The sequence below is a fragment of the Hoplias malabaricus genome, chromosome 15 (genome assembly GCF_029633855.1).
Source record: "Hoplias malabaricus isolate fHopMal1 chromosome 15, fHopMal1.hap1, whole genome shotgun sequence".
Taxonomy (NCBI): domain Eukaryota; kingdom Metazoa; phylum Chordata; class Actinopteri; order Characiformes; family Erythrinidae; genus Hoplias; species Hoplias malabaricus.
Window position 1 is genome coordinate 15,997,005 of NC_089814.1, and position 144,179 is coordinate 16,141,183.

General features: G+C 39.8%; 2 protein-coding genes and 1 long non-coding RNA gene across 8 annotated transcripts; 1 reads left to right on the forward strand and 2 right to left on the reverse strand.

The window, feature by feature from the left end:
- Nucleotides 1-9,390: 9,390 nt before the first annotated feature.
- nipal4 (NIPA like domain containing 4) lies at nt 9,391-17,845 on the reverse strand. Its single transcript, XM_066646039.1, has 6 exons — nt 17,601-17,845; nt 15,689-15,940; nt 14,254-14,310; nt 14,075-14,165; nt 11,764-11,924; nt 9,391-10,818 (listed from the first exon to the last, which is right to left on the reverse strand). The coding sequence occupies exons 1-6, from the start codon at nt 17,638-17,640 to the stop codon at nt 10,208-10,210; spliced, it is 1,212 nt and encodes a 403-aa protein (XP_066502136.1). The 5' UTR covers nt 17,641-17,845; the 3' UTR covers nt 9,391-10,207.
- LOC136668497 (uncharacterized) lies at nt 17,806-28,475 on the forward strand. The gene is made up of 3 exons (XR_010795505.1): nt 17,806-17,855; nt 21,349-21,478; nt 28,118-28,475. It is a non-coding gene; the product is annotated as an uncharacterized lncRNA (long non-coding RNA).
- Nucleotides 28,476-30,566: 2,091 nt separating this feature from the next.
- gria1b (glutamate receptor, ionotropic, AMPA 1b) lies at nt 30,567-118,992 on the reverse strand. 6 transcript variants are annotated; one of them, XM_066645125.1, is made up of 16 exons: nt 118,608-118,992; nt 117,426-117,560; nt 99,218-99,457; nt 85,151-85,335; nt 83,983-84,036; nt 75,218-75,376; nt 74,650-74,817; nt 72,518-72,622; nt 71,548-71,658; nt 65,076-65,282; nt 61,346-61,794; nt 41,514-41,712; nt 40,753-41,000; nt 37,604-37,718; nt 35,960-36,094; nt 30,567-33,609 (listed from the first exon to the last, which is right to left on the reverse strand). In XM_066645125.1, exons 1-16 carry the CDS (start codon nt 118,711-118,713, stop codon nt 33,451-33,453), a joined length of 2,775 nt encoding a protein of 924 aa, XP_066501222.1. In that variant the 5' UTR covers nt 118,714-118,992; the 3' UTR covers nt 30,567-33,450. The 6 variants fall into 6 exon arrangements, 4 of the variants coding, with proteins under 4 accessions (XP_066501222.1, XP_066501221.1, XP_066501224.1 ...); XM_066645124.1 differs by lacking the exon at nt 37,604-37,718 and adding an exon at nt 38,232-38,346; XR_010795431.1 differs by lacking the exon at nt 30,567-33,609 and adding an exon at nt 38,232-38,346.
- Between the last annotated feature and the right edge of the window lie 25,187 nt (nt 118,993-144,179).

The following is a 144,179-nucleotide window of genomic DNA, read 5'->3' on the forward strand; positions in this document are numbered from 1 at the left end:
GGCGATAGAAAAGGCTAATCTTGTATTTGAATAAAGTTGTATCAGACTGGAAGGAACTACTTGTCTAGCAACAGAAAATTACACCTGTGTGCGCTCTCAGAGACTCACAGAGAAGGGAATTAGCAGTAGATTGGGCATATACTCTTGTTAGCTTGCTGCGATCCTCAGATATGAAATGATTATTAGAGAATTAGAGAATGAAGTTGTTACTTCAAAAATGGGGTGGAATCATTGATTATTTCTTCCACTGACCAAAGAGCACAACTACTGTCTGAATGTTTTCAAATTTTTATAGTTTTATTTTGGAGTTTGCAAAAAGACATGAAATATGATGTTGGAATCAAACATCAGATTTGACTGATATTTTGTTCTCTGGACAGAAAGCTTAGCTGATGTTGGGGCACTGTGCAAAATGTGCACAAATATCTGCATGTTAACCATTTTATGACAGAAATAACCTTCATTTCTGTTATTTTGAGGTGCTCTCATAGTGGACGCACTGCTTGTATGATCTCCACAGAAAAGCATACATTGAAATGGCAGACTCTAAAACAGCCCCACTCTGAATGCCCAGTGCCAAACGTGAGCTAGAAGGGGTATTGCCCAGGTTCCGTACTGTGGAGTAGTGAAACAACTGCGTCTGGAGAGATAGAGGCTATTCAATACCTTTGGAATGAGAAGGTGTGTGGCTTTTGCGATTCAGAATGAATTATCTGTAATCAGTGCCTGACCTCGATAATACTCTTGTGGCTGAATGCCATCAAATCCTCACATAAATGTTCCAACATTTAAGTTCATCCTAGAAGAGTAGGAGCTCTAATTTCAACTAAGGGTGTCTACTGAAAATCCCTCTCCATTCTACAAATTAAAGTGGTCAGTAATAATTCAAGGCAGAAAAAAGACGATAAGTGAGGCGAACTATTCATTAAAGCCCTATGACACACCTGATGCATTTTGCACTTCAGACCTTGAGGAGAAGTCCATTACGTTTCTCCTCCCAGATATTGCACACTGGGAAGAAGAGAAATTCATTATTCCACGAGATGACTATATTAACTCCATAGTAACCACCCGCACAATCTTCCCTTGTGATAATGGTGGGATAGCTCCTTCACTTTCTCATCCCTCTTATCTGAGAGCCCTTCATAACCACAACCACCCCCCCACACACACACACGCACGCACGCACACACACACACACACACACACACACACACACACACACACACACACACACCCTTTGGCTTTTCCCTGCTTCCCTCTCCTTTATTTTCCCCACTCCATCTCCCTTACTCTCTGATGTTGAGCTTTAATAACTGGACAAAGGGCTCAGTGATTGAAACAAACACTTGACATTTATTCCAAATGCCACGGCTGTTAATTAGGAGACCAGGAGCACTCCTTAAAAAACCTCATCATTAGACGATGATATGCACAGACCAATGGACTGATTGGCCGCCACATATAGAGAAGGGTGAGACACAAACATCTGAGACTTGTCACACAGCTCACATCACAGCAGAGAGGTTATCTTTAACAAAGATGCAAAAAAAAATGCCAGTCCGGATCAGACTAGAGTGTCCGACATCTTGTGAAAAATGACTGGGAGAGTCAAAGAGATTAATCACTGGGGCCTGACCAAAGGCTTATCTGAAACCAAGGTGGGCAGAGATTTCAGTGGCAGCCTGTTGAAAGTAGCTGGCCCTGTTTAATCCTTCAAAAAGGCGAGTTCTGTTGCAAATGAACGCAATTTTCAGGAGAGCATTTTGTTTTTGTTCGAGAAATCAAAAACAAAAAAGTTCATCAATGAATATTTCATTACTTAACCTTTGCAGTTCAAAGCGCTGCTGGTTGGACTTTTACAAAAGCCAATTAAAGCACAATGTGTTCTTTTTTAAAAGCTAAGATGTGTGTCGATTTTCAAGGATGAAAGAGATGACTTCAATGGAGAATTGATCTCTAATTGATTATGTATGGTGCACTGCAGTCTGGGGAGGGGGGTGGGGGGTGGGTGGAGGAACATTGATGGCTGATGAGCTCTGCAATCAGTGCCTCACATGCGTGATTGATGATGAAATCATAACAACACTAAATCAGCGTTCTGCTTTGGAAATATCTCCAAAAAAATGCCACATGCCCTTTGTTGAATTTTAGTGTGGATGTTTAACCAGATACACGAGGTTAGCGTTTGCTCTTGCTCTTCTTCAGATTTGAAGTGAAAGACAACAGATAATTCAATAGCAGGCCTCAATATACAGCATTTGTGTGAAGAACATGACACCTAGTGGTGTGAAGGAGAAGTGCAGCTATAATTATATTGGATTTTTTTCTAGAGCCACGGTCACAGAAAAAGATTTAAATAAAAAGGAAATGGCAGTTATGAACGTTTTAATACATGAGAATATTTACAATAAAGAACAATAAGGCATAAACCCACCCACTCATGAGCTGTAAATGGATGTCTCTCAAGTCAACATGGCCACATTTGGAGTTAAATAACTTCAACTAAACAGTTCCCTCCATTATTCTATTACCCACTCTTTTTCAGTCTCATACAAAGATTTACATTTACATGTTGCCAAATCGTTTGCAGCCATGTTCGCTTACAGTGCTAAATTCATGATTTTCAGACATTAGGAAACACTAATTCCACCACATCCTGCAATGCAGGCACCGGCTATGTTTACATGCACCCTGATAATCCATTAATAATCAGATGGAACAGAGGCCAATCCGCATAAAATTTCATATCCAATTAAGTGAGGAGGATAATCCTTTAAAAATTCCATTAAAAAGAAATATAAAAGCCATGTAAACACATGTATCTAATTACATTCCCAGTAAGAATTGAGCATGTCCTACGCCTGTGAAGTTCTACTCTGTGACTTTACTGTAAATTACCCTCTATGCATCCTCATTAATTGGGCTCTGATTACTTGTAGTATGTCAGTATGCATAAAAGCAGCTATAATCCAATCTATAGTCAGACTAGACTCATTTGAAGTGGTGAACTGTTAACTGTGTGTTTACACGGACCAGGGGAATGTGATTCTGCTCCTGGAATACTGGTTTTCAACATATTTGGTGATTTCTGAAATCAGCTGGAATATATCTGTTAATTATAATCTGTTATTAAGCATGTTCTGTTGGTGTGTTAGAACAGGGAAATGGAAATACACAAACAGCCCATTCAACCTGTATAGGATTATTAATGTTATACTGATTGTTACGTCTGAACTCCATATAAGTTCTCTGATCTAAAAGGCTGCATGTCTATACATTATTCAATACTATACATTACTGAAGTGGATACGATAGTCAGACCTTTGTTTTTCTCTTAATTAATGTACTTCTCTCTCCCCGCTGTAGAATAAACCTCAGTTCTAATTGTGGTGTGCATTTAGTTCTCAAATCCTGGTTTGCCAACTGTTATCGAAGGTCTAATTTAAAGCCAGACATGTCAAATGTGTTTTATATACAAACTGACAGACTACATATTTCAACATAAAGCTTTACTCAATATTTGACAAGAAGCGTGTTAGTGGAATCAAGACGAGAGGTGATGCTGAGCTCAGGAAAGTCAATCATCATCATAAATCTTTTTTTTTTTCTTTGCTGTGGTAGAAGCTTCGGAGAAAGCCTTAGTTTACAGTTGCAATTGGACTGCATCCCGCCACAGAAACATTCGGTGTCATGTAGTGAATTATTTGTAAATTGATTTGTTCTGTATCTTAAACAACACTCAAATCTACAGGGGTTAGACAATGAAACTGAAACACCTGTCATTGTAGTGTGGGAGGTTTCATGGCTAAATTGGACCAGTGTGGTGGCCAATCTTCATTAATTGCACATTGCACCAGTAAGACCATGTGCATCCAATGGTTCTAACATTGTATCCTGAAGGCGGTGCCGTGTATCAGGACGACAACGCACCAATACACACAGCAAGACTTGGGAAAGATTGGTTTGATGAACATGAAAGTGAAGTTGAACACCTCCCATGGCCTGCACTGTTTCAGTTTCATTGTCCAACTCCTGTATATTAAAGGTAGGGCTGTGCAATAATATGGATATAATTTTAAAAAATGTAAGTATAGTGTCTATTATGATGGAAAGTGTCTCTGAGGTTGAAGAATGTGTTTCACATGGGGATTGACTTCAGTTGTGTGGAGACGGTTTGGTTACAAAATATCAGATGTACAATAAATCTGATATTCTACAGGCTGATATAAACAACCATGTAACAAGAAAATGGGGTAAAACAACTAATCTATCTTTCCACCTCAAGCAGAAGCACCCAACTGAGTAAGAGGACAGTCACAAATGCAGTTAAAAGAGTTCAACAGCCAATGTTGCTCTAGTCTCACAGTGCCAGACTCTCTGGTACCTTTTGCTAATTAACATCGGCAAGAACTACCTACTAGCACAGGAAACAGAATATGACACAAAGGGACCAGTCATGAGTCTGCTTTTTGGCATGACGTGTAGAAGGAGGCTGACAGCCTGTCAGAATAAAACAGAATCCTGACAATGAGGCAAACTTAACGCACTGAAAGTATCAGATTCTCCAACAACCAGTGGGCGGAGGAACTTTTCTGTATTTGTTTTGTTACTTTATTGTGAAGCTTTAAGCATATTTTTGTATAATTTTTTAATGGTTGCTGTTTGACTGTTTATACTGCATTATTTATTTTATTCCATGTCAGAATCTTGGTAAGTTATGGTTACTCACAAAACGAGCAAATGTTTACGCAATAATTTAATTCTAAAATATTTTTGTTGCAATAGTGTGTTCGTAATCACTCACCCCTTATTAAAGGCACGGAATGAAGCTCTTTGACTGAAGAGAACGTATTTCCACTGCTCCACTTACAGCACGTTTTCCATTGGGATGTTGACCTCGGACCAGAGTGTTCTATAGTACCTCGTGCTTTTTTTATGGAGATTATGCAAGCGGTGTGCATAATTAAACATCTATTCCCAGGATAAGTGCACCTTCAGGTAGCTCAGTTCATTAATTATCAAGAAATGTCTCAAACTGTTGGATGCCATCACTGTCCTTGGTCAGCTGCACTGGCCGCTCATTTGTTCACATCACGTACTGCAGCCGAAATTCTGCTTACTACCTTCAAAGTCCTTCATGTTCTTGCCTCTGCTTATCTTCTGAGCTGCTTCATTCCTTCAGCTTCAATCATAACCTCGGGTACTCTGGCCGTGGACTTCCACATTCTCCTCAGTGTGCAGCAGGTCATTTGGGGTTATACCTCTTCAAACTTTTAAATTCTTTAACCCTCTCAAGCTTTCAGTAGGAGCAGTCTTGAATATCTTTTCAAACCCTTATGAAGACTTTTTCCCTCCATTAATTGTTATGATTTTCTTCTACTTTACAGAATAAATGACTATAATAAAAGGGAATAAACAAAATGCCATAAATAATAAAGATTTTTTGCTTTACTTTTAGGGATGGGCTTTAATTCAATATTTAAAATGACTGTCCTTTAGAATGCGTATTTTTAATGTGTGCACCAATGTATGCTCCACTGAGAGCTTTATCTACAATCTATAGATCTACAATTTTCTATAAATTCAAAGAAAATGTGTTGCTCTGCATACTTTATTTGCCCCGTTCATCCTGTTTCTCAGTGAGCAGGACCAGCACTGGACATGTATTGTTTTGGAGGTAAACACAGCAGTGCTCTTTCGGTTTTTAAATACCTCAGTGTCACTGATGTGCAGCAACAGATGAACTACTGTATCTTTTCTTTACATCTACAAGGTGGACCATATTTAGCAGCTCTGATGCGTCTTATCTCTTTCTTCCAGTGCAACACCCAGTAACATTCCACCGCCACGTCAATGTGACCTCAGTGCAGAGAATGAACACCCCCACCACAAAATAATACCTGAAATGTGTTGTTCCTGTAAGGGTTCTTAGCAATGACGAACAGGGTGAAAGGGGGCTACAAAGTATGCAGAGCAACAGATGGACTAGGGCCTGTAAATGTAAAAGTACACTGCAATAACATGGTCATTGGAGCTGATAAAATGAACAGTGAGTGTAGAGAAAAGGTGGTCACTTCAATGTTATGGCTGGTCAGTGTATGTACTGAAACTGATTACATATTAATAAACTAAAGATCACGTCTAAGATTAAGTTGTGGAAATGTATTGGGGAGTAAAAGCTTGACAGATCAGGGTTTTTGGTTTAATACGCTTAATAAATATGATACCCTCTGATGTCACTTGAGCATCGACTCCAGATGATCCATGGGTGTCCTGCTAACACTCTGACGTGTTGTAAACATGAACCTGATCTAATCAATGTAAATAATTTAAAAATCACACAAGTGCTGAGTCATCTAGATCAAGTGTGTTATTTGGCACACTGCAAGCCACTGCAAGCCATAACACTGCTGCAGTCTTAACCAACACCCTAATATTTGCATATTGTAAAGCCCCAAAGAATAAGAATAAAGGAGAAACCTGAATATGACGCATGTGTCAGGGAGTTAAACGCTATCTTCCCTCCTCGCAAGAAATAAATAAAAAAAAAACACCCATATGATCCGTCTCTATTGCAACTTTATTGCTGTTTTTCCTCAAGGGTTCACTCTGCATTATTTTGAAGGTTGATACTCACCGTGTTTCTCCCTGGTGCAACACTTTTTTTTGCAGGCTGGAGCACTTTCTTCCCCCAAAGAGGCTTCTGAGGCTGCAGTCAGACACGTATATAAAGTATTCTAAACTGTTTTTTTTTGCAGTGGGTAAATGGATAAGTTTAAAAAAAACCTCTGGGGTAAAAAAAAAAAAATAATAAAACTCCAAAGCAGTGTTTTGTTGTATATAACATTTCTCCTGAATGTCTCTGAATTCTCTGAAATATGAGGTCATTCGGAAGTCAAAATGAAAATACTGCTGCATACTGATTTGTGAAGAAGTCACAGAAACACTCGAATAAACAGGTGGAAAAACATACAGGTGCATCTCAATTCATTAGAAATCAAAAATGACTTTATTCCAACACTTGAAATAGATCACTCTGTTTGTAATGCATCTATATAAATGTGTTTCAGTTTTGAATTGAATTACGGAAATAAATGAACTTTTTGATGATATTCTAATGAATTGAGATGAACCTGTAGGTGGATACAAAGCACCCCTTCCATATGTGCACAGCCAATCAGAAACTAAACTCTTACTGCTGTTGTTCCCCTCATTTTCACTGGTTGTGTAAAGTGAACACAACCATATCTCCAGTCTGATTTGGCAGCCATTTGGATTATTTGAAAAGTGCACCTGTTTTATGGAAAACTCACTTAATTTAAGATCCTCCTGTACTAGGTAACATCGGGCAGAAAGCGATTGCAGTTTTGGGTTAGTGTCTCTGCTACATCCCAATGTCTTCAGGTCTCCTATGAATGTTCTACTCCAGTGAGTTATCCTGGCTGTTTAGAATCAGGTGGTATCCATCTATGGGGAAACAGTCATTTATTCTGTTCATTTGACGCCGGGACCTGACCAAACCGTGTCAGAGAGAACAGTTGACCCACAAATAAAGAGATATTATTTTAGATGAATTACAAAGGTAAATGGAAACTTGAGAGTTCAGCGATGCCTTAACCACAGGTCTATAGATCTATGAGGTAAAAGGGATAGGGTCAGATGAATCATCCTTTACAATATTCTACCCAAGAGGGTGAGTGCTGGTGTAGAGTATGGTACAGACCTGAATGCCTGACTCATACAGTGAGGGACGCAGTTGGCTATTATCCTGCATTTTGCTGACAGCATGAATCCATTTGTCCATCTAGTGGGGAAGTGTCACTGCAAATCAATACACAGATAGTCTGCTGACTGATTACGTTCATCCAACATGGAAACAACTGAACAGGAGAATGATCTCTTTCAGGAAAAATGCGCTTCCATCCACAGGGCACAAGGGTTCACTGAGTGGTTTGATGAATACGACAGTGGTGTAAATCATAAGCTATGGCCCAACAGATGTCAAGTTCATTTAACACCATCTGAGGGAATATCTTTAGGAAGAATAATGGTTTGTCCCTCCAGTACAGTTCCAGAGATCTGCAGAATCTACACTGTTCTGATTGCAATATGTCAAACTTAAATAAGTATATCAAAATTCACATTTTATATGTACATACATACTGAGCCATGGAGCATTGTCTGAAGTCTGAAAACTCCAACTAATACTATTCTGGGATGACATTTTGTGGCGTTTTTACTTCAGAATTAAACATTCAACATCAGTCTCCAACCTCAGTAAAAGCCTTGTGACTAAATGCCATAGAACCCTCATAGAACTATTCTAATCATCCCATGTTTTTCCCAGAGGAGAAGAACACTGCAGCAAATGTGTGACTTGCCGAGTAAGACATGTAGAATGAGCAGGTGTGGACGAAACGCCTCGTCTTCAAAAAGATTTGAACAGCAGGCCACATGATGCCTAATTAACACAGATGTCTGAAGTCACTGACCTGATGACCTCTGCATGTTGTTGATCCGGTCTGTCTGTCACTATACTGAACACAGCAGCTGTGAATGCTCTGAAACATTTTCAAGAAGATCCACAACTTTAATTTTCCAGTTTGAACATTTGAGCATTCCACCTTTAAATCATTCAAACAGAAACCAAATAGAAAAATGTGAACATTTCTGCACTGCAGAAGACAGCCCCAGAGCTGTTCTGAGCCACATCAAAGAAAACGTGGTACAGAACAGTGTCATGCAGGATGTGTTGCTAGGCTGTGAAGCCACTGTTGATGTCTATATCTCCACATACTGTGAGTTTCCCTAAAGAATCCTAAAAGATTATTACGACATGTTGAAAGACCCTGGAGAGATATTCAGACACCCTGAAGACTCTTTCACAGCAACCAAATAAACACAATAACAAATGCCGGCAATCTAAATATAGCAGTGGCTTCAGAAAATCAAGCAAAATAAGCCAACGTGAACATTCTAAATGATTCCCAACAATCACAAACAGGCTTTTTTGCTTCGACCCAGTTAGTGTTAAATGAGTGTTTGATTTGTGTAGAATGGGTTTAAATCATGTGCAAATGGGTCTTTAATTTCTTTTACAATTGTGGGGAGAATCACAAAACACATTTTAGCACATCATTGGTTCCAAATATAGCACCACCACTCCTGATACTGTAATGAACCTTAGTCAGTTAGTAGATCTAACTTAGGATATAAAAGTTTTCAAATTCGCAATATATCATCAGATAAATTGGCAGTTACATACTTCACCTTCACATTTAAGTGTCACCACGCTGTCAGGGATCTAAATATTTGACATCCAAACCAACTGTGTATTAAAATAACACACAACAAATGTCAGGCGAAAAGATGCTTGCCAAAAAAAACTGTTTAATAAACAAATACATTTTCATTATAAATATATTACATTTTCCTGCGTCACTGACACTCCTGAGCAATAGCAACTTCAGTGGCTGTTGCCTCATGTCTTCGGCAGCTTTGCAGTATACATCTTCACCAAATTACTAGTAGTATTCTGTGCAAATTTCAAAAGTTAAGCCAATCAGAAACTGGCCAATAATTATTTTCCAGTGTCTCATGTTCATTACTATACTGACTGTTAAGCATCTAAAATGCTTGTTGATGAATATCATTCAAGTAAGAAAAGGGTGAGGAATATGACTGTGATAACATTGTTGCTGTGTTAAATTATTTCCCAACCTTGGTGAACATGTACCCGTGTCAACACATTAATAATACTAAGGCGGAACATTATGAATTCTGGTAGACTGGTTTGGAAAAATATTGTCATGTGTATCATATATTTAGAAAATGTCTTTCATATTTCCCACCGCTACAAGAAAATGGTTTTGTTTGTTATCAGTCAGAATTGACTCCATTTTAACAAACAGTGCATTGTAGTTAGCACAGATTTTTGCGAATAGTTACAGTCAGGAACCACAGAAAAACGCCCAAACTAAGGCATAGAAATGCATGGTTTTAAATCATGAAGAATGTTTGTAGATCCATGAAAGCTGCTAATGCTCTAAAGCCTTAGAAGCTCCGTCTCATAACAGCTGATTCTCAGGGGCTTTAAAAGCCTCGTCATGAACAGCTTTTAGTAGAAGATGCACCCCTTACAAATCCAAAACAAAAACACTTAAACACTCGATTACTGTCACAGTGTACAACTATGATGTGCTGCTTAGCTGATAATGAAGACCCTTGGGCCTTCCTCCCTCATAGGTGGCAGACACTCCACATTTTCTATGAGAGTGTGTTTGTCCTCTCTCTTGGCCAGACTGTGCTGGCCCAGAGGCTGACACAAGTTATTCCTCAGATCGTCCAAAGTCACATGAAGGTCCTTGAAAAGATGTAGCATGCTTACACCCAGCACAATGACCAGGAAGCCCCCAATAGTACCTACCACGTCGACACCTGACATAGATACCCACTCTTTGAAGAGAATGATGGAGGTGGTCAGGACTACAGTGGTGAAGAAGACATAGTAGATAGGGTAGACCAGCAGGGTGTTGAAGGTGTCCAGTGACTTGTTCAGGTAGTTGATTTGGATGATAACGGATGCCACCAAGGCCAGCAGAAGGATCCAGGTGAGGGGTTGGCGAAAGACAGAAGGATCAGTGAAGACTGTGCGGATTGCGATGCCAAGGCCCTTCACAGAGGACACTGTAAAAGCTCCCAGCAATGAGCAGATACTGATGTAGATTAATATGTTGATCTGACCAATGCGAGGAGAGAAGTAGAAGATAAGAACCAAACACGCTGCAAGAAGGAAGCTGGCGAACACAAGGAAACCTTTAGAAGTAGAGCAAAGGAAAACAGAATTTATTTTCAGTCTGTGTATTTTCCAGATGGATTAAATCCAGGCATTCCTTTGTTCATTCATTCATTCATTGTATTTAACTGCTTTTGAAGTTCAGGGTCACGGTTGGTCTGGAAACTACCTCAAGGCGAAAACACACTCTGGAGGGGGCGGTAGTCCATCATAAAGCAACTCACACTCACCCACTCAAACCTATGGGCACTTTTGAGTTGCCAATCCACCTACCAATGTGTTATTGGACCGTGGGAGGAAACCAACCCCAAACTCTTTACAGACAGTCACACAGAGCGGGGCTCGAACCCACAACCCTAGGAGCCTGGAGCAGTGTGATAGCGACACTCCCTGTTGGGCCACCGTGCCACCCGGACTAATTTCATTATGTGTTTATTTACTTATTTATTATTTGAAGACTGATCGGCAGCCTCTCTCTGTAACCTTGCGTACTATTTACTTTCAGTGGAAATGTGCTTTAAAAAACACACTTTTATAACTTTCTTACTTGGTTATAAAGTTAGATTATCGCTTAAAAGGATTTGGAGTGGTTTCCCAGACAGGGATTATTCAAGCAGTGCTGAGAATCCTAGCAGAACTGAGAATGCTCCACCACCCAAAACATACCTGCTCTGTGCTGGTCCTGACCATTTAAGAACAGGATGAAAGGGAGCAAACCATGTATGTAGAGCAAGAGATGGACAAGAAGGTGGTCATAATGTTATGGTTGATATTGCTTCTATTACATATGAGTGCATAAAAAAGCATTGGCCTACAGCCATAAGACTAACGTTATACTAAAACAAAACTAGTTCATAACTACTTTCCATGGGTCTTTAAATTAAGGCCAAGAACTGAAATATTGAAATATAAAATAAATATTATTCACCGAGTCTGAAAATGTCTGAAATTATACACAAGTTTACCTGGGTCCAGCAATTTATATGTCATCTCCTTCAGAGTTGTCACTGCCTCCTCTTCTGGTGCATGTATAACCATTATGGTGCTTCCCAGAAGACTAAGCATGCAGCCAAGCTTCCCCAGCAGGTTCATTGATTCCCCAAAGAGGTGGGAGGACAGCACAGCACTGGGGAGAAAAACACAAAAATATCAACATCAGTATTTCATCTAGAGGCCAAGATGATCCACAGATTGAAGGATATGACTGCCTCATTATAACAGATATATCTGTCAATACTATACATGCATGACTCATTCAGACAGTACAGAAAAGTTCAGTCTAACAGTGATGGCTTTGGCTTGTTTATTGGATTTGCTTAATAATAAACTTGCATCTTGAGACAATAAGCAAATGCAATATAATACTAGTTTAAAAATCCATAAAATGACAGCTACATTGTTTGACCAAAGTGATTTACTTTTGGTTCCTCTGAATACCAACTGATCCAAACACACAAAGAACATCTGAGAGTGCTCACAGCACACAATTAAGCATTCTGTGATTTTTTTTAGAAGGCTCATTTTTACGAAAATTAACAAACGTCTGTCTGCCATTGACCATGACAAAAACATTGCAGCCATATACTAAATATTTTCAGACAATCTAAATATTACCATGCTTATTAATGCCTTTACAACAATAACAGCAAAAATAATCATAGTAATAAAAATTCTAAAAATAAAATAATAAAAAAAAAGAATAATTCACAAAGTAATTTACATAAAACATTCATTCATTCATTATCTGTAAACGCTTATCCAATTCAGGGTCGCAGTGGGTCCAGAGCCTACCTGGAATCATTGGGCACAAGGCAGGAATACACCCTGGAGGGGGCGCCAGTCCTTCACAGGGCAACACACAGACATTCACTCACACACTCACACCTACAGACACTTTTGAGTCGCCAATCCACCTACCAACGTGTGTTTTTGGACTGTGGGAGGAAACCGGAGCACCCGGAGGAAACCCATGCAGACACGGGGAGAACACACCATCTCCTCACAGACAGTCACCCGGAGCGGGAATCGAACCCACAACCTCCAGGACCTGTTTGACTGCGACACTACCTGCTGCACCACTGTGCCGCCCCTTTACATAAACAATCAATTAAAATATTTAATTCTGCATTAATTATAAATGCATACTCAATATGGATTTCTAGAAGTTCACAGGTTTGAAGCATGAAAAACTAGCCTCATTATTTAATTTTTGCAGTTCCTCTGTACACTGTATTTGTTGACAGAGGACTCAGGAGATTTACATGGTGGAAAAACAAGTGCATATCTGAAAGGGATTAAAGGAACACTATCCAGTATTTCTATCTTAAAATTACATCTTCCCACGGAGCTGTAATAGGGAGAATAGAGCCTATTTCGGCCGCTATGCTGCGTCCACAGCTGGTTTACTGCAGTCAGCATCTTCTGATTCACGGGGCGGAGGGCTTTCACGGGAAATTTATTTCACGGGTATTTTCCAGAAGATTCTAGCTTGGTATTCCCGGTACGGACATTATGGCAGGGAGAACAAGAAGAGAAAGAGAGGGAGAACGTGCGGATGTACAAGAGTTAATACTGGACTGAATTTACACAGTAGAGTTGAAACAGACATGAGGACACAAGCTGGAGCAGTACGTTGCATTGTAAATTCCTTCATGTGTTGCGGTGTTAGTCATTGATAGGTTTGTTTACGAAAGCAGCTGCTGACGTTTGCTGGATTAGTGCACATTTTCACGTTAAGTAAGTGCTTTTCTCTGGATGCTGTGTGGATGAAATGGCTACAGTTACACTCTGTGTCAATGGAACCCAAGCTTTGTTGAGGACAGTGTTATAATGAGGTTTTTGAGAGTGACTAATGACACGACTGACTGGACATCGCTTCTGCTGATACATGCTTTTCTGTCGGTTGCCAGACCACCACCAAAGTTACAATTTATGGTTGTAATAACACGGTTCAGTGTATATTCTGAGCGATATATGGGTTTTATCACATAGTTAACATCATTTTATTCGCTTACACACATTCCCCCAGATCAACATCAGCTGAAGTCCTGAGAGCCGTTCGTGACAGATATAAATATCACTCAGTGTGTGAGAGAGACAGCGAGAGAGAGAAATAGTGTGGAAAAAGTGTGTTGGTTGTGTTTGAGAGTGAGAGAGACAGAGAGCGAGACAGAGAGGTATGGTTGTGTGTGAGGCAGGTAGGGGGAGCTCAGGAGACAAAAAAGCCCATTCTTACATTGTGTTGCTTTAAATATAAAAATGGAAACAGTGTATTACCTGAAAAGGACACTAAGAGCTCCTAGAGGGGTGACCACAGTGGCTGGAGCAAACATGTACGCTGCAAAGTTTGCAGCTTCACCTCCTCCCACTGTGCAAATAAAACACACATAAAAATCATACAACAGAACTCTCATTTAGGGTTGAGACTGGGCGTGGTACATTTACAGCAAACTTACTGGTCAAAAGTCCACCCCACCACAGCCAGTCCTTCAAGTAGCCATGGCCTCCTTCTCCTAAACAAATTAAAATTTCAATTCAGAGAAATGCTCATTTTCAAGTTCTGCTACAGAAGCAAATTGTCACTTTCATAAGAAAAATATGTATTTTAATTTATCATTCCAATTTTCATTTTTCCACATCATGTCCATGAAGAAAGGATCAACAGAAATCCTCTAACGTTATTTATTCATTCATTCACTCAATCAATCAATAATTCATTCATTCATTCATTGTCTGTATCCGTTTATCCCTCAGGGTCACGGTGGGTCCAGAGCCTACCTGGAACCATTGGGTGCAAAGCAGGAATACACCCTGGAGGGGGCGCCAGTCTTTCACAGGGCAACATACACACACCCACACATACACACCTACGGACACTTTTGAGTTTCCAATCCACCTACCAACGTGTGTTTTTGGACTGTGGGAGGAAACCGGAGCACCTGGAGGAAACCCACGTGGACACAGGGAGAACACAGCAAACTCCTCACAGACAGTCACCCGGAGCGGGAATCGAACCCACAACCTCCAGGTCCCTGGAGCTGTGTTCAATCAATAATTACTAATCTGAAATCATCGCTTGAGGCACTGTAAGTAATCAAGAGATTTGTCCTCTCTGGAAAGCTAACCTTTTAGAAATACAGAGTATATATATATTTTTTTTTTATGTAATTTCTAAAAATTTAAACAGGTGGCATGTGCAAGTATTTGTACTGTGCAGATTTCAACAGAAGTATCTGGATCATTTTGGGGGCAGGTCGAAGAAACTGAATCCGACCCAGTCCTGCAATAAATCTATGTGATATTTTATTGCATGTTCCTGTGCAGAGGATAATACAGAGGACTGTATTATTTTGAGCCAGATCACTAAGTATCTATCTATTAGGTCAGTATCTGTAGTGGACAATATATATGGTGTCATTATTATTAATTCATTGTCTGTATCAGCTTCTTCAGTACCCAGAATCACTAGGTGCAAGGCAGGACACACCCTGGAGTGCTTCACAGGACGACATACACTCACACATTCATTCACAAACTCACACCTGTGGACACTTCTGAGTCACCAATCCACCTACCAATGTGTGTTTTTGGACTGTGGGAGGAAAACGAACTGACATGGACACAGGGAGAACACACCAAACTCCTCACAGACAGTCACCTGGAGCAGGGCTCAAACCCACAACCTCCAGGACCCTGGAGCTGTGTGACTGTGACACTACCTGCTGTGCCCATGTCAATTCTCACAAAGTCCAAATTAACAATTTTCTAATGAGTGTTCATTCATTTAGAACATATATTAATGTTATGCTGCTTTTGTAACCAATAAAGGGTACACACAAAGGAGTTTCTTTTACTTTAGCATGCACTAATTGCATATACACAGGTACTAACCTGCCCTGGTGTGACCATTTGTCGCCAAACGAAGCAGTGCCTTCTTTTTCAGAATCACACTTCCTCCAATTAAGACAGCTGAGAGCACAGCCAGCGTCAGGCCAGTCCAGAAGCTTGATTTACTCCATTTGTCTGTACCAAGGTGTGTCCCAGTGATGATGGAAGTGTTTTCATGGTTAGAAGTCCAATTAATTCCTGTGTCAATCATGCAAGTGGCAGTGGACGCTGGGCAAAGCAACCGAATCACTGTCCCTAAAGCAGAAGAAAGAATGCAAATTCATACGCATGTAATGAAATTCTTTTGTTAAAAAGATCCTGAAATGTTATCCTGTTTAGCTGCACTTGTTTGGGTGTTTTTCTGCTGCCTTATATGAGGAAGGTGTTGTTTTCCTCTTTGTGAAAGGTCATGTATTGATGGATGGCTCTGTGTAAACAATGGCATATGCTTAACAATTGTGTGCATATGGGCTTGATTTATTTAAAACAAACTTGTCCCTAGAGTTGTACAACCTTGCCTTTAAAAAAAAAGCTGGCGTTAATATTCAAAGGCTCTGGAAGACCTTGATGGTCTAGATCTGTTGTGCTGGTTTACAGCAGGAACTAAACTCTGCAGGTTAGTATGCCTCCCGAAGCCGGACTGGGCCGCCATGTTTTTAAGACCCGAGCAAAGGCTGGATGATGATCCACATATACATCTTAGCACATTTTTATGCTAGATCCCCTTCCTGTCACAATCGTCTCATCTCACCAGGCTTGGTACTGGCACTAGGAGCACACCAGTGCAAGCCCAGTGGTTGCGGGGGCAGATGCAGGGAGAACCTAAGGAACCATACACAGGCCATGACCAAAGGCAAGTGTCAAACCCATGCCGCCATGGCACTGGAGCATTGTGGCAGCAAACAAAACCATGTGATGCACAGCTGCATTGACCTACAGGCACCTAAAAGCTTCCTGAAAAAATAAAGGGAACTCTGCTGTAACTGACATGTAAAACAGCATACCAACAGCAAAGAGGTAGTATTAGAAAGGAGTGGTCTTTACTGATCCTGAGAGAAACTGCAGTGTCACAGGAGCAGAGACATACAAGACTTTGGACACCACAAATTATTTTATATATCTGAAATAAGTGAGTTATTAGTAGGCTCAGACATATACAAATGTATAACGACAAAATGGAAAATGAATAACATACCACACGTATTAAAGTTGATGAGCTATATTAAAGTGCTAAGATGTTCACTAAATCAATGAGAGACTTGTCAAATGTTATGCAGTAACAGTTACAGATTTCACTGCACAATTATAGTATATTTAATAATTAATGTCTTGCCAAACAGCTTAATATTATTTTATATAAGTGTTTATATTTATAAGAGTAAGAATACAAAGCAGTGTAAGAGAGTATGAGATGGGGTATAGGGTTCTTGCCAAACTCCTGGTAGAGTTTAGTAAACTGTGGTGTTTGACCTAGTGGGCAGCCACTGATCTCAATGGTCATGTTTGCTCTGTCAACACTGATGCTCTTAACACAAGTTATTATTACAACAGTAAGTGATTTATTGTATATAGAGTCATTATCTACTCTAAGGGCTTAAAAACTGGACCAAAAATAACTTTAAAACTCGACAAATTACAAAACGTTTTTGGAAAGTAAAATATCATTTATATTAGTAGTTTATGAATAAAACACCAGCACAATATTGTGCTAATGAACACAGCCCACGCTGATATACAACGTTGGAGTGCCTTAGATGGACCCTTTTCTAGTATTTTACAAAGACGCTAAAGTGAAGTAAAAACAAACAAACGAACACACTTCACATAGTCCTCTTTTAATATTTTCTCCCAGAGGTAACTGTGTAGCTCATGCGTTGAAAAGTTACAAATACTACTAAATATTAGGTAAACGTACCATTCTGACAGTAGTCTGTAGTAAGATGAATGACCTGCATTGTATTTGCTTATTCCAACGTCGTAGAAAAATGAAGCGTTTGTTCCACAAACGGCAAAAAATTAATCAATATTTCCATGAAGCTGTAGTCTATGAGAGAAAATGGCTGCTAACAAGTGAATTTAATTCCTATTTCCCTCTTTAAAGCGTAAACATGTCCACATCCGCTTGCTTGTCTATATCCTCAAATGTCTCTCTTCATGGAGGACCTCTCAGGTGAGTCCAGCGGCCACGCCCAGCATGCTGCTAGCAAAAAAGGCTAGGCAAAGCTAATTTACATTAGGTGGGAGCAAGACAACAGTTTGAAGAACAAAAAATGTATTGTTGAGTTGTTGAAATGAAATAGTACTTAAAAGGACAACTGTCAAATAAATAAATACATTTGTAAATATCTAAAATGGCCAATTAATTTACGTGTGTTGTCATTTTAAAAAATAATACATTATTTCTCCCCAGGCAATGTAGCCTTTCCATCTTAATTATACACAGACATTTTGAAAAATACTATAATTCCAAATTAAGCGGTTTCTATGGATCATTTTAAAACAGCCATTGAAAACATATTGTTTCATATTGTGGTAGCACAGTTGTCTTTGGAATTGAATCCATTTCCAATCTTTGACAACCATTTGCAGTAGTTTAATTAGAATACTAGTGACTGGACCTGGACTGAAGTCCATTTTAACACAATACACAGTACATTTGAATACAATGGGTTGTGCCCAGTGTCCTAATTGAAGAGGTTTACTGTAGGGCGTGTAGCATATTTCTTGCACTAATAGAGTGTTATGGCATGCTTATGTGACTTTAGAAAAAGGCTATGAGGTTATTGGTTGTTTAAGTAGCCTGAACTCTTTAACAATTTATACTTAACAGAAAAGGAATGTAATGCACCTGTGTCCGGCACAAAATCTATGCATAAATTATCAGCGTGTCTTCCGCTATCTACACACTCCACAGCTCCATTAGAAATCTGACGCAACGGAAAGTGCGGGGTTTAGTTTTAACATCCGCAGCGGAAAAACCTATGGACTCGCAATTAAAAGAAAGGCGTATTTATGACCAAAACAAACAGTGTATTTAAAAAACCTTCTCCTCCGTCAACTAGTGTTTGGAGTATCAAACAGGTGTAGGTCACGTGATCACACTGTTATCAGGCACTTTCTGTTCTAGTTGTTTGTCTGATTATCATCAAATTGTTTTTCAAGACTCTGGATAAATATTCCTTAATATTGTATCTTATATAACATTTATATATAAATATATAAATAAAGGCTCTTTGTTAATTCAGTTGGTCTATTAAATAAATGTATACTTTTATAATTAAACACCTGCACATGAGAAAAGTAACAGCAGCGCAGTACAGAAGGAATGTAGGAGCTGAGGTGTTGATGAAACAAGATTACACAAGACAATCAAGACCTAACAAGTATGTGCCTTGTTCATAGCTGGAGGAGTAGCTAAAGGAAGTACGTCTTTTAGAAGAATAAGAAACCTACACTTTTCTAGACAGCCCATAAAAAAGGCATGATTTATACACTGCGCTGCTGGATGATTTTCTACACATTTAGCTTCACTATAATGCTAGTTTTAAAAACCTGATTCTTACATAAATACAGCATTTTTAAAACATCTAAGCCAAATAAACTAAGTGGAAACATATTGCACATATTAGCAGGCTAATAATTATGAGATATTAAATGTGTAATTTTGTTGGCTAAGTGTGGAGGGATACTATGAATACAAACAACATATGGTCTCAAATTATCTTGGACCAACACACAAATTGCTTTGGCTTCAGTCAAGTTCGTTATGGGACAAACAGGTTTTCCAGCCTTCTGAGAAGAAACTTGGGCTTCAGCAGCATCAACAAAGACAGGTGTCAGGTGTCAGCTGTGCTGGGGTTTCAGAGAGGCTGGGGAGGCTAATTACACCAGCTGCTTATCTTTGCCTAGGCATGTGTAGAAAGGGAGGAACCCAGGCAGCACACACAAAGCCATGGAGACCTGTAACCTAGCACACGTGTGCTCACCCGGGTGGAAAATGAACATCAGAAATCCTAATGGTCCAGGGTCCCGTGATGATGTATCCCAGACCACAGATTCCACTAGCATGGACAGCATTCTCTAAAATAGAGAACAGTTTAAGAAAAATATCATTTAAATCATTTTCCACTTTTCCACACACGTTGCTCATAGCCATTCTTACTGAGTCCTGAACCACATCAACCATTGTTCATAACCTTAATGCAGACTGGGAGACTTTGATGCAAATTGTGTCCAAGGTTTCCTGCTGGCTGGGGACTATATGGAAATAATAAAGGTTCAACTAAAAATAACCAAAACAACACTTCAAAGGAGGCGTCTACTATTTTAAAAATATGTAGATTTACTATATTAAGATGTTAAAATGTTCAGTTGTAAATTAATCTAATCATTTTTCACCAGTTATTACAAAATACAGGAGCAGAGTTGTGTTTGAATTTCCCCAAAATTCCACCAGATAGCGCCACACACCACTGTATAATAAAAGAAGCCCTTCGTATTCGCTTTTCCTGTTTTCAAAGCAATATAAAAACATTGGTGTCACAGTATTAACAATGAAACTGGCTTTGTCCATCTAACATTTTTTTAAATGATAAAACACATTGTCTCTTTGAAAGTTTGCCCTTTCAGCAAGGACAGTTATGACTGAATTTACTCGGGTGGGGGTTGCTTCATCATCAGGGTGCATCTCACCTGCTGCTCTTTCTCATCTGTTGCCTGTCTGCTATAGTTTCCTGATTAAAAGTTGACTGGCCCAGGGGTATTTATGGCTGACATGCCTGAAAGCTCTCCTACACTTGTATGACAGTTGTGCGAAATCAATTTTCTCACTGATGGTTTGTTGGTACTAGCTTGTCACTTGAGTTTGTTATTCTCCCTCTTCTCACAAATATGCCTTTGACAGTGGCGTGTAGGCCTAGCCTCGAACTCCACAGCACTCAAGAGAGCAAAACGTTCCATTAGCTGACAGAGTTCAAAATGCGCTGCTCTCATATGTCTGCTATTTTGGAGATGCCTTTTGTTCAGTGCGTGTGCTGTACTAATTACAGTGATCATTCAGAGCCAAGTTCCGCTCATGCTCATCACCTCCTACACACTAGCACTGCTAAACAATCCACACTGCCACATGGGCAGCCACCACCAGTAGCGTTAAAACTCAGTCCCTTCTCCACTTGATATGTAAACATCAACATAAACACATTATTCACTCAGAGATTCCTGCAGGCTAAAGACGTTCTCAATATATATTTCAATTACCACAGGTGTTAGATTTGTGTATATCTCTATCATTTATTTGTTACAAAAATGTATCAAAATCCTGCGCTAAAGTAGAGCATCTGTAAGTTCATATTATAACCGTGCAGAAAGTGTGAGTGTGTGTCGCCCCTGTGAAGGACTGGCTCCACCTCCAGTGATTCCAGGTAGGCTCTGGGCCCACTGCGACCCTGAACTGGATAAGTGGTTACAGACAATGAATTAATGGTGACTGGATTCTTTTAGATGTGTGTAGTAGCAGTAATGTGATATTTGACCACTACTTCTGACACGACCAGGATTATAACAGAGGGTGCCTTTGGTCACAAAGCCATCAAATCTGATATCATGACATCATAAATGAAACATTATCATGATTTGGTATTCTTGCTCTTGGGTTCCCCCTACAGGTGCACAGTGTAAGTCACATTTACAGCACTGTCCTGAATTCAAGTACCCTCCTCCTGAAAAACATGGTGCAGTTTCTGCTGTGCTGAGTCCAGAGTGGTGAAAACAGAAGCTCTATTCTCCCTATTACAGGTCAGTGGAGCATCACAATGATTTTCATTTTCATTCATCCATTATCTGTAGCCACTTATCCAGTTCAGGGTCACGGTGGGTCCAGAGCCTACCTAGAATCATTGGGCACAAGGCGGGAATACACTGGGGGCGCCAGTCCTTCACAGGGCAACACACACCTAGTCACTCACTCACACACCTACAGACACTTTTTGAGTTTCCAATCCAACTACCAATGTGTTATTGGACTGTGGGAGGAAACCAACACCAAACTCCTCACAGACAGTCAACCGGAGCGGCACTTGAACCCACAACCTCCAGGTCCCGGAGCTGTGTGACTGCGAATCTACCTGCTGCACCACCGTGCCGCCATCACAATGATTTTAAAGCTGTCATTTTAAGGCAACAATACACCCAAAAATTCATTTAAATACAGCCTTCAGGAATGGTCTGGGCCTATCACTCAAAAGGAAGCTTCATACTATGGCTGCAGCTAAAATGGCTTTATGTAGTTTCCTCTCACTTAGCCCTATCAAAGCACTAGAATCATTCCCTGAGTTTTTCCACAGGCAGCACTGTCAGTGATTAATGGACTATGTCAGTTAATCATTGCAGCCCAACTTCGCAATGTATTCTGCAGTTGTTCTCTGGCACTAGTATCAAATCCTGTTGTAAGCTGGGACAGATGGTTTAGAGAAGGGAAAACATAAAACTGCACAATGCAAGGGTTTCCCTGGACATGGAAGGAAAGCCATTGGAATACACACAGTGTGGAAAGTAAACCAAACCAAGGCTTAAAAGCCCTGCCACTTCTCTGGTGCCTGAATGGACTGCGGTACTGCTTGGCTGTTTTATATATGAGAAGAGCCGGAGGAAGGCAACAAGAGGAGGACGTGCTTCGGGAGCCCAGCTGCAGCTTTCCAAAGTTGAAGGCGAAACCAATGTGATGGCTGGGGTTGGCATGGCAACCATTTTGGGAGAACTAGGAGAAGAACAAGGGTGAATAAGAGAAGGTGAGCATTTGCTTTTGGAACAGAGAAGTTTTCAGTGAAGTTGTGAAGTGCGAGAGCAGTTAAACAGCAGCAGTTTCAGCTTCAGAGAACCTGACGCAATTTTTCACACACGGCCCTAAAGGATTAAACACAAACTGCCAGCATACGACCAGCGGGGCTAGAGGAACTGATTTACAGTGGTGCAGTGAGGTGAGGAAGAACAAGAAGTTACAATATGTAAAAAGGGGAAGTAAAAATAGGTGGCTGTACACACAGTAATGTTATTATTGCTACTCATACGGAAAACAGCTGTTGCACTTTTATTGCACTGAATTAATTAAGTTTAATACATACAAACCCCATTGCCAGAAACGTTGGGACACTTTCTAGAAAAGCAATAAAAACTGTAAATCTGGGACACAGGCATTGGCGACATCAACTTTTCTATTAATTGCACGTCTTAATTATTTAAGAATTGAAGAAATTAAAGACCACTCTAGTTCTACTATAATGAACTCAGTGGAAATTGAGTTCTGTCCCCTTCATGTTTAGACTGGTTCCCTCCGTCTGTGATGGTTGTTGACTACTCGGTAATAAAGTTCCTTTAATATTGATTAGGTCTTCTGGTCCCACTGTGAGAGCTGTTGTGGCCACTCCTGCTTTGCCTGTTCATATACAAAATAAATCAAATGGTCACCCTATCTCTGGAAAGTCACACTGGTTTAGAACTTTTTTTATGATAATAATACGGTTGATGGCAGCAAGGCAAGCCACATTTGGGTTCATGCTGTAATTTCTTGTAAAAACAAGACACCAACTGAGGCAGTTTTGCAGATGGGCTTTTTGCTCATTCCTCAGGAGTCTGTGGTCACTGTTGTCTGATTCTCCTCTCCATGATGTGCCATTTATTTTCTATAAGATACAGATCTGGACTGCAGACAGGTCAGGCAAGCACACATGCTGCATATCTACAAAGCCACGCTGTTGTAGCTCATGCGGAATGAGGCCTTGCATTTTCCTGCTGAAATAAACATGGCATTCCTGGGAAAAGAGGTGTTGATATCAGCATACACGTGCATGTATTAATTTAAGTTTTTGATGATATTCTAATTTATTGAGACGCACCTGTAAATATCAAGCATCAGTTTTATCCTCCCATATCTGCACATAAAAACTGACTTTCCCCAAAAATCAAACTGCAGCATGGACTCATCAACCACAGAACACCACTGTCCCTCAATCTCAGAAGGCTTGAGGACCAGAGATCTCACCAGCATTTCTGCCCAAATTTAATACATGGATTCCTCTTTGTATAATACAGTTTCTTGATGCAGCAGTCAACTTTGGTAAGGCACAGTGATTTACCAAAATACTCCTGAGACCATGTGGCATTGTATGTCATGGTAGTATGATGGTTTCTCAAACAGTCCCTCCTGAGGACTCAATCGTCACACACATATAATATTTATAATTATATAAATATATATGCTATAATAATAATAATAATAATAATAATAATAATAATGCCCTGTGAAGGACTGGCACCCCCTCCAGGGTGTGTTCCCGCCTTGCGCCCAATGATTCCAGGTAGGCTCTGGACCCACCGTGACCCTGAACTGGATAAGGGTTACAGATAATGAATGAATGAATGAATGAAAAATGATAATACAGAATATAATTAGGTTTGTCAGTGAAAGAAAATCGAAATATTTTCATAGTATATTTTTCGGTCAAATAAAAATTCAAGAGATTTACCAAATACATTTTTAGATAGCATCCCAATGTTTCTGGAAATCAGGTTCATATCAAATCAAATCAAATCAAATCAAATCAAATTTATTTATATAGCGCTTTTCACAACTGATGTTGTCACAAAGCAACTTCATAGAATTCCAGTAAGACAAAGATTTGACATGAAATGTAAAAACAAATGTAAAACCCTCAAGTGAGCAAGCCAGGGGCGACAGTGGCAAGGAAAAACTCCCCCAGCTGAGGAAGAAACCTTGGGAGGAACCAAGGCTCACAAGGGGTGACCCATCCTCCTCTGGTCAATCTACATATATCAGTTTAAGATTAACACAGTCCCATTTTTCAGTTTACGTACAGTGTGTTTGGGAAGAACTCTGCTAAAGCAGCATATTTTACTAACGCTGAAATTATTTATGACTTCATGTGGGATGATCAAGTGAAAATCACATTAAAGGGGGATTCCGCCTAAATTTATCTGTAATCAAAAATAAGGTTGACAGAGTTTAGAAGTTTAACATTTTATATTGTTTTTATTCCATCCATGTTTGCTTCTCACTGCAGTATCCAGCAGGCATTTTGCAAATATGGCATGAATACGTTGCCCCTTTAATAAAAAGGAGGACAGCAAAATTTCAAACAGTCCACCCCCAAGTATTCATCCCAAAGCCCTTATAAAACAGAAAATCATACTCCAGAGAATAGGTATGGGAATTTCACTACATATACAGTATGTTGTTATGGTTGCATTTCCCAGCCCAGAGTACTCTTTAAAAAGGTCTGTCATCCAGCAAATACGTCCCAAGGGATCCATTTAGTACTGGAGTTTAAATATGTAGTAGCAAATTTGTTGAAAAGGATGAAGATGCCCGCGTTAATCCCCAGACATGTAGCTACCAGAGGCATAGACAACACAGCCCCGCTTCCTAAAGCCTCCAAAATCAGTATAGGGCTACAGGCAAATGTTTCACAAATGTACTGCCTCGCTGCCGCCAAAGTTATCAATGCAGTGAGGTTGTTGCTTTTGTGCGCTACCAAGTCAATGAGCCATGAAGCTTGTGGCTGGCTAGCTCCTTCAAGCTGGGGGCAGGTAACCTCATTTTGTCAGCTCAGGCTTCAGTGCTGTTCACATTAGTATCCTCTCTGAGGATTTGCTAAATATCTCTTTATCAAAATCGCACTTCTGACTCCAGTGTAGTGAGTTCAAAGGGGAGGGCAAGGATGACATGGCTCTTTTAAACTTAATGCACTTTCTGAACAGCACAAACACGACAACAACCACATTGTACTTTCTATAACTTCCCCTTAAGTGGTGTGGGGTGTCGCGACAGGATTTGGACGGCGCATGCGCAGACCTTCACGTCCCAGTAAACATTTAGCCGTTGATTCAACGTTGAAATAACGTAATGACTGTCGTCTAATCAACGTTGAAAAATAAAAGGTAACGTCCATTGACGTTATTAATTGGTCCCGAAATAAATTACTTGTATAAAACGCATTTTGGACGTCCACTGACGTTATCGGTTGGTCACCACTTAACTAACTTATTAAGATGGATTTTGAACGTCCATTGACGTTTAAAATATGTCATTGACGGACAGACTAGTTTTAGACCTATTTTGAAAGTCCAGGGACATTCCTTGTTTACTGGGATACAGATTATACTAGCAAAGAAAGCGCAGAAGAGCTTTATCTTTAAGACTGAGTGACTTTAAATGTGTTTAAACACGACTTAGTCTTTCCTCACTGTCCAGTGCAGTTTTAAACTGCGGCACCGGCAAAGTGTGTTTATTTACAGCTGATGATATCCGTGTTGGGGTAATCTTGTTTAAACAAAACATGATGAATAACGATGTGGCATACACATGACGTTCATTCAAAGAGGGCAGTGTCTCTTTACAGTTATACTCGAAGAAGAAATGTATACAATTTCGAAGCTATCGGTAGTGTACACAAGCATGGTGTTCTGCGCATGCGCTATTCAAATCAGGCAGTGGCGCACCTCGGGTAGCGACAGGGAGCTTCGTGCATCATGTGAGCTGTTCACGGTAGCTCTACTTCCTTAAAGCCACACGCGACAATATTGTCAGAACTTCTTAGTCTTGTGTTTAAAATAATTAAAAAACACCAGCTGATATTTAATAACACTGTTTTACATTACTTTTATACAATGTAGGCCAACGTAATGTAGCAGCATAATGAGCAAACTTTATCATTAGGAGGTCATATATTTCATGATGGAACAAGACGTCCATAGAAATAGTCTTTCTAAAGAATTTTCTTTTTAAAATTGATTTGAATAAAGTACGGTCACATTTATATTCTAATGCAATGGTAAGAGATAAAGGCACTATGCACAAAAGTCATAAGTTTTTTTTTAAACATTTGTAGCCACATTTTCATGTTCCCATTGGAAGGCAGAACTCAAGCATTAGCTAAGAAAGACCTTGCAGATCTTTTATTTAGTCACTCACTGGGGTGAAAAAAACATGTTCAGAAGGAGCTTTTAACATTAATGTTTAGATACAGGCTGTCAGTTTTATCTGACACAATTCTCACTCACCTTGGTGCAATAAAGACACCCCCCTTAAAAACATCTGCTGAGGTGAGATGACAGGTCCAGCATTATCTCTCATAAAGAGCACCAAAAACCCACAGTGAATGTAAATCACTGTCTGCCGTGAACACGTCTGCTGTGGAAGAGAGAAAGCAGCTGTATGACGTGCGTATGGAGGGAGCATACTGTTCTTTAATAGTTTATTTCCCTGTTGTTTTTTATTTCACCCTTTTTTTATCAGCCCAGTGTGATGGGGAGAACATTTGCTGTGTTCTTGCTATTTGCCTGCTGCTGCTTTAACATCCTCATCTGCTTAATCTGAGAAGGGTCTTCCGACAACTGCCGCTGCCCTCTATTTATCATCCTGGGACTTTAAGGGATGGACCCGCTCAATTACACTCACTCATTCCCACAGTACTGATTAGTCTGCTGCATCTTCTCTCTTTTCTGTCTCACTCTCTCCCTTTCTCTTTCTTATCCTTGCCTTCTTGCTCCCTTCCCTCAGCCGTAAATGATTCAGAAAGCCCGGCTGGTGTGAAACACGCTCCATTGTTTGTGTAATAGGGTGAAAATCAGCTGAATGAGGTTCACACAGCACTCAAGAGTGCTCCGCTGTGTTTACTTTCACAGCTCCTTTTACTGTAACTATGGAGACCGTGGGTCAGCTGACTGCTCGGGACTCAATAAGCCATGGAAATGTGACACAGTGATTGCTCCTGGCCTCCCTCCCTCATGGTTCTTTGTCTATAAATCCATAGTGAGCCATGGACTATTAACATAACACGCTTATTTTCTCAAAAGTTTTAGTTAGTCTCAGAATAACAAGAGAGATTAGTTCATCCAACATGTCTTCTGAAGTGGAGGGCATTAATAGTGTGTTTGTCCCTATTTCCACATTAGCTTCTACTTTACCCTTTGATGCTGGAGCATTGTGCAAATTCAGCCTGTGGCATCAGGTTCTGATCCTGGATGATTAGTTTGGATCAAAAAAGTCACTCCAGCTTATTCCTAAGATCTTGGATGAAGCTTCAAAAGTCAATTGAGCTACTACCCAAGGCCTGGTGGATTTACACACCTTTAGCTGATGGTTGGTTTTGAGGATAGTGACTTTAAGCTCACGTACATCAGTTCCAGAATTTACCATTTCATATCATGCATATGGAGATTCATTCATGTATTTATTCATTGTCTGTAACTACTTATCCAGTTCAGGGTCGCGGTGGGTTTGGAGCCTACCTGGAATCACTGGGCGCAAAGCAGTAACACACCCTGGAGGGGGCCAGTCCTTCACAGAGTGATCCATACTCACACATTCACACCTAGGGATGCTTTTGGGTCACCAATCCACCTACATGTGTGTTTTAGGACCATGGGAGGAAACCTACATGGACACGGGGAGAACACACCAAACTCCTCACAGACATTCACCCGGAGCGGGACTCGAATCCACAACCCCTGGAGATGTGTGACTGCGACACTACCTGCTGCGCCACCGTGCCGCCATCATATTTTGCTCAGTTGGTACACCATTGGTTCCCTCTGACAATTTGATAATCACAGGGTAAGGGCAAGGCTGCGCTGTTCCTCCTGGTTTGGAGATTCCCATCTTCAGAGTTTCAGGAGTGCCACTGAGTCTGGTGGGCTGGGTCTTTGGTAGCATAAGCACACCAGTTATATCTGTCATGATATGCATAGAGTTAAAAATGCTATTGGTACTTTGTAATAAATTACACTCATGTCCAATAGCTCCAAAAAATAAATAGCATTTTGAGTATTAATGTTGGAGTGTTGTTTGATTTAATTATCATTATTATTATTATTATTATTTTTATTATTATTATTGTTTTTATTATAAGCAATGGCTAATTTCACTCCAACCCTTCCAAAAAACATACACATATTATATATATATATATATTAGCATCATGGGAACCACTACTATATTTTACTACTTCATATTTGCAACCTAGATTTATAGTGATCAACCTCAGAAAACAAAAGAGAGTTAATGAGTGCTGCCAACCTGCTACAGATTCTTTTCAAATATCTTATGACTGCGTACACTATATTTATCTGAGTGATGCAGTCTTTAAAAGCCTGCATGTGCAGAAACACTAGGGTGCTATAAAGGTTGTTTGTGCTGTTTCTCACATTTGTGACATGACATGAGTCTTTGGGAAAGTTTAAATGAGAACACTATGTGTAATGAATGGATAAAGCTTAATTACAGGGAGCTGGCTCCCACTTAGCATGTCTCTGTGGATTAGCAGTGATTAATTTGTGTGTTATGATATGCACAGAGTGAAGTATAAGCTCTTGTGGTGGCCCCCAGGCTGTGGCTCTCTGAACTGGCTGCGTCGTTGTTGGACAGCAAATAGTGAAGCTGAGAAATGAAAGCAAGGGATTTACAAACTTCAGAAATGTGAGGACAGCACAAGCAGTGATCTGTAATTACATTTCAACCTTGAAACTGAATATGCTTTAATTTGAATAATAATAATAATAAAATAATATAAAAGCATACAACCTCTGTCCAGAGTGTGTTCCTGTCTTGCCCCTTATGACTCCAGGTGGGCTCTGGATTAACAGTAACCCTGATGAGGATGATCTGGTTACAGAACATGAATTAGTGAATAAAGTCTTATAAGTCACGGAAGCCAAAGCTGAAAGTATGAGAATATTAACTTTAAATTGTGATGTGCACGTCTCAGTTCAAGGTGACACTCGGTCTTTTCTGAATCATGATCCAAGGCACTTAATTTAAAAGATCAAGATCATGAGTCACACAAGTCAGGTTCTTCATGAAGGACACAGAACGAAAGGCAATGAAAGGAGAAATGCAGCTGGAATTTGGTCGATATAGATTAAAGATGGCGTATGAACTTTGAGAAAGGGAGACTTTATGATTTCAATTATTTCATAAGAAATATTATTACGATACTTAAATCCAGTCTCGTGTTCCAAGGCATTAAAGCACACCGAAAGACTCTGACAGTTGTTTGCTGCTGCTGGAGTGATATATTTCTATTGACATAAATGGAACGTGAAGCTCCTGTGTAGTTTGACTGATGAAATCTCATCTTCACAATCAAAGCGCATAACAAGCTGATCCCACAGCTGTGGTATAGAGGGAGAAAAGAACGACAGACTCACTTCGTAGCCTTGGGCAGTGCAATATATGTAGGTATATCAAAATAACAATATGTCTAGGTGTATTCATGCACTGCGAGATAAATGCATATCCACAGGCAGGGATTTAGCCACCTCCAGACAGTGCTGTGTTATTGAACACTCTGAAACACATGAAAGCCTCTGGCACTTTCTTGTGATTGACTTTGACTGAGAGTGGGCTATTTTTTTCGTCCAAGCGGCTTGTCTTGAAAGGCCAGGCCTATGGGGGAAATAAAAGAGAGAGAACAAATGTGGCATTTATTGAGATCGATACTTCACTCCAAGAGGCAACACAAAGAACTAGCCGAGCGCAAAGGTCCCATGAATAGTTGTTTTATATCATTGCAGCATGGTGGTGGGAATAAATTCATCTGTTCTTCTGTTAGATTGAACCATGGGAGAGGACAAGCTAAAACAGAAAGCCACAGTGGTGAGTAAATGAGCTTGAGTGATCCTCAAATCCCCAAACACCCAGGCCCTATCCCATCTGAAACGTGGATCTCGTAAAAAGCAATTGTGGCAAAATCATGTTTGAATTCGATTCGACCTGAGTCCCTCACATGTGAGAGAGAGAGAGAGAGAGAGAGAGAGAGAGAGAGAGAGAGAGAGAGAGAGAAAGAGACAAAAACCCCAAAGGGTGGTTAGAAAAGTTTATTTCTGCGCACTCCTTGTCAACAGATTTTTTTCAATGTCATGATTCAAGTCACATCCTCTTTTTCTGAAAGGTATTTTGTGAGACTGATGCAAATAAAACGGAACAGACTGTTCGGAAATGAAAAGTACTGTGTCAAACCAAAAGAAACAATATACAGGACATAAAATTCCACCATAAATACAAGAAAAAAAAGTAACCCGAAACATAACAAACTAAATAAACATTTAATAATCCATCAAATGCAAAACAATAAAGCTTCATTTTTTTTTAGCACAAATGTATCACATCATATTAAGGTCAATCGTTTGTTGTTTTTTTTATTGTCATTTTTTTATGAATTCATTTGTTGTTTTTTTTTCTTTCTTTTTTTTTTTTTTTTACAAATCAATTCAGGTATAAAAATGATCAGTACTGTAGGTATTGGTGACGCTCTGCCCCATCGTACTATGCCTTAAAAGTTTACTGAGGAAACATACAGATGGAAGCTGATGACTTAGCCCTGACAAAAAAAAAAAACGAAACAAAAATTTTTAACCAACGCGCAGCAGATGCTGGCGCTGGAGGCGTGATGTGACATTGCTGTTATGTGAAAAAAAATAAAAAGGTTGGTTTGTGCTTTACAATGACTTTCTGGTCAACCTGTCTCAGTATGGTACAATTCAACAGGACAAAACTAACATGACTCTTGACAGCTTCAGCTTGATTCAGCTGCTTTTGTTAACAAGCAGGACAGCAGGTCTTTATCAGGAACAAATACCTTACCCGTACATACACGAGTACTCAGTACCTCATCAGAAAATATAACACGTGAGGGTTACGTTTGATGCAAAAACATTAAAGTAGCCATTGTTACTCTGATGTTATCATAAATGATGCAGATGAATATTGAGTATTTTGCTGAATTGAAAAATTTAAATTTTTATATTCCAAAAAAGTGAAAAAGAAAAATCTTAGGATCTTATTGATTGACGGATGTGTTTATAAAACATTGCCAGGCATAGCACAGTTGCAATACTACTATTGTACATTTTTCAGCCCTAATTATATCACTGCTGTCAGATCAAAACCTCATAAATCCATTTCACTCCATCATTTACACCCTTTACATTGTTTGAATATTTAGTGACAAATGGACCAGTGGAAATGGCCCAATTTTATTTAAAATAAATAAATAAATAAAAAAATCGTAATAAATTTAAGGATGCTTTTCCCCTTGGTTTTTGAGATGCAAGGTTTTGTTACAACAGCGACAGCATATATTTTTGTGGGCACATAAAATGTGAATGTAAAGGCGACAGCAGTCTGGCTAATAAGCAGGCTAATGGCACTGCTCTCTCTCCCCACTCTCACATCCACTGTTAGAAGCAAGCCATTAAACCGTCGAATTAATGTCAAACCACAAACAACTGCTGTTGCTAATGGGGATATTTCCCAATGTGTTTTCATGCTATTGCAACAGCAGTGGAAAAACTCCAGCTTATTCCTCTCTTGTCATGGTTTTCAGCAAAGTGTTTCCAATGTACGGCCAGAAGTTTCCATGGTATGGCCATATACTCTATTATCAATCAATGCATTTTCTCCATAATGAACACTTCTGAGCCCACATTGCTTACAACTTTGCTGACACGGATGATGACATATATGTAGAGGGACATGAACACAGAAAGGAGGACAGTGTGGGATGAAAGTATGATGGAATAATGATAACCTTACTGTGATCACTTATGAAGTGATATGATTTTTAGAGTGTTGTCTGTACACAATAAAAATGACAAATAATGGAGAGCCTGTAAACAACAACTGGTGTACAGTGACTGTGTAAACAGTATGTTGTTATTTTATTAATTTTTATCTTTATGCTCCAAAAAATGGCTTATCCATACCAATATTTACATTGTATGCATTCCAACTTCCAAACTAGAAGATGATGATACATATTACGTATTGTAAACATTTTCAAGTGTCACAATGGTGTATTTTTGCCGTAGGTCCCACTTCTACCTTGTGTGCGTATTTCTGTCTGTCTTTTGTCTTAACTCTGTCTCGAGCTGTCTCTCCCCCGCTCACACTCTCTCGATTGCTCTTTCTCTCAGATCTAATCACGGCTTAGAGACTGTGTGCAGGTGATTCATCATGTTCAGCAGGGCACAGGGAGACGGAGCAAAGGCTATGACAAGCCTGAGCGATCAGCTCCTGTTTTCCTACCCAACAATCTTATCAAGGGGCTTTTGGAGGAAAGTTTGGGCAATGTGTTTAATGAAGGAGGAAGACCTTTTGACATCTTGTAATGGAACTGAAACACAAAGACTTAAAGTCGGCAAACCAGATCCGGCATCCTTCTATGAACAGCACTCACTTTGAACCAGATCAATCCTTCTTTTCCTCATGGACGGAATGACAAGGAGGGATGTCTGGGACTGGAAGGCTCTCCAAGTTACTTATCAGACAAAATAAGTGGCTTTAGTTTGACACACTGAAACCTTTTAGGCTTGAAACGGGCACACAGCAACAGACCGACTGAAAGGTTCGTCCTCGTCAAAACAAACAACAAGAAAAACAAGGCCTAACGAAAACAATGACATAGTGCAAGTGTCTATCCTTAGCTTCTGCTTTTCTTCAGTCCCGCAAGATGAAGTTTCATACAAAAACTCCCACACAGGCTTCTTATTGCACCAGATAGGCTTCAAAAAATGAGCAAACTTGGTATTAAAAAAGAGATTTGTGCCCCTCCTGCTCTCTCGTCCTGAAGAGTCCAGAGTGGAATCGGTTTGGCTGGAGTTCAGTGGTGGTTAAGAGCACATCGCAGTGCAACACTTCACTCTTTCAGTGTCTCTCTCTCATTCTACTGTCAATGGCGATACAGGAGCAGGGTCTACATGCCGGTGGTGCTGAGGCTCATGCCAGCTGCCTGGCCCATGCAGGGCAGAGTTTGTGCTGCTTTGGGAAAGTCGTGGGCCACCACTCTGCCATTTTCCCCACCACTGCCCATCCGGGTCAAGGTGGAGCCCAGCATCGCTGCGTCAATGATTTGCTGAAAGAACAGATGACAAAAACCTCAGACAAGTGCATAATTAACCGTGTCTGTTTTTAATACAGCTCCACATGAGGGTCTGAAAGCCACAGCTGGACAATATTAGTTCTGGACGATGTCCCTTGCATCCCCAGGTTCTTTGCTATTTTACTTTGATAATAATACAGGGTGATAATATATTAAGATCTGGAAATAAAAACGCAAAGCAAATATATTTCAATTACATTGTAACTGAATTGATGTACTGTCAACAAGTGGTATTATTTAGGGAAGACAACTGTTCCATCATGTAGTGACTATTAACCTCAAAGCACTGAAATGTGTGGGAAACATTACCTGATGCAGTTATAATTAAATAGCCAAAGAGTGCAGATGCTAGATAAGTGCACTTAATAAAGTCACTGCAACTAAGCAGCAAAAGCCTGCAGCACTTAAAGACAACACACTTATGTGTCCTATGTTGCATTAAACCTAATTAGTGTAGATCCACTGGCTCTGGAATATACAGGGCATACAATATGGGCATTTCACTTGAGCTGTAAATTTGTGTCAATGTGGCCAGGCCTGAGAAGTAATTTAGCGCTTTAAGAAATAATAACAAAATAATAAAACAAGTGGGCGCTAGCTGGGAAGCCACTTGCTCTGGCATTAGTTTAACATAATGAAACCCTGTAGGCTTGAAACAGGAGCTAATGATGTGGATGTTGGACTTGTACATCCTTGGCGAATAAATGATTCAAATCCAGCACACTTCAGTGGATTGCCGAAGATTATGTTTCCAGGCCTGATGCAGACTAATTGGCCTGCTAGCAGCAGCGATTTGGGCCTGTGATATTCTAAACATGGCACTTACCATAAGCCAGGAAAAGACACATGTGGATCAAGGCTCTTTGTCACTTAGATTAGACTGGAGAGATGGTATAAATGGCATGTGGCAACAAGCCTGATAACCATAGAGTGAAAGAACCACCTGCTTCTGTAATCATTATGATCCACTAAACAATGGGAGACCAGCAAATTACCAGCAAATGACTTCTAATGCCACTGCCTTCTAGGCTTTGATTCCCTACTCGAACATTCCACCAGTAAGAGCCCTTGGGCTAACAGTGCATTAAACTTCCTCTGTAAAATAATTAGAGTTGTGCATTGTTCTGGATAACAGCATCTTCCGAAATAACATGGATATAAATACTCCAAAATGCATACTGCAGTATTTGAAGAAATGTCTTATTCTTTTTCCAATCAGCTGCCCTAAAACGATATTATGAGTCATTCCTGGTTCCATCACTAAGGGAATGTCAATAAGTTGCTGTATTCTTCGTAATTTCTCTTAAATTATGACTGTAAACCATGTGAAACTAGTTTGTTGCAGGATTAGAAAGAATCTCAGTGGGGAGCTTACTGTATTCCACCCGCCCACAGATACCTCTCCACTGCTAACACCCTCCTGTCTACAGGAAGCAGTCTGGCAGTGTGACAGCAGGCAAACACTCAGAATTCCGGAAAGTACTTTGAAGAGATTGATGGATTGATTTACTACTGAAAAAAATATGGACATGGGGAGAAAGGGAGCTAATCGAATCTAAATTAAATTACTTTAGACAGCACTTGTCGCTTGTAGAGTTTGGAAGAAATTGTTACATCCTATCACTGTTTTTTTATTTTTTTTGGATGGGGAATAATTACATTGTGAAATGTTTCACTTCAAAAGTTAAGGATTTTAATACACTGCCACTACCATTCTGTGGGGGGTTTTATTGGAATACTGCCTTCACTCTGTAAAAGAGAAGCTATTAGAGAAGATGCACTTGGTGAGTGACTGAGAGGTCTGTTAATCATTATATTGCATGTGCTCAGTTATGTAGTGCCTGTAAACTACTGGTGTTGAGGAGCTGTAATCTGCATTAAAAAGGCACATAGTACACATTATTTTATAAACAGCTGATTTATATAAAATAATGTTTCATTATTTTATTTACTTCTAAATTTATTTTAACATGTGACTAGAATTTCACAGAAAATAAAAGTGGTCAAAGATCAAATATATTGTGAAATGTGAAAGTGTAGTATAATATTACTTTACTTGACATACTTACTATGTCATGACAATTAATAAAGCTTACAAATCATTGCGGTTAAAACATATTCAGAAAGAAGGCAAATCAATTTCTGATTTAAAGCAGGTTAACCTGTCATTTCTGAGCGTTCTATTGGACCACTGTGTGTTTTTTACACATTGTGAAGAGGGGCTGGTGTTTTTAAATGATGTTGAAATATTATAGTTTTCTTTAGACAGCGACAAACTGCTAATGTATGAAAGTTACAGCTTGTGTGGCAGTGTGTGCTTTACCTTCATTCTTCGAGACTCAATTCTGGATTTGTAACAAAACTCAACCAATGCCACCAGCATGGCCAGCCCCAGTCCACCAATCAGGATGTAGAACACCCCGGCCACATTACTGAGGCTCAGGGCACTGGTCTTATCCTGTAGAGCCCAGAGCACACAGTGAGATAGATATGTACCACATGAACACATACACAAACATTCTCACACACACACACACATTCAGACAAGTATAGACAAAACCACATTCACAAAAACACAATAAACTTTATATATACAGCTATTAAACACTAAACATACATAAAACAGCTCATTCTTTAAAGCACACATGACATACTAAATCTACATTATAATATAAAGAGCCTTTACCATCTGACAATAGCTCAGTGCTTTAATGTAAAGAGAAACTTAATAAATAAAGACTATAGTGAGTAATAAGATTCATATACTGAACAAGTATAGCTAGAGCTTTCATGCGGACTCATGCACAAGTCACAGGCTGGGATCATCATTCAATCACTCTCAGAAATTTGATCTGAATTTTGCTTTCTGATTAGGGATTCAAATATATACTGTCAGTTCATCACTGGTATCTTTAATGTCTGTACCTCCGATTTATAGCTTAGTTAATCTGTTTTAGACTCATACAGTATGCTTCTATAGGACATCAATTAGGAACAACCAGACATTGTATAAGAACAGATATGTAGGTCACTGTGGTGCCCTGTGAGTACTGTCCCTGTCCCCAGTGGCCATGACATCACATCAGGGTGGGAGCCAGTGGCATGCATGAGTTTAGTGACCGTACTGAGGTCTCATCCAGCGGCATGCACATTGTCTCTGAGACATGGACAAGAATAGACAGCATTTCGGACCTCTGTGAGTGGAGAAGCAATCGAGTGACAGGGATTTCACAGCAATATATTTCTCTCCAAACTGTCATTTACTTGTGTGTAAAAAGATGTGTGGGTCTGGTTTCAATTGCCGTTTAAAAGTTTGGACCATCATTGGTTTGTTCAATGCTTTTAAATATATTCAGCCAATTTGGTAGCAGGAAAATGATATGAAATTAATTGAATATGTAATAGAAGGTATAATTTTAGATGTGTCCAGGCCAAATGATGTTAAATTGTGTTGTTCGGTCTTGTATTTTCCCTAATAATTACTGTTTAAAAAAAGAATCCACGACTGACATGCTATAATGAAATAATCAGGGGTGTTGCCTACATTTCTGCACAAAATAAGCATGTTTTGCCTTTGAGGCAGAAGTTTAAATGCCTTGACACAGCCTATATTTAATATTTAGAGAGAATGTTGATGCTCAGTATTACATCTGCTCCATTTACTGAGGGACACACCCTATATATGAATGACCACTCAGTCAGAGTTAATTAGCAGCAGAGTGTGAATATTTATTGCTTTAGGTCATTTGCGTACTGTAATTGGATTAGGTTAGGGAAAGTAAGTCTGGTTACTCAAACTAAAGCTGTGTGTACGAGGGCTGTGCTTGGGTGAATGGCAGATTGGAGACAGTGCAGACGGTGCTGTACTAGAGGGGATGAGTGGGCCTTTTTTTTTTTTTTTTTTTTTTTTTACAAGGCACTGAGGCTTATTCTCTGAGTGAGGCAAAGCACCAACGTGTGAACTGACCTTTCTTCCGGAGTCCTTGCTTCCACATTCGCCTTTATCGTACCACCATTTGTTTTTCAGTTTGTCTAAGACGGCTTGCTCATTGAGCTTCAACACCGCTAGGTTTACCGGAATTCTTCAACCAGGAAAATAACATAAATAACATTATCCATGTTATCTTATGTTATTCAGCATTTTAAGCAAACATACACCCATAATTATGTACTGTTGTGTTCTACATGTCTACAAGTAGATAAAAGAAAGGGAAAAGAAAACAGCACAATCACAAAGTCTGAAGAAGTAAAGTGTCACTCCCAAAGTGATATGCATTAATACTCCATCTAGCTTTGTTGCCTTGCTCCCTACTGCAAGATGTGTATTACTATATCACTTTGGGTAACCGGCAAGTGGTGGAAACACTCAGATATGCACTGATTTGTCTTGTATTACTCTTTGGTACAATTTGGTTTTATGGCCAATGTATGTATGTTGGCAGATCCAATGAGATTTCAGTTTGAGGAGTTATTTCTGGCTTAAAGGCCTTTAAAAGAGGTTTTATACATGCAGTGCCAGAGTGTTTGGCGTCAGTTGTTGCCGGTTACCCTCCATCGTGGTGGTTACCCGCTGGATAGCTCATACTGGGGCTGACCTTGGAATCACCTCCCCCGCTGCCGCACTCGCCCTTGTCGTACCACCATTTGTTTTTCAATTTGTCCAACAGGCCCTGCTCGTTCAGTTTTAACACTGCCAGGTTTACTGGGTTTCTTGAAATGATAATAAGATAATTGGGGTCAGCGTCAGTGGTGAGAATGGGACGGCGAGGCAGAGGTTTTAGGAAATAAAAAATAATAAAAAAAAGTGAATCAAATCTTGAAAAAGATATTTCAAAGGAAAAGGAAAACAAGGCAAAATAAATAAATACATAAATAAATCGAACTAAAACTGATCTGACTGTGCCTGCTGTTTCTACAAGACTTTTGTAAGTTGTCTTGTGCTGTGTGATGTCATAAAAAATGCAAGTGTGACCAAAGTGTGACAGATTTTACCAAGCATGACATGGACTATTGGGAAGAGGAGAGGGGGAATTAGCAATGCTCTGGGTGTAAGCTCTTTATCATAAGATGGCCTTTTGTCCTGTGGAAACTGACTCCCAGATTAAGTGGGTATGCCTCAGATTAGCCTCGGATAATCTAGCACTATGCCTAAAATGCTCTTACATTGTAACAGGCCGAAAGGAGAGAGGAGTAATACATTCTTAAGGAAATCCCTGGTTCATTGCAGCTTGTGCCAGAGCATTCTTAATGTGCCAGCTCCTCCCTTACCCAGTCTTCATCTGCTCCTGGGAAACCCTCCCACCACACAACAGAGAGTGTGTGCAGCTGAGTAGGAAAGCAAACAGACAGTGTGTCTGCTCTGCTCCTGGCCAATATAGTCTTTCTCAGTAAAACCCATCGAACACTTTCTGAGCTCTGTCCCATCAGAGATGGGTTGATGTCAGAAAGAGGTCAACTCATGGGTGAGTAAAAGAAAGCCAGACTTCATCCATGATCATAATCTCTGAGATACACTGCTTCGTCCGGAAGAGTGAAGGCCATGGCACACTGGCCCAGCACTCCCCAACAAACACCAACACATTATTTGCAGTTAGGTTCATACTCTCACAGTATTAGAACTGTCAAGCCAAATGAACCAATGATCCAACAGATGATCAACAATTGATCTTTCCATCATCCATTATACTCAATTATGCTAAATGTTAATTATACATGATGCATTGAATATGTGTAGAGTTTTAGATTGACTTGACCTCGCTGTTTATGGTGTATATCAGTGCCCTCTGTAACTCATTTAATAACCATGTGGTAGATGTATTCTTTGTATTATTTGCACTGTGAAATCTTAAGATAACATTTCCAAAGGCCACATTTAACCTGTATCATTTCTATACAGCCAAAAAAATACATATCAGGACATTAATAACCTATTAGTTATTAAAGTTGTGTGCTACAGTCTCACAAGGTTTAATGGGATTTCCCTTAGAGCTTTTCCATTTAAAGACTCTTTTTGGGTGGATCATGGACAGAGCAATCACATTCAGGTAAGGCTTAAAAAAACATCTGGATTTACTGGTATTTGTTGGAGAATGTACTCTGGGGCAATGAATTCTGGCCTTAACATGCAGAAAAGAAAGGAGAATGCAACATTTTAGCAAATAAGACATGGTGAAAGGACATGGATGACCATAATGAAAAACACATAAAACACTGCCAATTCTCCTTTCCAGTAAGAAGGATCTTACTGATCTATTCAGTTAAAATTGTTGATTGCTGAAGTTCTAAGCAATTAGGGCCAAAATATCCTGCCATTTTATACCTCAGCATGTGTTAAAGTTTGTTTATTTGTGTTGGGCCCCCTGCCTCTTTATAGAGATACAGAAATCCATGCAAATGTTAATTTGCTCACAGTGGGGTTCATTTAGATTCTGTTTGTATGATATTTCTGAGGTTATGTTCAAAACAAAATCACAGTTCAGTACATGGTTGGAGCAGAGATGGAATGGGATTGGATGGCACTATGGAATTAATTCAGAGAGAATAAATAAAGTACAACAGTGTGACATTTACACATTAAACACATTAACAGCAGTTTAGACAATGAAAACATGAAACTGCATAATGTATCATGAAAAGTGCCTAATCACAGCACTGAAATGAGGACCTGTAAAGAGAGTTTACTCAGAAAATTTCTGTTGAAACTAGGCATTATATTAACAAATGTTCACTTATAACTGCACATAGTTATACACTGAAAAAGTAAAGCATTTAATTAACTTGATGCAAATATGTATATAATGTCTGCATTAATATAATCTATTATAATATAATATAATCTACATAAAATTACTGGGAAAAGTACACAACATTATATGCATTAGTTTCTACAGTGTATATGTCCCTAATGTGACACAGACTAGTATTTCAAATTTCAAGGAGTTGATCAAATTGCTAGGCAGTAAACAGGAAAAATTACTTAAACATAAAATACTCACTGTTTCATCCTGCACTAAGCAATGATTCATCTACTTCCAGTGTAATCTCTCCACCATTCAAAATCAAACTACATTTTCCACAGAACTCTTTGGTGTTCACTAGCAAGTCTGTGTAATTTACCTTAAGGCAGATCCTTTAGGAGTGGCAACTCCATAGCCCTTGGAGTCAAGGTTTCCCCCAACTTTCATGGTGTCGCAGGGTTTACGTTGTTCTATGTACTCATTCATTGTGGACTCCAGCAGGTAGGCGTACTTTCCCTTTGACTTCCTGACTCTCACGACCCCCTCATCAGTGGTCTTCACAAACACTGAGGGATCTGCAGACTTCATGTAGGACCACATCTTCTCAAACACTGCTATCTTTGATCTCTGAGAATCAGAGTAGAGAAAAACAACTCTTTCAGATCTTCAAATCTTCTTTCAGATTTCAGATTAACAGGACATGTTAGTGGCATTCATGCACAGCACTAAATAGCACACTTTAATCAGCGTCTTATTAAATTTAAGAGAGTGAGTTATAAGCCAGTTGCATGACATGCTTCAAATTTATAAAGACCAGTATCAGGAACATGTGAAAATGTCAATATTGTTAAGAAGTAATGTAAGATGAAGACTCACTAATTGATGGACAAAATGAGTTAGGTTTGGACTTCAAGCTGACAAAGACTATGTGGAATGTTTTATCTGGTTCTGAACTGGTGAGGTTTCAAAACATTTCATAAAGCACATTCTCTGTGTCTTCATTTACTGGATTCAGGTCCCTTTCCAATCAGAAGGACTTGAGCCTCTGATGCTTTTGGACTCAGTAATACAGGTATTAAAGATACAGTTAATCTTAAGACTGAACTTTGTTTGCAATGGAAAAGTGATCTTATTTCTTACCCTGAAAAACTCTTTGGTGGACCCTCCATCCAGAGTCCCATAGGCGATCTCAGTCTGCTTGGCCAGGTCTTCAGCGCTCTCTATAGGCGACACCATTCTCTCCACAGTTAGGAAGGCAGCGAGGTTGGCCGTGTAGGAGGAAATAATGATGAGAGTGAAGAACCACCAGACCCCACCTACGATACGCCCAGAGAGGGATCTAAAACAAAGAAACAGTTGAATAAGTTCAAGACTTAGGAAAGATAATTAAAACTTGGCAACAAAAGTGATAAACAAAGCCTAAAAGCTTATCTGAGATATTGTAACTGCTCTGAACAAATGCATCAAGTGTGACTTGTTAGACATGCAATTAACACAACTTGACAGCTGGGTAGATTTGACAAATTTCACAGTTTCTTAGTGTCAGTTGCACCCTGCAGGAATAGTTCCTCTCACCTGCAAAAAAATATACATAAAAGTGGGCTTCACTTTCAGCTGTGGCTTTTAGTTTTGTTTAGTTTTCATTCCATATGATAGTTGTTAAAAGAACCATCTAAACAGAGTTTTTTCATAAGTCAAAGTCAGCATGGATAAAAAAAGTATAACTGAAAAACTGAAGTTGAAAAATGGTCTGTATCTATGTGGAACACAATAATTTAGAAGAGGGGTTCCACACTACTAGCCAGTGGTCCACATTAGGCTCAAGAAGATACACACTTTGGAATAAAATTGTACATAATCCATAAATCGCTTCGGTTTCCTCCCACAGTCCAAAAACACACGTTGCAGGTGGATTGGCGACTCGAAAGTGTCCGTAGGTGTGAGTGTGTGAGTGAATGTGTGTGTGTCTGTGTTGCCCTGTGAAGGACTGGCGTCCCCTCCAGGGTGTATTCCCGCCTTGCGCCCAATGATTCCAGGTAGGCTCTGGACCCCCCGCGACCCTAAATTGGATAAGCGGTTACAGATAATGGATGGATGGATAATCCATAAATCTTCACTGAACTCAACTGGATGTCTTACAGTGTCTTTAGTTTTGCTGCGTTACAGCATTTAAGGATGTTACTGAAGTTATCACATCAGTCAACTGACATTTACAATCAGTTATGCCACAAGAGAGGCATCAGTCCAATTGCTAGCAAACATTACCTGTATACAGTTATGTGCAAAAGTTTGGGCGGACAACAAGAACCACCATTATAAACACAATGCAAGGTAAAGAACAGGGCTGAAGGGTTTTATAAACAAGGCATGGAACAACCATGATTATCGACCATGGGCTGGAAACAAGAGAGAACACCTAGCCAGAGTTAGCCAAGCTTTTGCACACACATTACACTGTAATATAAGGTAAATAGTAGATTTGTGCTTCTCTGACCCTACTCTACTATACTGTATGTACACACTCATTCACCCACTTCAGCTTGTGTCACCTGGACATATATCTCCTCTTCTGTCTTTTTCATTTTTCTTCCCCCAGTCAAAATCTTATTTTCTTTAATACTGTAAAGAGATTCTGTGAATTAAAATGTATAGTTCAAATGTATATATTTTTTCTCCACAATGTACCAAGGTAAGCTGAGACTGAGACATCCCTTCTTTTTTTATACACCTGCTGCTTTTTTTCACTACGAGAGAGCTGAATCAGCTAAAATCCACAAGACTACAAACCCACAATCACAAATTCCACTCATAGAAGCCCTTCACTCCACTTTATCACCCTGGGCCACTAGAACAGAATGAATTCTCTCATATATAAGAGCTGCCTCTGAAAAGGAGAATACTCAAAGAACACTGGGCTCTGAGACACCCCACCAAAGTGTCACAAATTTACCTTTTCATATATTCCCTAAAGTAGAGAGACAATGCTAAAGGTTAAAGGATCAAAGCCATATAAAGCAACTTTTTTATTCCAATAGCATTTTAAATTCTAATAGACTTATATAATAATAACAGACATCTCTCCCTTCTTTCAGAGTTACTGCAGAGCTTATATAATTTACAAACATGTTTTATGTACTGAGTAGCCTCTTCATGCAGGTTCTTGGTGGAGTAGATGCTTGCTTTGTCAAACTGAGACTATATTGGTAACATTTCATATGAATCCTCTATCAATAATGCTTCATAATTGCATCTGTAATATGTAATATTATCTACATAACACTTTATAATGCCTTATTTAATCTTGCGTAATTACGTTTGAACAGTTATGTTACATGAAAGACACTTTATAAAGCAAGAGAGTCATGTTTCATAATACATTATAATATCTAACTTGTAAATGTTAAAAGGATTGTAAGGGCACTATAATACAAATCTAGTCTAGAGGGTTCTTATAATATAATGCCTTACAGAACTTGACTTTATGAAGTTTTATTAAGTGTTACAGATGTTAGTTTAATTACCACATTTTTGGGTGCATCCCAGTGCTGTAGCACACACTAGGAACTTTACGCTAATGCTAATAGTATGGATTTGGCAGGCTAGTGCATTCATATTAACATACTTCTCTGTTCCAAACTAAAAGAAAGAGAAGTTTTATTAGGCTAACAAACATCACTGAAAGCTGCCATCACCAACATCTGATTTGCTCAACCCAAAACTGTTAGCTGTTTTAAATGTAGTAAAACCTCTGCATTTTGTTGCTGTGTGCAAATATCCTGATGCATATTATACATCTGAGATCTGGTTTCAATAAGAAGAGTAATTAACAGGCATAATTAAGCATTTTCCCTCTGCATACCGGGGTTAATACATTCAGAATGCCGTGCAATCAAAGCTTTGTGTTCGTTCACAGTGAACAAGAATGAATGGATAATTTATAGCTCGTCCTTTTTTTTTAAATGAGCCGAAAAGGTCAGAGTTTGGCCTTCCAGAACTATTATATAATTGTCAGATCAGTTATTTGAAGTGGTCATGATTATTTTTCCACTCTTGTTAGATCATAGGCCACATCATAACCAACTAAATACCAGTACATTTTGAAAGAAAGAAAGAAAGAAAGAAAGAAAGAAAGAAAGAAGACAAGGCATTTAATGAAAGGTTCCTGATTTTATAAAAACAACTATATGCCAAAAGATCAGACGTCAGTAATATTTGTTTGCTATTGACATTGTGCTGTGTAATATTTTAAGGCATGTTTAAGATAAATTGTGCCTCACCTTGATGATCAGTGAGAGTAGCTGGTTGCAGTAAGGGGAGTTTATTAGACAGTGCTCCTAATCTGAGTGGTGATGCAAACACCTTGATCACACATTAGCCAGCTGTTGCACAATGAATGACAAGGGGGTCAGACCCAAGATAGCCTGCTTTCCCATAACTTGTCAGATCGGTTGAATGTCCATGTGGATGGTTTGTGCCATGTCTGCAGTAATTATAAACCTCTCGCCCTGAGCCTTCTGCACCTATGGCCCGGTCAGTGGTCAATTGTTTGCCCTTCCTTCAAATACCACTGGCCCAACTAACTAATTAATTTAACCAGGAACACCCCACAAGCACTACAATTTTGGAGATGCTCTAACAAAAACAATATGCCTTTGTCAAAATCTCTTGTCCATGTTCCTGCACCCTAATATTTCCTGTCCCTGCACTGATGGCAGCGTAATGAGATATCAATAATGTTCACCCGTCAGTGGTTTTAATAATGTGACTGATCAGTGTATATTTTAAGCATGGTAGGCTTAATCTGATTTATTCTGACACCAATTTCTGACCGCACAGTAAGAGGTGACAAAAACATTCTCCTTCACTTGTCTCCCTCCAAATCAGATCTGAAAAGTGCTTAGCAAGGATTGTGCTAACATCCAGAGAAATCAAATGTTGTCATCTTTCAAGCTGATATTCCCTTATGTGTTACCATGTACCTATTGGAAAATGTGTTATCACTCTCAGACAGCGTCCTGTGCGAGCATGAGTGCTTATTCATGAGCTTATATACACACACACACAGAACACAGCTAACACAATAAATCTTCACTAGTTGTAAAGATGCTGTACGTGTAGGCAAAAAATAAGGGTCTGTCTTTTATCTGTATCCAAGAGACCTCCTGAGCCTCACAGGGGTTATTCATTATCATATACATTAAGAGCTCACACTGCTCTTACACATCAACACAAGGTGTAAATCATAAAACACCTGAGAAATTTGAGTAGCAGATGATGAAATAGTTTGGGGGCACTAAAAAATTGTGTCAAAACACATGAGACCGGGTTCTGACTGTTTCAGAGGTGACTCACATCTCTTAACGAGAGAGAGAGAGACAGAGAGAGAGAGAGAGAGAGAGAGAGAGAGAGAGAGAGAGATGGAAAAGAGAAAAAGACAAGATGAAACAGCAAGGTAAAAATAGATGAGTATGTTGTTTCGTGCTAAGTAGCTGAAATAAGCCGGCAACCATTTAGGATTTGCATGGACACAAAAAACTGCTGAAATTTGCCAAAGAGAACATCCTCACCCACGGATGTTTCCAAATCCAGAGCCTTATGGCAGTCCAGTCATTTTCTGGAAAAATGCCCCTTTAACAACCCCCAAACCCCTTGAGGACCTCTCCTCCATAATGCAGTGAAAGAGAGAGAGAGAGAGAGAGAGAGAGAGAGAGAGAGCATATGCCAGAGCAGAGCAGATAACAGCAGCCAAAAGGAGCAGAAAGACAATGAGCCATAGCAGCCTCTTTTCCTCTCTCCGCTTCTGACAGCCAAAAGCCTCTATCCGCTCCTCATGTCCCACCCTCGCTGTCTTACACTCTTCAGACCTTCATTCTCTGTCTCCCTCTTGCTCTTTTTTTCAGTCCGTCTGCTGAGAGAATGATTTGAAATCCACTTGTTTCTCCATCCAGCCGATGTGCCAATCACTCAGCAGCCTGCCGCTGACGAGAACAAAAAACTCTACATTTCTCAACATCAGGCTTCTGCAAATGCCAACAAAACCATTACAGAACAGCCACGCTCTACTCTTTTATTCTCAACTAGCTTGTATCTGAACTCCTTTGGATACATCGTTCCCCTGAGGTAAAAAGCTCTGCACTCAGTATTCAGTCAAATTATGATTCCTTAGGGTATTATTCAATGTAGCACACAGTATCAAAATTCATTAAGTCTTTTTTTTTATATATGTGCAGTTCATGGTCATTTTTTAAAAAAAATACTGTAAACACAGAAATTTGTCATGGCGTTTTCACTTTTTTAAAATTTGAACACATAGTTTGTCGTTAATATGAGTTATAACGAATACCAAATTTCAAAAACGGATGTAGTTCAATCACAACATTAATATCATTCATTCATTCATTCATTCATTGTCTGTAACCACTTATCCAGTTCAGGTTCGTGGTGGGTCTGGAGCCTACCTGGAATCATTGGGCACAAGGAAGGAACACACCCTGCAGGGGGCGCCAGTCCTTCACAGGGCAACACCCACTCACTTACACTTCATTTTTATGACTGTGAAAAATTACTGGAGTTTTGTAAGAGATTAGAAAGAGTCACGTAAAAATTAATGAAGACAAAAAATATACATCACAAATAGATGTCAGGGAGAAAACAAGAAAGTTGTGAGCCAAAGTTCCAGTTTACAGAACTACAATATTTAAAAAACCGTTGAGTAGCTTAGCAAGATTCTTCCTTGGAAAGCATAGACGTACATTAAAACATTTGTCAGCACACACAGCTCATTTCACCTAGCAGAGTATCACTGAGCATTATTCTGCTAATGAATTACTGCAATTAATTAATTGGGTAACTAATCCCCTGAATATAGGTCACTCCTATACCACAAGCCCAAAGCTATTTTAACAAGGAACACACACAGGTCTGATTCCACAAAGACACAACAATCACCAGAAACTCAGCTGTTCCATAAACCCTAATCCAGAAGGTGGGGGAAAAAGCATAGACCAACTACCATATGTTGTGTTTTGCTGGATAGTTTTATTGTGCCGAAGGCATAAACATAAAGCAGCTTATATTAGTGTGAAATTCTTGTAACTGATATCTTTTTTCATAAGAGATACAATTCTATATAAAATATTCTCTCATGATTCAGCTCGGTTACCTAAAGAGCTAGGAAGCAGGGTGGGGGAGGAGCCAATCCTTAAGTTTATATATTAGCTAAAATGATTGTGGAAATAGAACACTTTATGTCTAGCCCTCAGCTTAAAAGGGAAATGCCACTGAATTCTACATAATTCAAGTTCAAAAATGTAAACAAAGTTGACAGTCATCCATAAATTCACAAAGAAACTGGCGATAGGATACAAGTCTCTAATGTCTAAGTAAAAAAATAAATATTTATTTACAATACAAAAACGTCAACCCATTAAGTAAAACAAATACATCTTTCTCATCTGTTTTTCTTCTGTTTAATCCATGTAACACTGGCAGTGGCAACAGGGTGAGCAAAGAAGCCCAGGCATTTCTGTGCCCAGCAACATCCTCTAGCCTTTCCTGAGGGATCTCCAGACATTCCAGACCAGCTGACATATACAGTCCCTCCTGCAAGCCCTTTGCTTTCTTGCTTGCCATCCGTACAGCAAAGTAGAGGTGTGAACTATATCAGTTCCATACGGATAATTTCAATCCATTGTTAGGCTGATTCTGGTCTGAAGTTCTGAACCCTGCTTTTGTGAACCAGACCATGTTAAACAGCTTCCCCACTTACACGCAACACTGTGACACCAGACAGCTTAAACTGTGCCTACGGCTACTGTTTGTCGAACTGATCATCTGTTTGTTTCTCTGCTTCCAAGTTGGGATTGCAGTTCTCAAACAGTGGCTGTCTCCTTGCCTTGTAAATGCTATTCGAGGGGCTTATGAGGCTGCTGGCTGTCACATGTCCAGTCCGACTATGGGATCTTCTGCACAGAGTGTACTGATATCTTGGGCTGCACTTCAGGGTGTTTCCCAGCTGGAGAAATGTGAAGCACCTTCTCTGGTTTCTACAGTGTGAACTTTGCAGCTGCAGATGGACTGGCAATGGCTGTGCAGTCTCAGATTGGGGGCTGCTCCTACATCCTATTCATGACATCGTCATTTACCTTTAGCACTGTCACAGTGGAATAGTGGATGACTGCCAGAAATCCTGACCAGATCCCTGAGGATGTACAGCATGTGCCAAGTTATATATATATATATATATATATATATATATATATATATATATATATATATATATACACACTCATATACACACACCATATCAAGTAAGTGACTTTGTTGGCACAGTCGAGATCCACTTTTAGCAACACCCTGCTGATCATCCACTATTCATATAATCACTGTTACATAAGAAACCAGTGGTAACATTGTGGAAATGTCCAGTTAGCTAGGTCAGACATTGGTCCATACTTGGATTTCCACCCACCACATTTTGAATTTTGACAACATTCCTAAAAAAAACCTGAAAGGAAAATGCCAAAAATTCACAAAAACATCCAAATATTGGAAGAAAACAAAAGTTTGGACAAGGTAGAAAAACACTGACATCGCCAAAACTGAAATGTGACAGTTTTCCAAGCAGTTTTCAAGCTGTAAAAGCTTATTTACTCCACTGTAAACCTTCCATACAAAAAAAAAAAAAAAAAAAAAAAACACACAGAAGCCTGAACAAATAAATAGGAAATCCACCTTTATGATATAAAGTGTGTCTTTATCATACCCTCCTGTTTTGCTGGATCTGACATGGTCTGCAGGATATCTTTGGTCTAATCAAGACACTGTTTTACCAAAATAACAAAACCCAAAAATGCCTGGTGCATTGGCACACCCAGGTATTTGGTGGATGCTGTTGGGAGCATGGTCATTTCAGCCCTCATTGTGGGGGCTACTTCTTGTCCTGCCTGGCATTGTTGAACTGCTATAAAGAGACTGCAAATGGCTGTGAAAATGATTCTGGTCCAACCAAGAACCCACTCAAATCTCTCCAGCTCACTGTTTTGATGCCGCCCCTGATCACAGGAGCCAACTTCTGAAGTTTCTTCGCGAAACTGTAGTGGATGAAAACATGGGGTCATTTTGCATTTTTGCTGAAAATTCTTTTTCAGCTGTTCCCCTATGAATATGTCTCAGATTACACTGTGTGCATCTCTCAGGTCCGGAGCTGTTCCGCTGTGAGTATCTCTCAGGTCTGGAGCTGTACCCCTATGAATATGTCTCAGATTACGCTGTGTGTATCTCTCAGGTCCGGAGCTGTTCCGCTGTGAGTATGTCTCAGATTACGCGGTGTGTATCTCTCAGGTCCAGAGCTGTTCCGCTGTGAGTATCTCTCAGGTCTGGAGCTGTTCTGCTGTGAGTATCTCTCAGGTTCGGAGCTGTTCTGCTGTGAGTATCTCTCAGGTCCGGAGCTGTTCCTCTGTGAGTATTTCTCAGGTCTGAAGCTGTTCCGCTGTTAGTATCTCTCAGGTCTGGAGATGTTCCCCTATGAATATGTCTCAGATTATCCTGTGAGTATCTCTCAGGTCCAGAGCTGTTCCTATCTCTCAGGACCGGAGCTGTTCTGCTGTGAGTATCTCTGAGGTCCGGAGCTGTTCCTCTGTGAGTATCTCTCAGGTCCGGAGCTGTTCTTCTGTGAGTATCTCTCAGGTCTGGAGCTGTACCCCTATGAATATGCCTCAGGTCTGGAGCTGTTCTGCTGTGAGTATCTCTCAGGTCTGGAGCTGTTCTGCTGTGAGTATCTCTCAGGTCCGGAGCTGTTCTGCTGTGAGTATTTCTCAGGTCTGGAGCTGTTCCGCTGTTAGTATCTCTCAGGTCTGGAGCTGTTCCCCTATGAATATGTCTCAGATTATGCTGTGAGTATCTCTCAGGTCCGGAGCTGTTCTGCTGTGAGTATCTCTCAGGTCTGGAGATGTTCCCCTATGAATATGTCTCAGATTATCCTGTGAGTATCTCTCAGGTCCAGAGCTGTTCCTATCTCTCAGGTCCGGAGCTGTTCTGCTGTGAGTATCTCTCAGGTCCAGAGCTGTTCCTATCTCTCAGGTCCGGAGCTGTTCTGCTGTGAGTATCTCTCAGATCCGGAGCTGTTCCTCTGTGAGTATCTCTCAGATCCGGAGCTGTTCCGCTGTGAGTATCTCTCAAGTCTGGAGATGTTCCCCTATGAATATGTCTCAGATTATCCTGTGAGTATCTCTCAGGTCCAGAGCTGTTCCTATCTCTCAGGTCCGGAGCTGTTCTGCTGTGAGTATCTCTCAGGTCCAGAGCTGTTCCTATCTCTCAGGTCCGGAGCTGTTCTGCTGTGAGTATCTCTTAGATCCGGAGCTGTTCCTCTGTTCCTATCTCTCAGGTCCGGAGCTGTTCTGCTGTGAGTATCTCTCAGGTCCAGAGCTGTTCCTATCTCTCAGGTCCGGAGCTGTTCTGCTGTGAGTATCTCTCAGATCCGGAGCTGTTCCGCTGTGAGTATGTCTCAGGTCCGGAGCTGTTCCGCTGTGAGTATCTCTCAGGTCCGGAGCTGTTCCGCTGTGAGTATCTCTCAGGTCTGGAGCTGTTCCACTGTGAGTATCTCTCAGGTCCGGAGCTGTTCTGCTGTGAGTATCTCTCAGATCCGGAGCTGTTCCGCTGTGAGTATGTCTCAGGTCCGGAGCTGTTCCGCTGTGAGTATCTCTCAGGTCCGGAGCTGTTCCACTGTGAGTATCTCTCAGGTCTGGAGCTGTTCTGCTGTGAGTATCTCTCAGGTCCGGAGCTGTTCCACTGTGAGTATCTCTCAGATCCAGAGCTGTTCCTCTGTGAGTATCTCTCAGGTCTGGAGCTGTTCCCCTGTAAGTATCTCTTAGATCTGAAGCTGTTCTTACCTCCAGTGCAGCGTTTCTGAAATGTTTCCCGTGCTTTGTTAGTGATCTTGTAATATGACTCAGTGTGCCAAGCACAGTTGGCAAGCACAGAGGTCAGACGCATCTTGTAGTTGGTCACCAGGTTTGCGCACAACTCAGGGGGGATTTTTGGCCCACTCGTGTTTACAGAAACTCTCCAAATCTGCCTCCACACATTTTCTATGGGATTAAGGTCCGTAGACACTCCAGGATCTTAATGTGCTTCTTCTTAAGCCACTCCTTTGTTGTCATGCTGGAAGACCCATCCATAGTGTTCTGGCCGATGCCAGGAGGTTTTCATTCAAGATTCTATGATACATAGCCCTGTTCATCAGCCCCTCAATGTGGTGAAGTCTTCTTGTACCCTTAGCAGAGAAGCAGCCCCAAATCAGAATGTTTCCACCTCCATGTTTGTCAGTGGGGATGGTGTTCTTGGGATCATATCCAGCATTTCTTTGCCTCCAAGCACAACGAGTTGAGTTGATGCCAGAGAGCTCAACATTGGTCTCCTCTGACAACATCACATGTGTTCAGTGGCAAACCTTAGACGAGCCTGTACATGAGCCTTCTTGAGCAGAGGGACTTTGCGGGCACTGCAGGATCTCAATCCATTATGGCGAAGTGTGTTACTAATGGTTTTCTTTCAGATCATTAACAAGCTCCTCCTGTGTGCTTCTGGGCTGACACCTCACCTTTCTCAGGATCATCCTTAGCCCATGAGGTGAGATGTTGTATGTAGCTCCAGAGCGAGTGTGACTGACTGTTATCTTGCATTTCTTCCATTTGCAAATTATCGTGCCAACAGTGGTCTCTTTCTCACCAAGCTTCTTACTGATGGTCTTGTAGCCCATCCCAGCCTTGTGCAGGTCTACAGTCTTGTCCCTGACGTCCTTTGACAAATCATTGGTCTTGCCCATGGAGGTCGAGAGGTTTGAATGAAAGAGACTGATTCTGTGACATGGGTCTGTTGTACACATAACAAAGTGAGAATAAGGGGACTTTCTTAAAGAGACAGTAATAATTTATGTGCCTCATTTTATGGGGGTATATCCTTTTTGTTTGAATTTTTTTTTTGGTTGAAATTCTGTCTTTCTCTGTTAATAAACCTACCAATAGTCTTTATGTTTTTGTAAGGGGGTAAACATACAAAACAATCAGGGGATCAAATAATCATTTTCCCTACTGTATATTGTGTTATAAATTGTGTTCATATTATCATGCCCTAATTTTAACTTTAAATTTCTAAGGTGTTTGTGCTAGCTAATGTGATAATGCACTAACCTTAAAGAGCACCACCAGAGGTCTATTAGCTTAGCCTCTTTTCTCCACAAGACTGAGCGTAACTCTGGTTGTGGTAATGTAATCATAGGCTGGGCACTTATGAATATATCAAATGACTGCAAGAATGGGGTGAGTTTTGGGTTTCTCAGCCATGCCGCTAAGATCACCTGAGGACATAGCACGCTTTCAGTAGAATTTAATGATTAAAAAAGGATGTGAGATTAATTAACATTTTTTTTCTTTTTGTTACATTAGTTCTTTTATTCCTCTGGTTACATCCACCCAAGTAGGGGCTTCTCCTTTCTACTCAACCTGAGGCTTCTCATTGTCTGTCAGCAGGACTGCAGTCAAATACTAGTGCAATCTCTCTGTACTGTCTTTAACATTACTAATCTCACAAAGACAAAGGCAAAAAGTGCTGTGACAAGCTAATGACTTCTGCCTGAAAAAGTGACATGGCCATGTTTAACACTGCTGAGAATGCCTACATACTAGCCCTGGCAGGGTCACCTCCACAGTAAAATAGGCCCCAGGCTTTTGTGTGTGTGTGTGTGTTTGTGTGTGTGTGTGCTCTAAGCCATGCTAATGTGTGAGTGTGTATGGTGGTACGTAAGCAGGGGCAGAGTATTTTTGAACATGTGTAAGAATATAGGAAGCAAAGCTGAAACGACAGTCCATGCCTTTTGGAAATAGGGAGGGGGGCGTAACAAGGCCACTGGGGCTGTGTGGTTACCCTGGCTACAAGCCAGAGCCCTCAATACACACATACACACACACAAACATATAGCCACACTCTCAAATACCCCCATACATTCATATCATTTCAGTCTGCACTACAGACACGCTACATCTAACATTTCCTTAGGGTCGCTAACCTCATACATAGAAACACATACATACACACACAGACCCACACACACATTCCCTCCGGACCAGTTCTATGTATTCTAGTATTCACTCACCCTATTTTTACCATTTTACCTGGAAGTCATGCTCAGACCAACGCACTTATTCTGAACTCCATTCTACCCTATAGTAGCATAGCGCTCTGAACTGTGTGTTTATAATGCCTAGCTGCACGAAAATGTCAGCGTTATCTACATGAATAATGCAAGCAACGTGTACATTATCATACAACCACTTTACAGAGAATCACAGTACAGAAAATAAAGCACATCAACTGAGGCTTTCAACATGTTTTAATCTGTGCCAATGTGAAATTTAAAACATAAAAAAACGTTTTATATGTGACAACTCTGTAGACAAAGCCCCCAGCCAAGCAAAGCATCAGAGAGGGTAGATGAAACCCCAAATTTAGATGTTATTTAACAACCAGTTTAAATCTTGTAAGCTGTTTTAGATAAAGTTGTTGCCAGCTAGCTAATGAGCTATGAAAGCAAGTCCAAATCTTGAGGGCATACCAAGCATTAATGTGAACTTAAACCACGTTAACAATATTACAAGGTTTTGAAGAAGGTTGTATAATTACACAGAGATGATTATATATGTTTTATAAGTTCATAGCATTCTTTCAGCAAGCGGTAGCTAGGGAAAGTAATGTTCATAACACTTTGCTTTTGAAGGAACAGTTTAAGCATAATCCGCAGCTTAAAATTAAACAGATTTTTCATGCTGTGATACTTTTCCTCTGGCTTGCTATTCCTACAAACAGCAACACACACACTCACTCTCGCACACACACACACACACATGCTTGAAAAATCCTTTTTAATGCATTCCGTCATCCTACTTTACCAACTTCACTTGGAAACGCTTGTGATAATTACGTGATTATGTTACTTGATCAAAAGATGAGAATAAAATTACAACTGATAAATCAACATAGTGATTAGACTTGTCATTAATCTATAGTAGCACACTGCATAAACTGCTCCGACTATACGTTATGTTTATAGTGCCTGGGAAATGAATTACTGTGATAAAATGTCAGCACCATCTACATAAATAATTCAATGAATGTGCACATTACCATAAAACCAGTTTAGTCAGAATCAATGATTTTTCTACAGCCCAGAAAATAAAGCATGTAAATTGAGACCTTCCACATTAAACTGGCTCTGTTTGTGTGAAAGTGAAATGTAAGGGAATTTTATGGCATTGAAATGCGAGTCGACCATTTTGTTTGGCAGTGACACCGTAAACAATAGGTTTAAGCCATTTGCATAATCTAATGGGGGACAATGTTAGATGTGTTCTAGTAAGTATATATCTGAAATAAATAGACACTAAGCTGGGTGCCAGCCGTATAGATCCTATTCACACGTCTCTGTGCAGTGGTGCCTGCTGCTGTCTCATAATGTGCTCTGTGGTGCTATAGTAAAGATGGCAGTTCATGTGATAGTGTCAGCATGCGGTGTAAAAGCCATATAAAATCCTCTAGGCGTGGATACCAGGAGAACAGGCATGTGGAACCATCCTGCAAAGATAAAATGCTATCTCAACACTAGTGCCATACTATCAGTGCTGTGCCAAAGCAGTGCTATAGCAGACGACTGGCAGAATATTTGTCCAAGGTAATCAATTCCACTACCTTCTCACAAACCTCACATTACAGCGGCTCAGAGACACAATGGCCCTGATTACCTCAGTAGCTTCAACAAATCTTCATTTGCACTCTGTGAAGCAAAGAGCCTTCTCCCACAATCCCAACTCCCCAGACACTTTTATCAGTGTTAGGAAAAGAAATCCATTCATGTGCCTTATCAGATTAGGAAACTAATCAGAGAATCAGAAAGGCTAACTCAGGTAAAGCTGCCAGAGAGAGGGGTGTGTTTTTCCGATGATAAAGTCTCTGTGATAAATGTGCTGACATGAATTATAGTGCAAGCAGTGAAGACTCTGAGTGGCAGCTCTGACATTTGTCAAGGACAAACACGTTGTCTGTCATGGATAAATACTATAAGCAAGTCGTTTGTGTACCTCCCATGTAGCTAGTGTGCTGGGAATAAACATTAACTTCCTGAATCTTAGGCAATTTCAGCTTAAAATACACTTTAATCCCCATATGGTCAGGATTCTCTAAATTTGCTAACTCAACACCCCCTTATTTTCCACTAAGAACCACAAACCCCATATGACAACAATGCACAAATTGAAATTTAATGTAATTAATTTCAATGATAAATTTTAAGGTGGGGCCTCATGGTGGCGCAGAAGGTGGTGTCGCACAGCTCCAGGGACCTGGAGGTTGTGGGTTCAAGTTGGTGTGTTCGCCACATGTCCGTGTGGGTTTCCTCTGGGTGCTCCGGTTTCCTCCCACAGTCCAAAAACACACGTTGGTAGGTGGATTGGTGACTTAAAAAGTGTCCATAGGTGTGTATGTGTGAGTGTGTTGCATTGTGAAGGACTGGCGCCGCCTGCAGGGTGTGTTCCCGCCTTGTGCCCAGTGATTCTGGGTAGGCTCCTGACCCACCGTGACCCTAAACTGGGTAAGCGCTTACAGACAATGAATGAATGAATTAATTAATTTTAAGCAGCAGGTCCCCACAATGTGCAATGTGCAATTTAATTATAGGTTAACAAAATATTTTTCACTTCAGATATGAATTCCACCGGAGATTCTGTCCACCCTTTTACTGTGAGAACTCAACATTATGGGTCTGAACAGATATGTAGCTGTCAAGAAGCTGTTATTGAGAATAGCAGAACAAGAACATTTGTAAATCTAACAAAAGAGCTGATGGTGTTCTCAACACAATGGACTGGGCCCCAAGCCCAGAGCTTAGCATTACTGAATGTGTCTGTAATTGCTTGCATCACACTATTCTTGGAAAAACTGAAAGAAAGCATGAAAATAATGGGAATTGTATTAAAAGCAAAAATACCTCCAAACATTTAATAATAATTATTTATTATTATTATTATTTTATTTATAAAATAAAGAGGGGGGGGGTTGAAGTTATTTTAATAATAATAATAGTAATAATAATAATAATAATAATAATTGTATTGAATGATGAAAAGTCTCTGACCTTCGCTACAGATGTCACATAAAAATGTTCACTCTAGACTTGTATTGATCAAAATTTTAAAGCATAGTTCTTGGACTCACTATCAAAAACAATACGCATAATATGCACTCTGCTTTCATTTACGATTTGTCATGATTTGAAGACAGATCATCGTCTATCATGACTTGCTTTATAGGTAATCCTCTGCGGCTACAGCTAAGAGAGAGCCTGTGTCTGGGTGAATTTCGCCATCTTTGTCTGAAGCCCCAAGCTAATGGAGGAGATGAGTCAGAGTCATGTCAGCCATCTCTGCAGACCTTTTCTCTCATGTCTCTGCATCGACTGACGTGACACCAGCCTAGGCTGCAGTCTCCCTCCAGTCAGACCAGGCCAAGGCAACATGGGTCTTCTGCCTAATTTGCCTGATAAGAGTGGATCAAAGGCTTCTGAGAAGATTTCATTAAAACCTTCTGGCTGCCTTCAAGTTCAACCTCATTTAGTTGATGGAAAAAGGGGGAAAAAAAGTGTTCTGCAGCTGTTTAGCTTTTCTGGTGAGGAGAGAACGGAGAGCAGCAGAGCCCAGAACACACACACACACACACTCATGATACACACCAGCACATCTGTCACAGCCATCTCACTGAGAGGGGAATCTAATTCGAGCGAGCTTGCTGCTACCCTCAAGCGGAGGATATACACGTCCTACCTAAATGTCAAACGCCGGCGGAGGTAACAGCACTTCCGGAGGCTCAGGAGGACCATCTCAGAATAATGAGGCGAGAGAGAGGAGACAATCAAGGAATGGCAACAGCAGCAGCAGCCCTGGTCTGGCCGCTAACACGCTAACACTGCCCATAATGACTAACGCCAAGAGAAAATAGTACGACAAGTGTCAGTTCGGCCGAAGGGACCGGGACAGCTCCGGGTCAGGAGAGTGGCAAATGAAAGGTCAGGGAATATGTAGCTGCAGGAGGTTACGGGCTATTATTGGGAAATAGGACACAACATGAGTGGAACTGCCACCTCTGGAAGCCATAGACCCTGATGAAGCTTTGAGTGAGAGGATAGAATATAAAAAAATATATAATAGAAAAAAAATAAAAACACACCTCGGTAAAGAAGGCCAGTAAAGGCCTGCTTTCAGTACCAAGCTTTTCCTTTGCTAACCTCAGATGACAACAATTAAAAACCTTTCACAAGGTCGTATATGTCACAACACTATCTCTAACACAGACTGTGTAATTTGCACTCATCTTTGTGTTCAAGGTTAACCAGAGTACAGCAAATTGTAGATGTAAGGAAGCTGTTTTTATATCTATGTTTTTAAGGAATGGCGCAATGGAAATGGTAACACATTTCTTCTAATAATATATATATATTATACCTTATATTATAAGAATTTAAATTTCTGGAACTACAAGGCTTTTGTCTAATAGAGGCAAAATGGAATATGCTTTATATTTAAACCTCTTTTTATTGTTACTTTCATGAAATCTACAAATAAGCCTTTATTGATATGGATTCCCTTCTTTATGCGGAGGCTCTCTCAGGAAATAAACGTACATCCAACAATAAAGACATTTTTTGCTCTATAGTGATAAAAGTGTACATTAAGCTTCAGTTCCACATGCTGTTACATTTCACTAGGTCCATCATGGACATGCATATGTCTCAATTACCCTGGGGGCAGATTTTGATGATGTTAAGGGGACTGAGTCAAAGTCTCTTTAAGTACTGCCTGTAGGGCTGATCATAACAGCTACACTCCGTCAGTATTCTTGTTGCCCATGGCGATGGATGCCAGTGCCAGTGCCCTACAGAGGGAAGGAATTAGCTGCTGTTCATCAAATTAGAACAAACTTACATTTAAACCATCAAGCAACTAAAAATATTGATTTAGAGACTGGGGAAAAAATGCATGGTTTATGCACTGTCCGGCTGTTCTGCCATGTGTTTTTGTTGGATTACCACACTGATAATATAAATGCTGAACTCATAAAGAAAAAAAAATAATCAGGGCAGCTTGTGGCATGTTCACATGGACAATTTTCTGTTCACGGAGCTGTTGTCTACTTTAACCAGAGCCAGAGATATAGATTAATGGACAGAAATGAGTCATGATTAATCCATTATATATATATATAAATATATATATATATATATATATATATATAATTTTTAAATTTATAATTATATATAATTTCTTTCTTTATGAAACATAAAGAATGACATACAGCGAAAATGTAGCTCACTTAATTCCTTCGTAAAGCAGATTCGATTCCAAAAGTAGTGAAACAGAGTGAAATGTTCCAAAACCACTCATATCCTTGTCTACCGGTTCTTAAATTACGCTTTCCTAACCCTCCACAGTTTGTCAATATTCTCAAGACGCAGGATATTCTTAATCCTTGGACTTGTTTGGGTTTTTGTGATGTCTAGAGCTGATCTATTAATCCAGTGCAGGAGTTTTTTTTGTTTCCAGCTGGAGGTTTTTCAAAAGAGCCCCAAATCCTCAAAGCCTCTCTCTCATTACTCAGATATTTCTCCCCTGGCGCTTCTGCTTTTATATGCCCCGTTTTTGTCATATCCTCTCTGCTGATGATTCATACGTCTATCTTTACTTTCTCCTCAAATTGCTGCAGCTGCTTCCACACTTCCCCTCCTTATGTGAGGAGCATTTCTTTTTTTTTTTTTTTCATTAGATATTTACCACATTCTGATGTTTGATTTACTACTGCTTTGTATCCTTAAAATTAACACCTCAAAATTATTGGGAACATTGTGCCATAGTGAAGCATTCCTTAAAGCCAAGGCACCTATTTAAGCTCCTCTCAACAGACATACGCCTGTGTGAATATTTAAAAACATTCTAACTCCGACATGTGCTGTCTGTGGTAAAGTCTGCTTTTATTTGAAAACCTCATGTCACTTGACAAGTATGTTATTTCAGCTTGACAAACCTTTTGTCAGGTGACATCTATTGCTTTCTGACATAGTGTTGTAATCTGACATAGTTTTACATCCGACATAGTTTAACATTTGACTTTTGCTTAGAGTATATCACAGTGACAAAGTGCTTCTCTGTGTTCCAAGTTCACTGATTTCTACGGATGGTCAGTCATTTAGTACAGCTACTATGTTAAGCAGTATTCTTCCGAAGTCTGTTCAGGACACTTCTCTTCAATCTTCATACAAAATCTGTTTTCAATATGCTATAAATGTGTTTCTTTTGTTTTGTTTTGTTTTTGTCTTTGAATGTGTCTAATCAGTCAAGTCATGTCTTTTCTGTTATTGTTTTATACCATTTACTTTGTGTTATATAAGTGTCCTTGAGCATGGGGAGTGGTAATGATGATGATGATAATAATTACTAAGGCCAACACAACATGTTCATTTCTGTTCAACCAACCCTGCCAGAGTTGATCAGTGGTGTTGTCTTAACAGAGTAAAACAGGCAAATGCATTATTTATTTATTATTTATTTGCCTCATGAGGACAGACGACGAACACTGTCTACTTAAACAGCTGTCTACGTAGTCAGTGCCTACCTAGGCTGCTAGGTTTTCCTAGGTTTTGGGACAGTCTCCATTAACCTTTATTAATCTTTAGTTTTCAGGACTTTTGCAATGAGAAAGTTATATAACTAAACAGCTCTTGGTCTGGACGTGGCAGTTTTCATCTCAAATCCTTAGAAGCCAGACTTCCAGGTATGGTGTGCCACCAATTTAGTTGGTCCACATTATAGAGATAATGAGCTCAATCATATGTGTATAGGCAGACTGTATTGTGTATTACAGGTGCTTTATATTTTAAATATTTTAACTGGAAACTTTCACCAGAGCAGTTTATGTTTTGGTTGAAATAAAAATCCTCAGTTCCCAAATGACTAAACTTAATTAAGACAGGTTATGTAACACTGTAACACTGTAGTAAACATGTCCCAACTGGAGCATCTTTTTTAAGTGCTTACATTTACAAAGTACAATCAAGTTGTGCAGTGAACACATTGTAATTCTTTTGTTTGTGCTTTTGTCAGTTAAATAAATATTCCAAAGAATGTTTTAGTGGATTTTACAAAATGGCCCTTCCTCTTTGGAAATGGTTTCCAGGTAAATGTGTATTGTTGAAGTGTATTGTTTCCATGTAAATGTGAGGTTCAGGATTTATATAAAAACTTTTTTTATAAAATTCTGAGGATATTTCTTCACCATTTGCTATCTCTCCAGTCTGTGTGCATGCTCAAAACTGATCTAATGTGTTTACGAAGCCCCAGTGAATGTAAATGGGTAAAAAAAAAAGTGTCTTCTTCCAGTATGCTTGGCTTTCTCTCTCTGCTCACAGCAGATAAGTGTCATTTTTGAGGATTTTTGACTATGACGAGACCACCAAACATTAAAAAAGCATAAACCGAGAGGAGAATATTGTGCTATTCCTGCTCCATAGGTGGGTAATGTTGACTTATATTTGCTGCAGACTATAGAGAGTGCTAACTGCATAAAAGTAATCATAGACCTAAAGTGCTACAAAACTAAATGAGTTATAAATGAGTTTCTGTAATGAAAATGTACAGAATTGTTAAACTTCAGCCACGTACAAACAACAGTCATTTTCCCCTCAAACATATCATTCCACCTTAAAAAGCTCAGCGCTTCTGAACATAAACAGACCAGAAAACAATGTTTCCCCACAATCATAGACGTCCACTTTAAGAGTCCTAGTGCTAAATCGTGATCAGCCTGTTAGGTTTAACAACTATCAACTTCATTCTCCTGTGTGCAATAAATCCAAGAGGAATTTAAACCATGTTCCTTACCTGGGTGAGATATCACATCCTTGCTGCATGAAGGCCCCCAGGGAGAACCAGAGGCTGTTGAAAATGCCAAACTCATTGGTGTGTTCAGGCTGCTTTTCCTGCTGACCCTGGCCGTGCTGACCCTGCGACTGAGACTGACTGGGCTCTGGGGAGGGTGTTCGGTTCTGGCTCTGTTGGTCCCCTCCCTCTTCACTGTCCTCACTGTGCCATTCGTATGGACTGAAGCGGCTGACTAGAAACAGAACCACGCTCACGCCGATGTAGGCAAACACGATACACATCCAGATCTCATAGGCAAGCGGGTCCAGGAAGGAGAAGACCCCTGGTTTCGACTTGGTGGGCTTTTTGATCATGATAGAGATGCCCAGGCTCATGAAGGGCTTGGAGAAGTCGATGACCTCTTCTCGGACCAGGGTGATGGTGAGCGGGGCCACAGCAACATCTGCTTTCTGCTCGAAAAACACAGTAACATACAGCAGAGGTTCATTCTGCTAATGATTGGTTGGGGTAACATTTCTGATAATGAACATATTTTGCCATTTTCAAATAGATAACCCCCCCCCACACACACACACACAAACACACCCGCACACCCTCAAAAAATATAAATTAAAGTAAAAAATCCAATAATTAAACTAAATCATTCTTAACTAAATGAACAACAGCTACACACAACAATATTAAACACAGTAATAATGCCACATTGTATGGCTTCATCCCATTACCTTCCTTAGATGTGGATGGGGGACTCTGGCCCATTCCACAATACATTTATCATGCTTAAACTTTTCCCCCCTTAAAACCCAAGATCTGTTCATGTGCAATATTTAATTTCTTTTCTTATTTGATTCTTATAATTTAATTATTATTTTCATCGTGGTTAGGGAATTACCCATAATAGTGGCATAGTAAACCTTCATTATAAGGAGTTAAATACTAAACTCTGGAGATACAAAAGCTAAATGCAGTTTTATCTTTGTGCATTAGAGCAGAAATGAATGCGATCTCAGAACACCTAAAATCCATTTCTGTTGTTCAGTGATTCAGGAACTGTGCTAACCACAAGAGTGTTAACCGCACACCAGTGAGGGCTCAGCACGCTGGCTTTCTGCAGCAACGTCAGAATTCCAAATCAAACCATGTCAGTCAGTTATAGAAAAACTGCTATCTACAATTTTCTAACCTCCATCTGGACAATGGCATGTCACTTCACATTAAGAATGAACCCAGAGTCCTTTTCCCTTAAGAGTCTTTTAGGAGAGGCATTCTCTAAAACATGCCACACCAATCCCAACCTAATGAGATCCAAGTAATATCAGGATCACTTACTATATTCTACTGTTCTAGACCTCACTAGGTTTAATGTGAAATCATACATAAAATTCTTGATATGTCATTCAGTATTATTTTAGGATGAGCATCCAACATCAATTCCTGACCTCACGTATACTCTCATGGCTGAATGCCATAAAATTTTAACAAAAATGTCATTACATTTAGTCACAAGCCTTCCCAGAAGCTGCAGCTAAGGGGCACAAATTGCACATTAATACACTTAATTTCAGAGTAGGATACTAGTGTCCACAAACCTTTAGCCATATATTCTATGTTAGTGTGCATGATATTACATTTTTTTTGTAGCAACAAATGTTACTGTATTCTATTCACTGAACATATATTTTTCCACCCTTATGTCAGACACAAAGAATATTAATATACTATAATATGTATAATATATGACCTTATCACCATAAAGACAGAATCTTCCAGCGCTGGCAGAGACAGGTGCACACACACTCTGTACGAGAAATTAAACATCTGTGAAGGCCAGTCTGAAACACCTCTGTAACGGCTCAAATCATTCTCATTCCAGTAACTGTCCATCATTAATCAAGCCAAGAGCCAACAGCTATGCAAAACAATAGAGTGCCATTGTTAAAGAACCTATTGGTGACTAGAATGCACTTTGACAGTACAGGGTTAAGCCTCTGGAGGAGAGCCTAGAGAGGCACAAACCTTTGTCAAGTTGTTGGCTTTAAGGCTTGGACACAGTGCAGCATGCTCCTAGCCTCGCTATGGCACACGTCGCCAGCACATTGTTATCCTTTTCAGAAGGGATTTGTGTCAATGGAACAGAGTGCTGGGAATGAGGAAAATACTCCCTCTGGGGAAAGCAAACTGGGTATATGTGATTTTACAGTATGGAATATACATGTACGTATATGCGACTTCTAACTTACAAGCATTCATGGAAAAGACTGCAGACCATCTCAGTATTATTTGTACAATACTGAACTGGTACAGTACATTATATTCTTTACCTTAATTTAAAATATTCTTATTCATCAGAGGATACCTCCAGTTGCTGTACTATACAAACAAAGAATCCAAAAAAATCCAGCCTTTAGTGGGAAAACAACTCAAACATCATTTACAAAAATGTCACCTCAAGCTACTGAAGTTTTTCCCAACAACATAAAACAATTTTAATAACTAGCAAACTCCTAACTGCCCAATGGATCATACAATTATGACTGAAACTCAACATTAATAATAATTTACAAAGATGTGTGGAAAAGGCTACTACTACTTGTACAGCACTCAGACTCAGGTTACACTAAGGATTGGGTGGCATGATGGTGTATTTATACAGTAGTGTGCGAGATTTACGAGATTTAAAAAAGCTATCTTTTGACCACTAAGTGTTCATTTGCTAAAAAACAAACAAACAACAAATAACGCCCAAAATTAGAATAAAACCAAATAACATTATTCCAGTGAGTGTGATATTCTGTGTGTGAATGTGTTGGTTTAACTTTTTCAAAATCTCTTCTTGTGGCAGTCATTATTATTTGAGGTTATCATCCAATACCTAGATTTACTGGATAATAAATAATGATGTTTGCTGTTGATTTAACAAATTTATCCTTTATCAAAGAGAATTTGAATGAAAAATTGTTCTTTAAACTCACTCAGACCTACTATTTTATAGAAAAAAAAATCTTATATTTCTTATTTGTTTTAGATTATTATTTTTTTGTATTTTCGGTACTGTATACGACTGTATACTGCAGTTTTGCAAAAGGTGGTCAGTATATGTAAATGATACCATGACAAATGTCTAGTCTATAACTAGTTAACTGCAGTAAGGGGTGGTCTTGTGAAACATAAAACAATCCCCACTTTTTTATTGTCAGACTAAAACAAGAACACTCACAGCACGAGTGTTCAGTCTTCACTGTTGGTGATGTCACATGCTGATAGGATGAGCAGTAAATAAAGGTTAGCAAAGTTGTGCTAACATATTGCATGCAAATTAAAAATGACTACACCCACTCTGCCAGTTACTTTTGTGCAATTAAAATTCTCTCGGTGAGCTCCACAGGTTGATCAAAACTCACTATGCTCACTCCAGAAGCTCTGTGGTGCCATTTAAACTCGCTATGCTCACTCCAGAAGCTCTGTGGTGCGATTAAAACTTGCTCTGCCCACTCCAAAAGCTCTGTGGTTAAAACTTGCTATTCCAGCTTGGGACGATTAAAACTTGATGCCTGCTCCAAGAGCTCAGTAGGTCTATTAAATCTCACTTGGCCTGTTCTAAGAGCTCTGCTGGTCTATTAAAACTTGCTCAGTGAGCTCCATGGGGCAATTAAAACACACTATTAGTTATTTGTCAAGACAACATTTTCTTGCAGCGTGATGACGTTAAGAAATAATAGCTGTTACTCACCCCATACACTAGTTCTCCAACCATGCCGTTCCACATTTTGGACTCAGAGTCACGGGCTCCATACTTTCCATCTCCTACAAGTTCCAGTCTGTACGAGTAGCCCACGTGTTTGGCTATCTCAGCAGCCAGCTCCACACAATAGCCCTCATATTTATCATTCCCTACAAACTGCTCATGGTTCTTCTTCAGCATTACATACGGAGATTCCTGTCAGTTGGGGATATAGTAGATAGTGATCAGTGGTCTGTATTATACTTCCATGAACAGCAAAACATCAGCCTCAACTAGTGGGTTTTATTAGCCTATGCTGAAGCAGATTTATCAAATATCATCAAGGATAATATTTGTAAAAGGGCAGTGTAATTTGTCTTGGCAAAGGCATGGAGTTGTTTAATTGGTTTTATATTGAGAAATTACATTTTGTCAAAAAAATAAATAAATAAATAAATAAAATTAATGGCTGTGCTTACATCTCGAGTACTTACTAGTTTTAGCCATTTTTCTAATCTATAGAACAGGGCATGCTGTATAATATTTGGACCACTAGACTGATCAAACATATTGGGTTGTGTTTTTTTTTTTTTTGCTTTGTTATGGAGGTCTTGATATATAAGTTTAGCATCTCTTTCCAGTGAATCGCTTGACTGCTCCTGGTCTACACATGGCCAAACACAGGGGAATTTTAAAGCACGGAAGTGTGATGAACCATAGCTTCCAAGAAAAAGCCCTCTGTTAGGAGAAATGGATTTTGAGGTAAAAGGGTTACTATGTGAAATGAAGTAGGATGATCTTATGAACAGGGATGTGTAATGTCTCAATACACTGAGAAAAGGCCAGCCCACTGTGCTCTAATGAACAGGAGAGCAGTTTCAGTGGATTTCCGCTCATTAAGGGGTGTGTGTGAAGCATGGTGGACAGTGGGGTTCTGGTGGGGAGGGTCCGTATTATTCCATCCAGGTCTTTCTGTGGGTGGTGCAACACTGTGGACCCCTAAGCAGCTCGTCCACACAAAGCCCTCTGCTGCTCCAGTGCAGAGGTGAGCCCAACCGCTGGGCTTTATGAATAACAGCTGTGCACTGCCCATGGCTAGGGGTTAGAGAAAATACAGTTGGCTTCTATGGAGAAAAGGACAGCAGGGTCCTGCTCTCCCCTCCCCCCTGTAAAACGTACTAGCCAGTTTTGTGTGGTTGCTCGTTTAAAGAGTTTTCTACATTCAGTGTTTATGGTCATGTTTATGTGGTAGTTTTCATACAAAATATTGCACAATATATAGTACCTACATATTATTTGTCCAAACCCAACTGGACAAGATATTATTTCAATTGTTGGTCTATTTATTTTCATTTGCTATAATATTAAATGTATTATTTCCTTATTTTTTAAACAGTAAATTAAGTCACTGCTGTTGTTGGCGAGGCATGTCCACTGTGACAGATGAATTGAAGAATACATTCATTAGGTGGAATTATGATGATTTATATTATTTATGTATTATATTTTATTATTGCGGCAAATGATACATATAAATAATTATTGCAAATTTGAGAATATGGAATGAAAGTCTGAATGTAAAGAATGAAGCTGAAAATATGGTATAAAATCTGATGTCATCAAGGCACATCTTGTGTTTTCAGAATGGATGCAAGCATTATTGATATTAGTGAGTAAGAATCCAGTAGCAGCAATCAGTAAAGAGGACATAATTAACATCCTGGCAAAAAAGTATCAGTATGGTCGGTGTAAGTGAGGATGTCATCAGGGCAGCCTGTGGCATGTTCACCTTGGCATTTTTCTGTTCACAGAGCTGTTGTCTACTTTATTTTATTTTTAGTATAATTAATCTAGTATGGGGCAGCAAGGTGGTGCAGCAGTTAGTGTTGTAGGATCCTCGGGTTGTGGGTTCAAGTCCCATTCTGGGTGACTGTCTGTGAGGAGTTCGTTGTGTTCTCTCCATGTTCGCGTGTTTTCCACGTCTCCTCCCCTGGTCCAAAAACACATGTTGGTAGGTGGATTGGCGACTCATAAGTGTCTGTAGGTATAAGTGTGTGAGTGGGTGAGTGTGTGTGTGTGATAGCACCAGCACACTGCACTGAGAAACATCACACCCGTCGTAACCGCTGTCGAAAACAGCTAAAGAGTTTTTATGGCAGTTTTAAGATTATTTGTTGCAATGTACCTGATAGTCGCACTAAAGCATGTCTTTAAAGCGGCTTTAAAAAGCGGCAGGATACAGAGACGACAGTGGCCTGTCCATGACTTAAGTTGTTTACATCTGAGGCCTGGCGATTCCGAACATGCTCAAATAGACTTCACAATCTATGTGCACTTTCTAACCAGGAAGGGGAGAGTTTTCAGTCCCTGGAGAGAGAATTTAGGACGACTTTAGACACCAAACAGCTCAACAAGAACCAGAAAGTTGTTTTCACTGGGAGCGAGCCCACACATTGGAATAGTCTAATAACGTTTCTAAGCAGGCTGTTTATTAAAAATGGAGCGTTTTCGAGATGTCATAAGGACAGGAGACCCTTCGGATTACCTTTGATTAAATATAATGCTTGAATCTTAAGGAAATTACCGCTGTGCATGGCGTTTCCATGGAACCCTACAGCTGCAATGCTAAGTGACTGAGTGGAGAATCAGAGATCGAAGGCTATAAAGGTTGTTCTTAATAACAGCACATACCCAAAAAACAGTGCCCGGTGCTAGCGATGTGAATCATGTTTAGAAATATTACTGTGCGAAATATCAGGACTGTGAACCTTGTGAGAAGAACCATGGAAGTCCTCCGTGGAAAGATCTTCCAAGTGAGGAGCCTGATACTTCACTATTCTCGTTAGAAGAAATTGAAAGAGTGATTAAGGGCCTTCCAAAGAATAAAGCCAGTGGATCAGATGGTGTCACATATCAAACTATAAAAGATAATAAACAGCAAATTTGTGGAATAGTGAGACAAATATTTAATGTTTGTCTGATCAATAAGAAAGTACCGGACTCTTGGAAGGGTGCTCTTATCCATAGGATTCTGAAAAAGCACAATGTGCCCGTTGACCCGACTACATGGGGGGATGTCTCTCTGCTTCCTACTGTTTATAGGATTTTTATTAAATGTATCCTCAATCGTATATTACCATGGTTGATGGAAACAAGAGGATTATCAAAAAGCCTATATAAATTGACAATGCATGAATGAGCATGTCTTCAGTTTGAAAACTGGAATTGACGATTTTAAGCATGAATCTGCCAAATTTTATACTGTATTTCTGGACTTTAGAGATGCTTTCGGCACACTACCCCATGAAATAATGATAAGATCGTAGGAAGAAGTTAATGTACCGAGAGTGTACGTGGACATAATTAAAGATGTATACAACAGCTCATTTGAGAACACTGCAAGTGATCTGTGGAAATCAAATCACTGAGCCAATCAAACTTAACATAGGGATAAAGACTGGGTGTCCTTGGAGCGCAGTTAATTTTAACATCGCCATAAATCATTGGATCAAGTGGCTTCATCAGTGTGCGCCTTTGGATGTAAGATGTCCAATCCCAGTCCAAGGTTTTGCTGATGATGTGCTGATGGCATCGAGGGTAGAGAGTGTCATCAGCAACATGCTCCTATGTACGAACAAGTTTCTGCAGTGGTCTCACTTGGAGATGAAGAATTCAAAGTGCGCTGTGTTCTATGAAAGATGATGAGATGGGAATAGATGGTAAAAGTGATACGCTAAAAGTGATAGGCCACCTGCATTTACTATTGATGGACAGAGGATTATAGTGTTCGGAAGGCATGAAACTTATACTTAGTTAGGGCAGCAGTTTAATGTTGCTGGAGAATGGGAGAAGCACATAAAGGACATCGTAAAAAGCTTTACCTCCAGGTTGGACTTAAGTTCCTCACCTTTACTTTTAGTTATGAAACTGCAAGCTGTTAATGAAGTTGCACTGGCTAATGTGTAGCACTTGTTTGCTAACATTCACATACCGAAATGTACTTTGGATAAGATGAATAATAAAACAGTTAATGTGGTGAGAAAGTGGATAGGTTTAAATTCTCACTCAACATGAGGTGTTTTGTTTCATAACAGAAGGGAGGTGCACTAGGGGTCCCAAATATTGAGTGGATCTATGTAGAAACTAGAATTTGTCATTTGCTGCGGATGTTAAATAATGATGATTTAGCAGTTCAACAGCTGGCTTGAGCTTCACTTATATTAGATTTTACTAAACGTAAGATCCCACCTGCAGCAGAAGGAGAAGATCATTTTCTGGGATTTAAGAAGAGGCCGAATGGGAAGTTGGATGTGAATGTGAGTGGATGTGGAGTACGATCAGACTGTGGCCTGATTTAAATGATCTCTGTAATAGAGCTCATATACAGCTGAGTTGGAGGGATAGTAGAGGTCAGTTAGTAAAGGTTAGGAATGAACTGATACAAGATTCAAATGTCTGTGTGGAGGCAGTGATGGAAGACAATGGAATATTTAAGAAACTGAATATGGATCACTGTAGAACTGAAGTCTTGAATTTCTTTCAGTGTCGGTTGCGACAGCGCTGGATGGAGTTGCGTTTACAAGACAAATTAGCATGTTTACCTTTTGTGGATCATTCAGTGTCTCATGTTGTGTTGGGAAGCTCTGAACTTGATGAACAGTTCTTTAGCTCTGTAGTTAAGACTTGCTTCCAAGTGTTACCTACAAAGTATAATCTGTCTCTTTGGTATCCATTACAGCATAAACGCTATTGTTTATTGCACTATAATCAAGACGCTGAATCTGTAGCACACATCATGAACAGTTGTCCAGCTCTTAAAGGACTTTGTATTCTTAGACATAACCAAATTTTACATTTAATAAATAAGGAGTTTGCATTTATGTGTCGTTCACACATGGTAATTCATGTGAAGGAAATGGTTAAGGTAGAGTGATTTTTGTCTTTGAACCAGGAGAGGTCACAGATTGTTTTTATGCACAGGCTGTGTGTGCGTGGCCTACGGATTGTAGGACTGGGAAAGAAGAAGGCTAAGCACATAGTGAAGTATTGCTCTGTTTCTGCAGTTATAGGGAGTCTGTTTATCTGGAGACGACGCTGTCATCTGTCTCCATGAGAAATGCATACTGTGAATTTAATTATGAACTGTGTAATGACTCTGAACTACTATTTGGGTTTTATATGATATTATATTTTATATGTTAAATCCAAATAAAGTATTGTTGTGTATGTGTGTGTGTGTGTCGACCGGTGAAGGATTGGCGCCCCCCCAGGGTGTGTTCCCCCCTTCCACCCAATGATTCCAGGTAGGCTACGGACCCCCCGCAACCCTAAACTGGATAAGGGGTTACAGACAATGAATGAATGAATAATCTGTTCTGACTTGACAACAGCTTTCTGTCAAGTATACCTTCTATAATTTAGTAGTTAGCCGTAAGTATAAAAGTGGAGAGCATTTAGTTTGGCTGTTGGTAAAGTGATCAAACCTGGGTGTTCACTTAGAGCACTGTCAGGTTCTGATAATAAATTGTAGGTCTGATGAATCTCATATCTCTATAGAAGGGATGGGTTGCTTTCATTTTAATCTATCTAGTAAAATAAATATCATTGTAAATAATCATTCCTATAACTGTATACGTACAGATACATTTCTTCCTTTTTATAGGTAAAATTCAGTAATGTTAATACTCAAATCAATACATTTTCTCTACAGTACATTCACTTAAACAATAAAGACATGATGTGCAGTGTCTGCAAGGTGCCCAGCTATTTTGTATACATCATAAAGAGGTGCAATTTTTTATATTTATTATTTATGAGATGGAATGATCTCAATGTGCATTAGTGACATTTAAACATTTTGTTATGTGTCCTGAATGTCCTGGTGTCCACTGGCAGTGTTCTGGTTTGAAAACCTAAGGTATTTGGTAGTTATGCTCTCTAAAGCCAGGAACAATATGAATGGGAAGCACATTTATTTATTTTTTTATAATGAATGCAATTTAAAGCTATTTGCCTATGGCATGCCATTCTATTGACGTAGTTACTGACAGGGCTTTCTTTCTTTCTCTCTCTTTCTTTCACACACACCTTGCTGCTGACAAACATCAGCAACTAATAAATCCCTCTGAGGAGAGCTGTACTCTTCAAACACAGTGCAGTAACTATAGTATACACAGAGAAATTGCTGCACTGATGAGTTGTGGCCACAATGATGAGGAGTTTTTTTTTTCTGGGACAGCCTTCAAAGAGAAATAAATAGGACAGACCTTATTGCTATACAACAAAAGGAAGTCTTGACTTCATATACATAGCCCTGCCAGAGCAAATGAGTGGCAGAAGACCACAGACATATTGGGCACATTGTTGACAGGAGGGAACATCAGCCTGCATTTGATTGAAGGCTGTTTTGATGGGCATGGAAGGTAGATCATGCCAACATTAGTCAGTCAGAAAGAAAAGATCTGATGTGAGAGACTCTTACTAGGATGGTGGTGACTATGTAGGTCCTGTTCGGAAAGCCAGGTGTCTCATTAAGTGAGTGGGAGTACGTTGCCGTGCTCACATACTTTTCATTTTCGTTCCAGTAACCCACCTGTGCACAGAGGAGAAAGAATATCATGTTGGAGAGAACATGAGAACTTTTGGCGCCGCTATTTTTAGGGTGATAAATATTCATATTGGAGGCTTAAGAAGAAGCGCAATCACTTGAAATGCATGCACACCCCTTTCACCCCTCCAGTGACTAACACTTCACTCTCGCTGTTCTCCTCTGAGATAATACTGAGGCGCTACCTACAGCTAATCACGGGAGCTGGCAGACGCTCAGACGATAGCTGAGGGAAATACATAGGCCTACTGCACAGCCACAGATACACATGCAATTGTGAGCACATGATTGCTGCAAGGATTGTATATACTGCATGTGGTGTAACCAGGGCCCAAACTGAACACAGGTTGCAATTTCTGCATTTAAAAATAGAACTTGTCCACCCTGTATTCTGAATCGCCATCCTTGGTTTAGCATAATGTGATATGGTGCTACAAAAGGCTATTTGAAAACCATTTTTGCTAATATGATAAATGGGTAAAGAACCTTAAGACAGAGTGATGGATAATGAAACTTTTAAAAGGTTCTTCATACTCACACAAATCTTAAACAAAAATGGTTATTTGTGGAACACTATAATTTATGTGGCACTATAAATAGATATAGTAGATATAGAGTAATGTCAGCTGATGTTTTTAAATACAGGCCTGGAACCTGGGTTCAATGTCTAGATTTGAAATCCTCTGATGCAGTAGATAATCAACTCATAAACACACAGTATGTGAAAAGTAAAACGATTGTAGTCAGAGTACAGAGAGGACAGGCTCTACCAGTGCACTGTCCACTCAGTTGTTTGCACCCATGTTCCCCTTGTGTAATACCTTGTTTAATAACAGGATTTTACCTTCTTAGGTCCACTTGGGCTAAGGTCCATTACACTAACAGTAAAGTTGGTCCGATGTCCTTTCTCATTGAATTGGACATGGCCTGTTAGACCTTCAAACTGGACCTAGAGTGAGAGAGAGGGAGAGAGAGAGAGAGAGAGAGAGAGAGAGAGAGAGAGACAGAGAGTGAACATGTAATGTTTTCTAACATACACAAACATCTAAAACATCTAAAAGCAGACAATTATAAAATATTTGATATATTGCGTCCGTATTAATCAATCAAGGGCAAGTGTGTCAAAGGGCTATTCCACTAGTTTAGTCAATTCTTTCCACCACACTGGCTCTCTGCAGATACAATGGTCTATATTTGTTTATGATGTATATATGGTATATATACACATCTATATTTATGCATTATAGGTGTTTTTATCCAGAGCAACTAACAGACGGTATTATAAATAAAGACTAGGACCCTTAGTCACATGGTGAGTTGTGCTAACTTGGGTTGGGACCTTAATCTCTACCTTGTGAAGAGGGGTAGTGTTATTCCTGACGGTATACAGTCCTCCATGTAAACACTTTACTTTCAGATACACGCATTAAACAATAAGAGAGAGCAGCCTCGTGTGCTTCTTCTTCCATTGTGAGCATAAAATTATGCAACAGCTAATACCTTGGTTAACACCTCACTGCATTCATTCACACATCTTTCTGAATCTCTGAGTCACTTCTTTTCAATATTCTGCACTTTACCTTTGTGTGTTTTTGTACTTTGTCTCAAAAAGGCTTTATTCGTTCTCCTCATTATGCACACATATATTGAGTTATTTATCTAGATCAGACTAGGACATGGCTTTTGTCTTTCTGATTGTACACCAATTAGCCAGAATATTAAAGCTCCCTTCTTGTTCCTACACTTATTGTCCATTTTAAGGGCTTTAATTAAAATACAGGTGCACTATGAAATAAAAATAGCCCACCAACCACAAATATCCAGCCGACAGTGTCCTGTGAACACTAAAGAGATAGAACATCACTAACACAAACTGCAGCAACGGATGAGCTATTATATCTGACTTCATATTTACAAGGTGGATTGCTGAGGTAGATAGGTGTAAAAGAGTCAGCACTGAGTGGGCCCAGTGTTTCAAATCTCCAATCTCTGCTGTGTCTGATCCACTTGTACCAGCGCAGTAACATTAACACACCACCACCACATCAGTGTCACTGCAGCACTGAGAATGAGTTCCCACCAAAATAATATCTGCTCCACTTAGGAACAGTGTGAAATTGGGCTAATACAATATGCAGAGCATCCAGCTACAGTCTGTACTTGCTACAAGCTGTATCTGTATAACCGCAGTCTGTATGGGATACAGTCTGTCTTTTTAGAACTATAAAGTGTACCTATATCGTCAGTGAAGCTGATAAAATGGAGAGTAGAAACAAGCAGATGGCTTTAATTTTGCTGCTGAAATGTGTAGATCACAAAGAATCTTCAGGTACTTTGTGCCTCTTTGAAATACTTTGTGTGTTTTGCATGATTAAACATTTAAATTTAAGTGAATAGAGATATCTATTCCAAGAACTCTCTGTTTAATTAAAACTGCCTTGTGCAATTTTAAGAGTTGCAGTGGGTTCCAGTATCTTAGAGGAATGTGCTAGCCTTTGCCCTCTCAGTCTGTTAGCTTTGTGTGATTAGGAGAGACTGAGTTAGTGAGTAGAAATGACATTCACTAAATTGGGTAAATTGGTATTGGTTTATTGGTAATAAAATAAAAACTTGCAGCGTGCAAACTAATCAATATTAAAAATATACATTTTGAAATTGTAAGTTTATCAGATTTTTTTTTTATAAATTATCATGTTTATTGGAGATAACATAGCACCCCAGTTTTGGTCCGTGTTATGTATGTAGGATACATGAGGATATTAACTTGCAAGCCTCATCATTTCGTATGAGCTTCATTTCATCTTCACAGAACAGATTTCCTGTCATTTCAGTGTAGTCAGTTGTGAGTAGGTATAACATAGTGGGTAAATCCCATTACTTTTCTAGGACAGACTGGGGTTAGATTAGAATTTTAAGCTGCTCTGGATTTGACTATCTACCAAATGCCATTAACGTACATATATGTGTCTATATTACCTGCTGGAGTGCCCTCTGGATGTCGATGCCTTGGCCCCATGGTGCTGGGGGGTTGGCCAGGCAGTCACCCGCGTTTCCCCGCCGGGAGATATCGATGCGCTGTTTCCTCAGGTTCTGGAAAGCAGTGGCCATGACACTCACACCATCATAAGTGAGTGCTCCAGTGTACTGAGAAAAGCCAAGAGAGGTGCCATTTAGAGTTACAGCAACAAAAGAGGTCAAGCCACAGCTTTTCTAACCCAAACCATGGCACAGCGGTACATTTTCCCTCCTCTAACACACTCTACACAACTTGATAATTAACTGATGAGTTGAAACAGGTGTAGTGAAGCAAAATACACTCAGTCTGTACTGTGAGGGTGCAATATTTTGGCAGAAATGTATAAAACTATTCTTATATTAAGCATGATATGTATTGGATATGTTTTACATTTCAATCCACATTATGTAAATTATTACTGAATAACAATAGTTATGGCAATTCAAACAAAGAATAATTTAAAAACGTGTTTATTGCTGTAGCTGCAAATCCCTTCATGAAACAATATCTACTGACAATGTTCCTCACCTTAAGCCTCCTCTTAGGACTCTTCAGGTCTTTGCTATCAAACTCCAGCCACTCCTGTATGGTTCTGCTGACCATGGGCTCTGTGTAGTTCATTAACTGGAAACCTGTTACATTAGCCCCGCCCTTTCTGAACTCTGTGAAGTTCAAGTCCATAAAGCCCTGAGGGCAAAAAAAAAAAAAAAAAAGATAGGGAATTCAACATAGGGCCACAGTTTATCCAAATGTACATGCAGACAGTCTCTCAATCTGCTCATTAAACTGAGAACCATAGCCATCACTGGCCACTTTATTAGAAACACCTTCTTATACATTCACTTTAAGACTAATGCCAGTCTGATGTATTTATGTTAGTCACACTTTAGTCCTTCAGCTGTGCCCAGTTTCTGATCACAGTGTGTGCACCAATCTCTAGCAGCAATAACCATGTTTGTAAAACACTTGTACCCGACCCCCACACACTACAACACTCACTGCTGTGCTGAGAATGGCCTTCCACTAATTGCACTATATATCCAAATGTTTGATTTCAGCTACCTTAATGTTTACTCACTGTTGCCACAGTTGTTTCATTTCAAAAACACACAGCTACTGTAAGTTTAAAACAAAATGGGACATCCTGAAGCCAACAGTTATTATGCCTAATGCCAAGTATAAGCTACAGGTGTATAAAGCCCTGTGGAACAGCGAAACAGCATTGTCTGGCTCGATGGAGCACCCAGTTTTTTGGGAAGAGTAGAACTAAACATCCCACACCACTTCCAGAACTCTCTGATGTTCTTGTGGCTCAATGCCATCCATTAATTTGAAAAAGAATCGACAGTCACAGTGTGAAATTTAAAAGGTGTGCCACAATCCCTGCCTCTGAATAAAACCCAGCCTGTTATGCTTGATTAAATTCATGAGCAGGTAATTTAAAACACAGAAAAACTTAATTTGAAACTGTAAATAAATAAATAAAAAAACAACCTGGAATTTTGTGTGTACAAGTACAAGATTAGTGGACAACAAATCATCTATCCATCCATCCATTATCTGTAACCGCTTATCCAATTTAGGGTCGCGGGGGGTCCAGAGCCTACCTGGAATCATCGGGCGCAAGGCGGGAATACACCCTGGAGGGGACGCCAGTCCTTCACAGGGCAACACAGACACATTCACTCACACCTACGGACACTTTTGAGTCGCCAATCCACCTGCAACGTGTGTTTTTGGACTGTGGGAGGAAACCGGAGCACCCGGAGGAAACCCACGCGGACACAGGGAGAACACACCAACTCCTCACAGACAGTCACCCAGAGCTGGAATCGAACCCACAACCTCCAGGCCCCTGGAGCTGTGTGACTGCGACACTACCTGCTGCGCCACCGTGCCGCCCGGACAACAAATCAGTAATATAAAATTCAGTAAGAATGCCTGGGAAATTAAGGCTCCAAACATTTAACATGTTTTGGAACTCAAAAAACAGTTTTACACAAATGCATTCTACTTTAATAGTGAAGCAGTTGTAGACTAATCCTTAAAAGGATTCAAATTTATTTAGATCTGTCAACAGGTGACTACAGTTCCACTGACACTGTGCCATTGCCTAAAGTGAGTAAATAATTGTATGTGGGAGGGTTTTACTTCAGCTAAACAAAGAAAAGACTGAGGTAATTGTATTTGGCAATAAGGAGCAAAGTACTGAGGTCACTGCTCATCTTAACATTAGAGCTCTAAAGACTAAAGTCAGAAATCGTGCCATAACACTGAACTTCAACAGCCAAATAAAGGCAATAAAAAATTGCTTTTTACCATCTCAACATGTCAAAGTTAAAATATTATTAAGTGTACAAATAGGCTTTAAAGTGCATATTTGTGGAACATTTAATTAAAAAATGTAAACATTTTGTTATGCAATATGTTTAATACATAGTTTTAAAAAAGTGACCTTTAGTGACAGTGATTTATTGGTCACTGCATTTTGTTATGAGTTCCATCAGGATAAAATCAAAGCAAAAGCATGTGCATCCATTTATTCTGTGTTAGGGATAATATTGTATTGAAAAGTATGTGTGAGTTTTCGTTCATGTCAATGTTAGCGATCATAAACATAGCATGTTAATTACTAATTAGTTCATTTTTTTTTAATAACATTTGTTTTTTTTATATACTATTCAACAGCTACCATAAAAAGACTAAAGAGAATGTTTGAATATGTTACAAAACAATGTTATATTTAATATATGTCACAACTTTAGATTTTTTCTTTCCTTCCATTTTTTCCAATTGATTTAAAATATTTTAATTGTCTTATGTAATTCTAATTATTTCACTGGTTTATTTGTTTTACTCACTTAATATCTCTGTAATGTTTCTGTACAACACTTCCCATTATATATGAAAGGTGCTCTATAAATAAACTTGCATTGCCTTCTTAGGAGTTAATTATAAGGTGAGTTAGCCCTTTACAGAGAATGCAGTGAAGAGAGAAAACACACGTAAAGCTCTAGTGGTTCAGACAAACTCAAACACACACAAAGATATCTCTGAGCTCAGAGCTTTCATAATAAAGCTTTTCTATGCACCACTATTTGTCTTCCTTAAGGCTGAAAGGAATGGGCCTGAGGTAGAATGAGGCACAGAGAAAAAATATAGAGCTCATGAAATGATAATAACTAATCAATAAGTGTCCACACCAAAGAGTAACAATGTGTACACCAATCTGCCATAACATTAAAGCCACCTCCTTTCTACACTCATTGTCCATTTGATCAACTATACTTGTCATATAGAAACAATTTTTAGTTCTACAATTACAGACTGTAGCCTAACTTATGCTCTGCATACTCTGTTAACCCCATTTCGACATGTTTTTCAACAGTCAGGACCCTTAATGGACCACCACAGAGCAGGTCTTATTTGGGTGGTGGATCATCATCAGTACTCCACTGATACAGATGTGGTAGTGGATCAAGTGGTACAAGCGGAGCAGACACAGCAGTGCAGTTGGAGTTTTAAACACCTCAGTGTCACTGCTGGTCTGTGAATAGTCCACCAATCAAAAATATCCAGCCAACAGCATCCTGTGACCATGGAAGAACTAGAGGATGACAAACACAAACTATGCAGCCACACATGAGCTTTCTGGATTTGCATCTACGAAGTGGGCCAACTACGTAGGTGTGTCTAATAAAATGGACAGTGAGTAGACACTGTGTTTAAAAACTACAGAGACACTGCTGTGTCTGACCACTGAAGAACAGACTGAAAAGGGGATAACAGTTTATGCTGAGCAATGTATATACTACACTGTAATTTTATAACCACAAAGAGCACCTATATGGTCAGTGGGGCTGATCAAATAAATGATGAATGTAGAAACGTAGCGGTGGCTTGAATGTTATGACTGATCTGTTTACAGTTCCCCTACCAGAGATCTTAATATTTACAATGATTGATACAGATATTTCCATACTGAATATAAACACTGGGAAAGTATCAGTCTTCATATGATAACAGCTCATTGTTTGTGTGTGTGTGTGTACGGGATTCCTCAGGCAACCGCTTCCGACAGAAATCAACCCCATGGGTCTCTCTCACATACAAAGTGTTGCATCCTTGCAGGCCTTTATTATCATCATTATTTATGGGCTGACATCTTTTTTCATTATTGCCGAATCCAATTATGCACTCAGCTAGAAAGTGTTTGGTATGGAACTGCTGTTTGGGGGGAGCCTTTTCCCCCTCTCACAGAGCCCAATTATAAATTTCACAATGTGTACTGTGAATTCTCAGTTCACTAGGGCTCTGTGGCTGTCCAGAAAAGACATTTGGACAGATATTTTCTTGTTATTGTACATATGTGAGTGCCACATTCTTGTTTTCTGACATTTTTCTCATCTGTAAACCTGGCAAGAACTTCTATAGACCTTGGAGGATATGTCATTTGTATGAGACCTGGGTCTCGTCCGGTTAACTGATGAGTTCAAGGGTCTTTTTATTTCCCACTTTTCATATCACTGACACTGAAATTATGAGGGCACTGAGCATCTTAACACTATCAAACTGCTTTAATAGTAATGCATTTTAGCAGTGACCTTGCTTTCACTACAGACACAAGGATTAGCATTCCTGTAGTGTATATTTAGATGTGGATATGATGACTTAATGAAATTTAATTTAGGGAATATCATCACTGTCCAAAATAAAACATTCATTTTCTGTAAGCGCTTATCCAATTCAGGGTCGCGGTGGGTCCAGAGCCTAACTGGAATCATTGGGCGCAAGGCGGGAATACACCCTGGAGGGGGCGCCAGTCCTTCATAGGGCAACACAGACACACACACACACTCACACCTACAGACACTTTTGAGTCACCAATCCACCGTGTGTTTTTGGACTGTGGGAGGAAACCGGAGCAAACCCACGCGGACACGGGGAGAACACACCAACTCCTCACAGACAGTCACCCGGACAGGGAATCGAACCCACAACCTCCAGGTCCCTGGACCTGTGTGACTGCGACACTACCTGCTGCACCACCGTGCTGCCCCAAAATAAAACATGTATTCCTTTTTTGTCAATATTTAGTGTAAAATATAATTTGAAAACAGAAGCTTTCATGATGAATAAACCAATATAAATACTTCAAAATTCCTTTTTATAAAATGTTTTTACATTGATTTCCACTGAAACTCAAAGCATTTTCCTTCTCCTATAAAAGGTACTATTTTGCATATACGTTTGGGACATTAGGTATAACACAATTGTCAACTATGTTGGCTATATGAGCTAGTCACCAACTACACAATGACTCCTGACCCCAGCCTAACAAAATGTCTGACGGTAATTACAAAGTACACAGCTGTTAAATATGCAGATATAAGATTTTAAAAAGTAGTATATTTTTTTTTCAGGTTAAACTATCCTCATTTTCAGAAAACATAATTTTCATAAGTTTCATAAACAAAAAAAAAAACAGATTGGGTTATAAAATCCACTTTGGTCCAAAAGAATCTAACAGAAATATATTTTGTGATATGTGCAAAGATATGTAAAAGATTCTGCACACAAAGTTATCAGGCTACTGTAACATGAAAATAATATGTTTCACCGTCCAAAAAAATCCAAATACTGCTCAAACATTGCACTACTTCATGGGTCCACAAACTCTTTCATCTTTCGGAGAGACTACAGTCAGAGAAGAAAAAAAACACTATATACCATGTCATGAATATTTTTAAGTTAAAGTTTATATTTCAAAACTAAAATCATAATATTTCAAAAATTTATAGTCACTGTAGAGTACGGGATGGCAGTTAGTTCCGCAGCTAAATTGAGTTTTACGTGTGTGAACACACCAGGAAAACCTCTCACTGAAAAGCTCAGATATTGAATTTCAACTGTCCCTTAATCAATACGAGATACAATGTGGACGGCATCTCCTACGCAGCTGCGTTTTTAACACGCTTTGTCTCCTTACTGCCACAGCCTCACACATTAGGAAGATACGTCAAAGCCGATCCTGTTAGTGGAGAGGGTTCAAGAGGCGGGACTTAGAGTACAGAACAAGATCTTAAATGTTTGTACGAAATGCATTCACTAGACACAATTTTCCCAAATGCACAGAACAATTCGGTAATTGCTGGATTGGTATAGAGTCCATTCCATCTGTATCCAAATCTGCGCCTTACTGAATTCCTTACTATTTCTTATGCAATTAACCTATATTTAATCCAGCAGATTCTACAGAACTCATATTGGCCAAAAATGCTTAAACGATTTTACCTAAAAATTATTTAACTGAATATAACTGCGTGTGATAAAAGTTGGAAAAGCAGGAGATTATAACATAACATGTACACTGAGTTGGCTTGTCTGTTAAAAATTATGGCAATTTTTTGTGGCATGTAATATTTCACCTCTCTACTTAAGAGGCTCTCAGGATGAAAATCAAGGTATCATTTTGGCCAAACACAATCACGTCTAAGACCTGTTGTTTTATGCTAAGAATCTAATGTTATAGTCAGGTTTTGGAATAAACCAACAGGCCATTTTCCAGACCATCCCTAAATAAAGCAATTTGACATATATTTCTAATAATGTATAATAATATATATGAAGTGTGTATTGGTGTGTATATAATGTAAATTATTTTTTCAGAATTTTATGCTACAAAAAAAAAATATGTGCACTAGGTATTAAGTGCAAACAAAATATAAGGTGGAAATGCACGCCAAATTCCAGTAGATGATGGGACAGTGGCCTCAACTGGAACAAAGAATGTAGGGCAATAAATGGAGATGATTACAGCTGTGATAGTTTATGACACTGCCTAAAAAAGTGGTTTTTATTTCCTGAATACTAATCACTTCCCTCTTTAGCTAATGAGCACAACAATGATGCAGGTGACAAGAATGAGGTGAATACAGAAAAGACATACAGAAAGATGCTGTATGTCTCTCCTCTTCAGTTATATACTAATTTCACTGCCTTTCCTTCTTCATTTCTGAGTCCAAGCATTACACTTATTTTAGATGGTTAAATATATAAAATGAGTAATCTGATTGGTCAATTAAATGTAATACAAAAACACTTGAAACATCCACCGAACAAAAACTGAGCACCTGCTAATTATATGAGTGTATATTTGTCAATATTCCATGTTAAAAACTTTCACATACTTTGTGTGCACCGAGAGCACACCAAAATGAACATGGATTAAATTGAACCAAGAAAGAGCCGGCATATAAAATCCACACTACAGTGACAGACAGCAGCAAATTCACTGTAAGAATTTACTCAGACCCAGATTTGGACATAAATGAAAAATGGAACAAAGGACAAAAAAACCTTGCTATGAGGAGTGGGAAAAAGTGTCAGCTTTGTATTTGTTTCTCTCTTGAAGATTTAAGCTACACTATGCTCTGTCACAAATAACACCCTACTCCCTCGACTGTGCACTTTTCAGATTTATAAAACTAATACTACTACAGGGTCGGACAGAGGCACAACAGGTAGTGTCGCTGTCACACAGCCTCAGGATCTCCGGGTTTTGGGTTCAAGCCCCACTCCGGGTGACTGTCTATGAGGAGTTTGGTGTGTCCTCCCTGTGTCTGCATGGGCTTCCTCCAGATGGTCCAAAAATACACATTGGTAGATGGATTGGCGACTTAAAATCTACATAAGTGTGAGTGTGTGTCACCCTATGCAGGACCAGCGCCCCCTTCAGGGTGTGTCCCTGCTTTGTGCCCAATGATTCTATGTAGGCTCCAGACCCACTGAGACCCGGAACTGGAAAAGCGCTTACAGACAGTGAATGAATGAATGAATGCTACTACATGGTTTACTACATACAGCTGAGGAAGATGTTTGTGATTCAGCAGTTTGGCAACTTACAAGTATAAACACTCAGATCATGATAGTGCACATGCACATGCTACAGTGAAGACGCTTCACTGAGTCAACAAAGAAGCATAAATCAGCCTTTAAGAAGCAGGGGAAAACAGACTTGGTGCATTTCAATGCTACTTCCTGATTTTATTACTGCTAGGCTAATGCAACGGAAGTCCTGTCCGTCCTGTCTGTCCTACCTCCAAAATCACAGTGTGTGTTCCATAAGGCAAATAAAGGCAGTTGCTGGAAGCTTTAAAACAACAAGTCTACCCAGGCCACAACTCCTACGCTCTCCAACACACAAACACACACACACTCCCCCAGCTGTAGAAGAAAACACATCTGATGTTGATGCCTTCCAGGAGAAGTAGGGATGATAATTCCCAGCTCAGCGGGTAATCAGCAATCTGTCTGTATTGTGTTCTGCATTTAAAGCACAGCCGCTCTGGTCACTCAGAAACAAAGCACAGTAAGTACAAGACGGTGGTACGCCACTATCAATTTGACCAAACATTTACCTCTTTGTCGCCATGATGTGCTAAAAAGATAACCTGACACACTGTGTCATGAAGCTACAAGAGTTCAGTGTCTCTGACCAACACGGGTTGATGAAGCCCTCTGAATAAAATAAAGCTTTGAATTTACTTGCTTCACATGCTACATCACTTTTATGTGAATAAAGTATATTATACCAACCCAACTGACCAATCCATGCACCCATATATCATGACTGTCTGAGAAAAACTGCTCAACAGGTATCTAACTTTTAATTTTTTATTTTGATAATAAAATTTAATAATATCTTCTTCCATTTACATATATTAATTAAATTATTCTTTTTATAGTCTTCTGTAACTGTTCAGTCTTTTCAGGCTAGCAGTGGGTCAATCACAGGACAGAAACTGCCTAAATTTGCCCAAGATAAAATCTTGTTCCATTAGCTTACAGTGAAAGTTAAGGAGGCTTTCTTATTCTCCTGAAAATTATACTCATTTTATATGCATATGAAGAGTCACTGTTAAGACAATTGGTTTTGTGTGTGTGTGTGTGTGTGTGTGTGTGTGCATATGTAACTGAGTCAACATCTATCTGGTGGTAATTTCATTTTCATTTCAACACTGTGAGAGGTTGAATTTACAACGCAATTCAAGAATTTGAAATTTGAAACTCAATGTTCTGAAGGGAATCTAAACCCTATAACAGACAGAATGGGCCAGTGTTCTGCAAAGCTTGTTTATCCTTGTTATAGGAAGGAAGGCATGCCAAAAGTATGAAAGGAGGCATGCCAAAATGAAGAAAAATACATTACAAAACTGTTACAATGCAATAAGTATAATAAGTAATGAGTAATTTTCTTGAATTGCTTGTGTGATAAGACATGACTCATTTACCAAGTTTGCCAGTATGAAGTGGTAATTCTTCAGGTTCTTCCTTTGAGCTGCAATCTGAAAACAAAACACAAGCAAGACATTTAAGCTCCTCATCTGCATGTAGCCACATTTCTGTTGTTTACAGCACATTCCGCGTGTACTTCTCCCAGACCAAAAACTAATTGGTCCCATATTTCAGTTTAATTTTGCACCTCATATCCCTCCATGGGTGCAGAATATCTTCACTCAGCAGTGCATGGGGGCAGCTGGAATTATACAAGAAGGGCAGGGGGAGCAAACTTGGCATATGTCTCCATGGGAAGCACAATTATAAGCCTTAATGACTACGCGCACATTAGGACTGCGCACGCACCTGTGAGCCAAGGCAATCCTCTAGAATCTTCCAAAAGTGCTTAAATCCTGAAGTCCGTGATCCCTGACCAAATAAACCTGACTCTGGTCTCCAAGCCTCAACCCTGCCAAACTCACTCAGAAAAAGGTCATAATGGTTTTATTTCTCTCTCACTCATGCACAAAAATCTCATTCATACACGTTATTCCTATAGACCATGTTTCTGTCAGTAAGGTTCAGGACATAATTCATTCACTTCTGAGCACGAGCGGTGGCAGTCAAACCCTATTAGGCTGTAAATTTGGCGAGCACCTCAAAAAAAGAAAAAAAAAAACCCTCTTTTGAACTGAACTCCTACAGAGTTTGCTCTTGTTAGAGTAGGATCAAATGAACATTGCAGGAGTAACTCTGGTGATTCAACTGTGCTTTACTCATCAATGTGAGCTCTTTGAGTTTTCATGACTCATGAGGCACCTGAAAAATGTAATCTGGGTGTTGGATCAAGAATAATATGAATTAGAAATCTATATAGCAAAAAGGGAAAAAATAAATAATAATAATAATAATAATAATAGTAATAATTTAATACAGAGTTTTCGACATGTGACTGAATTTTCTTTGGCCACTAGAGACCAAGGTTGAGGTTTAGGATCCCTGCATTATGACAGACATGTGATCTGCTTTTATTCTTTCATTCACTGCTTTTTCACTGCAAAATATTATCATCTTATTTTCAGCCCAAAAAAATACATTAATTAATTAGAGAATCCCTAGATTAGAGTGATTGAGTGAGTGAGTGAGTGAGTGAGCGAGTGACTAAATTTTGGAGACATTCACCAGATTAAGGATGGAGTTAAGTCTCTCCAGCTCGCAGTCCAGAATGATCTTGTATTCTTTTTTGTTGTCCAGGTCTTGGATGGCTTTCAAGAAGGCTGCTTCAGTCAGAGTGTCGAAGTTGATAGATGTGACTTGCCAGGTTTTTTCAGCAGCCGTATCCAAGATCTTCTGCAGCACAGTCAGACCTACATGAGACAGAACAGCGCAGGAAAGATGTGGGCAATTTGTTTGATAAATATAACAAGCAGGGGAGTACAAATGTAGGAAGCATCATGAGACATTAATCTGAAGGTGGTGATTTAACAGGACCAATTTTGCAATGCCATAACCAATTACAGTAGGACTGATGACAATATTTTTCATTAAAACACAATCGTATTTTGCCAAGGTAAAATAACAGTGCATTTTTTGTACTACACAAGTGTGATAACAGCCATTTTATAGAATTCTTACATATTTCTAACACTGGTGAAGTTTCCATATTATTGTATCATACAGTACTGTGCAAAAATCATAGACAACCCTCCTTCACACCTCAAAATTCATTCTAAGAGCCTAAGACTATGGCTTTGTTTTTAGCGTCTGACCAAAGAAATAAATCTAATTAGAAATGTAGACAAGTATAAAACAGAGGTCCAAAAATGTTCATTTCACATTAGCCATAGAAATGCAATATATTTTCTACCTGGAAAAATCTGGGGATTTGGTTTAGGAGTTCTTTTGGATTTCCTGAAAAACACACATTCAGTTGTGATAGAGAGACTGCTGTCAGAAAGTACTGTCCCTAAGAGCAGTAGGGGGTGGGAGCGGCTTCGCTCCAGCTACTAGGAACGTGCCTTTTCATATCAGCTCTCTCCTTCCGAATGTGAATGGAGTATGTGCTGAACTTCAAATGCCTCTGCTCTGTTTAAGCGAAGGAAAATGGAAATTCTGGGTTTTTTTCAGCAGGCAAAGCGGAAAGGCAGAGGCATGTCTGAAGTCACTTAATCTAGCCATATTATGCAGGGTCTGTAGTGATCACAGCAAGTCAAGCCTGTTTGAAGTGTGTGAATTTTTTGTATATACATTTTTTTCCTGACAACCATCATCTTTGCTGCTCTCTATTCACCCACACGGAGGGATGCTACTCAGAACTGGGGCTTCATAGAGCCTCTGAATTAATGTTAGTCATGGGGCAATAGCCCATCTTCTCCAAAATCCCTAAAATCCCTGTATACTCTTTTGCACAGTGAATATACTATATCCAGTGAGCCAAAGTTTTAGCCTTATTATGCTAATCCTTTCCCTGGTCAAACAAGTCTTTATTGATAGCACACTAGAAGGCAGATAAACCCATACTTCTTTTGGATAATAGTTTACTTTATGTCATTTACATAGGGCTACATGTCACTTACATAAGCCAATAGTGACTGGTGACAAAGGGTTATAAAATTTGAGGGCTTTTGCCAAGCAAGAACAGGGCAGAGGGCAGAGACATCCAAATGACCTACATTAAAAAAAAAGCACTCTTCCTACTTCACAACCTCCAAAGCAATGACAAACCACTCTCCAACCATAAACGATACCATCATATTACAATGACAGGGTCACACTTAAGGGAAGGCTATCTCCACCAGACTGTATGATATTTCCTGATCTGCTCTCAGGTACAAAGGAATATTTACAACCAAGTCATGCATGGTTTCCTGGGAAGAACTAGCAATGATCAAAATTTCACACAAAGGATTTTGTCCTTACACACTACTATAATGAAATTTTTATAAGACATTCACTATGTTCAGGGCGAAATGGTGAGTCTCTGTCACTGTCACATAGCTCCAGGGTCGTGGGCTTTTGGGTTTGAGCCCCACTCTGGGTTCACAGTCTGTGAGGAGTTTGGTGTGTTCTTCCACTGTCCATGTGGGTTTCCTCACACAATCCATAAATACACATTGGTAGGTGAGTTGGCTGCTCAGAAATGTCCACAAATGTGAGTGAATATGTGTGTCACCCTGCAAAGGACTGCTGCCTGCTCTAGAGTGTGTTCCCATGTTGAGATATTTTTATATGAAGGTTTTCATTCATTCATTCATTCATTATCTGTAACCGCTTATCCAATTCAGGGTCACGGTGGGTCCAGAGCCTACTTGGAATCACTTGGCGCAAGTCAGGAACACACCCTGCAGGGGGCGCCAGTCCTTCACAGGGCAACACAGACACACACACACACACACACAGTCACTCACACCTACGGACACTTTTGAGTCACCAATCCACCTACCAACGTGTGTTTTTGGACTGTGGGAGGAAACCGGAGCACCCGGAGGAAACCCACACGGACACAGGGAGAACACACCAACTCCTCACAGACAGTCACCCGGAGCGGGAATCGAACCCACAACCTCCAGGTCCCTGGAGCTGTGTGACTGCGACACTACCTGCTGCCCCACCGTGCCGCCCATATGAAGATTTTATTAACCTTTTTTCCTGGATCACAGGAGAAATTTAAAAACTCTGCCATGTATGAGCCTTGTACGATATTTATTCATTCATTGTCTGTAACCGTTTATCCAGTTCAGGGTCACGATGGGTCCAGAGCCTGCCGAGAATCATTGTGCGCAAGGCAGGAACACACCCTGGAGGGGGCGCCAGTCCTTCATAGGGTGACACGCACACACATTCACTCACACACTCTCTATGGACACTTTTGAGTCGCCAATCCACCTGCCACTGTGTGTTTTTGGACCATGGGAGGAAACTGGAGGAAACCCACATGGAAACAGGGAGAACACACCTCACTCCTCACAGACAGTCACCTGGAACAGGGCTGGACCCCACAACATGCAGAATCCTGGAGTTGTGTGACTGCGACAATACATGCTGCACCACGGTGCCGCCCTCTTTAACAATAGTTAATTTGAGGTTTTTTTCCGTGGGACTGCTGTCACTGAGCATTCATTAACAGTGCCAGTAGGGTTGTGTTTGGTCACAGTAGAGGCTGTTATGAAGCTGGCATGTAAAGGCCAATTTCTGATTCTACATCAAACCAACATTGTTAGCAATGTGCTGATCCCCCTCACATAGACACAGACAACAACAAGTGTGACTGATCTGCAATCAGATGAACATGGATCAAATTGAACCCAGGAAATCCAAAAATATGAACTCTCCCTGTTGCAGAGATTGCAGACAACAGCAAATTTATTCTGAGAGATTTCCTTAGACATTGGTTTAGATGTCATGGAACGAATTGAAGCTTTGTTTTTGTTTTTGTACTGCATGTGTACTACACTCTGTCCCAAATACCGCCATACTTTCAAAATAGTGCACTTTACAGATATATTAAACTAATACTTCTACACAATCACGCTGTGTAGGTTGAGGTGGATATTTGTGATTCAGCCCTAATGTTTTGGCAGAGTAACTGAAGAGCAACACAGACACCAAGTATAAATGCTCACAGTGTGTAGGGCAATTGCTCAGTCTACAGCCTACTGTCTGCTGAGAGAGAGAGTCAACACAGAAGCATAAATCTGCCTTAAGGATGTGAGTAAATTCCATATGGACAGATGTTAGAATTCGGCAGGAAGAGTCAGGAGACTGGAGCTTGGCTATTTAGTGGGTGGGGGATGACAGTGTGGATTTACAGTTATTGATGTAGTATGAATGTCTAATGTGTATGTTTGTTGATGTAGCATGCAAAATCCAAATGTACCTGGTGGTGCAACTAGGTAGAGGTACAGATTTAGTCTTTAGGAAGGACAATGTGGATTTTTGGGGGCTGGCCTTGAGGTTAGAGAAACGAGCATGAGGACAGAAGGTCACCAGTTCAATTCCAGCGACCTGGTTCTGTGTATTGACTGCCCCTAGTGTTTGTGAAGAATTTCTCACTATTGTGCGTTTGTGTGTTCACTACCACGGATGGGTCAAATGCAGAGTAGCATTTGGAAAATGAAAGAGGCAACTCCTTCTACAAGTAGATAAGTGATTTTCCACTGCATTGTGTCTGCTCGGCTCAGCTCGACTCCCTGGTCGTGTTCCCAGTACCAAAGCTCCCCTGTGAAATGTAGCCAGTGACGACACAAAACCCTGAAAACCACAGCAACAGCCACAGTGAAGTTAGGCATTGTTTAGGGATATTTTTTTAGACAAAACACAGCTCTGCACCCCAGTTCTTACAGATCAGCAGAGTTTATTCAGACCATGGCTTAATTTATGCCATTATGAGTTGGATAAAATGAAATGTGACTGCAACTGTAGCTTGGTGATTTTACAGTGTGGGACGTCTGCATTTTGTTGTGGTTGACAAGTCTCTTTGGCTAGAAACTAAAAAAAAAGTATGTGGTTCCATGGACCAGGTACCAGATTTGCCTAGTGGAAAATCAAAAAATCTGAGCCGATACAAGTAATTACCATGCAGTACAAAAGCGCCACATGTAGCCCTTTTAGTTCTTGGCTAAAGATAAAGTTGCATGACCTTAGCCGACAACTTGACTAGTTTCCTGAAGACATTCTAGAATAACATTTGTACATATCAGACGCCGTGCTGAGAAGCTGATTGGGACTTCAGAGCAATGCACTCTCTGTCTCTCAGTGTAGCACAGTGCAGCAGAAAAAGTGAACCTTGCTTGAATTCAGCCAGGTTTTCCACCAAGCTGCTAAATGGACTATTTGTTCTTGATCAGTTCGGGTTAGGCAGCTGATGGCTAGCCGCATACAGGAGGGAAAGCTAATGAGAGAGTGAACCGCTGATTGTTCTTCAAACACAAGCTATTTCACCCACCATGACAGCTTGCCTTGCGTGTTGCTGGTATACTATAATTAGGTTTATTAAAAAGACCCCCCACACACACACACACCCCCCCTCTCCATTTTCCCTTCAGTCAGCTTTGATTTCCAGGTAAGTGCTTTCTACTCGGCCTGGGAAGATCAGCTCTGACTACAAAGAGCTACAAAAATACATGCAAGTCACTCCAAATACTTCCATTTCTGTTCACTGGACTATTTCCTGCAATCAGCTAGGCTGATTAGTTCAATTGGGTGATTGCAGCTCACCATTAGGACTTCCCAAATCAATTAACATCTCAAAGTGTTAGGCTACACAGAGAGAGAGAGAGAGAAATGTCACTTGCTCAGTTTTAGTAAGATGGTTCGAAAGAGATAAAGAGAAAATGTCTTTTTTTATTATTTTCATTTTAAGAGGACTGTTTTCCATTAGTCACTAATCCAATTTCACAGCAGGATTTGTCCTGGTCTGTTACCTTTCCAATTGCTTGTTCTTTGCACAATGTACCAATTAAAGTCACCTGATGTTCTAAAAAAACACAGTGAACACAAACAAATGAAATTGTTTTATGTGAAGAGTTCAACAGCGATTTGACATTTACATTCATGAAATTTGTCTGCTCCTATCCAGACAAATTTACAGTTTTGTTTATTTTAGTGATGTAGGTGAATGCAACATGAGTAGGACTTATGTATTACAGCAAGTATTCCTGCCCAAGCTTGGAATTAAACCCTAGTCACCTTCGTTTTTAAGTCTAGTTCTGTTATAACTGTGTTTGAGCAATCAATGTTCTGTATCATTTTCAGATACAACTATGGTCCAGCATGCTTGGTATCCCAGCAACAAGGAAATCCAAATTCAAATCGGGTATGGGTCACTTCACATCTCAAATGATGATAAAATGTGTGATCACGGATCTGTATTCACACCATCCTGAATCACACTGTTCTGTTGACATGCAATCAACTAGTGTCCTGAAATGAACTCAATAAGAAATGCACTCCTTAGAGCTTACAACTATCATCATTAATAACAAGTGTTTATATTACCATTTCTCTTGTCATTGTAACAAGTGGGTCTAAACTAAACACTTAGACTCTCAAGACACGACTGTATACTTGATAATACAATTAAAAGTAGAGGTTAACACCATAAGTCATAACGTTTTATTCATTTATAAATTCATGTTCTTCAATCACTTAATCCAGTTCAGGGTCAGAGTGAGTCCGGGGGCTACCCAGTGTCATTGAGCACTAGGCAGGAACACACCCTCACAGATTATTGTTTTAAGAGTGAAGAATGGAAAATCATCATGTATCTCAATATGTAATCATGTATATACATGTAATTGTACAGCAAAATAACAGAAGTAACCTGAGCCTTCTAAGGGTTAACACCACACTGAAGCACACTGAACTAAACTGCATTCAAGAGGACCATAAATTAAAAAACTAGTCATTGTACATAAATAAAAACATTGCATCACCTTTTCTTTCTATTTTTTTAACAGAATTAAAAACCCTGCTTGCCATTTTCAGTGTGTGAAAATTTCACAGCAAAGACATTAAATAGAAATGGTCCACACAAATTACATTTGCACTGATATGTAAGAAATGTATTTCTTCTCCTGTAAAATTACCATTTTGTATATACAAGGTTGTGTTCCAACAGTGACAGTATGCTTCATATAACATATAAGTGCTCTCTAGCTACACACGTTGACTTCAAAAATGAAACTCAAGCAGTTCTGACTAAATTGTTTGTGAGTTGCTGACAGATTATGTCTTGAAGCGAGGGGATCAAAGGCTCTGCTCTCCAGCAGTGGGATTGTCCTGTGCTCTTTAATGATAAGCTAACTGGTCAATATGAAGGACATGCTAAATGCAGCAGAATTTCAACTTCAAAGAAACAGCGAGAGTCAAATTCTACCTGAGGCAGGGTGCATTGTACCTTCAAAGCAAACAGCAGATCAATACAGGCACCTGCAGTATCCAGAGCAGTGTTTGTAAGCACCACGGATGAAGCAGCCGAAAAACCAGGAATACACACAAGCCAGCCAAAAAGACACATCTCCCAGACCACTGTCCTCACAGATGCTGAAATATGAGGGGCCGTGACTTTAGCGATAATAGATAGATAATAGCGATAATAAAGTGACTTTAGAGATAATAGTCTTTCTGCTCCATCTGGAGACCATGATCAACTGCCTGTATGGTGCAATTCATAAACATGACCTTAACTGACTACTAGAGAGACTACATTAATAAGCAAATGTATGCAATGAGATCATTTTGCATTTTTCATGGAGCTCAGACAGCATTTTAAGTCTTGTCATGGAAATGAATAACTGAAGTAGTGCTACATCACTGTTTCGCTCTGAGCTGTTGGCTGAGTGGCCTGGATGCTTCAGAGATTCCATATTAAACCAGTTTAAACATGGCTGCCCCAACGGGAGAGACCTGCTCTAGGGAGCAACAACTGTGTCATTCAGGGAATACAAAGCAAAATCTATTTTTTGTGAGCTGCACTTTATATGAAACAAAATATAAAACTACATACATTATTTGCTTCTATGTTAAAAAAAACACACCCACACACACAAGGTGGAACACAATTGTTTGTTTCTCTTCCATGTCACAGGGACCTGAGCTGTGACAGCCAACAATATGACACAGTCCATAGTACTGCCACCAAAGGGCTAAGCAGTCTACTAATTCTGGCCTTCCTGCATTTGATTAGCATAATACATTAACAATGCATATCATTTACTAAAAATGTACAAGTATATTTAGTCAAGGTTGGAAGAGCTGTACAAAGCCTATGGCGTAAACACTGAGGCAAGATTCCGAAGCACACACTGCAAAATATGTGCCCTGAATCTATCTGATCCAAATGTGTACATAATTTCTAAACAAATGAAATACAAAGCACTGGGTTAAAGTCAGATATTGCATCAAGAGATAAGCACAAGTCATTCATTTTTCAGAGTTCAGAGGAGATGAGATCATATAATGAAAATATACAGAAAAGATGTATCCAGATGTAATCCCATTCCATAAACAGTACTTAACACTTTTGTGTTTTAGACAGGCCTAAATAAATGTACCACCTTGATTTAGATCTGAAAAAATGCAGAGGTGTTTTTCTCTATCCTTCCAGTCTGAGTGTCTGAGGGACTTGTTCCTGTCAAGAAGTCATTACTGAGAAAAGAATATAGACAAAAAAGATGTAAATTTGTTAATCAAATAAAAAAGTTGGTGTGATCTCACAATAATTGACCCCAGAGCCCACACCTCAGCATCACTGAATGTATTTGGGATTACCTGGATCATGAGAAGAAACAGAAAACATGCAAGAGTGGTAACCAATGTCAAAATAAATGCTGAAACTCTGAATACTGGCTTATACTGATATCAGTTCAGTGTATAAGAAATATAAAAAGTAAGGTAAATATGTGTGTGTGTTCCAGATGCTGTATCCATTTACTATAAAAAACCGGATTCCAAAAAAGTTGGGACACTAAACAAATTTTGAATAAAAACTGAATGCAATTATGTGGAGATGCCAAAATCTAATATTTTACTCAGAATAGAACACAAATCACAGATCAAAAGTTTAAACTGAGAGAATGTATAATTTTAAGGGAAAAATATGTTGTTTCAAAATTTCATGGTGTCGTCAAATCCCAAAAAAGTTGGGACAAGGCTATTTTTTGCCACTGTGTGGCATCCCCCCCTTCTTCTTACAACACTCAACAGACGTCTGGGGACAGAGGAGACCAGTTTCTCAAGTTTAGAAATAGGAATGCTCTCCCATTCATGTCTAATACAGGCCTCTAACTGTTCAATCATCTTGGGCCTTCTTTGTCGCACCTTCCTCTTTATGATGCGCCAAATGTTCTCTACAGGTGAAAGATCTGGACTGCAGGCTGGACATTTCAGTACCCGGATCCTTCTCCTACGTAGCCATGATGTTGTGATTGCTGCAGAATGTGGTCTGGCATTATCTTGTTGAAAAATGCAAGGTCTTCCCTGAAAGAGATGACGTCTAGATGGGAGCATATGTTGTTCTAGAACCTGAACATAGTTCTCTGCATTAATGGTGCCTTTCCAGACATGCAAGCTGCCCATGCCACAAGCACTCATGCAACCCCATACCATCAGTGATGCAGGCTTCTGAACGGAGCGCTGATAACAACTTGGGTTATCCTTGTCCTCTCTGGTCCGGATGACATGGCGTCCCAGTGTTCCATAAAGAACTTCAAATCGTGACTCATCTGACCACAGAACAGTCTTCCATTTTGCCACACTCCATTTTAAAAGACCCCTGGCCCAGTGCCAACGTCTGAGCTTGTGGAGCTTGCTTAGAAATGGCTTCCTCTTTGCACTGTAGAGTTTCAGCTGGCAACGGCGGATGACACGGTGGATTGTGTTCACTGACAATGCTTTCTGGAAGTATTCCTGAGCCCATTCTGTTATTTCCTTGACAGTGGCATTCCTATTTTACGCTGGGTAATACCATTCTGGTATTGCTGCACTATCTTTCTGCGCAACAATGGTGGAATTGGTGATCCTCTTACCATCTTGGCTTCAGAGAGATACTGACACTCTGAGAAGCTCTTTTTATACCCAATCATGTTGTCAATTGACTAATTAGTGTTAATTGGTCTTCCAGCTGTTCATTATATGATCAATTTCCTTTTTCCAGCCACTTATTGCTACTTGCCCCAACTTTTTTGGGATTTGTTGACACTGTGAAATTTTTAATCAACATATTTTTCCTTTAAAATGTTACATTTACTCAGTTTAAACTTTTGATCTGTCATCTATGTTCTATTACAAATAAAATATCAACATTTGCCATCTCCACATCATTGCATTCAGTTTTTATTCACAATTTGTTTAGTGTCCCAACTTTTTTGGAATACGGTTTGTACTTTATTGTAATTTTCAAGCACCAAGCATGCTATTTTTGTTTTTTAAATTTCTTTTTCTCTGAATGTCCTGACTATGAAGGCCACTGTGAATTTCATTATAAGTTGTACATGTCCTGATTCCCTCATAGTCATGCCAAATACTGACAGGACACATGCACATTTTAGTGTGTTAACAGTGACGGCAATGTGTTAGCTGAGTTTAAATTTTGAGACCTATTTGTGCCATTTAGGGTCAAATGGTGCAGCATGGTGCAGAATGTATTTTTGTTAGTGAGAATGTTTAGATTTTTGCAATAAACGCTGATCTGAAAAGTGTGCCTACTAGGTGAACAGTTTATAAGCTTTAGTGAAACAAATGATTAATTTGAGAAATTAGTTGTGTTTAACCGTTACATTCTGAGAATGGGGTTTAGTGTTTTAGCAATTCTGAAAAACTGTAAATGGAGTGGGTTACTTTAGTTACGCAACACAACACCAGAACTGGGGATGTCAAGTGTTATGTACGGCACTGTCGAGCTGGCAACAATGCCATTCATTAAAAGATTCTGTCCTATTGCATTTGGCACTGCTTTCCCAGTTTTTTTGGCTACGCTGGTGCTCTCTCCTCGCCAGCCACATTGGAGCAGCTCTCAGCAGCTGTGAAATAGCCTCACATCGGCGAGCAAAGCGGCTTTATCGCCCACCGAGCAGCACTAACCTGCAGATAAGACTGGAGAGAGAGGTGAGGACAGACCGAGAGTGAGAGAGAGACACACAGAGATAGAGCGCAAGGTTGACAACACACGAGTAACAGAGTATGAATGTGAAAGACAGATTATACCTGTGTTTGTGTGAGAGATAGAGTGCGAGAGAAATAAAGGGGTAACAGAAATACAAAAAAGAGGTAGTATGTAGAGAAAGAAAATGCAACACAGAGAGAGCGAGAGAGAGAGAGAGAGAGAAAGCGTGAGGGAGATGGCCACGGCGTGCTATCTGTCTGGTGTTTTAGTGTCGTGTCACACTCCTGCAGTGGTGGAGATAAGAGAAGGGCGAAGGGAGATGAGCTGAAGGCCAGGGAGCAGGGGGTTTTGATGACTGTGGACTTACCTGAGCGTTGCACACTCACCAGATGTCATGCCAAACTCACAAATTCAATTTCCGTTTCCATCCATATCCATCTGAGGCCAATTCAAGGAGCTATTTTCATTCCCATCGACAAAGCTGGCTCTTGTTGTGAGCCATTTTTTCTAACTGTGTTTGCCTGATCTTTGAGGAGGGAGCTAATCACACTCTACCTGTCCAACTTATTACGTTTTAACTCAGGAAACATCTGTGCCGACTGGCAAGCAGACATTTCAGGAGCTTTGCTTATTTAATTACCTTTTGTCCCCACATGACTCTCGCCTAGCTCCATCAGTTTAAAAAAAAGATGTGCCTCAGACACTGTAGCTTAAATCTGACTTTAGACCTATTGTACTCTAAGCAGAAAAGTACAGAATAAAGTAAGACTGAACAGTATAAATCATTTTTGCTATCAAACTTACAACAATTTTGGACTTTGTAGGACTGATACTGCAGGGGACTATTTACACGAATATATATTCTAGCGTTCTTGTTTAGCAGCGAGCATCTTTATCTCAGGGGTTCTAAATAAGTGGGTGTTCTATTCAGTTTTTTTTTTACACTGAATATATGTATAATTAATCAGTGCATACAACTGATCCACCAAACCACCTGACTGAAATGAGTAACGCAGGTCAAACTATATGTATTGGTGCTGCATTCAGACTGCAGATATGTGTAGCCCAAGAGTGATTCATAACCCAAATATTTATAGCCCATTTTTTTCCTTTTGTAATGCATCAATTTTTTTAAGAGGTCTGGACTAACACACTTAAAATGTTGGTTCTACAATTGCACTTTATTAATGGAAATGGTTCTACAGAGAACCCTGAAAGCTCGAAGAACCTTCTGCATGATTAAAGAGTTCTTTGGGATTCTTCAGATTAATGTGGAATGTGTTAAATATTGTTATATATAGCACCTTTTAGTAAAGTGTTCTGTGTGGCATCAAAAATGGTTCTTTTATTGTAACAAGCTTGATATCGTAACAATAGAGGAAACCTTTTTGGTGCCATATAGAACCCTCTATAGCACATTCTCAATCAATCTGAAGAACCTTTTCACAATGCAAAGAACCCTTTAATCATGCAAAATGTTCTTCAAGTCATTTTTAAAAGTTTAGTTGAGCACTTCTGTAGACTCTCACTATCAAGCTATGCTGTTGTAATTCATGCAGTATGCAGATTGGCTAGCCTGTATACAGGCAATATAAGACATATATAAAACCACATATTTATTTGATCTAGAACAGAGCCTGGCTTGGAAATACAGTAAATATCCTAAAAAATATCCTAGTTACTGTCTGCAAATGTACATCATAATGCCTGTCCAATCTGATTTATTCTTAATATGACTTTATACAATTGTTGGTTTGAAGTCTAATTTGTCAGTGTGAACACAGGAACTAGGACTGTGTACTGTCCCAGTTGGGCTCTAATATGGCTATTGATGTTTGCCAAGAATTATCCATTGGAATTGCTTCATTTTAACACACACTCACTCTCACACACGCACACACACACACACGCACACACACACAAATAAGGAGTAACTTAAAAGGTTCAAAATAGCCCTGAGCCAGAGCACTGCTGTATCTAGGCAACAGTAGAATAGGGGGTTCCAAAGGTGCTTCAACGTGAGTGTCACATTACACTCTAACCTTGATCAGCTCAGTGATGGTGAACATCAGGTAGACAAAACCTTCTATTAATTTTCCCATTGGTGCAGCAACTCACGAGTAGAGTTTCTTAAACAAACAACCACCCATCATCAAGCATGTTTCATATGCAAATGAAAGACTTAAAATTAACATAATGCTATTTGTCCTTCTCCACTATCCTAACATTGTCTTGCATTCTCTGTGCAAAGTGGCTGAGGACTTGCCAATCACAGCAGCAGGCTTGTATAGAACAGGATCAAGAAATCCAACACTGAGTCACAAATCAAGGTGCCTCTCTAAGCTTCAGGCGCTAAACCCTTTAGTGCACTGAATATAGAAAACACAATGAAACTGCATAACAGCATAACAAATGTAAATCTCACAATGATGAGTGATGAATAATAACCATACATATTGATGAAACATTTTTTTTAATCAGTAATTCTTGTTTGAGGCCATTTTTATCCAGTGCCAATGATTTGATATAAATAAACCCATTTTCATTAATACTGTATTAGCAGTAGTATTTGAAACTTTGAACAACTGCTACTATATTGTTTGTTCATTTTACTTGCAAAACAAGATGGTACATGTCTAGCCATTCACTTGCAACAGTACAAAAAGCAGGAAAACATAGTTCATTAACTTAGGAGCTAATAAAATACAATAACTTATTTACTATTTTTGTTGTATTTTCTTTTTTACAAAAGAAAGATATGTTTTTCTTAAGGATCCAAAATACAGATTATTAAAAATGTTGCATATAATAAATAGCCAACATTGACCTTGATTAATATGGAACAACAACAGGATTTCTGTCAAAATCGCACACATCTAGACATTTCTACATTAACACTTTTCCAACGTTCTTTTCCTTAGGGATATGTTTTTGAACTTCTCACACTTATGTAAATGCATTTCCTCATAAACCTCAGTGATTACATTTTCTCAGTGTGGAAAACAATTGCCTCTTTTCTGTCACCCATTCACATTTAGGTATAGTAACAAATACATCAATTACAGGTTAATTAATTTATGACAAGTAAAATGACTGAAGGCAATGATTTTCCAAAAGTTATATGCCTAAATGTAATTACTGTTCTTCCTACGACGAGAATGTCATGGTCCTCAAGGAGCTGTAACTGAGCTTACTGAAGCAGAGACACTGGGAACATCAGACTATAGCATAAAGTACAGAACTTACAGCACAGCATCACATTCTTCCTTGAATTTGTACAATACAATGCTCTCACTGCAGGCTACAGAAGGCTCCTCATTATAAATCAGGGTAGCCTGAAAACTTCTTATAACACTCCTTATCAGCAAATGTAAGCAGCACAGAAACTGCCACTTCATACTAGTGCTTGTTTCACTTTCTCAGACAGGCATAATGACGCGCATCCGTCTTGCCATCAGAGAAGACAGCAGTTACGCTATGCAGATGTACACCGACTCCACAGAGACATGCTTTGCTACTAGTCATTATTCTCTCAAAAATAAAATGTACTAAGAAGGGTTGTTTGGAGCTATGCCCTAAAAGATAATCATTCAGGAAACTTCTCAGCGAGAAGTCTTACTTTATACATTAGAGAGGTCAAAATTTACCTGAATCAGAGCTGTACATGTAGACAAACTTGGTCCATTTGTAGTTTTCCACAAGGGCAATCAGGGCATCCTGCAGCTCAGGCCTCAGCTGGATCACAAACTGGTTGTTGGTGTCTATGGGGAAGCTGGGTGTGACGAAGCAGACATGCAGAGCCCCACAGAAAGACATCAACATGTTCATAGTCTTCCTGTCATACAGACCAATGATTGCGTAGACTCCTTTAGCAAACTGGGAGCAAACTGTAAGGAAGAGCAACAGAATGTTAGGAAAACCCAGACCAAGCAACGAGGCACACATAACGACATCAGACTTATGAAATGTCATTATAGGCAGATGATCTTTTTTTCGTTTTTTTTCTAAAAGATCTTTCAGCATGACTGATATTTCCAAGTTTTCATTCATTTAGTCACTGCCAATTTCAGTCATTACCCAACACTACTTCAATTACAGTATTTAACAAACGGGAGGGCAAAGTGCCATCTTCTCTTTTCCAACATCTACAAACACACCACCAAAATACAGCTAACAGAACATATGCTACCAAACAGACACTAATACTGGCAAGATTCATGTTGTGGACAAAATGTCTATTTTTATAATGATGTATTTATTGTACTCTTGAAGACCAGAATGGTTTTAATGAATCTGTAATTTACAGATATATATATATTATGTTAATGTTCACTAATCCAGATGTATATAGTCCCAGTTCATATATTTTATAATTGTAAATGAATCAGCATCAGCAGCCATGTACATCAGAAGTATTGGATAACAGCATAGGCCAAATTACTTCACCTTAAACATCTATTATTAATGTTCAAAAGACAAAATCATAGAACCATGTCATAGAACAGCTTTTTTACACAATCAGCAACATGTCAAACTAATACATTACACTCTGTCTTCCTTTAACCCTTCAAGACTTTATTATTCAGTCATTAATTATAAGACTTTTTCATTATTCAGTATCTTTTAATATAAAATATTCACTGACAACTATGACAGTAACACATAAGATATGTAGTGTGTAAGATATGAGAGTGAGGACTAGAAGCCAGATTTCAGACCCAGTGTCATGAAGGGCCCTTTGCAGTCAAGCAAGAATATTTCAAATACATCTCAGTCATCCTGCTCTAATGAATCATGTAACAGCTCCTGAAATCTAGGCTGGCCAGAGCCAATCATTACCACACTGTTCTTTTCTGATTCTAGCCTGAGAGCTTCCAGCAGACATTAGCGTAGCTGTCAAGGGCAACTCTATCACATTCACTCCAGAAGAGCTGTACCTGAGTTTTACAGAGAAATTATTAAGTAGTGATGTAGAATTCAAAGCTGCAGAAGACATCTTTATGTATAACCTTGTTCTATACTGCATATACTATGTCTGTTCTTTGCCTTGCCTTGTCTCTATCTTGTGTTTTGTTTACTTCTTCCAAGTTTTGAGTTTGCTTGTTAAGCCATGCACTTGTGTTGTCTTCCTAGTCTTTCTATCATCATGCCCCTCTCACATGCTATTTTATAGTTACTCTCAGGTGTCACTTGTTTCTTGTCATTCTGTTCTAGGGTGTTGCTCATTTACTAGGTTTCTGTGGTCTTTGTTGTAGTATTCTCATGTACTCCTGTCTGTACTCATGGTTATGTTTTCTTGCCTAAAGTGTTTTTTAGAATTCACTGTACAAAAAACCACCTTCGCGATTGCATCTGTCTCCTTGTCCTGCTACACCCCCTGATAGGGTTGTGTGTCATTAACAATTCTTACAGGCAAGGCAAGTTTATTTTATGGCTGTTGACAGATTAAAAATGTAACTAACTGATTGTACAATTCATTGTGATTAATCAAGATTAATGGAATTGTCCTTTTTAAAGAGTGGAACTTCAATAACGGATATTTAAATGTAAAAAAAAGAATCAATAAAGAATGGAATTATGTTTATATTAGTAATGTCTTTTGGTTTAATAAATGCAATCACCACACTTTAAAATGCTAGAGATTCCTTGTATTTTGAAATCTAGAAGCTAGAGGAAACCATTCTTTGTCACTTTATTATAATATTTGCATGCAATTTGATATTAATTAATTAATTATTAATTAATTCATACATAGTTTGTTACTGCTTTTCCAGTTCAGGGTCATGGTTAGGAACACACCCTGGAGGAGGCATCAGTCCTTCACAGGGCAACACACACTAACACATTCACTCACACCTAGGGACACTTGTTAGTCACCAATCCACCTACCAACTTGTGTTTTTGGATCGTGGGAGGAAACTGGAGCACCTGGAGGAAACCTACGCGGACACAGGGAGAACACATCAAACTCCTCACAGACAGTCACCTGGAGCGGGACTTGAACACACAACCTCCAGGTCCCTGCGACACTACCTGCTGTGCCGTGCCGTCCTATTTTTTAAAATTAGAGTTTCCTAATTTGCTAATTAAAAGTTTCAGGGAAATTGACATTGGACACATAAATTTTAGTAGGGATAAATAATGGTATAGTGCAGCACCTGGGGGGTGGGGGGTGGTTGCTGTTAAAAGAGTGAGAGTTAGTTATGATATTTAATACTTACTTCAGCATAAATAAAATTAAATGTATACATCGCTACATAAAACCACTAATAAATCACTAGACTCTGTAAAGGCTCATATATACTCAACATTATTCTGTCCGTACTCTGCATTCATTTTGTATGTAATTTGCACGTTTTCTGAAAGTTTATGGATGTGAACTGGACGGAGCAATACCACTGGAGACCGTGGTGGCATTGCGAGATGTGAATGGTGATGCTAATCGCTCTGCTTCACTCACAGATGTACTGCACAGGAGTGTGCAAAGCAAGTTATCTAATGCCGTGGTGGACATCTGAAAATATTTTAAATTTGACATCAATTTCCCTTATTGGTAAAAGAAGTGAATAAAATTCTCTGTCCAAATGTCGCGCAGTATTTAATGGCCTCACAGATCACTGCCATCTAAAACGCTGCCTTTTTCATTTTTGAATTAAATACAGAACAAGAAGTTCTTCTACCTTGAACATGAATTTTACTATGAATTGCCCTCTACTGGGTGTGTGATGCTCATCAATCATGTCAACGAAGCTGACGCAAAGAAGTGACGGTTATATGTGACGGTTATATCGCTTGAAGCACGCGCATATATTCCGTACGCAGAGGAAGTATAAATGAGCCTTAAAGAATGAATTATGGGAGGACGTTGTGGCCAAATTAGGTAAAATTATTAATTTACTTAAAAAATTTTTTAGCACTGGTTCATTTATGATACACCTCGTACAAATGTAATTCAAAGTGTTTACAAAGAAGGGTTAAGGTTAGGGTTATATACCCCAAATATAGTAAAACAGATGTGTGAAAATGAGGAAGTAACTAATAATTAATACTTTCTCTTAATAAATACTCCTTTTAGATGATCTCAATGATGGTTGTGTTAGAGTTAGACAGCTACACTCTCAAAACAAAAAAAAAGTACGGTAGAGATAAATTATTGTCACTAAAGGTACAAACTGTGTAAATGTACCTTTCAAGTTACAGCAGTGGTAATACAGTCCCATTGTGTTCCCTAAAGGTACATTACATTCTCTTCTCCACAGGACAGGTGGATATTTGTAATCTTTCATTACAGAACTGTGTAAAATAAAACGTCCAGGAGATTACAACAGAATAATCTACAATTATGTTCCCTAATTAAAGAAACAGAATGTGTACCCTTGAGGGTACCACCACAGTGACAGCAAAAGGAACCACCACAGTGACAGTTTTTCTGACAGTGTATGTGTAGATCAGGCACTTCAGGACTGCTGGAGATTTAACCCCTGTACCCACTCACCGTCCACTCTATGACTACCATGTTGGTCCACCTGATAGACTTAATGTCAGAGACAGTATAACCTCTTTTCCTTCATCAATGGACACAGGACGCTGTTGACTAGATATTTTTGGTAAGTGGACTATTATCAGTCCAGCAGTGATACTGATGTCTTTAACAGCTTCAGCAGGACTGCTGTATGTGATCCACTCCTACCAGTATAGCTAGGGTGACCAGACGTCTTCTTTAACCCAGACATGTCCTCTCTTTTAGACTTAAAAAAATGTCCGGGCGGAATTTCACAAACGTCCGGGATTTTGTTTTTCTAGAGCTTACATAGAACTTCGAGGAGCGTTTCGTTCATAAACTAGTCCCGCCCTCCTTACTCCGTTTGGTTTGCTTTGAGTGAGAAGGGGGCATGGTGAAGTAGCCTAAAATCTTCTGATTGGACGGTCTGACTGTAGAGCTACCGTTATTGGTCGATAACCTTCTCTGTAAACATTTAATTGGTCAGTCTGCACATCAGTAGTCGTCCACCCCCCAACCCCACATCCCCCCAGCACACAATAAAACACCACAAACATGTAAGTGTCACTGCAGTTCTGAGAATGGACAACCCTAATAATACCCGCTCTGTGGTACTGTACAGGTAGACCACAGTCTGTAAAGTAGAACTATAAAGTGCACCAATATGGCAAGAGGAGGTTATAAATATGGAAAATGAATGAAGAAACAAGGTCAGATAAATGTTATAGCTGATCAGTGTTAGCCTTATGCTACTACCATCCAAGCCCAGGGTTCCTGCAGAACAGGAGTGACCTTGGAATTTTTGAAGGTATGGACTGCTCTGTACTGCATAATGATGTCAGTCAATGCAGGTGTCTGTTAGCTACCTAGTTAGTGTTGAAGCAGTCTATTTATGTTATTTATTTTTTATGTTGCTTGTCTATTGAAGCTGGACTATTAGCTGACCAATCAATCGTATTCATTTTTTTACCTTTTCCTCTGATAATGTCTCCGATATAAATTCTGGGACTGGTGCCCACCAGGGGACAAGGTATAGGGTTGCATTTGAACAGATGGTTATGCTTTGGGATTTGTATAATAGCATACTCATCCATACTGAACTCAAACTCTGAGCTACTGATGGAGCAGCAGGAGTCTGCACACGCTCTTTGCCTTTTTCAACAAGATAAGAAGAGAACATAGCCATCGTGTGTGTTGAGAGCGATTCTTCACACACTTGAGACATTTCAAACCCACCGAATGAGCCTGCCAGAATATTTTCTTCCAAATTTTTTATTATCTTTGCCATAGTACGTATATTTCCATCATCCTCTTTCAATCTGTGCAGTAGAAAATACACTAACTGACTCTCAATGTAAACAGCGTCAAAATTATTTAAAGGGTGCCCATAAAGAGAAGGATTTTTTGAACTAAAAAGCACCGTTTAAGCATTAAAATGGATCCTTTAAGTGTGATGGGTCTATATTTAAGCACTGTCTTATGAAAGAACCTTTAAAGGACGGCCATTTTTAGACATGTATTTTTGTCTGTATTATTATTTTAAGCATTACTGGCATATTTGAGCTTCTATTTTTAGCCCAATCAATGTGCCTTATATCAGTAAAAATAGATTTAATGCTACACTGAAGCTGCTTCATTCTCTCAAACGGAGGCATTACACTTGACCTGCTAATCCTATCACTGCGGCAGAGTGTCTTGTCATTTGCATTGAGTCATGTCACTCCCTGTGGGCTCAAAGCAATGTGAATGAAGACTGTGCTACTACACTGACACATATGAACTGGAAATCTAACCTCCAGGCAAAAGCAAACTTTCAAAACAAAGCACAACAACCCACTCTCCCCTGGGAATAGCTTCTCTAGCAGCAAGTCTCTACTATTTCACTCTCCACCCACCACCCTCAGCTCCATTCATACATCATCCTCCATACAAATCAGCAGCTTTCCCCCAGCCACCGTGCTGATAGCACAAATTAACAAATGTTCTGTCATTACTTCGAGATACATATCTCTTTCTCGGGAGATAAAACAGCAGCATGTGGCTGCACAGAGCCATTATCTCCATCATTTGAAAAGATAATGGTATATTTCCATGCGTGTGCCAAAGCTGTTTTTTTTTAATCAGTCCTTCTTTTTCCAATGTCGGATAGAAGAATGTGATTTAACATATTCCAGAAGCAGTGGTGCTGGAAGAGATTGGCAGGGTGTGATTCTTGCAGGGCTGTGTGATTGTGCACACAGGGTCGAATGTGCATTGAAGTCAGAGAGCGGGAAAAACAGCTTTCGGCCCGAGGCGATCTTGCCGATGCTGCGATGTTTGCGACAGACTGGAGCAGAGGTGAGCGATCCCTCTGATCTCCAGGCTCCCCTGCGGAGATTTGAGGAAAGCGCCTGCATTGGTTGTCTCTGGCAGCACCTATTCTGTCTCTAGATACATACCCTGTTTTCAGATACAGACAGAGAAGGAAGAAGACCTTTTTGAATTTCCTGAGAGTAACATCAACATCCCAGTTGGTACAGCATGGTCAGTATCACCACTGCCCTCCACTTGGCAGACTAAGGTTTGATGCCCTGAATCCTTAATAAATATGCCAAATGCTGCATTAGCCAACTTTTGTAAAATGATTAAAACTGTAATCATATATATACACACATACACACATACACACACACATTTATGGAATTTAGCATATAAATATTTACAGTATCTGTGACCAAATGAAAGATATTATATTCTTTGGTAAGGTTAATATATATGGTATATATCTTAATGCTGGTTTCTACATTTTATGTTTGTTTATGTATCACATAATGCATCTGCAGACAGTCATTTGAAAGATTTTTATCTTAAGTTTGTATCTGAAATTCAAAACATAAATGTTAATTGTGCCGTTGTATACTTTCTGTTCTCAGAAAAAAGTTTCACTTAGAAAATCAACAACACATATCGTTTGAAAAATGATGCACAAACATTTGCACACCACTGTATACTGCACAGATTAGATATGGATCACAACCATTTATAATGCCCCAGACAGATCTGGTATTAGAGCTGACCATGACTTTGCACAAAGACTCTGCTCATCCAGTTGCTGCAGATAATAACTTTGCCCATCAATTCTCAGAAGAGTTATTACTGCCATTTTTGCTATAATATTCAAATGTAATTACATAATTACATATTTCATTTTACAATGACTTCCTCAACTAATTACATTTACATATAATTTACATTCTGTGTCTGCAGCTTAATGTCTCTACATCTGACGTTTGGTCTCGTTTCTAAGTCTAGAAACAACAAAAGCATTGCAAATGGTGGTTTTTTTTTATAATTTATAATTTTGCACCCATCCTCTACTACTAACAAACACAAGTTTTTTTTTAAGAAGGGTGAGAAATAAATATCAAATTATACCAAAGCTCTGTTATACCAAGATTCTCTGCAAATGCTAAGTAAAGGAAACTACTATGGGATTTGTGGCACTATAAATACCCTTAATTAGCAAAAGGAAAATATATAGATAACATTTTTGCAGATGCTTTTATCCAAACAAATTATTTAACCATGTTATAGACAAATGCCATTGCAGAAATCTTGTTCAGGGTCATTTGATCATGTTGTATCTGCTCAGGCTGGTACCCTTGTCTGCTGTGTGGAGAGCAACAGTATAGTACCCAGTGCAGTGTGCCAGCCACTGGTATACTCGCTTCAGCACACTATCTCAGTATATCTTAAACACTGTGTTCTTCCAGAGTACATGTCATCCAACAGACACCTCAAATATCAGACACCTGAAATCACAACATCTGATACCCAATTACATTCTGATATCAGACAGCACTCCTTATTCCTTTAGCACTCCTTTTGACATTACTCCTAAATATTGTATATTATGTCAAATATACACAATTATTCCAGGTAGGCTCTGGACCCACCACAACCCTGAATTGGAGCGGTTACAGACAATGAATGAATGGATGAGATTGTTTGCAGAATTTGAATAGGGCCAGAATATTCGTCTTATTGTTAATTTGGTAGAAATTAAGTTTATAATTCTGAGATTCAAATAGTTGTTTTTTGGATAAATGTTGTTATCGATAAAGGCAACCCTCCATTTCACATGTATTCAGCCTTGTGAACATAAAAGTCTTAAACAAAGCCTAAAACAGTGACCTACTCTAATGGCAAAGCTACAGTTCATTTTGTCAGCTTTACACCTCAAATTAGAACACCTCCATGAAGCTCTGGTTTATTCCTGTACACTCTGTGCCCTTAGTGGCACCGTGTATGCACGAGTTAGCAAACAACTCAGCGGGTGGAGCCATGCTGGGAGCCTTCATTTTAAAACAGGCACTGTGCACTGATTTTCTGAACAATTGGGCTGGCCCCAAGTATTTAGATATTCAGATATTTGTTCATTGGGTAGGTATTCAGATTCTAATTCTGATATTCGGATATTCAGTTAAACAGCCTAACATGCTAAAACAACACAATTACAACAAAGCGAGGTGACGCCACAGTTCATTTTGTCAGCTTTGTGCCTGAAATTAGAGCAAATCTAATGGTTAAATTGGTTAAATTGTGTATACTCTGTGCCCTTAGTTAACGAGCTAGTTAGCAGGTTAGCGAGCATAAATAGCAAGCAAAGCCATGTTGTGAGCCAATATTCAGTTCCAATATCCAGGTTGAAGCTCCGAGGCACTAAAAATGGTATTCGGGAATCAGTAAAGTCTGTATTTTACTTCTATTGTAGTGGTCCACAAACTTGAGTCAATTAATCAGTTTTCAAAATCTTAAACAGGGTGTTGCTAGTAGCTAGTTAGTTATGATTAATGAGCATTTGTTTTTACTGTAGAGTAACAAAAAACAAACCCTGTAGGTTGCTAGATTTTTGGGTTTTGGAGGATACAAAATTGGCTTAGTATATAGTCTACAAACCCAAATTTAAAAAATACATAAATAAAACTAGTGTTATTATAAACAGAAAGCTGTAAACAATTCAGTTTAATCAACAAACACACAAGTGTCAGTGTCACACAGCTGCAGGGAACCCATGTTTTTCTATTCAAACCCCGCCTTAGGTCTCTGTCTGTGAGGAGGTTTTGTGTGTCCTCCCTGTGTCTGCATAAGGGGGGAGAGGTCCAGTTTCCTATAACAATCCAAAGGCACATGCTGCTTGGTGTACTGATTATTCAAAAGTGTGCATAAGTCTGACTGAGTGTGTGTGTGAGGCCCTGTGATGGACTGGCACTGGCAATCTTCATTCTAGTTCATCCCAAAGGTGTTTGATTGGGTTGAGACCAGCACTCTGTTGAAGTTGTTATAAACCAAAATAAAACAATCATGCCTTTATGGACTTTTCTTTGTGCACTGGGACACAGTCATGCTAGAACAGTTTTCACGACCTTCCCAAACAGTTGCTACAAAGCTGGAACCATTAATATTTCCCTTCACTGGAACTAAGGGCCACAGGCCACAAAAATGTACACAGTGCAGTCAGGTGGGTAAGGTTTTCCTGGTATTTGCCAAATGCAGACACATCCACCAGACTACCAGATGGAGAAACATGATTAATCACTCCACAGAACACATTTCCACTGCTCCAGAGTCTAGTGGCAACATGATTTACACCACTGAAGCTGAGAAGCTATTATCTTGTCTTTGTACTGTTTTCATTTAAAGACAGGTTAAAGTAGAGTTACAAATTACTGCTTTCTGTTTTAATTGCATTTTACCAACTGTCCCAACTTTTTTTAATTTTGTACATAGTCTACAAAATGAATTTGTTCCACATCACATATCATTCAAACAGAACCATTACCAATTAAATGTGTGTCCCTTGCGGCCATAAGGGCTTCTTTCTAAGCAACTGTGCCACTTAGTGTTGATGTGTTACTAAAGCTAACCCATCTTATTCATCACATGATATCAGTGAGAGACAAAGGTCACCAAGTCCCTCAGAGACATACATCATGAGATAAACATGTGTGATCTTTCTCACTCTGAATCTCCAGCTGCCTTCATGATCCCCTCAGGACATGTTCTTATTCCTAGTGGCCAACTGCATTAGGCTAATGAGATCCCTGTCATACGCAATCAACAATGAACCACCCCAAGCCAACCTACACTGCAAGAGCCAAACACAGCCCTCACTGGCTGACAGGGTTTTATTTTGAAATCCTCTGAGGGCTGCAAGTTCTTGCTAAAGGCCATGCAGCTGATCCAAGAGTGACAATATCAGATTATGACCCATAGCTGAGGACAAGAGAGAAGGCCCCTCATCCAGGATACCCCTTTACATCAAGACACATTCTCTCTCTGAAGCATTCTGCCACTTGTCAAGTATACCTTTGCAGATAGTGAGCAGGTAACACCCGCTCAGTACCCCTTAGAACAGCCATATAATCCACAGGGAGGACCCACAAAGCGCTGTTTGTTCTGCGTGTTGGTCTGACGTAAGCTTACTCAATGGGCCTTTTTGGAGCCTTGCTGATTGACATGCTATGGACATCTGGCTTGGCTGCCTGTCTGGGTGATAAAGGGACTAATATGTGTAGAAACAAGGGCAGAGTGGGCCAAATCAGATGAATGCCCTGCACAGGCTGTCATAAAGCCTTATGCCACTGCAGGTGCCCTGTCTGTTTGGCCCCGGATATCTTTTCAATGACTCACATCAGAAAGATGAACCCAAATCACAATGAACAATAATGGTTTGTTGGTAGATAATAAAATGATAAGTTCTACTGATGTTTGAAAAGTTCCATTGGAAAAAGAACAAGAAAAACAACTTCACCACTTTTTAAGTAGGGATGCAACTATTTATGGACATAGCATTGTTGGATTTAACATTGTTGACTAATTCTATTAAATCCCTTTTTACAGAGGCTCCCTCAGATAAAAATTAACTGATAGTATCAAATGTTCTCATCACCCAGTCCACAACACCAACTCCCATTTTTCAGTACTAATCTGACCACCTGCACACCAGTTTTCAACCGTCTACACTCAAACCTTCTTTGGAAACACCAAACCAAACACACACTGTTGTGTCCTGACTGTTTACACCCGGAGCACAGTGTCCTTTAAAACTCTGCCATTAAAAACTGCTGTAAACCTATAAGGTTCTGTTTTTGAAAATCACTTACAGTTTCAGGAGAGGAGCTGTAGCAGTGAAAAGCTTTTAAAATGTCGGTAGATCTCAACACGCCACAGTGAAGATATCTACCTGTAGAAAATGCTGTTGAAATCTGCAGTTTTAGCTGTTTTATTTAATTGTCAATGACAAACAAGATATCTCCTGCTAAAAGAGCACATTCTAACCATAATTACAAACTCGCAACCCCATTCCACCTTAAATGTTTTTCTTTCATTTTAATAATTGACTAATCTACAAGTGAAAAAATAATCAACAGATTTTTCAACTACCAAAAAAATTGCAACTCTAAATTTCAACAGTGTTATTCGCCTGAAATGTTCTTAGCAGCCCTGAAGGGGAAGCTTCATAGTACATAGTACACATGACTGACTGTAAGCAGTGTCCACACACTTATAGATAAGTATGATATAGTATGGAAATTATTCTACACATACATGCACATAAACATGCCCAATGCCAAACTTTGGCAACAGATTTAGTACTAGGCCCTGGATCAGTGGATCTGTGTTTTCTAGAAAGGTGAAGCTGCATCCAATTCTGAATTAGTAAGTGTGGCATTTGTGATCCAAATTAACATCACTTACAGCAATATTCCTTTAGTATTAAGCATCCCTATTAATACCCTTGTGTTCAGAAGAAATGTTGGGTGAGCAAGTGTTTAAATATTCTGGCCATATAGTATTATTTACACCCATTTCTGTTACATAGTGGCTGTTTTCCAAAATGAATAAGTCAGCAGAATTAATGGACCAAAATACAAACGCATCATTTGTCCATGCATAGTTCCCAATTTTCAGGCCGATAAAAGATTGGCTCAGTTTAGGTGTACCCACTGTAACAAAAGGCAGAGTCATCCTCCGGCCAGGAAAGCACATGGATGAGATATGACTTGACAGAATTCTTAACAAAACGAGTACTTTTTAAATGTCACAAGGAAATGTTAAGTGTGAGACGAGTTACACAAGAAGTCATATCGCAACTGTAGCACACAGCTATAAAATAGCAATGTGATATTAGGAGTAGCTCTAATTAACAGCTTTCAGCAATTGCGGTTTTTCTGTATCTTGTGAGACTTGACAATTCCTGAGGGTCTCCAGGGGCTGTAGCTTCAATGATCTGTGAGACAGTATCGTGTTGAAGGTGAAAATTATCGCTCCAACTGTAGCAGACAATCCACTCAGAACAAAGGGCACCTTCCTTTAGTACTATGTTGCTGTTTTCGCACTCAGTGAAATATACCTCCACTGGTTATATTTTTGGGCTTTGCGTCACATGCAAAGATATTCTGGAGGCAGGAGCTTGAGCGAAATGAACTTAATTTAATTTAGAGACATTCTTGTCAGAGGAGACAGTGTAACCATGATTCATAAGAAACCAAACAAAGTTAGGTTTTTCCCAAGGCAGACAGAAATACCATTATTACTGTCTCAATAAAGATTTGAACCTTAATCTCCAGTGTACACTATACAATGCTACACTGTTACTCACTATGCTGTCCAATGGACTTTTACATTCAGTTTGTTTTAGCCTTGCTTTTATTTTTCACAATAATACAAATTTTATTTAGCCAGGTATTAGCCTCATTTAATGTCATTTGTTGGGATAGTCACATTACGCAATGTGAAAATGTGTTACAAAGACCATCCGTGCTCTTCTGATGGGATTTCCAGACCTAAGGTGATGCTAGCTTGCATGTTAGCTTTTGTTTTTGAAGGAAAATCTCCTCAGGCAGGGGTACAGCAGTACAGAGACAGCACGCAAGAGCAATTCAACTTGTGAAACCAAACCATCACACTAGCTCTATTACCAAATCCAGACAAAGCAGAGCCATATTAAAGACAATTATAACTGCCAGTGAAGAGGGTACTTGAGCAGAAAGGGCATTTGTGCCACTCAAACAGTCCTTCCCTGGCACACATGGGCCACAACCACACTTGCCATGAAAGCCGTGTTATACAGAACGTGGTGTCCAGCAGCTCCTTCATTTCTGAATCACTCCCAGACTTTTCCAAATGTTTCTCCAGTTTTTCGTTCATTGATTTTTATGCTTCCTTGTTGCTTCACTGAAGTAATCTTAACGCACCCAGCATGATATATCAAATGCAAAAATATATTAGCATATGTCCTACAAATCTCTATATTTATTTTTCTACACATAAAAGTCCTTTGGTTATTTTCTCATTAATTAAAACAAGTACTTATCTGAAATAAACAGTGCCAAATACTAATATATTTATTTTTGGGAGTGTGAGTGTGATTGGAGGAGTCCTAGCTAGAGGTGGAATTGATAATTACTAAAATTAGGAAGATTTTTTTGGGTGAGAGGACATATGTGAGAAACAACCTCTGATACTGCCTCCTTTCTTAGTCATAGGAGCTCTGAATCTGTTGCATATTTCAAGGTATACTATGCCCCATGATCTATAACAAAAAATTGTAAAAATGAAAATAAAAATACACAATGCCTTTTTGAAAATAATACTACAACTGAGAACCATACAATTAATGCAACAACACTAGTATCCCATTATTAAACACACTGTCCTTTTCTATCATCAGAATATGCTATACTCTCCTTGATATGGTAATTCTGATCACTTCTCAGCTCCCCGCCTCACTCCCCCTGAGAGCACCTGTCCTACTCCAGTTAAATATTGCCAATCCCCTCCCTGCATAAATGGATTTTTAACAACTGCACTCCCCTTCTACTTCTGCCAGGCGGGAGAGGAGGTAGAGGAGCGCTGCCGCATATGTACACGTCTTAACTTCGGAAAATAATCACTTTAGCTATGATGCAATGAATAATAGATTAAATGAACGTGGCAGAGCCAGGCTGCGCTGAACGATTAGTGGAGCTCCTCAGAGACACGGCCACTTAGGCAGCCCTCTCAGGCAACTGTCACAGCAAACCTGCACGCTGCATGTGTTAGCATAAGCAGTACCCTTCATGTATTTATACCCCTGCTTGCTCTGTGACACATATCAGGTCATTTTAGACATTGCCAAGGCCTCATCTCAGCTGGAAGACACATGCTCGACCAAAGATTTTTATGATAATACAGACAGTGACGAGGCTGATTTCTGACACTGTGGCTGCCACACGAACAAGAAATGTAGGTTGTGCATGTGCAAATTTGATAAGGTTTTAATTGGCATGACCACAGAGAATGCTACTTAATATTCACATCTTGGTGTAACATAAATTTGTGCGTTGGCCGGCACATTGGTTATGTATGAACGTGTTGCTTTTCTTTTAATCATCTTCAATGACAGATTATGATAATGCGTATCTTCACTACAGGGCACTGTGACTAATACCCTTCATTTGCATATCTGTATCTATTTAATAGTTAATCTTTTGCTAAGGAACCAAGTTCAGGAAGGACAGCAACCAATGAGCACATCATGCCCACACAAACAAAGTGAAATGAGCATGAAATTACTAGGTTTAACAGCCGTTTATTTTACTGCACCAGCCACTATACTGTGTGGATGACATTTTCAGGGCATGAATTGGCATTTCCCAAGCACTTACAATAGAATGCATAATAGAGCACAGCAAGTTCTCTTGGTAAACAGCATTTTTGTCTAGCACTGATATATGAAACTGGAAGACTAGCTTCAAAGCACCTAAGCACAAAGACAACAGCACAAAGTAAATAAAACAGAGAATCTCGTCTTCAACTGCATGCTAAAAGTGGTGAGCTAGTTATAGATGACAAACATATTTTTTGTCAAGTCTGTGTGCTTGTTTCTCAGCAGAACAAACAGATAAATATTTGCAGCTATGGCAGATAAGTTCAGCGAACTAGACGAACCTCCTTTCTAATCATGCTTCTGAAAGCCCTTTTTTATTTTTCTCCTCTTTCTGATAGCTCTCAGTCTCCCTGGACTGGCCTGATAGCTACTGGCACAGCATATAAAACAGAGTAACTATTATCAGGGGCAAAATTTCATTTTGATGGGCTTTAAAGACCACTGTTCTGCCTTTTTTAATCATACTTCATAACCGAAGCTGAACGTTATCAATTTTATACTCAAAATGCAAATTTCATATTATAAATATGTGCAATTATAATTCCAGCCTACATTGTTAAATTCAAAATATCTTGAGTTTATATTGTTGAATATAATGAGCAATAGTTATAATACATTTTTGTGGGGGTATTTTCCATTTGATGTCTATTCTACATGTTCATTTAATGGAGCTGCTGGGATGCAAGACGGTCAGGTAAATGTGACAATAAAGTCTGTTATGAATCTTCAAGGTTTTTTTTTAAAGGGATTGGTCATTTAACTCATTGTTTAATTTGAAATTACCACACCGACAGGAAACACTGCCCTTAAATCTACTTTCCAAAAATGTATTTTCAATTTCAATTCTATTTTCTAGTGACAGAATGCACCACAAGTGTTTACAAAAATGCCTACTGCCAGGTGCCACTTCTTCAAAGAAGACAATCTTCTTGGAGATATGCTTTTCAATCATGGTTCTCTTTTAAATATGCTTTTTATATAAGAAACTGAACGAATTGCATCAAATTAGATCTCTAACAACTGCTTTAGTGTGATGGTGTGCTGAGCTGGCATCATAGAAGCTGTTCCACTAACTGAACTTTGTTAATATGAAATGCAATCTTAAAGAAAATATGTTTCTTATTTGCCAAAATGTGTGACTAATTATGTAACCTAATGTCAGATAATGACAGGGCAAGGCAGACCATCATGTATGCTTCCAATTTTAGTAATTATATTTCCAACAGTGTTCTCCCCGTGTCCACGCGGGTTTCCTCCGGGTGCTCCGGTGTCCTCCCACGGTCTCCTCTAAGTGCACAAAATCTGCGCTATGCTATGGAAACCATGTTCTGTCAAGATACCCCACTGAGAAGACTCGGAAAAAGCCATGGAGGTAATTAGCTCCATATAATTGCTTTCACACTTCACACATACAGATGCTTACTCTGCTTTGAAGCTTACTTTCTCTCCCTCCCAACACAATTCAAATTCACACCTCACAAGATCACCCTCTGGATCAATCACACACAAACATCTCCCCAGCCCCAAAAGATAATTTTGTTTAGTTTCCTATAGCCCAGCAGGCAACAGAGAAGCTCAATCATCTGAGGGCATACTCAGTGTGTGAATCAAATAAAGCATGAAGAACTTCACTGCCTATAAAGCCCAAAGCATTCAAAACCAAAACAGTGTGTTTTTTGTGCCATACCTGTGGTTCTATTGTTTACTGGTCCTGGAGGAATTATGGTGTGTTTTACTGTGTACTTGTGCATAGCTGAAATGACAATAAACACTCTCTTGACTTGACTAGTATGTATTTGTTCTACCCATGCTCTCTTTTTTATAAACGGCCCACGTCTTGTTGGAAGTTTTAATATGTGATAATGGTCCAAGAAACGAAACGCTATGTTGAATGTGTCCTTTTATTATGATATTACATTGGTTTCCATGTCACTGTAGCACGCTTTTCTGCAACACGGCCAAATCACTACACTTCCAACAGAAAATATTTTTTCCTTTATAAATGTGGATTTGTAAGTATTTTACTGCATAGTCAGCGAAAAGACCTGTACATTACTCCTGCTACAGTTATTTACTTTAACGGGTTTCAATCCAGACTTCTGTGGTGGTATTGTTCAGATCCTTCCATACTGGTACACTACCTCTAGTAGTGACTCAAAAGACAGTGTGCAGTAATCTCTCAGTAGGTTGTGTTTAAGTTTGTCCAAAATCAGCCATCTGTAATCTGTACCATCTGTAAGCAGGACATGAATGTGACAATATGTTACTCTTCGGACATATCATTTTGGCGGTTTTTGTTCTGGGCCATTTTAGAAAAATGTTAGATCACAGTTATTGCATGTTGAACACACTGATCCCTAGTGGCTAGGAAAGCTTTTGGTGGTAACTCAAGTGATAATTTTTTTAAACATGAATGTTGCAAAGATGTGAGCTTTTTTTATCCACAAATGCACAATAATAAATATTTAATTTTTGTTAATGTTAAGTTTTTACTTAATGCATTTGTGTTTTTGTTAAATGCAGTCATGTTCCTGGCATTTGTTTGTTTTGTTAATCCTGCTGTCATTTCACTCTTTTGGCCACCATATGGTACAGAACGATCCAGAGTGCCAGCATTGGAATGCTGCTGTCTGTTGGGGAACTGGGCTTACAACAGAAATGAGACCATTCTCCGATTGCGCATCTACCAGACACAGACAGATAGACCATTCTAAATACAACACACGCATCCTAAACTCACCTCATTCATTCTTACAGATGTCATATATATGTCTGTATATCTGAATCATCATAAATCCTCCTTGATCATGGGGCCTCTTACACTGCATGGATGGGGGTCGTACACTACTCAGTCAGTCTCTGGCTGGAGCTGAAATATATAATGCCAGTTTCCTGAGTCAACCTCAGACATCAAACAAGAAGCTGTCGCTGAGTGACACTGCCAGCCGAGTCCTGGGTGAGGATGTTGTCATCATCCTGGCTGTCAGGAGCTGCTAATATCAGCGGGATTCGGAACGCACCAACGCACCTCTCGCCTTCACGCTCCACAAACACCATCCCTTTTGATGTAAAAAGATTCTTCATGTTAAGCAAATCACGCTGTAATCTTCCCAACAATACGACAGCGGAAGCCTCTAATGTCTTTTTCAGAGATCAGAGGGATATCTGATTTGTTTGGTCTGATAAGTGAGTGTGCTTAAAGATTCAAAGATAGCAGCTTCCTCACATTCCTCTGCATTTATACATATTAAGTGAGGATTGGACAACTGGCACTGAAATTTGAAAAACGGTATACCTCTGCTGCATATGTAATCACAAAAATATCCACTGTAGTCCAAATCTAAAACAACAATCTTCCTTTTAGTTAATTGCAAGCCGTCCATTACCACTTCAACATATTATACCCAGCAATAGAGCTAGAATAACTATTGACCAGGCATCTCCATCACTGATGTCCACTTTGGTGATTTTCCTATTCAGGCATACCTCCTAAACCAGGTATCTGAGCCATGAAACCTCCTGACTGATCCTGTAGGTCCACTTAAGTTAAATTCATAACTATGACATTTCATTTCTTAATTATTTCTCAGAAGCCTCCCCATGCTTATGCCCCTCATGTAACAGCACCGCCTTTTCGAGTCAGCCAGTCTTCTAGACTTACATGCGTATGTCATGGCGAAGCTGCTGCCCGTGTCCACCATGTCCACCTGTGGTACCAGTTTGGGCACCTCCTGGTGCTGAGAGAGTGCAAACCGGAACACTTCATACTCGTGGGAGTCGGTTGGGAACAGACCCCCTGTGGAGAGAAAAATGGAAAAAATGAGTTGTTCAGCAGAAAGCAAACATAAACAGACTGTCTAAAGCCGATCTGAAGAACTATATCTTACAACACTGTAGCTACATAAGCTAAATATGGCTTGGCACCAGAAATGAGGGTAATTCAAGGATATAATACAATTTTGGGCTGGCTTCTCTTTGATTATGTTATTAGAAATTGAGAAGTCTAAGAATTTACTGAAATCCTAATTTGTGAGGGTTTGGCTACAATGCAGCCAAATGGCTCTTATTAGTGGTGCTTTACACAAGTAATATATTATGGTTTATCCTTGGGAGATTTGAATATTTGCTTTCATAAATCGGTGTATGCCCATGATTCTAAATCTGTCTAGTAAAGTTTGAACGATATCCACAGCATACAGTATGCTAATGAAAGACAATGCTAACTACATCATATTGCACCATTGCAGCTTTAGCGGTGATTACGCTAAAGTTTGGGGCTTTGTTTGTTATGTAAATTAATAGTCGTCATACTACCACAGTCCTTAAAAGTTATCTGCAAGCCATAGACCTACATAGACCTATGTAAAGAGTTAAAAGTAATGTCGACAGTAACTGTGTGTGAATAAAATACTAATGTTATGAAATGCAAATTCATAATAGATTTCGCTAAATGTGTATACGTTGCAGGTTCGTTGTTTACGTCCACAGAACTGGCATGGAAGCTGAATAAAACCTGATTCGTATTTCAAGCATAAATACTATAAAGAGGTGAGTTTTGCAGGTGTAAATGGGATGTGTATCCATAAAATTACGAACAATTCAATTCAAATACGAACATTTTATTTATTTTGACAAAAATATGGACTCCGCAGCAACACAAGCAGTCCTTTGTAGAGCAGGAGACAACAACAAACCACATAAGTGTTAAGAGCGTTCACCGAGGTCGAACTCAAAATCCCTACTGTCATGTCCACTCCGCGCTGGGAAACTTCTGAAGCGCGCGAGCAGACCGGATATCTTCACGCAGGTGCTGCGCGCGCTCGCGCCCACCTCGTGCACTCACCTATGTTGATGTTGCTCGGGAAACTGGAACTGGAGCTGAGCCCGAGCAGCCCGCTGAAGAAGAAGAGGAGGAGAAGGAGGATGAAGAGCACCGAGCTTCGCGGCATATTTGCTCGTGCATCGGCGGCGCAGAAGCAGCCCGAGTGCGCGCATGAATCCCGCCGACCATCCGCCAAGCGAGCGCGCGAGAGAGAAAGCGACGAGCTGGAGCTCCCTGCGCGCCTCTCTCTCTCTCTCTCTCTCTCTCTCTCTCTCTCTCTCTCTCTCTCTCGCTCACTCACACACACACACAGACAACGCGCGGAAATTCGCTCGCTCCAGGGGCACGGACAGAGTGGAAAATGTGCGAGCAACAGAACCCAAACGCCACCACGCGCGCTCCTGTAGCACAGACAGATACTGGGAATGGATAGCTGCGAGGCGAGTGGCGCAATTTATCAGAACAGACTGTACCATTCACACAGACCGACCGTAAACACAAGAAACAGGCTTTAACAGTTAAGCCTAAGCTTAAGCATATATATATATACAATATATACAACAAAATAATAATAAAAATAATTAATCAATTAATTAAAATCGCACAATATACAATATTACTTGCAGTAATGGACTGCTACAAGTAGCTGCAATGTCCTTAAATGATCAGCACTGATAGTAATATCACATATTACATAGTCGTGAAATCAGAACTGCATTGCATAGTAACAGGAGTAGCTGTAGTAGTAGCACTTGCAGCAATGGTAGCAGTAGGTGAAGCAGTAAGTAGTATTTATAACATTAAATATACTAGTAGGAGCCGTATGACAAATAGCCTGTATCTGTAGTGATAGTGTAAGCAAGAGATAGGAAATAGGAGTAGCAACAGAATTAGAAGCAGCAGTAAAAATAGTTGTGTACTACTAAAAGTTTAAATATAGCATTACAGTTGTAATACTACTAGTAGTAGTAATGTAACAGTATTCATTCATTCATTCATTCATTATCTGTAACCGCTTATCCAATTCAGGGTCGCGGTGGGTCCAGAGCCTACCTGTTTTCATTGGGTGCAAGGCAGGAACACACTCACACATTCACACCTACGGACTCTTTTGAGTCGCCAATCCACCTACCAACGTGTGTTTTTTGGACTGTGGGAGGAAACCGGAGCACCCGGAGGAAACCCACGCGGACACGGGGAGAACACACCAACTCCTCACAGACAGTCACCTGGACCGGGAATCGAACCCACAACCTCCAGGTCCCTGGAGCTGTGTGACTGCGACACTACCTGCTGCGCCACCTGCTTATGATTGTGAAATTAAATTAATGAGAAACGGTGCGAGTGTGAGAGTTAATGTGTGAGAGTGTGTCGCCCTGTGTAGGACTGTGTTCCTGCCTTGCGCCCTGAGTTTCCGGGTAGGCCCCGGACCAACCACAACCCTGAATTGGATAAGCGGTTACAGACAATGAATGAATGAATGAGTTAATGAGAATTTGAACTCATTATGATTCAGATTTCATGTCATTATATAAAAGCTGTGGGTGGATCTTCACAAAACTATAGGGATTATTCTGTGACAGGCACTTGGGTTGGTTTTCATAAACTGTTTGGAAATAGTGATTTGACAGCACATTGGTGACTCTGCCACATCGTGATAAGTGGGACAAATGCTTCAAATTAATAGGCAGAACTCTGCAGGAACTGGCCGTCCTTAACCTCAGCCTGTTGTTATTGCTTTGTTTATGCTATATTTATTTGTAATCTATAGTCTCAAAACCTCTTATACTTTATTGAAATGTGGTATAAATGTTGATCATATAAAGCTGATGTGAACAGGTGCACCGATTCACAGAGGGGAGGTTTACATTTCTAAACTCTAAATGAGATTCCAAGACTTTTAATTAAAAAAGGAGTTTACTGAGAAAACACATTAATTCCTTTGTTGAAAGTAAGCCACCGTTCAGTCGTGAGTATCTGCTATTCCAGACAATACATCTGGGCATGCAAGGTATGGGGAAATCACAGGGTTTAAACTGAGCTGTGGATCAACATGGGAAAATGAATAAACACACAATGGATGCTTCATGCCAAAGATGATAGGCCTTTATGGCCAAGTACAAACAGATACAATATGTAGATATCCCTAGTAATAAGCGAATTCAGCTGCTTTAAAAGGTGCTCACTTACAAAAGCATAAAATTGGAGAGGATATTCTGGTGCAGTGTTGGTTATAGAGGTATAAAGCTGCCCAGTGCTGCGCATAAGAGCAGTGGAACTGCATTTTCTGGCATGCTGGAACCACATTAAATACATTTGGAATGAGCTGCAGAGGCTATTGTGTTCCAAATGTAGTCAATCAAAGTGTGTATCAGACCTCACTGATGTTATTTTGCCTAAATGACTTAAGATTCTCACAGAAATTTTGCAACATTGCAACAGGAAAACAGAGCTTGAGCTTGAGACAAAGAAAGTGGTTTAATACTGTGGCTTCATCTTTGTAGATTCAGTGCCTTGAATTTTCAAACACATCCATCTGTTTCTGAGAGTTTAAAAAGTGTTTCCCTCAAGGTAAACATTCTTTCAGCTTGTGTTTGAGGCTCATGCCACTGTCTAACCAGAGTGACTGCTGTTACTGTTACAGGAAACCTCTCACTCGGTTTTAAATGGTAAAGGAAACTTGGCACAAACAGGCCACAGCAAACTGCAGCAAACACAGACACACTCGTAAAGGCTGCCGACCACAACGCAGGGTTAGGTCCACATCCACTTCAGCTGTAGATGCTAAGGGAAGAGAAAGTGCTGTTCCTAAAGTGCTGTTCCTACAATTTTCCTACAATTCCCAACCCCAATTTTTCCTTCTTGTCCATTAAATCAATCTGGAGACCTTCCCAGACCCATTTCTCCAAATGTCAGGGTATGGCAGCATCATGCATACCATTAAATCCTCAAAGAAATGTTCCCACAACTAGCATAAACCTACATTGCAGCTGTTATTGCTGCAAAAGGGACAATCTCACTATTAATACATAGCAGAAGTGTAAGATAAGTAGGTCATGAGCAATGCTGGCTGTAGCTACAGTCATGCAAAAGTTTGGACACCCTGCTCAAATGACAGGTATGAGAAAATATTTCTGTACATTTCAAAGCACAATAACTGTTTATTCTTTAAAATAATATGTGGAAAAGAACAAAAATGTAGATCAAATGTTTTGGCAAAAATTCTCCATCTACCGCTCCAACACTCCCTGCAGCTATAAACCTTGCCCAACAAGTTGATAGGATTGGTTGCTTCGGTTTATGATGTAAGGAAACCTGGCTGTCTGAATCTGCCTGTATGAGTCTTTCTGGAACACTGCAGTTTCAAAGCCAAAACACTCATCCATGGGGTTGACTGCATATTTCAAGCATGATATACAACTAGGCATGTTAACAAGGCTAAACCCTTTATTTTCACTGGAAGAGATCTTTAAAATCAACGAATGAATAGAAATTGTTCACTACCATTTGCAGAGAAATGTTATGGTAATGTTTGTTTCCTGTAGAGGAGCTGAGGATGGTATTTCATAAAAGCTAAACTGGCTATTCTCTATTTGGGTGGCTAGGTTGACTGTCCCTCTCCCACCATCACAAAGTGTAATGCTAGCCACTGTGGGCATCTGTTAGCTGATGTGTTAGAACTGGGCCAGTTGAGCAGACTGAAACACAAGCAACCAGTTGAAAAGAAGCAGTGGCTGGCTTTACATCTCTCACAGGAAGGAGTCACTAAAATTGTGGAGACAAAAAGTAATTAAACTTTTAACCGGTGGCACGGTGGCTTAGTGGTTAGCACTTTCACCTCCCAGTGCTGGGATCTTGGGTTCAAGTCCCATCTGGGTGGAGTTTCCATGTTCTCCCCGTGTCTGCGTGGGTTTCCTCCGGGGGCTCCGGTTTCCTCCCACAGTCCAAAAACATGGAGGGTAGGTGAATTGGCTTCTCTGATAACTGTCCTGGTGAGCCCAGATATGGATTGGCGCTCTGTCCTGGGTTAAACCCTAGTGCCCAATGCAGTCCTCCAGGTGAACAGTCGTCCCTGGTCGAGAGTACACTGTGCGCGCTTGGCCGCTTCTCACCAGTGTGTGTGTGTGTGTGGATTGAGTGTTCTGAGCGTTCTGAGCAGTGTGGATTGTAAAGCATCCTTGGGTGTCTAGAAAGGCGCCATATAAGTGTAAAGATAGAAAGATAGAAAAACAAAAACAATAAAACACTAGAACAGAGATAATTAAAGGTTTGCTTAACACTGTAATGGTAAAAGATGTGTATGGTTCCCTGTGTCGGACTGGCACTTTGTCCAGACTGTGTTCCTGTCTTGTGATCAATAGGCTCCGAACCCATTGTGATCATGATCAGGATGAAGCAGTTAAGGAAGAATAGTTAATTAATTAATTATCGAAAGAATAATCAAATGAACAAATACTGCTGCAATGTTAGCTGGAATGTCATCAACACAAATTAAGGCTTTGTTAAACCTGAGGCCTACTCTGTAAGACTTAAGCTTGATTACATCTGCCTAAGGTGATGTTAAAGTCAAAGATAATGCCTTAAAGTAGGGAGAAATAATCAATACAGCTTTCACTTTAACACACAAACACATTTAGTTTTCCTTAACAAACTGGATCTGACAATAACTAATCTTTTTTCCTTTTCTTGTTTTTTTTTTATAATTTTACTGAAAACAAAACTTAATGTGTTTGCCAATAGTAATTTTCACATCTGTTTTCATAAAAACTTCATCAGCATTCTGCGCTTCTGTGGTGCAGTGCATTGTTTTGCATTGATTGCACTGTGACTCAGACATCGTGGCAAGATGGGACTTCACAGCAAAAGAAATCAGTGTCAGACAGCTGTAGCTACATAACTTTTATGGTTGAGTGAGGGACCAGCTCTACAGTCTGTCGATTAGCATCAGTCATTTCACGGGTTTGACTGCTACAAGACATGAGCTGACAAAGATAGGACCCCTAAAATAGTGTATATCATATATAAAAGCTAAGGTTACCCAGACTGTAGGAGGTTACTTTTAACAACGGGTGCTTCAGAAGCCGTGTGACCCACCAGAAGGGGTGTGCTGTTACACGTGGGAACCAACTGTTGTCACAAGTGTCACAAAACACATAGAACAATGATTTGAAAGCTGTTTTGAGCTACTCATAAAACGGGTTTTGTACAGAACCATGAAGCAAAACTCAAACACCACTGAAATACATTTGTTGCAACAACTGGAATTTTGGGATGTATGCAACAGGTAGAGTCACTCACATAGCCCTAGCGTCCTGGGGTTGTGGGTTCAAGACCTACCTCAGGTTTGTGAGGAGTTTGATGTGTTCTCCCTGTGTTAGCATGGGTTTCCTCTGGGTGCTCCGGTTTCGTCCACTGTCCAAAAACCCACATTGGTATGTGGATTAGCCATGCTAAAAGTGTCCATAGCTGTGTGTGAGTGGATGCTTGAATGTGTGGTGCCCTGTTATGGACTGTCCCCTCTCCAGGGTGTGTTGACCTGTTGAAAAAAAAAAAAAAAAAAAAAAGAAAGTATCCTTTGTTATCTGGCACCAACACACTAACAGCAGACGTTGTAAGTTTTTCCAGAACATCCCAACAATGCTCCATCAGATTTAGATCTGGGGAATTTGGAGGCCATAGCCATTAAAAAATACTGGGATTACTGACATTAGGGTATACTGTAAACCTGAAGGAGTGTGCATAGTCTGAGACAATGTTTGAGTAGTTGGTACGTGTCCAGTTACACTCACATCAATGTCAAAATCCAATGATTCCCAGCAGAACGTTGCCCAGTGTATCACACTCCATACATCAGCTTGTACAGGTGTTAAATCTATATTCAGGCACAACACTTTTCTGAGACAATATCTTACCTTTAAATTATGCAGAGGCTCTTTAAATGTTTTTCACACTTTTACAAAAATGGCTTTTTACAGAACCATCCACTGAAAACATTTCTTCTATTGTATTGCTCTAAAGAGTCCCTTTGGCACTGTTTTATCCTCTATTTATGTGGGTAATGTGGGGATAAGATATTAAACTGTCACTTTAATGCAGAATCAAGGCTGGATGATTAGTGCAGTGTATGTTTGCCTCAATGGCAGTAACAGGCAGCAGAAGAATACTAGGGAGTGGGGGCCACTTTTAGATCCCCTGCCACCTCCCCACAAAACTCAAAAAACACAAAATGCTGTTCTAAGCACATGCACCATCACGCCTGTGACAGGGCACCAGCTTTACCACAGAACTCACCAATTTAACAATGCACGTCATATACGAAGCCAAAATGATGGCTGATTATGGCTTGATTTTACCCACATTTAAGTCATTGTTTCTCCTCTATGGGATCCTGGATTTGGACTGTTTCACTGGGGGCATTGTTGAGTCCTTTTCTGACTCTTCCCTTGTTCCACCCACTCATCAGCAACCTCATCTGCAGTTGATTCAGGACTCATTATCAGACACAGATAGTGTATATCCCTGTGTGAATACATTTGGCAAAGGCTGTGCTTCACTAATCGAGTTCTCAGCCTTGTTTGCCTTGTTTTTGTGTTGTTCTTGTCTTCCATTTTCCTTGGCTTTTACATTATCCTTTGGATTTGATTCTGAAATTGATTTTGATTTGACCCCTGCCCTCCTGCATATAATGATTTTAAAACTTTTTTTTAACTGATGCAGCGTAAAAAAAGGATATTTCAAAAATGAAAAAAAAGTTAATTTAGTTAGATATTTAATGTTCTTTTAAGAATGCCCCTTTTTTTGTGCACTCTTTTAGAGTGCCAATGCCTGTAAATTTGAACTTAAAAGATGCCATATTTAATTCTAGAGAGTGATGCTTGATATCTGATCTCAAAAGCAAAACAAACACAAAGTTTCACCCCAAAATTCATGCATGTACATTGCCAACGTTTGTGGACGTTTTGCAGACTCCCCTTCACCTACCTGTCCCTCATCCTGTGCATAAGCATGAACGCCCACTCTTGCTGATTGGCTGGAATAGTGTTGTGTTTCTCATTTCCATTTACAGAGCCAGAGTCTGTGTGTCAGTGGGTTTCCTCCAGGTGCTCAGGCTTCCTCACACATTCCAAAAGTGGTGATGAATTGGTTACAGATTGAATGAATGCATCCTATTATAAAACCTGCATGAGCAACTGAACAAATGCATGTTAAATAAGCAGAATTCATTCATAAGTAGGAGTGTTCATAAATCTTTGGCCATGTAATATAGTTTTCTCATATTATTATATCTGTAGCTTCTCAGTATAACTGTACCTGCAACTTCATCCTTCACAGCAGCAACTGGACAACGTGTGGGTTCTATTGAATTAAAGCCAGTTGTATGAGACTTCTACAATGTGATGTATTTCCGAAGGCTTAGAAAAGGGTTGTATTAACCAATGTATCCGGTCAGTGCTACAGAAAGCATCAAAATCTTAAGAGATGGCCTTTAACACTGTGAATGAATAAATTATGAGAGCATTTTATATTCGCCGCATCTATATTACATGTAATGCTTTCGTGAAGCTGAACGTGAAGCTCTCAGCACTTTCTGAAGCTGGTCTTCATTACACACCAACACTCCAGCTCTATATCTGTCTTTTAGGCCTTTGACGTCCTTTCAGCACACTTCTTTTGTTCAGAGCAATTAAATAAAGCCCCGTGGCAATGCTATTTATCTTTCATTATTATCTGTAATTGCTGCTTACCAGCAATATCTAGGAAAATGCTTCCTCTGATTCATTTATCGCACAGAGTGCTGAACACACTCTACGTTAATGCAATCAAACATCAGAGCTGAGCATGAGCACAGTCCACTGGGATTCGATTATATCATTCCTTCAAAGGCAATGGCATTATCATACACAAGTCTGTGGAGGAATGAGCGTAATCAAATTAATGTCCATGACAAAAGCTAGTTACATTTCACAGGCTCTCCAGTGTCGCTTGCTTCACCATCTCGTGTTTTCACATGGTCCGTTTTCAGCAGGTGAGATCTGAGAAAATTCCTTATGGGAACCGGCAAACGTGCATCTTACGAAATACAAAACACGACCGTAATTAATAACCCAAGCCATAAATAATGCATGAGTGCTCTAAATGAAATAATTAAGGCCTGCTTAAGTAATTCCAGCTGTGATTGGAAGGGTGCAGGAGCTCTTTGTCAGCGTCTCTGGTTTACTTAACCTTGTTACCTCCTCAACATTCACATGAATCAAACATGAAGCCTCATGCAAAGTGGGGGGATGTTTAAGGTAGAAGAAATACACGAGCTACACTGGAGAACATTCACAATGCAGATATCGCTCCTGTTGCGGCACATCAGCGCAAAAGGTAGTGTCACTGTCATAGCTCCTGGGGTTTCTGTAAGGAGTTTGGGGTGTTCTCCATGTGTCTGTGTGGGTTTTCTCCCGGTCCTCCAGTTTCTCCCCTTGGTCAGAAACAACTTGTTGGTAGGTGGACTGGCCAATCAAGAGTGACCTTAGGCGTGAATGTTTGATGCATGGGGTGACCCATCCAGGGTTTATTCCTGTATGTATGGATACAGGTGCATGGATGATACTCTTATGGATGTATTGCATCCAAGGGCAGCTGCAGCCTAATGGTCAGAGAAGCGAGCATGCAACTGGAAGGTCACTGGTTAAATTCCCAGTACAGGCAGGAACATTGAGAGGGGGTGTGGGGGTTGTAGGGGGTTAAAGAACAGTGCTGTCTCCACCCTCAAAACACATCTAAAGTGACCTTTACCCACAGCTGATACTGGGATGGCTGCCCACTGCTCTGAGTGTGTGTGTGTGTGTGTGTGTGTGTGCGTACTGCCCTCAGTGCACTGGTGTGTGTGTGTGTGTGTGTGTATACATGTTTGTGTTCACAGCCACAGATGGATTAAATGTAGAAGACACATTTCACTGTATGTTGCACAATGACAAATTCACTTTTGATTCTGTGTTGACCCTGAACAAAATTAAACAGATTAAAAAATGTGAATGGATGAATTCTTGAGTGTTGTGAAAATGAATCTTTTAAAGACGGCCTCGGTCACAAATTAAGCTTATTCACAAATCTGCGTGGTGTTGTTTGTAAGTTAAAAACGTATGATGCTTGAAGTAAGAACATGTCACCTTTCCAAAGACAGTCACAAACCCACAGATTCAGACAGCCTGGGTTTCTTATATCAAAAAGCTAAGGAACTCCTCATGTGAACTTGCAGGGTGAAGCTTTTGTGCTGCAGACCAGTGTCGTAAACAAAGTGGATACAGAGGGGGACTAATTGCATAACTTCTAAATGTCATTGTGAGGAACAGAGATGAGTTTTTAGGGGTTTAATCAATAAGATTTCAATTGTGTAAAGATTTTTCAAACCTTTAAAAATCACCTTCTTCGTCATAAATCATTCTATTTCATTGTTTCCCCAAATCATTACGCATCATTTTACATGAACAGAGCAGCTGCAACCCTTATATTGGCTTGATTGATTTATTGATTTTTTTGAAGTGGTAATTTCACAACTGAAAATGGACATTGTGTGGGGTCTAAATGAATAAAGCTCTTTAAACACGTATATGATGTACTTTATGTTAGCCAAATATTTACATAATTCCTCCATTCTCCTCTAAACATCACGTATAACTCCTTCATTCTGTCCATCAGACTAAAGCCTTCTCTGTATTTGAAAGCTCATTATTTCAAGTGGCATGGAAACGGAGTCTGCTGTGAGATGTTAGAAAAACACTTGGGCATAGCAAAACTGCCACGGATACTTGCACACATGGTTGGAAGGTTAGAATTGAGAGGTCATACACATTCTCTGTGTTGACTAGTGGCTCCAATTTTCACACAAGCTGAAATTTAACTCATAAACCTCAGGTCCGAGTCAAGTCACGGGGTCCTGAAGGGCAAGTTTGAGCTGAGTCTTGTCAGTTAGCTAATTAATTATAATCATACACAAGATAAGATAAAAGGTAAAATATCCTATGCCAATTCATTAGAGCTTCATATAGGGCCCATCCCACTCTCTTCCTACAGACAACCACTCAATTTCTATTGTTCCAATCCTACACCCTAAGGTTGCTGTGGCCGTTTATGATCTGATTAGCAACCAGCTACCCTTAACATCTATGGTTACTCAGTGAGCCGATAAAGTGAATACCCAAACCACCCACTGCATCATTAGCTCTTCACAGGGGTCATCAGGTAGGCACCTCCCCTCGTCAGTGTTTCGACACCTCCAAAAGGCTCAACAGTAAAGTCAGACCTACCGCCCCCCTCCCCCTCCAAGCTAGCTTTACAGTCCTACCTTACCCTTAAGTATCAACAACCATATATCCACACTGGTCTCACTGGTGACTAAGGATTTGCTTAGCCCTCCTGGCACTGTTAATGCATGCTCAGTGCCACCAGTTCCATGTGATCTTTACATGCTACAGCACCAACCACCACAACAGCACCTCTACAGTGCATTTCCCCAACTAGTCTGTGTTCTCCTTATCCACAACCACTGACTAGACCTTTCAGCTGCCCTTAGTTTCCGGCCCCTGATGCCAAACTGCACAAGCAGCGATGTGGCAGACTTGGCAACAAATCTCCTAACACCTATCTCCACCGGTCTAACATGTGCCTGCCACCCACGTTCCATCACCTCACCAAGTCTGCATACTTCAACCCCCTTCTTAACCTCAGTCACTGAAGAGCCAATGAAACACTCAAGAGCAAGACATTGCCCAGGACTGGGGTTGGTACACAGCCGCTGTGTACAAATTGTCTCTCCTTTCAATATTCCGTGAATTACTCACTATACAGTGCACTATTGTAGGGAACTGAATTATCCACCAGTGTCAGCTAGTTTACATGGGTGGTAGACTACCTTTTGAAGTGCATTATAGGATTGTTTGAGTGCACTTAAAAATGTTTTCAGACACTACTACAAAATAGCGGAACCCCAAAAATAGTGCATTATATAGTGAACAAGAAACACAGCCAATGACATTAATTAAAAGTTTTACTTCTGCTTCTGTGTTATGCCTCTTTTTTGCTGTTTAATCTTCAAAAGCCTGTTGTTAGGTGGTGGTAATAAACAGTTTGTTTTGCAATAAATGCGTTCCCAGAAACTGGACCCTGTGGAATTGCCATGGTCCAGTAGCCTTGAAAATGAGCATTAAGCTAAACAAATCTCAGGAGCTTATTCAGAATGTTTTGCTCCTCTCAGGTGTTCTAGGCAGCTGGAAGTGCTAATCACACAGAGCCACAGGCCACACTGCAGCTCCTCTCTGCTGGACGAGGAGTGTCCAGCCTGGCTGGCCTTTACTGTGATCTCTGGAACAGTCTTCAGAGTGAGGTGACATGTCCCTGTCCTCTGGCTCTTCATGCGAGAACTGGACACTGTTCAGCAGAGACTAGGCCGCTTTCATTCTGCTCTCTGCAGGAAGTCTGGGAGATACTTTGATGTCCCTTTTAGAGGCATGGTGCTTGAGGTGACATTTTCTAGAAGCAGGTGATTGGGAAAGTCATCAAACAAAGTGAGAGTCTACTAAACTTTTCTGAAGTATTCAGAAAAGGGGGATGAGCACAGTTGTGCTGCATAAATTAGCCTGGGTCATCTTTGCTGTAGAGGTCACTGTCTTTGTCCAGTGCAGACTGAGAAATAAGAGATTCCAGCTCAAGTGAAGGAGGTCAAGTCAGAGAGGAATAGAGGACATTTAACTTTTTTCCTAGAGAAGGGCAGATCAGTGTTTTTTTTAAACCAATCTTCAAAGATCTGTTAGCATCACTGTGCAATTTTGATTATGATCTTAACTGGTGGGGGGTGTGGGTAGAATTGTAATTGGAAGCTTAATGAAAGTCAGTGAGCATTTAATGTCAAACAATGTGGCAATTAACTTACAGGCAACCTCTGCTTTAAATCAAGTCAAACACACACTACAATGAAGTTGTCTTCTGGTTTGCCAGTTAAATAATTCCAGTATGAGTTCCATCTTAAAATGTGCAGCCGTTACAGGGCACCAGAATATAACTGCTGCCGCATTTGAAGTGGAATGGAAATTTCAAATTAAAACAGAAAAATAATAGCGTCTTCCTCTAAAAAAAGGTATTGGGGATGTATATTCACATATCGGTATATTCCGAATGAAGGTTTAGATTCTACATCTAAGTCACTTCTAAGGCATTTGGGGAATTCTCATCACATACTTATTTTATTTATTTTTTTTGGTGCAGTGATTTGAATTAAGAATTTCCAATGAACTCTGAGGACAGGGAAATATACAGTATTGAGTAACATAAGGTCTTTGATACACCACTTCAATGGTGATATTCCATACCAGTGTAAAGCATGTTACTCCACGGTATAAAGGACAATATGGTAACACTTTCTATGAGTCCTGTATACATAATGCATTATAAATACATTTACAATGCACAGTAGGGCATACACAATACTTTATAATGACTGGTGTAAGTCTGTATAATTAATTAAAAACACCATATAGCTACATTCATAACACTTTATAAGGTATGAGTGTGTGAAAAGATATAAAAGCTGGTGATATAATGCAATATAATATCTATTCATAGGAACATTGTGCATACAGCGCTGGAATCTGGACAGGGCTGGGTTCTCACAGGAGAGGTCCTGTCCTCCCCCTGTTCGTTGTTTTGGGGGTCTGTGTCAGTGGTGTGTTTTATGTAGGTGGAGGATATTGTTTTGTGTGTTTGGAGGTTTGTGTGTGTGTGTGTGTGTGTGTGTGTATGATGATGACATGGCCAGAGCAGTATCCACTGTCTGTGAGCCACTCATCATCATAAACCAAGCACAAATACTGCCTTTTCCCCTTGTTCCCTATTTCCACAGAAGGGCAAAAAGGTCACATACTGGCAGAATGTTCTTGTTTCAATACCATTCTCTTTGTGTATGATGCTGAGTGGCAGAGGCTTATCTACCAGTCTCCCAGATGGTGCATAATTCTTTGCCTTGCTCTTATGAATGGATATTATAGTGCAGCCTGCCTTTATAAATTCATACATTCATACCTTATAAAGTGCTATGAATATAGCTATATCTATTCATAAGTAATTATATAGGCTTATAGCAGTCATTATAAGACATTATGTATGTCATATAATGCATTATGTGAACTGGATTCATAAGAAGCTTTACCAAAAAGGTTTAGTGTAGTCTCAACCAAGCTTCAGGAACAACCTGTGCTGTGAATATTTGGTTTATATCCAGACATATTTTTACATATTTCTTACATACCCAAGTATACCCAAGTTTTTTTATTACAAAGTACAGAGTTGGACTTCTTTTCAGGCCCTTAGTTTGAAAAAAAATCTATTACTTAAAAGTAAAGTTCTTAAAAGTTTAGTGTAAAGCAGAATAAACTTCTATTTTTCTACACTAGAGAATTACTCCCATGAATGTTCTTGTACCTGCGGATTTAAAAATGTCTAATGTCAAATACTTGATCAAAAGCTAACCTGAATTTTGAGGTTGACTTGGTCTTTTAGGAAACCCCCTGATGACTGATTTAACAAAGAACAACTTTGCACAGTTCACTGACCCTTCCAAAAGCTTCTCTTTATATTTTCTCTAAACAACTATCCCCCTGAGCATTACGCTGTGAAGGACTTTCAGTTACTATTCACCCACACAACACATATGTGTCAGGTGAAAGCAGTGGCAAACATCATAGAAAATGACCTTGCTGATGTCTCTTGATATCCCTGCCAGGCCCAAGGCTGCTTGAGTGAATGTAAACAGTTATCCATATACAGAAGTGTTCGTTCTCTTTAGAGAGGTACCTTTCAGTGCACACGTAGTGATTATTTTCTTAATGTAATATTTATATATATATATATATATTTCCAAGTTTTCCAAGAGAGGACAACTGGCCTCATTCTCTCCTACCATCACTCATCACTATGCTAGCAAACATGACACATGGACCATGTATTTGATGTCACTGTACAGCAGTACAACAAAAATTTGTGCTGCACATTTAAAATTTGGACTCCATATTTAATGCCCTTGTGGTATTTACACTCTCTCTCTCTCTCTCTCACACACACACACACCAGTAATTAGGGTCAATGAACACACACAGGGAGCAGTTGGGGGTCAGCAGTGGTTGCCACAAGGCACTGCACATCACCCACGGAGGCTGAGGGGGGAAAACACCCCCCCACCCCCTTCCATGAATTTTTATATATAGTCCTTAAAAAAGATCACATCAGATATTAAATTGCCTGCCTACAAACTGTACACAGTGCGATTTTTTCAGAGCTGAGCCTGAAGTGCCAAGGCTAGAGACCCTAGTCTAATTATTACACCTTAGTGGAGCACCAATGATTTTGAAACTGTAGTTTTAAGGTAAAATTATTACGTACTGTTGCTTTAAACCCAGTAAATGAACAGAAAGTCAGTGGTAAAATTTAAAGATTGAAGTTTGCTCTCAGTGGAGAATGTGTGGACTTTAATTCATGAAAATTCAACAATTCAAACAAACGTTATTTGGCCAAGAATCATTAAACTTTTGCAGCATACATACGCCTACATACGGGTGGCAGGTCTTGCAGTATGATACAGTTGAATTCAACAACAAAAGGAATGACAGTTTAAAAAAATCAAAGTATGTATAATGGAGTGCATCCTTGAACCAGGTCCTTTTTCTTATATTCACCACTGAGTGACTGAAGTGCATTTGTGAGTGTAAGAAGCATTCCCAAGGAATGATCCACTTTGGCCCCACAGTCAAGGATGTTTTTCCCCCAGCTAGTGGTTAAAGGTGACGGGGCATGGCTAATGCTGTAGTGCCGGCAGGTAATATTTGCGTCCCCATTATACCTTAAAAGCTTTTCACCTTTTTGAAAGGCAGGGGGCCTCTGAACAGGAAGCAGCAAGGCCATTACCGTCATTAGAACACAAAGCTGTGTGGAGTGAAACAAAAAAGAAACGCCACTCCTTTCATATTCATTTTGCCATTCCGCCTCAGCTGTCAGCTCTCGTTTACTGCTGGAGGAGAGGGAAGAGGCATGGGTTTGTTTAGAAGGCTGATTAGATTAGACGACAAGGGCTAAGAAACAAATCTGTAGATGTGCAGACTGTACGCCTCAACTCACATTCATCAATCCCCCTCTAGAGAGCAGCACAGATGATACAGATGATCACGGATCAAGCTGCTTATCTTTCCCATCGACAGTGTTTGATAAAAGGCCACACTTCCGCAAAAGCAAGAAAAAGCGGATTGTCTTTTGAGTGTAGATTAAGAGCCCACAGACACAAATTTGCTGACTAATCCCGTTGTCCTCAAACTTTCCCGTTAAATACACTTCTTTCCCATGATCGGCTTTGTGTCTGGACCTCACGTATTTAATGTCACACACAACAAAGAAGGATAATACCTTTTAACCTGTGACCCTGAGCTTTTACCCCATACTGCTTTATTCCCTTCAGAATTAGGAAAACATATATTCATTCATTTATTATCTGTAACCGCTTATCCAATTCAGGGTCGCTGTGGGTCCAGAGCCTACCTGGAATCATTGGGCGCAAGGCGGGAATACACCCTGGAGGGTGCGCCAGTCCTTCACAGGGCAACACAGACACACACACACATACACTCACACCTACGGACACTTTTGAGTCGCCAATCCACCTACCAACGTGTGTTTTTGGACTGTGGGAGGAAACCGGAGCACCCGGAGGAAACCCACGCGGACACAGGGTGAACACAACACACTCCTCACAGCCAGTCACCCAGAGTGGGGGAAAACATATAGAGGTTCTTTATACTGCTCAAACAAGAACTCAGTATGAAGTGGTTAAGTAGAATGAATGAATGAATGAATGAATGGATTTACCACTTAAGAAGAATTCAAGGCATGAAGAGCCATACAGTTAATATTTCCATATTGCTTTGAGACTCACAAGATTAACTTTTTGTAGCTGCATCTGAAAGCACTGCTAGGAACTGACATTTACATTTCATATTTAGAATTACAGGGCAGCACAGTGGTGCGGCAGGTAGTGTCGCAGTCACACAGCTCCAGGGACCTTGAGGTTGTGGGTTCAATTCCCGCTCTGGGCGACTGACTAAGTGGTTACAGATAATGAATGAATATAGAATTACTAATAACTTATATAAAACATGTCAGAAAATATTTGCCATAAGGGCTTTTTGACTCAATGTATACAAAGGCTTCTTTCTCAGGATGGCAGTTGTACAGTGTTTACTTTGCAGATGAAATCTGAAAAACCCTTTGGAATTGGTTGTTCTCCTTACTGTGTGGAGTTTCTATTATTACTGCTGCCATTAGAAGCTGTTTCATTCAACCGTCTCCACTTAAATAAATGTTCTGTCCATTCCCCCATGCTGATGGGTTGCTAGGCTGCAACGAGAACTGACGCAACACAATCAAAACATGAAAAAGCAAAAGCATGTCCAGCACTGGCCTGAATTAAAACAATCCTGATGAAAGCCCACAGCTGGAGTGAAATTGGGTGCTTTTGTTCACCTTAAACATTTTATTTCATCATTTATTTAGTAGATCAACTAGTAAGTCAAGTTACACCCTCAGACAGGAGTTTAGCTACAGTTCCTCTATGAAGAAAAAAGGCTTGCCTTTGCAGGCAGATGCATTACTTTTTATTGGTGCACATATTACATACAGGGAATAAATATAAACCATTCATTCAATATCTGTAAGTGCTTGTCCAGTTCAGGGTCGCGGTGGGTCCGAAACCCACCTGGAATCATTGGGCGCAAGGCAGGAATACAGGACAACAAACACACTCGCACATTCACTCGCACACTCACACCTACGAGTTTTTGAGTCACCAATCCACCTACCAACGTGTGTTTTTGGACAGTGGGAGGAAACCAGAGTATTCATAGGAAGTGCACTTCCTACTCTAATAGATGTTGGATTTATTATTCATTCATTCATTCATTCATCTTCTGTAACTGCTTCATCCTGGTCAGCATTACAGTGGGTCCTACTCAGAGCCATTGATATGCAGAAACACACCCTGAACAGTGTGCCAATCACAGGGCCTTACACGCTCACCTAGTCACACACACTCACATGGATGATTTTGCACAGCCAATCCACCAACCAACCCTGAATCTTGAGCAGATACAGGGAGAGCACTCACATAAACACTCACAGAGAGTGACTCAAGGTGAGGATCAACCCCAGGGCCCTGGAGTTGTGTAGCAGCGACGCTCTCTGCAGTGCCACCATGCTGCAGTTATAATGATAAATGTTACATTTCATGTGCCATAAGCATTGCACAAGTGGCTTTTTATGGTTTATGTAGGATGTATGAGGTTTTAAACAACAGGTTTACACATGGTTACCCTAATGTGGGTGAACCATTATATGGAACATAAACTTTCATTTAGTGAATAAAAAAGGATTTGTGCGTAATTAGTAAACAATCACTTACACAGGTATTGTTTACTAGTTTTGAGTACTATGTAGATGTCCAATGTCATGTGGGAAAACACTATCATCAATAGCATCTGGTTTTTCTCAGTAGACATTCTCAGGTAGCTTATGCAGGTTTGTGTTTGTACATGTGTGTCACCACGTCTGGTGGTAAGTGTGTGTGTGTGTGTGTGTGTGTGTGCGTGTGTGTGTCTGAGAGAGTCGGAGGCTGCCAGGGTAGAAAGTGACATGCAGTTTATGCCAGTATTTGAGTTTCCAGCAGCCAATTACAAGTTCTGTCAGGCAGCTTCAGTCAGGGTGAACAGTGGAAGTAAAATCTGTCAGATTCCCCAGCGTTTCAGCTCAGTTGGGGCCAGCTTTGGCGAGGCTCTGCTAACAGAGCTGCTCCCTTGACTAGGGAGAAGTCCTGACTTGTCAGTCAGCATTATTTATGCCCATCCAAATTAACCTTCCATTAGCAAACCCTCTGTTTTTCCCCCTTTAGTGGTGGACCACAACAGGCCAAATGGAAACTTCTCCTCATCTGTCAGCGAGTTTCACTCTGTGTATTTAGATGAGATTGGAAAAGGATAAAGGAGCACATTAGCACCTGGCGCTCAGCACAGCTCCAAGGGGTATGTGGAAATTACAACTCATCAGCTTTTTTGTCTTAAATCACCCTTAATTGCTTTTATTTCCATTGCCATAGCAACAGTGGCAGCGCATGTGGCTAAGGGAGCTGGAGAGCAGCAAACATGTGCCTGAGTCTTATGAGACAAATGTGTCCAAAACATACAATTAATGTTATTTACCTCTTCTCATAAATCCCCTCCCTACATTATCAATATTTGTACAGGAACTGTCTGTTTTTCTATGTATATGATAAAGCGCTAGACAGTAGACCACAACAGTAGAGTACTCCAGACAAAACATTATAGAGCCTGAGCCTAAGATTTTCAATGGGTGCTGGGTTTCTGAGTTCAACGCCCACATTGGGTTATGAGCAGTGTGGAGTTCGGTGTGTTCTCTCCCTGTCTGTGTGGGTTATGGCCCGGGGGTGGGGTAGGGGGGGGTTGTATGGTGGTTGTTGTGATTAATTGGTTCCTGTTTGTGACTGGGGCGTGGTGTTCAACCGGGCAACAACCTTCTAACCGCCCCCAGGCGTGCTCCCATTGGGAATCAAAGCTCAAGAAACGAACTGAGTCATTGCTTGGTGTTATAAAATTCCACTGATATTTCGTAAATTATGTGCTGTGTGGTGTTTGGATTCTTTGAGGAACTTACACGATGGGTTGAGTGTAGAATCGACTCATTGAGTGAATCGGTTCACTCAATGAGTGTGAATCGATTGCACATTGATCACAAATTGAGTGCACATTGAAATCAATAATTCAAAACATTGTTTACAAGCATGGGCTGCACATGCTCTGACCTCATGCACCCACAGCCCCGGGGAAACTAAGAGACGACACACAGCTAGCCTTAAACACTAGATTAAACTTCAGAACACGTGTTTGTGACTAAAAACTGAGGAATAACACATAAAACGAGTCACAGAACGTGCTTTGGAACTTTGAAGGATCTCTTATTATTGAGTGTTTTCTACAAGGAATTGATTAATCATGGATCACTGAACATAGCAGAAAGCCACACGCAAACACATCAGAAGCCTTGACAAGAAACGTTGGCTGACGTTGTCAAGGTGACCGCCCTAACTGTAAAGCACTGTGGGAAATCCTGTGATACCCTGTGATGGCTGAGCACCCTGTCCAGGGTGTGATCCTGCCTTGCATCCCAAAGATTAAGGGTAGGCTCCCAAGCCAACATAACCCCTAAGATGAATGAATGCAATGATTATTACTATACACCAGCCATAACATTAAAGGCCCCTCCGTGTCCATCTTTAGATGCACTTTACAGTTCTATTATTATTATTATTATTATTATTATTATTATTTACACTTATTTAGCAGCTTACACATATCCAAGGATGGTTTGCAATTTGAGGGATATTTTTAAATTGATTTTATATTCTATCCAACTATTCTCAGAAGAGTAGAAGCTGTTACTGTAGCAAAAGGGAACAAACACCCAATAAATGCATTTAATGTCATAGGAAATGGATCAGGGAACAGTATGTAGTACTTGAGATTGTATGCACCCATAATAAATAACACACACAGTGATGAGGTTTTACATTTCACTGCCCTGGTAGTGCTATGGAAAGATGGGAATGAATAGCATTGAGTGACTGTAACAACTGGAACAGAGCGGCTTCTGCGCTCACTCGCCCACTGAAGACTAATTAGTTGGGTTAGAGAGTCAGCAGTTGGCTGCCAGAGTTAAGATAGCAGTCGTCAAAAGCCTCAATTAATTCAATGAGGACTGCAGTGAATGATGGATAACAGAAAAAAGAAGCAGATGGTGAACTGCTTCATTTTGGGTTCCTCTTCATCTGTAAACACTCTAACACTCACAGACACGCGCACAAACACACACACACACACACACACACACACACACACACACACCACACACACAACGTGAATTTAATGTAGGACAAAAACTGATGGCCAGTTTAGCCATTTCAGTTTAGTTAACAGCCGGAAGCTGTGTGACACTCAGCTCAGCTCTCCTCACAACACTGATACTCACAACCCCTTCCCAGGTTGTTGGTCCCCATCCCGTTGGTCACTGTAAATCCCTTTGTAACCTCCAGAAATCTGGACATATTTTTTTCAGCCAAATAATAGAGTTTGTTTTCATGCTTATACAGCTAATATATTCATTTTATCTGAATTAGAAAACTGTGATTGTCCTATAATATGTGCTGACAAATAGAAATTATTTGGAGATTTCATCACAAACGTGAGTAAGTACATATTTACAAAACCTATTCCTCCATTTTGCTCATTTCATTTCATTTATAAAAGGTTTCTGTTCCAGTTTATATTTCCTTTATATCCTATTAATATTCTCCTGCAATATTCTGTAGATATGGAGATTTTAGTTCTGAAAATATTAAATATAAACCTGAGCCTGATTGCTTATTTGTTACATGAGCACAAACACCAGAAACAAATACATAAAATATGATGTTTGCCTTTGGTTCTGATGCATTTCTTATAAATCTGGACAAAGATCTGTCAGTACAGCTGATGTAAATGATGCTATGTTTAAGTATCAGAAGAATAATCTCCCAGGACACTTGGTTCCAAGAACAGAGATTTTCTTTTTGTATGTCCTTGATTTACAGACGTATAATTGTTAATATTACTAAACTTGTTTTCATAGCTTTATGCACAGAATTGAAGCATAATGTCACCTAGAGGCTACAAATATTAGTTAATCCCAGATAGTGAAATTATTCTGGCCCAGGTCCCACATCCCCATTTTCATCTGGACCACTTGCCACATGGTTGGACGACATTTGGGAGGTGTGTTGAGGAGGAGGTGAGAGGTCTAACGTAACCAGAACCCAAAAGCCCACATCGTTATGATTCTGAAGAGAAACAGAGAGAAAACATTGGACTTAAATACAGAGGTAAAACTAACAGCACCCAGCTGCGGAACACATCACCACAGACTGTCACACCTTCGCCCTGTCAAGTCTGTTGTCCCCGCCATGTGCTTTATTTGCACATGGCTTTGTTTGTTATTGTCCTTGTCTCCGCCCCTGTCTCCGCCTTTGTCCCGCCTCCTCGTCTGTCATTTGTTAACCTGTCCCCTCGTTATCTGTCCAGGTGTGTCTCGTTTATGTCTAGTATTTAAGCCCTCTTGTCTCTCATCCGGTGGTTGAACATTTCTCCTTTCACATTTCACCTTTCTCTAGTCAATCGTGTTTTCTAGTCTGTCCGTCTGTCTCCACAGTTTCTCCGTGTTTGTTTTCCTAGTCGTTGTTTCCTGTTGCAGTTTCTTTTCCTCTCTCGTTATTTTGTTAACTCTTTAGTCTGTCAGTCCAATTTGCCCTGTTTAGTTCACCGTGTTTAATTTAGCCTGCTTTGCTCCCTGTTTATTTTCGTTCTGTTTAAGTCTCGTTATTTGTTATATTTCGATATTAAAAAACCCTGTGTTTTAGCAAGTGCGTCCGCTTCCGTCAGTCCGCCAAGTGATCCGTGACACAGACACTGACAAGGAGCTCAGAGTTACACTGGGGCAGAGTAACAGAAACATGAAGGCAGGGACCAGGACCAGAACAAGGCAACAGAAACACAAGTCAAGTATACAGTAAGGTCAAAGCTGATGTTAGAGAGGAGACTGGACAGAGGTATGGCAGTCAGACCTCTCCCATTTCCCACATGAGGGACACATTAGATCTCCAAACAAGTATATTTACTTAAAACTGTAAAGATTATAAGTAAATACACAATGAAAAGGAGCACCCCAGATATTTATAACATATGATCTGTAGTTATTTTATGAACACTAGCTTCTGTCCACTGCTGGTGCTGTTTTGCTAAACCAGTGCAAACCTTGTTATGAGTCTGAAGTCTGAATACAGAAAGAGCACAGTAAACTGCTGTGGAAAGACGAGGATGACAACAGAAAATCCCCTTCTAACTTTTTTACTGTTAGGCTGAGGGTTTTCATTTGAAAATTCACAAAAGAACATTCCAGTCTGCCACGCCCAGCACCACATAATATTCGTCATAAGTAAGACAAGTCTGTTCTGTGACATGTGGGTCTTAGATGAGAGCTCACTTCTGGTTCACATGCAGTTTGCCAGCACTGGTCATGGGCCAGCTGCACCCCATCTTCACCATAAGGGGTCCATACGGTCTGAGACAGCCCGCGTAATTCTACATCCACAGTGGCTTAGAGTACTTTCCCTGACTGGACGTCCTCACTTAACTCACCGGTTGGGTTTTTAAACACAGGTTTAATCAGAACCAGGAACCTCCTCATTATCATTGCCTCATGGGTGGCTCACTTTTACGTGGTTCACATTTATAAGATATAAACCTGTCAGCATGTTTATAAAGGAGGTGATCTTTGGGAAAATATGAGGAAAGTGAGCTGAGGAATGAAGGGTAGAACACGTAGGCTTTCAGAGTGATGTACAGAGATGGCACAGCAAAGAGTGCTTAGCTCAGTTCTCCAGCTTCCTCCAGCTGTCAGCTCTGTCCACACACACACACACACACACACACACGCACAGCTTCTGTCAGAGTAGCATGCTGATGCATAATACATTAAATAATGCAATGAATAATTTGTAATCTGACGATTAGCAGCATGTTGGTGGTTCCAGATTGAAAGTGGTGTGCAAGACTAGTGTTGGAGTATTAAAAAAAGTTGCTTTATAAGTTGCTTTATGAACAAGTTCTGTAAATCAGCATAAATACGAAGAATGAAATGTGACCCTGTGAACCAGAGAAGTCTATGATTTATTTATTTATTTATTTATTTATTTATGTATTTATTTGTAGCCCAAGCATTTCCTGTCGTCACGAAAGCAGAACAGGCAGAAAAGCACAGGCTATAGCTCTGAGAGTACATTATGCAGTAGGCAGCTTAGATGTACAATGAATAGTAATTTGGCTCTTTACTGCGTCATTCATAGAAAGCACAAGATTAATTAGCCTATGCATTAAATATTCCAGCACAGCTCTTGGATGTGAGAGGATCAGTGCACAGCATAAAAGGACAACAAGGAAAGACACCAGCAACAGAGTACACTTTAGTCATGTGTTTCTCTGTTTGTTTTTCTTCTGCAGAAAAGTGTATTCTTTCAAAATATTTATAACTCAGATTCCTCCCCAATTTGAGTCACTGTCAAAGCCGCTGTTATACAAAGCGCTTCCAAGCTGGGAGGGTAAAGACTAGCACATGCTTCTTGTGAGATGTGTGAAGCCAATCATCACTTTTTACCAACTGCTTTAAACAAAATCAACACAGTAGCCTTGGCCTAAAGTTGGAGAAAAGCCCTGGACCGGCAGGAGAATTGAGGGCAGGAGGAATGGCACCTTCTTCCACAGTACCCACAGCCGAAGTGACCATGAGCAAGACACCTCACCCCCAATTGCTCCTTGGGCACAGTGGAGGTCTGCCTTATGCTCTGTGTGTGTGGCTGTGTTAATTTCCTTTAAGGGATTAAAAAGGAATTGTTGTTGTTGTTGTTTTTCACTTCTCTTGGAGGAGGACAGTACCTGTCCAGACAGTGTAGCATCATGCTTTGTGGCTGGTGAGGAGGGAGGGCGCTTGCTGATCTGTGATGTCAGCATGTGTTAAGGGGCATCAAACATTAATAGAAGTTTTAAAAATAAATAATGAAATGCTGCTTTTAGCGAGTCATCCCGCCTTATTCAGACAGAAGTGCATCACTTGCTTGGGACTATTAATGCCCATTAGGTAGTTTCCCTTTTTGTTGCAGCTACAGCCTCCAACTTCTGTGAAAGCACTAGTGGAACATATCTGTGAAATTTGATGCCATTAAACTAAAAGAGCTTTAGTGAGCTCAGGTGCTCATTCTGGGTGATTAGTTTTGGTTCACAACCACCATTCCAACTCCTCTCAAAGGAGCTCCATTGCTACAGAGGACAGTGTTGTCATAGGCTTTCTTAGGCTCACGTGCAGCTGCTTCAAAGCATCTCATTCCATTTCAGGCTTTTGTATATGCAAGCTGTCTGTGCACACATGGAAGTGCCCATAGTAAATGAAAAAGCAGATTTCCCTCGTTATGATGGGAAAATAGATCATTTTACATTGTCCACTAATGCAGGATGATATAAACAAATGGCAATATGTACACATTGCAAATTTGGGGAATTGGCGACACCTCTGGTGGATATGTGTATTTCAGTAAACACATGTAACATGTGGAAGAACATTTGGGTTCATGGTTTGTGCTGCAATCCATTTCCCTGAATGGATTTATCTGATGGCATGCAGGTTGGAGGAGTTTTCAAAGAGAACATGATCAGAACTAGATCTGTGCCAAAATTATTGAACACAAACATCAAACAATATAGATATTAAAAATAATCATCATTATTATTCCCTGTGAAGGACTGGCGCCCCCTCCAGGGTGTGTTCCCGCCTTGCGCCCAGTGATTCTGGGTAGGCTCCGGCCCCACCACGACCCTGAATTGGATAAGCGGCTTCAGACAATGAATGTATGAATGAATTAATCATTATTATTATTATTATTATTATTATTATTATTATTATTATTATTATTGTTATTACTATTATTATTATTACTATTATTATTATTATTATTATAATTTTAAACTGGAAAAAAGGCTTTTTGCTTGCTCACTCATTCAGTTGCACGCGACCAAGCACCATGTCCTGTGGCACAATCCTTAGTTACCTCTGTGTACTGCAACTGAGTGTTTAGCACCGTGTGTATTAAAAATATATTTAAAAAAAAAGGCTTAGCTGACATTTAACATACTTTTTTATTTTTAGAATAAATGCTGAATGATGTGAGGAGTTTGGTGTGTACTCCCTGTGTGGGTTTCTTGTGGTTTCCTCTCACAGTCCAAAAATCGCAGGTTGGTAGGTGGATTGGTGACTCAAAAGTGTCCCTAGGTGTGAGTGTGTGAGTGAATGTGAGTGTATGTGTCGTCCTGTGAAGGACTGGCGCCCCCTCCAGGGTGTGTTCCTGCCTTGCACCCAGTGTTTCCGTGTAGGCTCCGGACCCACCACAAGCCTGGATAAGCGGTTTTCCACAACCTTTGGCCATATAGTGTATATAGAGGTTTACTTTGTTGTGACTACACATGGGCAAAGCCTTACTTAGTGTATGTATATTTTATGACGCATGTCACATCAGTAAAAAAAACCCTCGTTAAACAGTCAAGTTGAAAGAACAGCCTCCAGAAGAACTTCACACATCAGCACCACGAGACTGACTGCCACCACTTTTACTCAGGTAACCAGTCCATGGAACACCACAACCATCTTTTTACAGAGAACTCAGAGCACTCCCAGCAAACCCAACCTGACAGCTCTGACTGTCAAATTAATCATTCAGACTTCACAATAACAGGGCCCATTTTAAGCAGATTTGTTTGTTTGTTTTAACGAACAACTTTACACAGTTCTTTAACTAACATTTAAATTTAATTCAAATGAATTATTCTTAATAATAATAATAATAATAATACGTTTTAAATGCTTTAATAC

What these genes read in the sequence shown, in the direction of transcription:
- nipal4 (XM_066646039.1), bottom strand. Translation starts at nt 17,640, where the DNA reads ATGCAGGTCATTCATCTTACTACAGACTACTGTCAGAATG. An exon ending in AAATGGTCACACCAGGGCAG is followed by an intron (nt 14,311 to 15,688) that starts GTTAGTACCTGT and finishes TAATTTGTTTAG; the next exon opens with GAGAAGGAGGCCATGGCTAC. An exon ending in ATATAAATTGCTGGACCCAG is followed by an intron (nt 10,819 to 11,763) that starts GTAAACTTGTGT and finishes CTACTTCTAAAG; the next exon opens with GTTTCCTTGTGTTCGCCAGC.
- gria1b (XM_066645125.1), bottom strand. Translation starts at nt 118,713, where the DNA reads ATGCCGCGAAGCTCGGTGCTCTTCATCCTCCTTCTCCTCCTCTTCTTC. An exon ending in CCCGAGCAACATCAACATAG is followed by an intron (nt 117,561 to 118,607) that starts GTGAGTGCACGA and finishes TTCTCTCCACAG; the next exon opens with GGGGTCTGTTCCCAACCGAC. An exon ending in CATGTACAGCTCTGATTCAG is followed by an intron (nt 85,336 to 99,217) that starts GTAAATTTTGAC and finishes TGTCTCATGTAG; the next exon opens with GTCTGACTGTGCTGCAGAAG.